The following is a 143,885-nucleotide window of genomic DNA, read 5'->3' as shown; positions in this document are numbered from 1 at the left end:
TGGTACACCAGGTGCTTTACTATCAGCCATCCGTGGAAATAGAAAACCTATTGTTGTCCATTGCTCGGCTGGTATTGGTCGTACTGGATCAATTGTTGCTATTGAATGTGTCTTAGAAAAATTATCATATGGAAAAGATTGTGAAAATATGGATATGTTATTAAAAGAACTTCGTAGTCAGCGTCCATATAGTATTCAGAATGATCTTCAATATCTTTTTGTTCATCGTATTGTTCTCTTTGCTATTTTTGATCGCTTCAAAGTAGGAGAAATGGCTCCAGAATTAGTTCCATTGCATCAACAATTTATTAAAGACTATGACGAAGCTACAACTTAAATTAATTTTTGGATAACACTTACTTCTATAAAATATTGAAGTGAATAACAAATAAAGATTATTAGATCATTAACATAATTCATTTAAAATAAAATAGACTTAAATTTTTATGTCACATTAGTATTAATAAAAGTACGTCCACTATTGTACAATAAATTTGAGATAATACTAAGACAACATTTTAATTTCCACATTTGTATGCTATGAAACTAAATGTAAATGAAAGATAAAAAAAATATTAGATATTTTCTGGATTACATAGTGACTTTTATTTTATTTTAGTTGATAACATAAAATGCAAAAATAACATTATAAAATATAAACATAATCTTAACACTAAAACTATAATATTTAAATTAAATTTTATATTTGTTATATGTTTACATCCATTAACAATAAATTAAATGAATTTAAAATAGAAATATTTTTGAATGAATAAACAACTAATTGATAAAATATATTATCTTAATTCATAATATTATTGTTTTGAAAAATATTATTTGACAAATATATCAAAATAACTAGTAAAATTATTAATCTTCTTTTTCATAAAATGAAAACATGAAAAAGTTTTTAAGAAAAAATTAAGTTCTTTAATATTAAAAGTATAAAATATTTTTTAATATTTATTTTTAATGTTAATCACTTCAAACAATTATTTTTTTGGTATCTTTTAGGGTGTGATTTATGAAAACAGTGTTTACATAAATCTCAAAAAAAAATTTGATAATATATTTTTTTAGAAAAAGATACTAACTTTTTATTGTTAAAATGTTGAAGATTCTTAAAATCTCTTTAAAAAAGTTATATTAGATTTTTTTAAATTCTGTACTATATTTCACTATTTTTGTTACTGTAGAATATTTGTTTTTCAAAATTCAAAAATTGAAGCTTTGTTTGTCTGTAAAAATAATTATTTTTTTAGTTTTAAAAAGATAAATAACTTAAAAAATTTTAAAAAAGTATTTCAACTACTTTTCTCGTTTTAGTATGAATTTTTTAAATCACTTATTTTCATTATAATCACCATCTCAACATTTGGTTTACAGTTACTGATTGATATGTTGATTAACTGAACTTCTTTTCTCTTGCTATGAAAGTATTCATGTGCCATCAACTTTATAGTTTCTGTAATATCTTCTTTTCTTAAACTTTGATTAATCTATTTATACTAAAATTTCAGGATTTCCATTGATTACGTCTGACAATCTCTATAGAATCTTAATAAAGATGACTTTTGTAGCGTTTTAGTAACTTTACAGCAACTGATAAAGTTTTTAACTGAATTTTTTTGTTTTTTGGGTTTTTCCAATAATGAAAAAAGTACATAAACATTTTTTTTGTTCAAAAGAAGTCTTAATTAATCAAAAATATTTTTTTGATACTTCAACGTTTAATAAAAAATTATAAATCTATGATAATTTTATAAAATTGAACATGGTTAATTCAAAACACAATACGATAAAATTAATAAATTTTTTTATATTTTTTATGAAAAAAATCCCAAATTATCAACATACAACGTATGGATTTTTACTTAAAGTTACATAAAAATTTCATAGTTTTTAATAACTCTTTTTTACTTTTAAGAGAAAGTTATTTATATAATTAAAATTGAATTATTTTAAAACAAAGTAAATTTTACTGGATTCAATAATTAAAAATAAAATTATTTTTCTAAATTTTTATATGAATTTTAAAATTAAAGGAAAAAAAATTCATTTATAATTAGTTTGTTTTGAAGTTTTAAAAAAATAATAAATATAAAAAAATTTTTAAAAAATAATATTTTTTGTCTTATTGTTAACACGAAGTATTGTGTCATTTTCTAGATCTTCTATTATTTTTGTCTGTTTTAATTACTTTTTTTAAATTTTAATTTTCTTAACGAAAATAGAAAAATTATAGTTTGTTTAAAAATTATATAAATTTAAATATAAACAGAAATTTCTATTATAAGTGTCAACTAAATCAGATTTATTCCCAGTTACTTGTATCAAAAACTTTATTCATTTATAATATGCATAAACTTAGTATGATAATGATTTAAAATTGATCCAAAATAAATTATGTATCATTTTGATAGTACAATTGACGGATTGTTGGTCTTCCATGAGGACAATTCTTAAGAAAAAAAAAACATTAAATAAGATTTATCATTACTTACCCATGGAGAATCTATTTTAGACAAATTTTCTAATATACTTTTCATTTTGTGCACTGATAAAGGATCTCCCGCCATAACGCTCCTCCTACATGCTTTCGATGCAAAAATTTTTCTTATCTTAGTTGGTCTATAATTTGTATCAGGATACTCAGCCAAATGAACAGCCATCTCTTCGATATCAGAAATATCAAATGTATAACCTTCTAAATGTGGTACATAAATAAGTTCAATTAATTCATCACTATTGTTTTCCTTGGAAAACTTAAATCTAAAACCATTTTTTTCAAAAACATTTATATTTTCACGAATTGCTGATTCATATACAGCACCAAGTTTAACTTTTATAGATTGTAATAAAGGTTGAGGTGATATAACTCTATTTTTTTGTAGTTTTTCAAAGTTATATATTTCATCACTGGCATGTTGATCGATTATAAAAATCTCATTTTTTAATTTACCAATAATAAAGCCATTATTAAATTGACCTATAACCTCCATGTTAACAAAATCTTTTTTATTAAGATGAAGTTTTAACTCCTCTTCTGCTTTTTTTTCATTTTCTACTCCAAATGTTAAATGAATATCATCATTTTTTTTAGAAAAAGCATGTTTTGAAAATTCTTTTGCAGAATCATATAACTTATTCATACTAAATTTTATAACAACTTGAGGACGATTTGTTATATCTGATTCCCCTAAATTATTTTCATTAAATTCCTTAAGATTTGATTTCGATTCTGTAGTCGAATTCATTATTGTTTCATCAACGAAATTTGTTTCATAAAGAAGAGAATCATGCTGTTTTGTATCATCACAAACTGCTGTTTTATCAGAAACTTGTGATAACATTGTAGAATTAAATAATTTATAAACAGTATTTCTTTTTCCAACAAAAGAATCATATGATGAAACAGGCATATTTGAAATGGTAGAATCATTTTCAATTTCTTTAGATTTTAAAATTTGTGAATTATTCTTACCAACTTTATTAATAAGTTTAACAGGTTTTTCATGTTTTTTCTTAGAAATAGGTGAATTTTCAAATTCATCAATTTTTCTTTTTTTTAGCTCGCATGAATCTGATGGATTATTTTTTTCTAAGGTAGCAATTATACAGCTATGAATTTTTGCCAATATTAAATCCATTATTGAACACTCCATTGTGTCTTTTAAGGGGGAACAATTAACATCAAAATAATTACTTGGTAAAAAAATTTGTAAAACAAATATAATTCCATAAGATAAGTTAGCTCTATGATATGCAGCTTTAATAACATTTTTAATGTTTGTATTATTTATTGGTCTTTTATTAACAGATAAAAAAATGTAATCTAAACTATTTCTTGTAATATTTTCTAAACCACTTATGTAACCTTCAAATTTTACATTATCTATCTTTTTAATATCAGATGTAGTTTTATCTAATTTAAATATTTTATATGTATCATCATCAATATCTACAACTTCGAGTTTTATTATATTACGTAAAAATTTTGTTTTATCAGAAAAAATAGATGAAATAGCAGATTTTATATTAATATTTCCACCACAACTTCTCATTAATGTTATTGTTTTACCATTTACAATATTCACTAATTCAAAAGCTATATTTATTTTAGCAAAAGCATAATTTTGAAGTATTTTAACAACTTCTTGTACTTCTTTTCCTGATCTTTTAATAAATTCTTTCCTTCTAACAGAAAAATTACACATTAAATCTGTTACTATAACTGTTGTGCCAACCTTCATTGAAACTTCTTTAGTTTTCTCTGGTAAATATTGTCCATTTTTATCAAATTCTAATTGATACCCACGACTATCTTTAACTTTTGTTAATATTGTTAATTTACTTGAACAACACAAAGAATTCAAAGCCTCACCACGAAATCCATAAGTTTTTAAAGAAATAAAATCTTCATAATTTTTTATTTTAGATGTAGCATGAAGTTGAGCTACCATTTCAAAATCTTCTTTTTTAATTCCTGAACCATTATCCTCAACCTGAATTTTATTAATACCATCATTAAATAATTTTATTGATATTGTTGTCCCGCCAGCATCTAAAGAATTATCAACTAATTCCTTTACAATTCCTACCAGATTTACACAAACTTGGCCTGTTGTTAATTTTCGACATATTTCTTTATCCAATCTTTCAATGCTTGCCATATCAAAATTAAAAATTAAAAAAAATATATATACAAATACTAGTACAAAGAAAAGAATGATTAACAATGTTAATTACCACAAAAAAAATATTTTCTTAACACGAAATATTTAGTACTAAGTAGGTAATATTTTACCAACATAATAAACAGTTTAAAAGTAATTTTTTTAAATATTTATTAAAATATTTGGATAAACAAAAATGTCTGAAGAATTACAGTATTCTGGTATTAATTTTTTTCGCCAACGTTTAGTATATTCATTATTAAGTGGAAGAAGTGTAAAAATATTTGACATTCGTCATAAGGATGAAAATCCTGGAGTTAAAGGTAATACAAAAATTTCATATTTTAATAAATTTTTTTTACCATTATAGATTTTGAGACACAATTGTTAAAACTTCTTGATCAAATTACAAATGGAATAAAGGTAACTATCAATGTTACTGGTACAGTTGTTCATTTTCAACCTGGTGTATTACTAGGAGGTAATGTTACTTTTGACTGTGGCTTATCACGTTGTATTTCATACTTTTTGGAGGTTCTTGTTATCTTAGCTCCATTTTGTAAAAGGCCTATTAATGCAAAATTAAGTGGGATAACAAATAAATATGATGAGTTGTCTTGTGATGCCATTAGAGCAACATGGTTACCAATTTTTAAAAAATTTATTTTGAATGATGAAAATTTAGAAATCAAAGTACTTAAAAGAGGATTTTATCCTTTAGGAGGAGGTTTTGTTACTTTTAAATCACCTGTTACCAAAAATCTTCGTCCAATAACTATAGAAAAAGTTGGAAAAGTTTGTAAAATTCGTGGTTTATCATATACATGTCGTGTAAATTCATCTTTCGCTAATAGAATGGTAGATGCTGCAAAAGAAAAGCTTCGTGGTTTTATTGCAGATGTTTATATAACAATAGATCAAAGGAAGGGAGAAGCTGGTGGTAAATCAAATGGTTATGGTATATTTTTAACAGCTGAAACAACAGATGGAGTATTTTATCATGGTGAAGCTATGTCTAAAGAAGTTCAGGATGGTGAAGTACAATTAGTTCCTGAGGATATAGGATATGCTGCTGCAGAAAAATTATTAGATGAAATTTTTAAAGGTGGTGCTTCAGATTGTACAGCTTCTTTCTTAGCATCAACTTTTATGGCATTAACAGATAGGAATGCTTCTAAATTTGTATATGGTACATTGACACAATATTCTGTTTATTCTTTAAGACATCTTAAAGATTTCTTTGGTATAACATTTAATTTTTCACAAAAAAAGATTGAAGATAAAGAATTACATGATGGTTGTAAAGAAAAACTTTTGGGTTCTTGTATTGGTGTAGGTTATACTAATCTTAATCGTACTATTTTATAAACATTATATTTTTATTATAATAAAATAAATTTTTAATAATATAAAATACATTTTTTTTTATTTTATAAATCTTTTACTATTTGTTAAATCTTATCATTTTTTAAATTTCTTTTTTAAATTAATATTAAATAAAATTAAAATTATAAATTAAACAGGATGTAGTATTAAAAGAATTTAATGATTGGAAAATAAATGAAAATGTAACATTTAAGTAATTATATATTTGATCATTTAATATATTATTGGTATCATTGACTGACATTATATTTATATTTTGCAATAAATAAATGACATCTATAATATTATTATCAAATAATATAGGCATTAAATTATAACATTTATGAAATTACCATCTTTGATACATCTGAATATAAGGTACAAAAGTTTTATCTAAATAAAATTAAATTTTTTATGATAGAACTAATTATTAATTTTTAAATGGCGCCGTAAGGTGTTAGAAAAATTATATATATATATAAAATAATACTTGATATAATGTTGATTACAAAAAATTAGTAAAAAAAATCTTTTTGTCTCCAAAAAGGGTATCATAAAGGTATGATTGATACATAAAAAGAAATATATTTTATAATTTTATTAATAATATTTCATTTTTAATTTATAAATTTACCATATTATACTATAACATCTTATTGTACCATATTATTAAATTTTCTATAATATAATAGATATTATTTTTATATAAATACTTAAATAAATTATATATAAGTAATTAAAAATTAATAATAATAATAATAATGGCATTAAAATTTTTTAAAAGATGGCCATGGAGATTATTTGTTGATGCTTGTGTACATGGTACTATTGGATCTATAGGTGATGTTATATGTATAAATATTGGTATATATTCAGTTTTTATGTTTCAATTTTTTAAAAATTCAATAAAAGAACAATATGGAGATGATAATGATACTTTTGTTAATACAGCATTCTCATTTTTTTCTTCTGCTGATATTATTGGAAATTTTTTAATTGGTGCAATATATGTTTATTTAATAAAATGGTTTGGAAGTTTAGATACTTTTATTCGTGTACGTCATATAACTGTTCAATTAAGTTTTTTATCAATGTTATTGGCTAAATTATGGAATTTTTATCAATTAGCTATAATTTCAAGAATATTATTAGGTGGATCAATGTTTTTTGGTATAACTGAAAATATATTTTTAGCTGAATGTAGTGGTGAAAAATATAAAGATACAGTATTATTAAATTTAATAACATACTATACAGTTGTTGGAATGTTACTAACACCATTGGCTCATGATAATATATTTGGTAATGAAGAAAGATGGGTATATTTGTATATTTTAGGTAGTGTTGTATCAACAATTTATCTTATCTATACATGGAAAACACCTGAATCACCAAAAGAATTGTATATAAATTATAAAAATCCAATAGAATCAGAAAAATCATTAAAATATTATCTTGGTAAAAATGTTAATGTAGAAGAATTTTTTAATTCATATGATAAAGAAATGAAACAACAAGTTGATGATGAAAGAATGTCAATATGGCAAATTTGTAAAGATAAACATTTATGTAAAGTTATGTTATTACTTTTAGGAGTTACAGCAATGACATCAATATCTTTTTATATTTTAGTTAGACCATTTCTTCAAATTATTTATATGAGATATGGTGCTTCTATAAGTACAAGTACATGGCTTCATATGTCATTTCAAATTATTGGTATAACAACATCTATTGGAGCTCCATGGGTTTTTAAACATGTTGGACAAAAAAAAATAATAACATTTTATGGAAGTGTAATAATTTTTACATATTGTTGTATACTTGGAGCTGAATATATAATTTCATATGATAAAGAATCAATGGTACCATTAATATTATGTGTTGTAGCATTATTATCAGATCGTGCATCAATTGGTATAGGAAGAAGTATGATGTCAACAATTTTAATGACAGATATGACACCAAATAAAGCAAAAGATGCTATGGGTCAAGCAATAACAGTAATATATAATATTTTATTAGTTGTACAACAATTTACCTATCTTCAATTATTTGAATGGTTTGGTTCAAATTTATATATATTTTATGTAATACTTGAAATAACAATATTTTTATTTGTTATAATAAATTTACCAAAACCTAAAAAAGATAAAAATAATAATGAAATAAATAAGAGAGATGAAGGAATTCAACTTGTAGAACAAAAAAGAAGATTTATTGAGGGAGAAATATACTCATCAACTAATATAATATTATAAATAAAAGTATGAAGTAATATATAATTATAATATTAATGTTTGGGAATTTAAAATAAAAAAAAAAATTTTATAATTAATTATTTTATTTATGTTTCTTCTTTTGCTAACATCTCTACAGAATGAAAAATAGATCGTTTTCCTTTATCAATTTTTTCTATACCATTTTTTTTTGTCAATATACATAATTGTTGGTTACTTTTTATTAAGTTGTTATTTTGATTATCATTTTTTTTTTCATCTAATTGTTGTTTAGATAAAGATAAATTTGATTTCATAGTAACTTGTGAAAATATTGGTATTGTTGGAGGTAAAGAAACTGGTAAATTTATCATTGATGGTGTATTAGTTGATTGTAATGATACTAAAAAATAATTTTTTTAAACTCTTATTACTTAAAAATACATATTTTAAAATATAGCTTTTTTATTTAAAAATATCTTATTATTATAGTACATTTCAATTTGTTGGTAGAAAATTTATTTGATGTAATAATTAAATAATTATTACTAAACTTAAAGAAAGATAATTAAAGACCTCCAATATGTCAAATTACACATAGATGTTTATTGTATATTAAGATATTCTTTTAAAATTTTTATTTTACAAATTATTATCAAAAGGTGTCTACACTTTCATCTTATTAATTAATATTCTCTTTACTTTCTAGTGAACATTCCTATGATCTTTATCATAGTATTTTGTATACTTTATCAAAAAAAAAAACATAAAACTTACCAAAATTAGATTGAGATGTATTAGAAATAGCATTTGTTGTAACATCTGAAGATTTTTTAAACTGATTTTTAATATATGGAATAGTTATTGGCATAATTGGTGTTTGCTTCTCCAAAATAGGAGGTGAAAGTGATTCTTTAACACGAAGTTTTCTTTCAATTTGATCTAATGCTCTTCTCTTAGTATTTAAACCACATGAATTACATCTTTAAAAAAAATACAAAAAGTTATAATAAAAAGAAATATAATAATTATTAAACATACAAACAATTTCTGAAAGAACATTTTTGCTTATGTCCTTTTTTAGGTTGATTAAAAATACCATGATTAGCACATAACTGGCACATATATTGTTCTTTTGGCATTTTTTTTAAATAAAACTTTTGGTAAATTAAAATATAAATCTTATATCAATCTCAGTACCAAATCTTTTCTTAAAACTCCACCCTTTTTGAAATTTCATTTACATATTAATTTTAGATATTTAATCATTTCTCATGTTAATTACTTTTCAATTGTTCTATACACATCATTTTTCATCTGTTAAAATGACACCCCACTGAAAAATACTGTTTTTTTTATATCTTTAAAAAAAAATTATCAATTCTGTATCTAAATTACTTTTTCTGTTTTATATTATTTTATTGTTAATAGAGTAAAAGAAAATGGTAGATTTTTTTTATAATATTCTTTTTTGATGTTATTTGTTGTTTAACACAATATTTCTTAGATTAATATTATCTTTAAAAACAATTAAAGAGACAATCAAAGAAAAATATATTATGATATTAAATAAAATTATCATAGAATAGTAATAAATAAGTTTAAATGATTATTACGAATTTAATATTTTTTTTTATAATTAAACTTATTTTTCCTTTTGATTTATTTATATACTTCCTATATCTTGTTAAAAGGGTTTATTTGAAAATAAATAAAAAGAATAAAATAATGTGTATATTAAATATAAATTTATATTTAATTGTTTTGAAGTACATTTTTTTGATTGAAAAATTATAATTGATGCCATTATGTCTATTTTAAGATTTGTAAGGTAATTTCTTCTATAAAAGTAAACAGATGTATGAAGTAAAAGGAAACTTTTTTTTTATATTTATATAATATTTATAAATAAATAAAACATTTTATGATATATCATTTAAAAATTATAATTATACTTTAAATATCAACTATTCCTTTAAAATGTTTATAAAATAATTTGATAATAAATTTATCAATGATCAATAGATGTATGAAATGTCAGTGATATATATTTCTGTGACTAATGTATCCATTAAAAATTTAAGGTAAAGTATTTTCATCGAAAAAAAAAAAAGAAAATATTTAATAAAAACATTTTGTCAAAATTACAAGAATATTTATGATATGATTTATTGTGTTATGTGTAGACAGAGCCTTAAATATTTGTCTATCGGAGAATGCATGTAAATTATTATGTGAATGAAATTTCAAAAATATGTAGTATAACATTTTCTAATATTATGCTTCATTTTTATTAAATGCAAATATATATATATGTATTTATTTTTTTTTTTATAATTTATGTAAATATACTTGGTTAAGTGGCAATAAAATATTAACTTATTGATAATTATATTTCATCATATACTCACTTTAATTGCTAAATTGTTATTTAATAATCTCGTATTAATTTAGTATACAATATTAGTATGCATAAATTTTTTTTAATTAAAAAAATCTTTTTTGTTACCAAAATTGTTTTCAAAATTTTTCTTATTTGTCCATTTTTTTATCTTTATTTATTAGTATTTCAAATATTAATACTTTAAAATGTCAATCAAAAACATTGATGTATACTAAAAATATTGAAATTTTCTATTATAAGAAATATTAAAAAAAAAAAAGAATTTTATTCATAAAATATTTTTTTTCCTTAAAATTTTAAGATAAAATAAATAAAATCCTATCCAGATTAAGTTCTAAGCATAGTATACAGCTTCCCAACTATATGCAATTACTTTTATCTAGTATAATCTTAAACTATTACTATTTGATAGTTTATAATTTCACCTTATAGTCTTATCAAAATATATATGGTATCATTACGTTATCACTAAATATTTTATTTCAAAAGTTTTATCATTAAAATTCTTTATGTATACTATATATTCTTTATAAAATATCAAATTTTTCTTTATTTTTTATTATAAAAGATTATAAAAATTATTATATTATAATTTATAATGTTTTAAAAAGTTATTATTTTGTATATTTATAATAATCATTATTGAAAAAATACATTTTTATATAACATTCTTTTTATTATTATTTTTAATATTATTATTATTATTTTATTTTCGCGCTTTTTTGTATTATATTTAATTTAAAAAAAAAAATTTTTTTTTTTTTATAAATAATATTAAAAATATATTTTTTTTTAGGTTAAAATAACAAATGCCTAAGAAAGATGAGGTTACTATACCATTACAGGAATATAATTCTCAATTAACGGTAACTTCATTTTCTGGTGTTTTATCTAACTTTGCTGATATTGCCTTAGGAACAACACATTCGCAAGGTATAGAATTTTTCCATGCTGTAGAAGATGGATTATCTGATCAATTAGCGGGTCTCCATAAAGGCCATTGTTTATCCTTGAAAAACTCTGTTAGTTTTTTTTTTCCTTTTTTTTTAATTAAATTTTAATCAATTTTTTAATTAAATTTTTTTTAGAATGGTGAGACATTACTTATAGTGGCAGCTCGTTTTGGGCATATTGATATAGTAAAGAAATTAGTAGAAGATTCAGATGTAGATGAGACAGACAATGAAGGTTGGAGTGCATTATTGAATGCCGCACAAAATGGGTTTACAGAAATATGTGATATTTTAATACAAAATGGTGCAAGTGTTGATTTAAGTGATTTAATGGGATGGACACCATTGATGTGGGCTGTATATAATAATCATCCTGATACTGTTAATCTATTGTTAGAAAATAAAGCACATCCAAACACTGTTGATGAAGAAGATGGTTTGACTCCCTTAATTTTAGCTGCTGGTAGAGGATTTGAAGAAGTTGCAAACAGTCTCTTAAAATATGGTGGTTCAACTAATGCATGTGATAAATTTGGTTCAACACCACTTATATGGGCTTCTAGGAAAGGATTTTTGAATATTGTAGAAAAATTATTGTCAAATGGATGTGAATTAGATGCTGTTGGTATGCACGGATCTACAGCATTAATGTTAGCAACAAAGGGAAATTTTGTAAACGTTGTAGAAAAATTATTAGCTCATGATCCAAACGTCAATGTTTGTGATTTAAATGGACAATCAGCATTGGCAACTGCAGCTAGAGAAGGATATGCTGATATTGTTGAATTACTTATTCAATCTGGAGCTTTTGTTAATCTTGTTGATAGATATGGAAATTCAATATTAGCATCAGCAATACGTAGTGGAAATATTAATATTGTCAGATTACTTTTAGATAAATATGCTGATGTTAATGCAAAAGATTCTGAAAATAGAACACCATTGCATTTAGCTATAGATAAAAGTTATATTGATATGGTAGCTTTGATTTTAGAAAAAAAACCAAATTTAGAAGTTAAAAATAATGAAGGAGAAACACCATTATTTAGAGCTGTTAAAACTAGACATGTTGCAATAACACAATTATTATTAAATGCTGGTGCAAAAGTTTCATGTTATGATAATTATAATGATAATCCACTACATCTGGCTATAAAAGCAAGATCACAAAGATTGACAAAACTTTTATTGACAAATCCGGCTGATTCTCGACTACTTTATCGACCTAATAAACTTGGAGAAACACCTTATTCATTAGATCAAAGTAATCCTGCACCCGTAATACCTATAATTTTTGGACAAATTGATGGTTCAGTTGAAGCTAATACAATGCTTGGATATGATATTTATAGTGATGTTTTAGCAGATATTCTTTGTGATCCAGTACAAAATTTACCAATGACTGTTGGTTTTTTTGCCAAGTGGGGATCAGGTAAATCATTATTATTACCAAAAATGAGAGATAGTATGAAATATTTTGCTCGAAATTGGCTTGAATCAGTTGAATTAACATTAAGTTATGTTTTTATCATAGCATCCGCAATTTTTACTGCAATTTTTTGTGTCGTTGGAACTACTTTAGCGTCAATATCAGGAAGTCAAAAAGTTGTTAATATAACAGCAATTTGTATAATTACGGTCTATATAATAATTATATTATCATATTTGTTACTGTACTATTGTACAAAAAAAACATATTGGAAGTCAGTAAAGCATCTCCAAAAAAGTGTAGCAAAATTTTTGAGAAGACTAAGACTCGTTGTAGAAGTTTTATCATTAAATTCACCTGAAAGAAGTCACAAAGAATTAATTGCATCTCCTGTATGTTTCCTATTTGCTGATGATCATAAATTGTCATCAGTTGGTGGACATCAATCGTTTACAGTTATTCTAAAAACGTTATATGAAGCAATTGAAGATCATTATGGTTCTTTAGCTGTTCGATTGATTATGGGGATCTCTCCAACATTTAGGTTAGAAAAACAACCCAAATATAGAAGATATTGTGGAGTACCAATTCTTATAACATCAATTTTTACTTATATTTTTCTAGGATTAGGATGTATATTTGCTACAAAAGGTTTTTTGGAAATGGAAACCGAATTAGAACCATCAGAATCAAATTTTATTATTTCTGGTGTTTTTATAATTCTATTTTTACTTTTTTCTATTTACCCAATTTATGTTATTTTTTATCATGTTATTCTTAATAGTGGACATAGAAGAATGCAAAAATTAAATAAAATGGCTCCAGAAATACCATTTGAGACATTAATACATAAAATGCAGAATGAAGTTAGAAAAATGTCTAGTGCTGTTCTTGCATTAGATTCATTCACAAATAGTCAAACAAGATTAGTAGTAATGGTTGATGGTATGGAAAATAATGAACGTGAAAAAATTGTAAAAATGCTTGATACTTTAACATTATTATTTGGTACAGAACCAAAATCACCGTTTGTCTTAATATTAGCTGTTGATAGACATGTTATTGTAAGAGCTGCAGCAGAAACAATCAAAACAACGAGAGCTGGAGTTGATAGAACAGGACATGATTATGTTAAAAATATTGTAACGCTTCCATTTTACATTCATAATCAGAATATTAGAAAAATGATAAAAGATATTAAAGCAAAAGCAGAAAAAGGTGAATGGGTAAGTGAAACAATAACAAGGAGAGATACTTTATCAGGAAGTAGAATGTCTCTTACAATAAGGGATACAGAAAATATGTCAAGGAAAAATTTTACTCTTCAAAATGATAATCACCAAAATGCTGGAAAATTTTTATATAACGATGATTATTTTTCAAATATTAATCCAAATAGTTTAAGAAGAATTAGTAATTCAACACAATTATCAGGAAGATTATTAAGATCATTTGATGTAGATTTTTCTTGGGTTACTCTTAGTGTGTGGATAGGTCTTATAGAACAATGGCCATTTAGAATGGCTTGGTTGTTGGAGAAAGGAGTTTCTTCTTCAGCAGAAAATGTTACATTGTATGATATATTTTTAAAATTGCGCCATCGTATTCCTGTTAAACATCCATTAGCAAAATTAGATAAAAGTCAAAAAAATTTTGAAAAAGTTTTAAAAAAATCTTCTCAATTAATAGAACCTTTAACTGCTGGAAAAATAAGATTATTTATACCATGCTCTTGTAATTTTGATCCATATCTTAAAAAATTAGTTACTGTTGAATTTATCTCAGATAATGATGACAACTTAACAGAATTTAATCTTGCTGAAATACTATTTAATCTAACAACACAAAGTTTACTTAAAGATAAAGATTATTGGAATAAACAGGAAACAGTATTAACAAAGATGGGATGTAGTGAAGTAGTTAGTTTTGTTGAACAGCTTCAATTACCAGATGATCGAATAAAAAATATTAGTAAAAAAGTTTATGATCTCAATTTATCTGGAATTGTTTTATTAAACTTTAACTTAGATGAACTTCAAAAAGAAATGAATATTCCAATAGGAGATTGGGGAATGTTCAAATTATTAGTAGAAACATTGCGTAAAGCAACAAGAAGAAAAGTTTTAAATAGTATGAGTATAGCTGCTGCAACACAAGAAGTTAAAGATCGAATAAATGTTGCAAAACAACAAATGATAAATGAAGAAGCACCCGAAAGTGCTGCTGTTCAAGCTGTGAAGGTAAAAAAATTAATCAAAGCACAAAGCTTAACTGCTGAAGTTTATGATGAATTATATACAACACCATCATTTACAGCTCCAACGTCACCAACTGCAGAATCTTATAAAGAATTCAGCAGGGGACCTATGTCTGTTAAAAGTGTTAGAAATGAAATAATTAATGAGGAAGATGAAATAGATAGTAATAAAAGTGATAATGGCTCTAATCTACTAAAATTTGACTCTGGAGAAGAAGATGAAGACGATGAACCTCATTTATCATATGACATGGAAGATATAAATTCAGATGATGAAGAAGAAGATAAAAATTTAGAGGAAGTAAGATTATTGTCTAAAGAACATAATTAAATGTTATTAGAAATTCCTTTAAAAAACAAAAAAAAAACTATTTTCTTGCCTTTAAAAATAAAATTGTTTTGTATACTTGGAATTTTCACTTAGTTTTTGTATTTTGCTATTATACATTTTATTTTTTTTATTTAATAAATTGTTTATCTTCTTTTATTACTTATCAAAAAATATTTATAAATTATATTTTAAAAAACAAAACAATACAGTACTAATTTTTTTAAATCAAAAATTTTATTGGAGTAGTGTTTACATTCCATAGAATTAACACTCCATAAAATATGAAACATTCTTCAAATCTTAATAAAATTATTGCCTGCATTGGAAAAAACGCTAAAATAAAAAATATTTCTGAAAAACAAACAAAAAAATTAATTGACCGTGTTACTGTAGGTTACTTGGACTTCAATTTATAATAAAAGAAATATTTTAGCTTTATGAGTATATGTCGCCTTATTTTCTAAAAAATGTTGATAAATTTAAAGCACTAGAGTAAGTATAACAAAAACAAATATATTTGATATTTTAGACTTATTATAAATCATGATAATATAGAAGAACTTGCATATAGTCTAGAAAGACTTTCTTTAGATGATGAGAAAAAAGAAGAAATGGAATATCCTAAAAATGATCTTTTTCATTATAAAGATAGAACCAAACTTTTCTATGGGGCCAGATTGTCCTCTAGCATGATATTAAATGAAAATCCTAAGGTTTTATTTGATTTTTCTTATACATTTAAGCAAAGTTTAGTTCGTCATAGTATTGAGACTTTATGTCATCTAGGAGACTTATTAATAGAAAACATAGAATCGTCAAATCCATGGGAATTAAGTGTGGTTGGTTACGATAAAAATTTAGATATTTTGAATTCTTTACAAAAACAAATTGATAAATTTCTAAGAAAACATCCAGAACAAATTGCGTTACCAAATATTGTTAATAGTCAACCTCATGAATATATACCTAGAAATAAGGAAGCAGTTTATATCTCATCAAAGGCTAAAAATCACATAGATGGACCATTAGATGCTGATTATTACGTTATAAATTTTAATCTTGATAATAAGAATGAGTCACTTTCTATGGCTTGTAAAGCAGATGCCCAACCTTATTGTTTACCAATACATAAATATTTACAATATTATAAAAAAGGTGCAACTTTAAAATTTAATCATATATTTAGAATTTTAAAAGAAGTTCAAGAAAATAGAGGTGATTGGAAAAGTGCCTTTGAAAAACATATCCCCCGAGAGGATATAGATCCTAATATTTTCAAATCTTCTGAATATAAAAAGTTAAAGAGAGATAATTACCATAAAAAAGAAAAACATAAAGATTTAGTACAAATATTGAGCACATTATAAAATTGACAATATATATATTGATATATTTAGTTTACATTTTATAAAAAATTTTCTAGTTGTTGATTTATTTACTTGTTATTTTATAAATAAATACTATACCAATATTCTATTTCAGTTGTGATGTGCAGGGTGGCTAGTGGGATTTGTCTTAATACAACTTATTTTGGAGAGACGCATCTTTTTTGAGTTTTTAAACTTCTGGAAGTAGGCTTTATTATATATTCAATTAAATTAAAACGATTTTTTCTATCCAATAAATTATAGAAAAATTATTTTTTTTGTATTTATCATTGTTTATTTGAAAAGTTCTACATTTTTATGAAAATACATTTTGTTTAATGAATTATTTTTGTTTTTTCAGGTTTTGCACGTAAAATGGCTCCTAAAAAATCTAAAAAGACATCTGACAATATCAATGCTCGTTTGGGTATGGTCATGAAATCCGGAAAATATTGTCTTGGATATAAACAAACTCTTAAGAGTTTACGTTCCGGTAAAGCTAAATTGGTTATTTTGGCTAATAACACTCCATCTATCAGGTAGTTTTTTATTTATAAGACTATAGAGAATTATTTTTATAGAAAATCTGAGATTGAATATTATGCTATGCTTTCAAAGACTGGAGTTCATGAGTATAACGGAAATAACATTGAATTAGGTACAGCTTGCGGTAAATATTTCCGTGTTTGTACTCTTGCTGTTATTGACCAAGGAGATTCAGATATCATTCGCAGCATGCCTACTGAACAACAATAAATTCTCAGCTCATTTGTTTAAAATTATTTGTTGTTGTTAAGCTTGTTTTATGATAAATTCGTTGAAGATATATTTATTTTATAATCTCATTTAACTTTTGTTATTAGTTTAAAGCATCTTTTTTATGATATTATATTTAAAGTTATACATTCATTCTTATTTTCATTATTTGATATTTTTCTTTTTCAAATGATTTTTCTTTATATATTTTTATTGATAGATTTAATTATATCCCAATATGAAGTAAGATTTTGAGTTGATAAAGATGTAACTAGACTTTTTTGTAGCCTAATTGGGAATCATTAGATAGTCGTCCATTACCTTCATGGTATGATGAATCAAAATTTGGTATTTTTATGCATTGGGGAGTTTATTCAGTTCCAGCATATCAATCAGAATGGTTATGGTATCATTGGAAAGGTAATAATCCAGATCCATCTGTTATAAAATATATGAATGATACTTATTCTAAAGATATAACGTATTTCGATTTTGGTAAATCATTTACAGCAAAAAATTTTAATCCTACTAATTTTGCTTCAATTGTTAAAAGTTCTGGAGCAAAATATTTTGTCTTTACCAGTAAACATCATGAAGGTTTTACAATGTGGCCATCAAAAACATCTTTTGGTTGGAATTCATTTGATATTGGTCCTAAAAGAGATATTGTTAAAGAACTAAAAGAAGCTATGGAGAATGAGAATATTACTTTTGGTCTTTATTTTTCATTAATGGATTGGTTTCATCCATTATTTCTCGAAGATTTAAAATTAAATACAACATTTTTTGTAGATCAAATATCATATCCCCAATTATTGGAAATTACTAATAATTATAAACCAAAGATTATATGGTCTGATGGAGAATGGTCAAAAGATGATGAATATTGGAAAAGTAAAGAATTTCTGGCATATCTATATAATGAAAGTCCCATAAAAGATGATGTTATTGTAAATGATAGATGGGGAGCTGGAGATATTGGACATCATGGTGGTTTTATGACATATTCAGATAACTATGATCCGGGATTTTTAATTAAAAAAAAATGGGAAAATTGCATGACATTAGATAAAAAAAGTTGGGGATACAGAAGAGATATTGATAGTAAAGATGTTCACACTATTGAAGAAATTATAGATTCATTTGTAAGGACAATAAGTTGTGGAGGTAATTTTCTTTTAAATATTGGACCGGACAGTAATGGAAGAATAAGCCCAATATTTGAAGAAAGATTGAGAAATTTAGGTAAATGGGTTCATACTAATGAAGAAGCTATATTTAATACAACACCTTGGATTTATCAAAATGATTCATCTGATCATTCAATTTGGTATACATTAAAAAAACTTCCTTCACCAAGAATGATGTATTTTAGAAATCAAAATGTTAACACAATATTTGCTTTTATTCTTCAAATACCAAATAATATGATATTGCATTTAAAAAGTTTTAATGTTAAAAATATAAAATCTCTTCAAATTTCAATACTAGGATTTCCGAAATTTAATCCTAAAATATTTAAAAAATCATCTACTAATGGAATTTTTGTTGATATACATTCTCTAAACTGTAACTTTCTCATTAAATCACGTGGAAAGATTGTAGTAAAAATAAAATTTTAAATATATATATATTTTTATAATTTTTTTTATTACTTTTATCCATAAATATTAAAAAAATTAAAATGTTAATGTTAAAATATATATATTTTTTTTTTATATTATTGTTATCTAAATAATAATTTGCTTATTAATATAGTTATCATTTATTGATGCAATTATATATTATCAGATATTTTTAAATCTTTAATTATTTTTATTATTTGCTTTCTCAGCAGATTTCGATGAAAATTCTGGTCTTTGATTTGTATATATTTTACATTCATTTAATGGTTTAGATTTTACATTATTACGTTGTTTTCTTAAAGTTCTACCTGATACATCACGTTTTTTATTGTTACAAGATTTATTTGGTGTTTGATATGAATGTTTTGGAACTTTATAATTCTTTTCAGAATTGTAATCTTTCTGTTTTATATTTTGGAGAGAAATATAATTTTTACGTTGAAGTATTTCACGTTCTCGTTCTTCTTCAACAACCTCAACCCAATCTCTATTCTTCATATACATATATAAATCAAACATAATCTTCCATGTATCAACATTAGCATAAGAATTATTAACTGTTTCTTCACGTTTTTGCATAATAAAAAATAATAGATATAAATAATGATACTGCTAAATAAAATAAATAATATAAAATATAAATATGTAAAAAAAATTTATTTATTAAATTATATGTAAAATTATTATAAAATTGAATTTCTATTTATCATAAAAATAGATAAAGTAATACATAAAAGTAAAATAATATTATTAAATTATCAGCTAAAATATTAAAAGAAAATTTTTATCATTTAATGAATTTTTAAAGAAAAAAAAAATGGTAGTACAGTGTATCGTAGTGAATAATTTTATATTTAATATTTTTAAACTTATAGTGATTAAATATAATAAAGCTAACAAATTATTTTATGATAAAGTAATTAATCTTTTAATTTTTTTTTAAAATAAAAACAATTTAACATGATAAGGCAGCAGTAAGAGCATTATCAAGATCTTTAATTAAATCTTCAACATCTTCACAACCAACTGAAAGTCTAATAAGTGATTCATCAATTCCAAGTTTATTACGTTCTTCTTCTGGTACAGAAGCATGTGTCATGATAACTGGTAACTCAGCTAAACTTTCATATCCTCCAAGAGATTCTGCTAATGTAAATATTTTAAGTGCTTCTAAAAATTTCTTCGATTCAACAAGTCCTCCTTTTAAATAAAAACTAAGCATTCCAGACATTCCAGTTGTTTGTTTTTTATGAATTTCATGTTGTGGATGAGAAGGAAGAGCAGGATAAAGAACTCTTCTTACTCTTGGATCAGATTCTAAATATCTAGCAACAGCCAATCCATTTTCTTGATGACATTTCATTCTAAGATGAAGAGTTTTGAGACCTCTATTAACAAGGAAACAATCAAATGGTGATGGAACAGCTCCAACAGCAAGTTGCATAAAGAAAAGATGTTCTGCAATCTTATCATCATTTGTCATAACACATCCCATAACAACATCAGAATGACCATTTAAATATTTTGTAATTGAATGAATAACAACATCAGCTCCAAGTGAAAGTGGTCTTTGAAAATATGGTGTAAGGAAAGTAGAATCAACAACAACAATAATATCTTTGTTGAAAGCTTTAACTACTTTAACAACTTCAGCAATATCAACAACTTTAAGACATGGATTAGATGGTGATTCAAACCATACCATTCTTGTATTCTCTTTAAATGAATTTTTGAGTTCATCATAATTTGTTAAATCAACCATTGAAAGTTCAATTCCATGTTTTGGTACAGATACTCTTTTAAAATATCTATTAGTACCTATAAAAATATTTATTTTAATTAAAAATATAATATAATATGTTTTAACTAACCTCCATATACATCATCTGAACATATAATATGATCACCAGATTTAAGAATATTAGCTAATGACATAGTAGCTCCAAGTCCAGAAGCAAATGTGTAACATTTTTTTGCTCCTTCAAGTGCAGCAAGGCATTCTTGAAGAACATCCCTAGTTGGGTTACCAGCTCTTGAATAGTCATGTCCTTTAGGTTCAGCAGGTCTTGGTTGTTTAAAAGTTGATGAAAGAGAAATTGGTGGTACAACTTGCATCATATCCCATTTTTCTGGTTCTTGACCAACATGAATAGCAGCAGTACCAAATCCTTCAAAAGACATACTATAATGTGTTATGAGAAATTGTAACCTAAAAATTAAAGAATAAATTTATAAATATTTAAAATTTTTTTTTTAAATAATATAATTATATAATGTTTAGAAATAAAATAATAAATTAAAAGATATTAAGATTTAATGTTGTATCCTTCTATTAAATAGTTTAGTATCAATTCCACGCCTCATTAGTAATAGCTAAAATTTATGTACAAATTTAACAAAGACAACTTTTAATCACTCCTTCATTATAAAATAATAGATATAACTTGTCCAAACAGGGTGGAGCATCAAGAGTGAAAAATATTTAAATATATGCCTCGAATGTCGTTGAAATGATACAAGTAGATATTTAATAATATAATATCAAGAAATTATATTATTAAATGTATATATGATAAAAAAAAAAAATTGAAGATAAGAAACATAAAGATTTTAAAACTATTAATAAAACGAAATAAAATATTTAAATCTGTATTATAAAAATATATTTCTTTTAACTATATATTCTATGTCTATACATACATTACTATTTAATAATAAAAAGAGGAAAGAATGATGCAATAAGAGGTGGTGGTATATTTATTATAAAAAAAGTTTTGGGAAACTCCTTCCTAAAGTAGATATATATACATTCATTATACCATTATTTAACTAAGTATAGCTTAATACTTTCCTCCATTATATCACGCGCAAGTTATTAAATAACAGACTTTTTCTAAAATTATCACTATGATAGGAGAGTATAAAATAAAAATTGCAAATTAATTTTTGATATCATTAACTGATAAAAATAATCAAGATAAATACGTGTAATTTTACGATTATTGATAATTTAACGGCATGAAATCATTTATAAAAAAAAAAATTAAATATAAAGATTATGAATTAAAAAATAATTCAAAAGATAACTTATAGGATGATGTTATAATCTTAAAAGGAAATCTAAATTTAACTTGCCTTTTAGTACTGTTAAAAGATAAGAATTTATTTAAACAATTTTTCAGCATTCTTACATTTCTGTAAAATATAAGAAAAAATTATATATAAAAATAAAAAACATCATTAAAATCAAAAATTTACACGTTTTCATTTTAAATAAATTTTTTTTTATTCTAATTAAGTTAAATTAACAAATGATAAATAAAAATTTTTGATTCAATTTTAAGAGTATAAAGACAAATAAATTTTATAAATATTCTTTACTTACATAAATATTTAAATTTAATATGTAAATATTGATATATTTTAAAAAAAAATATTTTCTCTGATTATAAAATAATAATTTAATAGAATCATCCATACCAATTTTATATTTTCAATGGCATTAAAAAAAAATATGTAAATAATAAAATAGATAATAGATATTTAATAAAATTTACTATATATTATATAGTAATTATGAATTATATAAGTTTAATTAAATAACTATAAATGATAACAAAGACATATAGATGATAAATTTCTAATTGTAATAAGTTAAAAGATAAAGAAACTACTTTGACTATTAATCAACTTAGTAGCGGAAATGTTTATAATAATCACCATCTATATGTACAACAAAACGACAGGTCGTGGTCGATCAATTCTTTTATTATATATTTATACAAATTGACATCGTGTCAAATTCTTTTCAAATCATTTATAATTTTACTATAATTTTTCATAAAATTATTTTTAATATATCTAATTATGGAAGATGAAAATGAAGTTGAAAAAGGTTGGTTTATATTTTAAAATTATTATATTTATTAAAAAAAAAAAATTAAATATTTTTTTAAAGATATACCAAAAGAAGAAATTTCACTTTTAAATAAAATTTTAAACAGTCGACTGGAAGAATTAAAAAAAGGTACTGTTGAAGTTTTAAGTCAACAACAAAATCCTGATTCACCATTATACTCAGCAGATAGTTTTTATTCATTAAGATTGTAAGAAGAAAATATTTTTAAATTTAACTAATTTTATTATTTTGTTAATCTATTAACAAAATATATTTATTTTAGAAAAAAAGAATTACTTGATCGACTTCCTGAAATAAATTATTTAATGCCTTCTAATATTCAAGGAACTGCATTACCATTATTATTACAAGAACCTCCTTATGATCTTATAGCACAATCACAAAGTGGAACAGGAAAAACAGCAACATTTGTTTTAACAATGCTTCATAAAATTAATATATCTGACATGGAACCACAATGTATATGTATGGCACCAACATTAGAATTAGCCAAACAAATAGGTGAAGTAGTATCATCATTAGGTAAAAAAATGGAAGGACTTAAAATATTTTATGCCATCAAAGATAATCATCCTACAGAATCAATTAAAAGTCATATTGTTATTGGAACACCAGGAACTGTTTATAAATTAATAACTAAAATTCCCATAAGATTAAATCTTTCAAATATAAAATGTTTTGTATTAGATGAAGCTGATGTTATGGTATCTACACAAGGTTATCAAACTATGTCTGTTCTTATTCATAAAAAAATTTTATTTCAAAGTCCAAAAGTACAAACAATGCTTTTTTCTGCAACATTTGAAGAGAATGTTAAAAAATTAGCAACTGCACTTGTACCAAATGCTATTATTTTATCGTAAGTTACAATTTATTTTATACCATATAATAAAAAATTAATTTTTTTAATATTTATAGTATTAAAAAAGAATTATTAGCTCTTGATAATATTAAACAATATTATGTAAAATGTGATTCTAGAGAATATAAATATATGGCTTTATGTAATTTATATGGAGCTTTAACTATTGCTTCAACAATAATTTTCACTCATACAAAAGCTAGTTCAGATTGGATAACATATAAATTAGAAGAAAGAGGAAGAAAAGTATTACGTTTACATGGAAATTTAACATCTCAACAACGTATTAATACCGTTAAAGATTTCCGTGATGAGAAAGCAAGAGTTCTTGTTACAACAAATGTTGCTGCTAGAGGATTAGATTTTCCTCAAGTTACTTTAGTTATAAATTATGATTTACCATTAGATAATAAAGGAGATCCTGATTTTGATGTTTATTATCATCGTATTGGTAGAACAGGAAGATTTGGTAAATTTGGTATTGCAATAAATTTTATTGATTCTCAAAAAAGTATGGAACAAATGTTAGCAATTCAAAGTTATTTTAACAAAGAAATTGTTTCTCTTGACCCAGAAAATTTTGATGAAGTTGAAGCTATTCAAAATTCATAAATTATTTTGTCCAAATATTCAATTAATTTAATTCTTTTTCACTCCATTCTTCTATAAAATGTTTTACTATAAGGTGCAAGTTAATCTGAAATTCAACAATAGAATCAGAATCCTTCAATAATGGCTTTTATTTTTAGTAGACAAAATTTCAGTTTCATTAGCCATTAATATAAATTTTTTGCTTCTCTCTAATTTTTAAAAATAACATATTACATTGAATCTACTTTTCTAATTGCAGCTTCTTTTTTGTTCATTATCATATTCCTTTTTTGTAGGAATTAACCTATAGTTTTGAAAAAAGTTTTACATTATACTCTTTATCTGTAAGAGTTCCAAATATCTTCACAATTTTAACAAACTATAAATTTAACAAAATTTTAATCTTAAATCAAATATTTTATAATTATTCTCATTTTTATGCTGCATAGAAAAAAAAATATTTATCTGATTCTTATCAGTTTTAGAAAATAAAAATTATTTAATTAATTTTGTATACCCTTTATCGATTATCAATTATCTCTTATTTATTATCAATTATCTTTTATTATATATCAAATAAATTTTATTATTTATTAATATTTCACAAAAAAAAAGAGACAAAATTTGTAAAATTTTTTAGAAATTAATATTTTAAAAAAGTAATGATAACAAAATAAAAATTTATTGATAAATAAAATTAAAAATAAAACGACAATTTTTATAAATTAATGATAGTTATAAATAAAACTGTTAAAAATCTTTTCTATATTAAAACATGAATTATGAAAGGATATAATAAAAAATTTTTGTAATATTTAGACAATACAAAATTTATATAAAAAAAAAAAAATCGACATTTGAAATAACAGAACTTTTTTGTTCTACTACAAATATATTTATTTGACTGATAAAATTATATTTTTTGAATATTTTTGTTAGTTATTATTTTGATATATTTTTTTTATGTATTTGATAAATACATACATTTATAAAATATATATTTTACTAGTTCAAAAAAAATATTTTATATATAAAATATTAATATAATTGTTTTTTATTTAATAAGTTTTTTATTCTTTTTTATCAGTAGAAAATATTCTTTATTTAATTATAATTAACAAATAATGAAATAGTATCTTAATTATATATAAATATTTTAAATTTTTTTAATAATTATCTAAAAAATAACTATAATAAATTAAAAACACATGCACTATTATTTTAATTTAATGTGGTCTACTTGAATATACTTAATTTATAATAATACTAACTAATTTTATCATATAAATAACCTGTTTTATTATTAAATGCAAAAATTATAGAAACCGCTTACAATATGGAACCCAAATGCAATATTATATTTTTGCTACTTACTTTTATCATATATAATTTCAACGTTTATATATATATATATATTATTTATAAATTTAGAGGAGTACCTCTTTATAGAATAAAATGACAAAACGTTTATGTTTATTAAATAATAGAAAAAGAAAAGTTTAAAGAAAATATGCAACCTAAAGTTAATGGCTTTCAAAATTTTATCAAAACTCTAACTGATTTATTTTGTTTTTATATAAATAATTTTTATATTATGTTAAAAGTATTTGTGCGTAGCTTTCTCTTTTTTCTAATTAGAAATTATATTTTCACAACCTTTTCATGTACTTTTTTCTTTCTCATTGTCTATGAGTTGATTATAAAAAGTTTTTTCTTTTTAAAAAAAAAAAGAATTACTTCTATTGATATACAATATATTTATGTACTCTTCTACTTATATTTTTTTTTTTTAATTTATTATGCTTTCCTAACCATGAAATATATTTGTATTTATTATTATAAAACATTTGGTTATTTCTATCATCTTTCTTATTATTTTTCTAATTTATGAATATTTTATTGAAGATGGTATATAGATATATTTATTATACATCAAGAAAATTATTAGATTATAATTATCTATGGTTTAAATCTTTAAATAATATTTATTATAATCAATATGTAGATAAATAATTGAAACTTTATATTATTTTCCTCTCTAATATTTATTGTAGAATCTTAAAAATTTTTATTTTATCTATTATATTAATCTTAATCCATTGACCACTTCCTTTGTCTCTGGAGAAATAATATAAAATTTTACTTCTTATTTTTATAAGTATATAGATAAATTTAGTAATGTTAAAAATATGTAACGATTTTAACATTTTATATAAATATGTTAAAATTCCATGTGGATAAATTTTGGTTTTTGTAGAAATATGAACACATCTTTTCTTTTTTCTAATATACATTTTTTATTTTTTTACCCTTCTAACCAATCCTGGTGTCTCTTTATTCAGAAAATTTTATAATATATAGCTATGGGCAAATATACATATATAGATGTCCTCTTATATGTAATGCCAACTTTATATTTTGTATTCATCTATATACACATTTTTCCTCTACTTAATATTCTATATATTTTGTGTATAATAAATATATATTTGTCATGAAGAGGGCATGAACTGAAAAAGTCGTTTATTACAATACGATTCTTTTTAGTACAAAATTTAACTATATTCTATAAATTATTCTTTAAATTTTTATTTACTCATCCATTTTAAATATATATATATATATATTTTTTTTTGTCTATAAATGTTTTTTTTTCTTTTTAAAATCTTTTACTATAAAATTTTTTTTATTTCATCACTTTCATTTATTTCTTTTTTATTTTTAGATATTTTTGACTATAAATAATTACAAATGGTTCGATATGAAATCTCCTAATTGCAAAAAACAAATGACTCCTATTAAACAACAAAAGAGTATAGATGATCGAATATCTGTCTTTAGTGGAAGTTCTGAAAATTCTGGAGCTATTGAGTCATATAGTAATACTAGTGGTTTTGGTAAAACAGGACATCTTGGAAATAATAATCTTCGAAAGTAAGTTTTTATTAATTTTTTTTTTAAATTATATTATAGTTATCAATATAATTTTTTCATTAAATAAACTTAAAATTTTATTATATTTTAAATACTAAAATTATTAGTTATTAATTCATATTTATCATAATTTTAAGATTATAATTATGACACTTTTCAATTGATTAAATCAAAAATATAATTAGTTTTACTATTAATTATAATAACTTATTTATATCTATTGACAATTAGTTATCTTAATTAAGGCACCCTACATCTTTTATTGTCTTTTTTGACAATATTTATTAAAATTTTCTTTAAACAATATCAATAAAAATAATAAAATATTATATATAAATAAAGTATTTTATGATAATACTTTTGACTCTTTTTAAAAAGTATCAATGTTGTTAAGAAAAATATTCAAAAGTTTATCTTTTAATATATATAATATATATATACCTCCCAATGGGATATATCAAAATTTCATTTTTTTTTATATTTTAGATTTACAAATAGTGTCGGGAGAGTTGGGCAAGCAAAAGAAACTCGAGAAGCTTGTACAAAAGCTATGTCAATTTCAAATCCATTGGTATGTTATGAAATATTGTTTTATTTTACATTTTTTTTATTTTTCTTTTTTAGAGAAAAACTTTTAAACCAAAACCATTAGATTATGAAAGTTTTGTAGAAAATAATTTAGCACAATTAAAGAATGAAAAAAATAGTGGAATTGTTTTGTTTCCCAGAGATGATATTAATGAAGGAAAAACAAAATGTCGATTAAATGATAAATGTAATGGAATTGAAAATATTAATATGGCTAATATAAATTGGTTAATAACAAAAGATTGTTTAAGATTATATAATAGTAAAGGAAAAATTATTAATTTTAACTATTCACATAAATACGGGGAATATGATGAAGGTGAAATGAATAATGTTAATTCACTTACACAACCACGTTTTGAAATTGATCAACGATTAGAAGAAGAGAAACAAGAAAAATTAGATGCTGAACATTATAGATTACCTCATATTATTTGTGAAGGTATGGTTCTTCAGTTAAGTTCTGATAATAGTATATTGGATAAATTTAGAAATGGAAAAAAACGTTATTGTATTTTTAAACAAGATTTTACAAAAAATGAGATTGTTGTAGAATTAATAAAAAATCCAAATGTAAAAAAAACTGTTGATACAGTATTTTATCCAAAATCAGCTATGATACATACAAATAAAAATCGTTCAGTTATTGTAATATCAGATAAAAGTGCATTATCTGATACTTCTAATTCAAGTAAAGATAAAGAAAAAACATTACAACTTGCTGGAGATGATGGCTTTGATATAACAAAATGGTTTTTTGATATTGATAAAGCTATTAAAAATTGTCTTGTCTTAGATTCATCATCAATTTTATCGGATAAACAAAATTCAAGTCATGAAGCAAATTCAAGTACTTGTGATGATACGGGAAATGACGATACATTTAATGATAGTAGTATTTCAAGTACAACATCAACAAGAATACATAAAGGAAAAAATGCAATTGCTAAAATATTAAGACCACCTTTAGTTGAAAGGAATTCATTATTTAAGTTATATTATCAATTATCAAAGTTACCAACTTCTACAGATAAACAAGGTTATATTTTATCAAGATCATCAAAATTAAGTAAAACATTTTCCAAAGATAACAGTAGATATTCAACTAGAAAAGGTAATTTATCATTACCAATACAATCAGATATAAGTGTTACATGTTCAGCTTCTTTAACATCAAAAAATGAAAGAAAAATAACAATAGAAGTTTATGATTTTGAATTTAAAGCTTTTATATTACCTGGAACATTTGAACAAATTGAACCATTTGTTATTAAAGGTTATGTCTTTGATGCAAAATATAATAAAAGATTGTCTGAAGAATTTTCATTTTCTGTTTCTAATTCAGAATTTGATGAATTATTAAAAGAAAGTGGTTATGGTATTAATGATAAATCTCCATTATCTGGATCTTTTAATACAACATTCTCTGATACAACACTTTCAACAAATACACCATTTGAAAATTTAATAACTAAAGATAGAATTAAATTATTTTTTAATTTACCTGCAATTCATGAATCTATATTTTTAATTGTACGTGTAGAAAGAGTTTTTTCAAATATATCTTTGGAACCATATTTTAAACCTTTTACTGTACAAAAAGCTGCTATAAAATATAAAAAAAGTATTAGTCAAGGATTAAGTAAACTTGGTAATTATAGAACTTGTATTGCATGGGGAAAACGTTCTATTTTAAAAGGTGATTGTGAAGAAAAAATTAAATTATATAAATGTGATGGAAAATTAACTGATTCTGATCTTTATAAATATTTATCTAATTACAATGAATTTTTAAAATTAGAAAAAAATGGTAAAATTATTACATATCCACAAGCTAATATGACAACAAGAATAGAAACAGATGTTAGACGGTCAATGTTTCCAACATTATATAATTCATCACTTCAATTAGTACCAGAAAATGGATTTTTTTATGCTGATTCACCTAATCAATCATTAGCATCAAATATTAACATGTGCTCTCCAAAAGGATCTCCAACATCTGTTTTTGAATTACAAGCTTTCGGTGATATAATTAGTTATCCACATTCTAGTATTGTTAATTTATTATACGTGTACCCAGTTCATCTTATGTATAATGGTCAAAAAATATTTTCTAAAGCTCGCAACATAAGTTGTTCTGTTAGTTTAATATCAAATATCGGTGATTGTAATGATGATAATATTCCTCGTATTGTTGATACTTCTAATCCTAGTGGTCCATTTTTGACATCCTCTGAATGTACTGTACAATATCATGAACAATTTCCAACATTTAATAATGAAATGAAAATTTTATTACCAATTACAATAAAACCAACAGATCATTTGTTATTTTCATTTAAACACATATCAATTTCAAATGCATTATCTGAAAAAAAAGTAAAAGAAAATATTGAGACAGAAATTGGTTATTCATGGTTACCATTATCACAAAAAGATTGTTGGATAATGAAAGATGATGAACAAGAATTTGAATTACCTGTATCAATGAATCTTCCAGAAAATTATACAAATTCATTTTTACCAAATAAAAATTCAGATGCTAAATATATTGAAAATGGTAAAGGTCTTTTTAAAGTTAAATTAAGACTTATATCATCTTTATTTTCATCAGAACCAAGAATTCAATCTTTCTTCCAACATTGTCAAAATTTAGAAAATCAAGCAAAAGACCATACTATATCACATTCAAAATCAACAGAAGAATCTTTAATATCATGTAAAATAAATTCTATTAAAGAAAATGGACTTGTTGATGTTCCTCATTCTATATCTGCTCAAAATACAGTTGTTTTAGGAGATAATGAAATAAAAGATGTTAAAAATTTATCTATTCAAACAATATATGAAAAAATTGGAAGAAGATGTGATGGTTTAATAACAGTTTCACCTGAAAGAATAACACCATTTTTATATGTTATTATGAATCGTTTATTATCAGTATTAACGAAAATCTCTTCAACAAATATTAGTAACAAAGTTGTTAAATGTATATTTAAAATTTTTGAAAAAATGCATCATATTGAAAAGAAAAGTTTATTCAAAAAATATGTTATAGAAATAGTTGGTAGTGATACATTTACTGATTTTGAAAATGAGCAAATACATGAAAGTTTAGTTAAAGCATTAACTCCATTTTTAAAAAGTTGTGAGGATGATTTAGATCAAATGTTATTAGTATTTACAGAACTTCGTGTTATTATTGATATTATATTAAAATGTATGTCTTCACATATTGTTTCATGTGAATTACATTTTAAAGAAAGATCTAAAAGATTTTCAAATGAATTTTTAGAAAGTTTAAAAAATTTTGTTTATTATCTTATTGATATGATATGTCATAGATCTCAAGATTTATCACGTGATGCTATTATTCAAGCTAATGGATCATTGATGTATTTATTACGTGGATGTTTGTCATTGATTGATCGTGGATTTATTTTTGAATTATATCATTATGCTGCTAATAAATATGACAATTATGAAAGCAAAATTTTAAGAGATCTCAAATTTGACTTGGTACAAAGTATTGTGTATCATGAACATTTTCTTCAATTATCTTTACCATTGTTAGTTGATAAAGATTATAATATATTAAGAATGGATGCATTAATTGATAATACATCATTATCATTGATAAAAGAAGATAATAAAACGGGATTTGTTGAAAGATTTTTTAAAAAATTATTTTCTAATACATCAAATATTACAGAACTTGTTAGTATGGGAACATTTACACCATATATGGAAAATTTTATTTTAAATGATCATTATTGTAGTGTACATTTTCCTATTGGTCTTCTTCTCCAAGAATTAAAAGCTGTCATGAGAGAACCAAAAGAAAGTAGAAGAAAAGTAATTAAATTACTTAGAAATGTTTTGGCAAAACATTCTGTAGATAATAGATATTCTGCCTCAACAGTTCAAAATCGTATAGCAATGCTTTATTCACCATTAATAAGATTTGTTCTTGAAAATATTTCAGAAATAGAAGCTTCTGCAATGTCAATTAATAATTCACCAAATACAACTATAAGTAACAATGAGACAAGTGGAATTATTTTAAAACAATCTTTTGCCTCTTCATTTGATTCACCTCTTCTGACAACAATAACACGTACACCAAAATATAATCATTATTCTAATGATATGGCTAAATTTGGTACATTAATTACAAAAAATTTTGATTGTAATGGGTCATCTCCAAATACACCAATAAAAGGATATCAAAAATGTAATAATGATGAAAAATCTGTATTAAGTTCCATACCAGAACAGACAACTTCATTTGGTGGTAAGACAGCTGTAGCTACATTAACTGAAAGATTGGACAAACATGAAATAAGAGATTTATTGTTATCTGTATTATATGTAATACATAATCTTAAGTCAAATGTTTTTCGTTCAATAATAAATTCATTGGATGATTCACATTTAAGTAGAAATGACGCAAATAGAAAATCAATTTCAGAAGTTAAAATAGGAACATTACATTTAGTACATCTTCTTGAATTAGTTCTTTATTTTTTTCATTATGAACCACAAGAAGTATTTATTAATAAATATTTGTCACAAGCTAAAAAAACAAGACCAAATGCTAAAGTAACAATAGAATTTCCAAAAGATACTCTTAATGATGATGATCCATTAATGAGAGAAGAATATCAAAAAGCATTATTTGCTTATATGCAAGAATGTAATTTAATACAAGAAGTATCTCTAATTGTTTTAACAGCAACTGAAACATTAGCTAATCATATTTCAACACAATCAAAATTGTTAAGTTTTGAAGAAATGGAAGATGCTTTCATTAGAATACTTAATGTTCAAATAAAACTTATGTCTGAAGAATGGCCAGAAAGTGTAAGATTACATGCTTTGGCAAATCTTGGAATATTTGTAACAACATTTCAAAAAAGGTTGTTTATTAATGGAAGTTTAACACCATTAGCTGATTTAATTGAAGCACTTTTGTTACAATTAAATTCAAGAATTATTCCTATACAAAATTCAGCTGCAACATTGTTACATTTAGTTTATAAAACTAATTTTGAACTTTTTTCAAATATTTCACCAGCTTACTATAGGCAAGATGAAAATGGTATAAAAAAATTATCATTTAAATCAATGAATCCATTATCATTATCAGAAAAATTAGGAAGATCTGGTACTCAAACAGGAGTAGCATTAGCTAAATTATTAGGACAAAAATATCTTCTTGCCAGAAGTGTTAGATTTCAAAAAGGTCTTTCTACATTAACAACAATAGTTGAAAGATGTTCAGAAAGATATAATGAAAGTTATGATAATGCAGTATTATATTTAATAAAAGAACTTAAGGGTGTCCTTAATGCAACAGGAGCATTACTTGAAAGTTCTAATGATCCAACAAAATTAACAGAACTTCATATTCAATTAGCAGATTCATATAGGGGAAGTGCTTTATTACGTTATGCTTGGCTTCAATCACTTGCAACATCTCATTATAATAAGAAATTTTACTCTGAAGCGGCTGTTTGTAAAGCTCATTGTCTTGCTATAATTGGTAGAGAGTTAGTTGGTAAAAATTTAATAACAATAAATTGGAAATTTTTTGACACTATTAATGATAGAATTTGTTTAGAAGAAAAGGTAATGGAAACGGATGTAGAAACAGTACAACCAGCAGGATTTACAGTTGAAAATTTTACTACTAAAGCCGAAGATTTAATTGAAAATTTATTTATGGCTGAAAGGTATGAAGCAGTTGCAGATATGTGTATGATGTTATTACCAATTTATGAAAGTCAATATAATTTTACTAAAGCTTGTTCTATATGTACAGAATTACAACAATCATTTTCAAGATTAAGTGAAATAAAAACTTCTGGTAAAAGACATCTTGGAGCATATTTTAGAGTTATTTTTTATGGAAAATTTCATTTTGGAGAAGAACATGAAACTGAATGGATTTATCGTGAACCTGGATTAACATCATTAGCTGAAGCTAGTGAAAAAATGTTAGAAAATGTTAAAAATAGTCTTGGTCATGATAATGTTAAATTAATAATGGATAAAGATGTTAAAAGTGGAACATTTAAAGATAACATTGCTTATGTTCAAATGACTCATGTTCATCCATTTGTTGTTAAAGAAGGAACTGATCCATTAGATTATTGGGCTAATACAAATATAAAAAGTTTTTATTATGATGAACCTAAATTAGATAATTCAGCTCCACCAGGAAGTACAGATGTAGCTAAGCAAATGATTAAAAAAGTATTTCTTACAATTGATGAACCATTTCCCAATATGAAAAGAAGGCAAAAAATTATTGGTAAAAAAGAACAAATATTAAATCCACTTGAAGTTGCATGTGAAAGTTTATTAAAAAAAGCTGATCAGATAAGAAAAGTATTAAAAACTGCTAAGGAAGCATCAAATCATTGTGGGATGCATTTAGATACATATGATAAATCATTTCTTGATAAACTTGATTTAAAAGGTTTACAACTTTTATTACAAGGTGCTGTTCAAGCAACTGTTAATTCTGGTCCATTAGCATATGGAGAAGCATTTAGTACTGTAATACAAAAACAACGTTATGGTGAAGATGAAATAAATAGGTTGATAAAAGCTTTTAAACAACTATTATATCAATGTAATGAGGCATTAAAAGTTAATGAAGTAGCTGTATCATCAGATCAAGTTGAGTATCATTTAATGTTAAAAAGCTCTTTTGAAATGTTACAAGAACGTTTAAATGAATATTTTGGTGAAGATAAAATGAAAATTATGGGTGATGATATTGTTAATGATGATTCAGATTTGATGGAAGATGTTCATAATGCTTCTATACATATTTTGGATTCTATCGCTGGATTACGAGAATAATTGGTACTTATTTATCAGTTCTCTTTCTCATAATAATATTAATAAAAAAACGATAAAGCATTTATTAAATAAAAAAATATTGGTACTATTTAGTTTTGATAAGACCATTTTATTTTGAATAAATTTAAATAAATATATTTTTGTTAATTTTTAATATGTTAGTTTTTAATTATAATTTTTTAAATAGAAAAAAAATTTTATTCAATACTTTTAAATATTAAACAAATAAATACAATGATAAGAAAAATTATTTTTTGAAAATAGAGGTAATTTAAAATCAAATACTACAGAATTGTAGAAAATTCTTTTCCTGAACAATACATTAAGATTTTACAAAAAAAAAATGGTAGCATTAAAATTTTGAATTATTTGTAAAAAGAGATTTTTAAGTTTCAAAAAAAAATTATATTCTTTAATAAATTTGTGTTTAATATAAAAAAATATTTGACAAACTGATATAAAGTATAAAATACTTATAAAAGTCGGATTATTATTTTTTTATTTAACTGCAAATAACAAAATATATTGAATAAATATGTTTGTCTGGAGAAAGGTAATAGAAAACAGAAATAAGAAAAGCGTGCTAGAAAATTAAATGTTAAAGATTACGTAATGGAAAAAAAGAATAAAAAAATTTGTTTTAATCTTGTACTTAACAATTAATATAATTATATAATATATGTAAATAAATAAATTTAATATTTTTGAGTAAATTATAATTAATTTTATTAGGTGCAATTGATAACATATGAAAATCTAGCAATTTTAATTTTTTTTTCTTAATCATTTTATTTTATTAATAATAAAATTTTCTAAAAAAATATAAATATTATATAAATGGTGAAAACAAATATTATTTGACAAAGTAATAAATGTTATTTTTTATTTTTAACAAATTTTCAATTTTTTCATTTTATTAAACAATGAGTCAAAAATAATATTATTAAATAATTCAATTATTGAAAAGTTTTCATTTTTTAATAAAATATTACTATTAAAATGTTGTTTTAAGAACAAATCTACTGATGTTTTAATACATTGCTTTCCATTATAGTTAATCTTTTTTATAACTTTTTTTTAGTACCATTTTCTAACATCATATAAATTTCTTCCTTATTATTGTTGTTTGATAATAATATATAATTAAAAAAAGTCTTTATGATTGAAATGTATTTTTACTTTTTTTTATTACACCTAAACACAAGTGTCTGACAATGTTTTTCATTTATTTTATCATATTCATCTTTATAATCTTTATAATAGCAAGAATATAACATTTCATTAACATTTTGGCATTCTATATTAAAAAATATTAAATTTATAAGTAACAAAATAAAATATAAAATCACCGTTAAATTTTGACTGTTTTTTATCTATAATATTAAATTCTGGACATGATATTTTTTAGTAAAAAAAATTTTAATATTATCTAATTAATTTTCAAGAAATAAAATAGATAAAGTAAACTAATAAAACAGTTTGAGAATACATATTTGATTGGAAAACTTATACAAATTGCAGCAAAAGTATTAAGATTCACTTAAAAAATGTTTTATTTTTTTTTGATCAAAAATTATAAAATATATACATTTTTAAGTGATTTATTATTAAATTTAAAATTGTTAAAAAAATTATATATACACAAAAAAATAACTGTTTAATAACTTTTATATTGATTAGTTATAAAATAAAAATATTTGTTAAATGATATAAAAAGTAATTTTTATTTATCAATAATTTTAAACAAAATATTTTTATTTTTTAAAGTTTAATTTTAATATAAATCAAAAAGAAAATTTTATATTAATTCAATAAAAAAAAACTTAGTTATACAGTTATATGATCTAATTTGTAAAAATTTAATCAAAAAATTTTTATTTTAAAAAAATAATTATAAATTTACAAAGACATATGAAATCACAAGCATTGTTTAAACGTTTAAATATAACATAAATTTAATCATTTGCATGTTGTTGATATGTTATATGAAAATATTTGTTAATAAAAATGTTATAAGTGATAATAATTATATATAACATGTTAATTATTAAACGAATTCTGGATTAAAACATAAAAATACAATTAATTTATTATACATTAATATAATAAAAAAAAATTAGTATTTATAATTAAGATTATTATTTTTTTAAATTAATTTAATAAAACTTTATTAGTGTAAAAAAACATTATGCAAATTATAGGTCATTAATTTTGAATTTATTAAAATTTATTTTAAAGTAATAATTTTTTGTAAACATATTTATAACAAAATAGTTTTTAAAGAGGTGTGGTTCAATAAATGATAATACTGTAACTTATAATTTTATGATTGTATTTACATTATCAATAATCGCATGATACAGTTTTTTATTGTTCCTCATCAATGACACCTAGTTATCAAAAATGCAATAAAATGAATTTGTCTTATCAACAAAGTTATAAAAAATATTGTGTATATTTTTAATACATTATAAAAGTTATGTTTATTATTTAAAAATATAACATGATTGATAAAAATATGTAAAAACGTTTTTTTGAAATTCTTTGATTATCTTTGATGTGGCATAAAAATGTTTCATTTCTAATTAAAAAATTTTTTTATCATTTGAGTCAAATGTTTTATTAAAGCAGTGATAAAGTATTAAAAAAATTTTTTTTTTTCTAATGTTAAAATAAAATCAAAGAGAGATATGACAGCATTAATTTAATTGTAAGAATGTAGTATTAAAATATTATAAGTAATATAACATATCGTTAGAAATTAACTAACTTTTAGTAATTTATTTGACTATGATAACACTTTGCTTATCAAATCTATTGTTTAGATAAAAAATAATATGACACTAATTAACTATTAGAAAAACTTTTTTTTATACATTTTTTTTATTATTATATTATAAACTAAAAAAAATAAACAGTTAAAAATATAAAATACACCATCAAATAGATATTTTTTACAAATTGAATAAAATATATTCCATATTTTAAAAGTATCAAAAAGTATCATTTACTATGTTTTATTAGCATACAAACTACAGGATTAATATTTGATTTCAAAAAATATAGACAAAAAAAAACTTAAATTGATAATTTTTGTTCCAGTTTTTAATTTAAACTTTATAAAAATTAACAGCTAAAAATTTTGTATATTTTTGTCCTAAAAGTTAAAACAATTCGTCCCAAAAAAGTCAATTTTATTATCAATTAAATTTAAATGTATAAAGAATTAATATACAATAAACAAAATATAAAAAATTAAAAAAAACTATTAAGCAGTAACGCGATTATCAGCAAATTTAGTCTTATTATAACATAAGTTATTATTTAATTCTATCAAATTAATTTGACCAGTATCTTCAATATAAGTTAATCTTGTGACATCTTCTTTTTTCATAACAGCAAAAAGATAGTTACCTCTTTTTGCTAATTCAGCAGCTTGATAAATAGGTTCAGGAAGAGAAACAGAATTAGAAATAATTTGATGAGAGTAAGATAATGCAAGAATAAGTGCTTGACATTCATCAAGTGTTACATCACATTCATTTACAATAACTGAATATTGAGGAATTTTAGATGTACCAAGAAGTGGACGATGAGCTTGAAGGTAAAATTCAGTGTAGTCTGCTCTTGTACATCCTGTATCTATAACAACACCAGGTGAAAAATTTATTGAAATAAAATTATTATCAATTCCAAAAAATCTTTTATTATGATGTTTATTTACAACAATCATAACAAATGATGGTTTATAACCACTCATAAATCTTTCACATGCTGCACGTAAAGCATTTATTTCTTTATGAATAGCATCCTTAAATTGAACATCTGTTAATCCATCACGAAGAACAATAATACGTTTAGGAGGTTCAGTAGCATCTTTTCTATTGGTAGCACGACGTCTTAATACCTCAACAAAAGTATTTTCAAGTGTTTGTGAATCAATTTGATGTTTTCGACCAGTTTGAAAAAAGAAATCACCAACAAAATTATGAGGATTTGAAGCAAAATTAGCACAATATCCTACAACACTAGGATCACCATTAAACTTTGAATGTGATAATGAATATCCAATAATAAAATTTTCATTATTTGACATACACATACGTTTAGCAGCAGGTTCATTTTTAGTAAGTATATTAATTCCTCCATTTTTTAAATTCATTTTATTAATAACATTTCCTAATGATTGTCGTTGTTTTTTAGTAAGAATACTTTCAACTAATTCTTTTGTAACTTGTTGTGTTAACACATTATATTTTGTCTCATAATATTTTAACAAATCATGACTTAAAATAGCTTTTGGTTCAATATGCATAATAAACTTAATTTTATCACTAGCTTTTGATTTCATAAATTTTTTTAATTCTTGAGGATCATCAGATAATTCAACCATTTCAATTGGAGAATCAATAATCATTCCTTTTTGTCTTGCCATTTGAACTAATTCACGACAAAAATCATCAGCATTTCTTCTTGTAACAGAACGATTATATGCAAGAACCCATCTTTTAATAACAGCTGGTTCAGCAAATCGTTGACGAAATGCATCTGAAAATATACCCTTTTCATCAGGAACTATTTCTCCATCTCCAGTAAAAATTCTAGGAGGTTCACGAATTTTTAATTTTATATTAATTGCATGTGGTTGAAGTTGTAAACCAAATCCTTTCATAATATTGTTAGAATTTACATCAAGAAGTCCAAGTCCCATTAAATGCTTTGTAATTTCGTTTTTACGAATATATGGTTTAACTGTATTACTTGACTGTTGAGAAATAGATGATTCAACATCCATTTTTTGAAGAGAAACTGTTTGCCCTGGACAAATACTTAACTGGCACATTGGGTAGTAATTTACTTGTCCACGAGATTTCACAACAACAGCTGGAATATCAGGATATTCAATTTTAATTTTGTACGTGTTTTCCAAATATTCAACAATTGAAATATTATCATCATCTCTTCCTTTGAAATAACAATCTTTTAAATTTTCTTTTGAAAATTCTTTCAATTTAAATGATTCACCAGCATTTCTGTAAGACGGAGTAACAAGTACACCTTCCAAGTGTTCAAGAGCTATACTATAATCACTTGGAGTTAACCGTTTCACTTCATCTTTTCCAACAATATCCATAATTATATCAAGTAAATTTCCATCTTTATAAAAAACATTTTTTGACATATCCAAGAAAACAGCTGCACGTATGCGATCTTGATCATTTGATTCAATAAAACGAACACTTTTACAAACACCAGGTTTTAAAACCTTTCCATTTCCAATATCTTCATCAAATTCTTTTCCCGTCATATGAAAACTTCGATTATTATTTGAAAAATATTTCTTATTGTTAAGTGCATATTGTGAAGTTATCATCTCAAGACAGTTATATATAAGTTTTTGTTTCTGGGAAAGTGCATCATTTAACAAGATGTTCTTCTGACCAATAGGAACAGCAAAGTCTTCTAAGCAACGTGTTATTTCAACTGTTACAGAACATTTTCTAATTAAACCTCGACAATCTTCTGGAAATCTTATTCCCGGAATAACATTTTCAACATTATTTATTTCTTTGTTTGTTATTAAATTAGATACACCATCATAACAATATTGTAAATCAGGTACTTCTAAACCTTTAATTGAACAATCTACAGCCACCATACATGTTTCTCTACGAGTTTGTTTACTTCCAATCATCTTCCTAAAATTACAAAATTTTAAATAATTAAATTTTATAACTTACACTTCTAGATCATTTGTTGATGTTAACATTTTTTGAAAATTCTCCTTTGTCAGAGAAATTGCCACATTATACCTATAAGCGACAGCTGTTCTTTCAATTAGAAGTGGATAAGCCGAAACTTGTCCAGGAAGAGTATCTTTATAGTACTCAGAGGGATTAAGTTTTTTGCAAATTGCAATTTGGTCAAATTTATCAACAATTCCACTTATATCAGGAAGTTCCATTTTGAGTATAAAAATAAAATTCTAAAAACAAAAATTATGAATTAATTATAACATGACATTTAATTATATGACAAATGAACTACAAACGGAAAAAAATTTTAATATTCTATAATAATATAAAATATAAGAAAATTGTAAAAGAAAACTAAAATCTAAATTTTGAATAAATTACCACATTTATAAATTACAATATGTTAAACAATATCCCAAAGATTTCAAAATAATGTCATTGTAAAGAACTTTGTAAACGAATAGTTTTTAAAATGTCCCAACTAATGAAGTTTTTATAAAACTTTGGATTTATATTTGACACATGACAAATAGAAATGTAACATTAACATTGTTAATCTAATCAGCTATTACATTTGAAAGACGAAAATAAATTCATGTTATTTTTAATCCCCCAAACATTTTTAAAAATAAAACTTTTAAGTTATTAAAAATTTGACTAGACATTTAAACATTTTAAACTTAGTTCAAATTTACGGGTTTGTTACTATTTTCAAGTATATAGAATAATTAGAAATGATTTTTTAGGTAACTAACATTTAATTTTTATGTCCAAAAATGTTTTAGGTAAAATATTTTCCTCAATTAATAAAATTATAATTAATAGTATTTTATATAAAAATATTTATATTGAAATCGTGAAAAATAATCTTTATAAATAGAAAATAACATAACGCTTCATTACATAAAATATAAAACAATATAAAAATTTATTTCAAATTTCAAGTATATAATTAAGATAGTTTGTCCATCAAAGAAAACATTGTCCTATAATTTTATTCTACAGATTAAATGGCACAAAAAATTACTGTGTTATTTAAACAGTAGAATCTTTGTTCCCTTCAGAAGAAACTATTTTAATATCTTTTATTGAATCTTTACATAATTCGTCCCACATTTTTTTATTATTTAATCTTGTGTTGTCACCTAAAAACAAAAGCCTTTTTTCTAATATTTCAATTTTTTTTGACAATGTAGCATTTTCTAGACGCAATTTTTCTGTCGATTCTTCAAATTTAGCTTCTTCAACGTATTTTGGAGACGGTTTACTGCTTATGTAGAAATGGTAGGCAGAAAGGACACTAACAGTATATAAGAAAATAACTACTTGTTGAATGAATTCTGAAGCCTAAAAATGAAACCAAAATATAAGTCTAATTGCAAATATACCTGTTCAAGAGCTTCTTTTTCTGATACTGGAACTATCTCTTCAGTTTGTTTTAACCCTAATCTTTTTAATTGTAATTTCCTTGACCATAATATAATTTTTCTTCCAGTAGGTACAAGAATTTTTTCACTAAAAAATGGATGTGTTTTACCATAACGCATTATTCTTTCAGCGAGTGGTTTAGACATTTGCCTAACCATTATCATAAATACTTGTACCATTGGTAACCCCATTTTTAATAATTTTTAAAAATTAAATCAATATAATATTTAAGTATAAATCAAAATTTCAAAAAAATTTCTAAGAATCCAAAATTTTTTCAACAATGGATTGTTTTAAAACAAGTACAAAACAAATCTCTATGAAGAACATTTCACCAAATTTTTTAACAACAATTCCAACCAAGATTATCAATTTTAAAAAGGGCCGCCTTCTATGACTAAGAATATATTAGATACCAGTGAGCCTTTTTTATTGTATATATATATGGTCTTCAATGATACTTCATTTAATGTCATTTATTTTAAAACTCTTGTTGGTATTAATATTAAATTTAATTTTTTCTCATTATCCAAATGTTGATTTTTGTTTTTTAATCCCAAAGTTTTTATTGCGCAACTATAATATAATTAAAATTTTAAACTTTAATATGGTAATTTTAAAAGCTATCTAAATGCTACTTTTTCTACTTAACTACTAGTGTAAAAATTGACCTTCAACGAATTTTTGCTTTTTATTGATGAATTTTTTTTGTTATTCATTACTTAATATTGATACTGTTTTAGTTATAACTGGAGGATGCAAATTAAATTTAATCAAAAATTTCCTTTGTCCTCACCATATGGTGTTATGCTAACTGGAAGATTAGTAAGTTGTTTTTTCTTTACACCAATATAATTATATTTTAAGATATTTTCTTTTTTACTAATAATAATAATTGCTTTTATGAAATATCATTATGATGGAATTGGATTAGTAATATGGTCAACATGGTTTTTTGGTTTTTGGGCTGCATTATCTTTTACAGCTCATCTTTTTGGTCTTCAACATAATTTATCTGATTCACCAGGAGTTGTCTTTTATATTCCTTTTGCTTTACTAGATTTTTTTGCTGGTCTCTTTGGTGCTTTCTTTCATTGTATTGGTACTTTAATATGTCTTGTATCACTTTTTGATGCTGCTAGACATTCTACTGGATTTTTTATTAATTATTTTCTTGCAACTGTAAGAAACTTTTTTACTTATTAAATTTTTAATTTTTCTTTCAGATAAATTGTACTCTTTTAGTTATATTCTTTGGTTACTACTCACTACTGATATACCGTAAAACTCCAAATGGAAAATTGCTTGCAATAAGAGAAATAATTGTTCAAGGAGATAGTGTTACTCATTTAAATTTACCAACAATAAGTAATAATACAAGAATGACTGGACCACAACCTACTCATACAATGACAGGAGTTTCTGTTTTTAAAACAATTCAATCTCCATACTAATTTTGGTTTACTTTTGATATAGTTAACACTTTTTTGTCTTACCACCGAAGTATTTATTTTACTGATAAAATTATTTTTTACGAATATATATAATAGTCTTTATTTTTTTTAAAATTAATGGATTTATATGTTTTTGAAATCTGTATATTACAACAATGTTTTAATTCAGATTAAAAAGATAAATAATTATAAAAATAACAAGATATTAAAATTTTTTAAAATATTTTCCTAGCTTAAATGACCTCTTTCCAATTATTTATGCTAACTTTAATCATTTGCTCAACTTTTAGTTAATTTAATTTATTTTGTATTTTTTTATGTTTATTTATGCTATTTTTGTAAATTTTTATTAAAATAAATTATTATTTTTTACTAACGTTTTATTATGTAGATTTTTATAACTTTTTTTTTAACTTTGAAAAGATGTAATTTTTAGAAAATAAATAATGTTTACTATTTTTATTATAAAGATTTTTTTTTTTTGATTTGAAAAAATATTTTTTTTTAAACAATCATTTTTTATATTATATTTTTTTATGACTTTAATTATTATACTTATGATATTAATAAAAATTAGATATGATTTAAACGTTTATTATTATTGATGTTAGAAATATTGTTAAATTTAAATTAAATTTTATAATATAGATATTTGTATGAAAAATCTGTTACTATTTTATAAATTGTTATTATTACTTGAATTGGTTTAGATTGTAAACTAATTTTTTCATTGTAACGTAACTCAGTTACAAAATGTTCACAATTATTTGTAATGAGACAATAATCTATTTCTTTTTTTAATGCTTTAGCAGCAATTTCTCTTATATATTTGGCAGAATTTGGAGTTTTTTCATTGTCTAAATAATTATTAATTCTTCCAGTTTGATCAGAAAATGCAGCATTTTCTAAATTAGTTAAATGTATTGACATTTGACCATCATTCTGTTGAAATATATTTGTAAATTGATTCCAATAGCTAGGAACATTTTTTTTAATTAACTCTCTAGCCATATGTATTAATATATATTGGTTTTCTTTTATACCAAGAAAAATTCCCCAATGTCCATATGTTTTTAATCCTAATATGTAACTTTCAAATTCTATCATATCACCTGGTTTCATTATTTTTTTAAGTTCAGAAATTTTAATAATTTTTGTTTTTATAGATCTCTTATTTGGTTTGTTAATTTCGTCATTTGTATATAATTTATCATCGAATTCTAATTTTCTATATAAAAATAAATCAAATGTTACTTTCTTAATATAATTTAATGCGTCATCTAGTAAAGGAATTTCTAATAAACCAAATATCATTTTTTTTGTTACAGGATAAAAAATAAAAAAATAATAAAATATCTTTTTTAATAATACTTTTATTTACAAAAAAAATATGAATAAAGATAGTTACATTATTAATATTTTACTATCATATATTATAAAAAATTAAATACTAAATAAAAATTAAGTTACTACTAAATAAATATATAACATGCTTATATAAAAATAAATTGATGTTTAACATCTACAAAATGGAGTGGAACTTCCAATTAAACATGAAATGGTTACATTATTTACAATTTTTTATTAACTTCTTTTTGAATTTCTTTTAAAATTCTTTCAGACTTCATTTTGTTTACCCATAAAGTTAAACCAATGCAAAATAATATAGAAATTGAGTTTAAAAATATAAATCTACTTTCAACTTGCATACTTACTTTGATTCCATATCGAAGTTCTGTGGCAAAATGTTCGCAATTGTTTTGAACTAAATCATATTTAGCATCTCTATCTAAAGCTTTGATTGCGTTTCTTCTAATTGCTTTAACAGAATTTGGTATAATTGCTTGATCAAGGAAGTTATTTATTTTTGCTTTCATTCCATTAAATCCTGAATTTTCTAAATCAGTTAAATGTATAGTAATCCTACTTGACTTTTTTTCATCACCATCATTAAATTTAATGTAATTACTTTCTCTTGCTACATGAATAATAATATGTTTATTCTCAATAATTCCAAGAAATATTCCCCAATGACTATAAGGTACAGAACCACCTAATATAGTATTATCAAATTCAATCATATCTCCAGGTTTTAAAAATTTTTTTAAATTTACAGGATTTGTAATATCTGTTTTAATAATCCTTCTATATGCTTTTATTATTTCTTCATCTGTATAAAATGAATCATCAAATTCAAGCGTTTTATTATTTAGCCATCCTAAATGATTCTTAAAACCAAAACCAAATGTGGAAAATGATAGAAATATTAATAATATTTTGATCATAAAGCTAAAAAAAATTATTATTTTATATGTTAAAAATAATTTTTAATATACTAATTTATGCAAAAATATTTCTCGGTTAAAACTTTGTAATAATAATTCAAAGAAATTAAATAATTTATATTCAACTTTATCAAAAAGATTAAATTTTTGTTAATAAAAAGTTTTTTTTATCAGTAATTAATGAAATCATATTATGATCATTTAATATAATTGACTAGATTAGAGGAGCTACTAAAATGTTAAATATATCATTTTAATATTTCTTACTGTATTCATAAAAAACAAAAACTGTAGCAAAAGTCAATTTAAAGTACTTTTATCAATTGAAATCTTAATTAAATATAATCAAAAATATTCTATAAAAAATTTTTTAAAACATTTATAGAAATATTTACATTTGTACATAGTCTTTTATTTTTATGGTAAAAAAATTTTACATCATGCTCAGTAATAATATGATGATTTATTACGGAAATAAAATAATTTATCTGTTTGCAAAAATTAACTTAGATAAGAAGATTTTTAAGCATCCTTTAACCTAAAACTTTTTATCAAAATATGAAATTTATATAAGCGCTATTTTACAACATTGCTAACATCTAATTTTTATGTAATAAAAAAAATTTAGTTTTATCAACAATGCTGTTTAAAATTAAAGAAATATCATTTTTAATTTTTATAAAATATTAAAAGTACAAAAGATAAATTTAATTAAGATAATCAATTTTTTTAGAAATTTAATACGTGAAATTATTTTTAAAAATTAAAGTTTTTTTATATTTAATTTTTTTGTACAGTTGTTTAAACAGATGTTTCAAAATGAATATAATAATAAAAATTTTATTATCAAATAATAAGTTTTAGTTCAGAAAAAAAGAAATATCAACAAAATAATTAATTAAAAGTTCTTTTTACATCTGATTATTAGTAGATTTTTAAAAAAATTTTACTTTTTAAACATTTATTTGCTTCTATTTATTTACAATATTATAAAACTTTATGGTAAAAAAATTAAGCACCAAAAAATAAACTATATTTCAGAAACAATTAAAAATTTAAAAAAAATTATAATGTATGTTATATTTTGAAGCTTTAAAAAAATTCATCATATCAAGTTGTATAAATGAAGAATATTATTAATCTAGTAAATTAAAAAATTTTTTAAAATTTCTTAAAATTATATTTATATACTATGTTGCTATAAATATTTAAATAGGATCACATTTAATTCATTTCTTGGAAAAAAATTGATTTATAATCATGAATTTTTTCTGAAACAATTATGTAGAAAAATAAAAAAATAGATTTTCTTTTTAAATACTGGTTTCTCTTGCTTCAAAAGTAAATTTTTTTTAAACTTAAAATTTTCCTTTTTTTATTTTTTTAAATTATACTATAGATACATTATTTTCAAGAACTAAAAAGTAAATATATTTATATTTTAAGATTCTAAAAAAAAGTCGTTATAATAATATTTATATCAAAAACTGCGTTAAAAATCTATAAGTTGTCAAATATCATTAAAAAAATAAATTTGTTAACATGAAATTTTATTATTAATGAACAAACTTTTTAAGAGAATCACAATGCCATTAATTTGATTATCATATTATATATTTGGATTGATATACAAAAAAAAATTAAAAAAGAAAAAATTTTTTAAAATTAATTTCTTTCAACTTTGAAATATTTTTCTATTTCTATTCTTTGATGGGATGTAAAAAAATTTTGTTAATGATTTTGAATAAAAAAGTATCTATCATTATATCTTAATACGAAAAAATCATACTAAAATTATCCAACTTTTTATAAACAATTGTTTTAAAATATTTAATTTCTTTTTAAAATGATATTTTTAATTTTAATAAAAAAATTCCATCATTAAGACATATTATTTTATTATTAACAGTTATCTATATATATATTAATTTTACCAAGAAAATGTTGATATCCTATTATCAAAATGTATCATTTTCCATCAATATTATTTTGGTAAAAAGTATATATGAATTTTTTTTATAATTAATTATTTATTTTTTTATTATCCTTTTTATATGAAACAAGTAAAATCTTTAGGTAGAAAAATAATAAGGAGTAATGATCCTGCCAAATTATCTTCATTAGATGAATTTATTCCTAAAAAGATTCGTAATTTTGGTATAGTTGCTCATGTAGATCATGGAAAAAGTACATTAGCTGATAGGATATTACAGTTAGCAAATGTTGTTGATTCAAATATTAAGATATCACAAGTTCTTGATAAATTACAGATCGAAAAGGAACGTGGTATAACAGTAAAAGCACAAACATGCTCAATGATATATAAAGATTATCTTATTAATTTAATTGACACACCAGGACATGTAGATTTTAGTTTTGAAGTTGCTAGAAGTTTAGCAGCATGTAATGGTATTGTTTTACTTGTTGCTGCAAATCAAGGTGTTCAAGCACAAACAATTTCAAATTTTTGGTTAGCCTTTGAAAGAGATCTTTCTATGATTCCTGTTATAAATAAAGTTGATTTGAAAACAGCAAATGTTAAAAAGGTTAGAATAAATTTTTTTAAATATATATATTTTTTTTTATTTAAGGTACAAAATGAATTAAAATTATTATTTGATATAGATGAAAAAGAAATAATTCATGTATCTGCAAAATCAGGATTAAATGTATCAAATGTGTTGGATACTATTATTGATAGACTTCCATCACCTTCTGGAAATCGAGAAGCTCCTTTTGAGGGATTAATTTTTGATTCATGGTATGAACAATTTCGAGGAGCTATTCCTTTAATACTTGTTAAAAATGGTTCAATAAGTAAAGGACAAAAGATACATTCTTTAAATAATAATAAATCTTATGAAGTTGTCGAAGTTGGTGTTATGCATCCAGATATGGTTCCATGCCAGGCTCTTTATGCAGGCCAAGTTGGTTATATTATATGTAATATGAAAACAGTTAAAGAGGCTACTATTGGAGAAACATTATTTGATCCTACATCTCCAGAACCCATAAAAAACATTGAAGTTTTTAAACCTATTAAACCTACAATATATGCTGGATTGTATCCTGTTGAAACTTCTAATTACGAAAATCTTAAATTAGCCGTTGAAAGATTATGTTTGAATGATCCATCTGTTACTATAACTACTGACTCTTCACCCGCTCTTGGTTTAGGATGGAAAGTTGGTTTTCTTGGTTTTCTTCATATGGAAGTTTTTAGCGCTAGATTAAACCAAGAATATGATGAAAATGTTATTTTAACAGCTCCAAATGTTGAATTTAAAGCTGAAATAATAGATAATGAAACTGTTCGTAAAAAGCGATATAAGGGACAAGGAGTTGTTACTATAATGGATGTTTCTACATTCCCTGAACATACAGATGTTAAAAGATTTTTGGAACCTATGATTAATCTTACAATTTTAGTTCCAAATGAGTACATGTCTACAATTAATTTAATATGTTATGAAAAACGTGGTAAAAAAGGTGAAGTAAAATCTATAGATGAGGATAGAATGTTAATAATTTGGAGAATGCCATTAGCTGAAGTTGTAACAGGATTTTTTGAAAAAATAAAATATTTAACCAGTGGATATGCTTCATTTGACTACGAGTTAGATGGATATGATGAAATACAACTTACAAAATTAGGAATTTCTATTAATGATAAAGAAATTAATGAATTTTCATTAGTTGTACCCTTACCTATGGCTAAGAATCGAGCAAAAGTTATTGTAAATAAGTTAAAAGAAGAAATACCAAAACAACAATATGAAGTTAACATTAAAGCAACTTTAGGAAATTCAACAAAACCAGTTTATAATGCAACGATTAAACCATGGAAAAAAGATTTTACTCAATTATTAAAAGGAAATTTTGGTGGTGGTGGAATGGAAAGACTTAACAAAAAATTAAGTCATCAAAAAAAAGGAAAAGAAAAAATGAAAAACCTTGGGAAGATTCAAGTTCCAAAAGATGCTTTTATAAACGTATTAAAAAATACAGACAATTTTTGAAGTTCTCTTATTCTTTTAATTTATAAAAATTAGCTTATACGTAAAAATATAAAAATTTATTTTGTACATATTGTAAATATTGTGGTGTAGATTCTTAAAACAAAATAAATATAAAAAAGTAAAAAAAAATTAATTTAACATAAATGTTTAAAAAAAGTTAATTTTATTAGTAAAATAAACAATTTTGTAATAAAACAGAAAACTATTAACTGTAAAAGGGATTAACATAAAATAATGATAACTGAGATAATAATTTTTTTTTGTAAATTTCTTACAATAATATATAATAAGAAAACAATAATGTCGTCTTGTTTTTAATACTAAAAAAAATTAAAATTTAATGTGATTATACTTCTAATACTATTTTAGCATGTTCTTTTATTTCATTAATTTTACCTTCCAAAAATAAAAGTCGGCTATATAATATTATCAAAACATTTTTAAATCACAACGTAAGTCAATTGAAACTGACAAATTCATAAAATTTTTGTAAATGTCAAGTGCATCACGACTATTTTATAAATGTGAGGAATATTTTTTAAAAAAAATCTGACATCCATAATGTAATTAGAAATATAAAAATACTACAGCTATTTTAAATCAATTTATTTTAGAAGTCAATTAAACTTAATTTTATCGTTGCACCATTTATTGAATTCAGGAAATAATAAAAAATGTATGTTGAAAAATTTACATGTACAAGACTCACAATTCAAATGAATAAGCTTATAAAACAATAAAATAAATGTGCTAGACTTGTTAAAACTTTAAAACTATAGTCTATGTTGAAGATGATTAAAAATGTGAACTGTTTTTGAGATACAATTTCTGATATTTTGTGCATTTAATTTATTACCATAATTGTTTATATCTTAATAACTGTTAGACATATAAAAATAGTTTAAACGTAGATCTTTTATGAAAAACTAATTAGTAAACGAATCCAGAAAGTAGATTGTAATCATCTCTATTTTGAAGTGAGATATAGCAAAAGACTGATATTTTTTTGTTAAATATTCATTGTTTCTGATCCTTTTATATCTCAGGTGAACTTATCATATTACCATATTAGTTTCATTGAATTCTTTTTCAAAAGGTAGTCCAGAACAAATTATCTCCACATTAATAACTTCAATGTTTTCAATGTTTCACAATTGGTTCAAATATATTCACTTTGACCTTAGGCATAAGTGATAAAAAAAAAAAACTTTTTTTTTGAATTTCAAAATGAAATTATACTCATTTGATAGCCCTTGAAAAATAATTAATTTTGAATATAATCAAGGCTATATCAAAAACAAATCTTGAGAAGTTGTGACGAGTCAAAGTAAGAGGCGAAAGTGGGGAATATTTTTTGAACAAATCTGACTTCGATGATCTAATTAGAAATATTAAAATTAAACCAACTATTCTAGATCATTTTTTTGTGAGAAATCGAATGAGACTAGTCTCGTCTTTATAGGACTTCTTAATTTCAAGATATGATGAAAAGTATATTTTGAAAAGTTTGAAGTACGAAACATCATAACTCAAGTAAATGGGCTCCTAGAATCATGAAATCAGATGCGCTGGATTCCTTGGAACTTTTAAGCTATAGTCTACGTTGAAAATATTTTCAAAATATCAACTGTTCTTGAGATACAACCTCTGGTATTTTTGCGCGCCTAATCTATTGTCATCATTTTTTTATATCTCAGTAACTATTGAAGATATAAAAATATTTTGAACGCATATTTTATTTGAAAATCAATTAGTAATCGAATCCAGAATCTCGCTTGTTTTCATCTCTATTTTGAAACGATGCATAGCAAAAGGCAAAAAATTTTTCAAAATATATATATATATATATATATATATATTGGTATCGACTTTATTTATCTTAACTAAAACTTATCATATTATCATAAGACTAGCTTTATTTGGATTTTTCTTTTAATATTGATCTTAAAAAAATTGTTTGTGTAAAAATATCTTTAATCATTTCAGAGATTCACCATTGATCAAATATATATTTATATTGACCTTAGGCATAAGTGATAAAAAAAAAAAAACTTTTTTTTGGAATTTCAAAATGAAATTGTATTCATCTGATAGCCCATGAAAAATGATTAATTTTGAATATAATCAAGGCTATATCAAAAACAAAATTTGAGGAGTTGTGATGAGTTAAAGTAAGAGGCGAAAGTGGGGAATATTTTTTGAAAAAATCCGACTTTGATGATTTAGTTAGAAATATTAAAATTAAACCAACTATTCTAGATCATTTTTTTGTAAGAAATCGAATGAGACTAGTCTCGTCTTCATAGGACTTTTTAATTTCAAGATATGACGTAAATTGCATCTTGAAAAGTTTGAAGTTCGAAACATCATAACTCAAGTAAATGAGCTCCTAAAAACATGAAACCAGATGCGCTGGATTCCTTGAAACTTTTAAGCTATAGTCTACGTTGAAAATATTTTTCAAATATCAGCTGTTCTTGAGATACAGTTTCTGGTATTTTTGCGCGCCTAATCTATTGTCATCATTTTTTTATATCTCAATAACTATTGGTGATATAGAAATATTTTGAACGCATATTTTATATGAAAATCAATTAGTAATCGAATCCAGAATCTCGCTTGTTTTCATCTCTATTCTGAAACAAGATATAGTAAAAGGCAAAAAATTTTTCAAAATATATATATATATATTGGTATCGACTTTATATATCTTAACTAAAGCTTATCATATTATCATAAGACTAGCTTTATTTGGATTTTTTTTTAATATTGGTCTTAAAAAAATTGTTTGTGTAAAAAATCTTTAATCATTTCAGAGATTCACTATTGATCAAATATATATTCACTTTGACCTTAGGCATAAGTGATAAAAAAAAAAAACTTTTTTTTTGAATTTCAAAATGAAATTATACTCATTTGATAGCCCTTGAAAAATAATTAATTTTGAATATAATCAAGGCTATATCAAAAACAAAATTTGAGGAGTTGTGATGAGTTAAAGTAAGAGGCGAAAGTGGGGAATATTTTTTGAAAAAATCCGACTTTGATGATCTAGTTAGAAATATTAAAATTAAACCAACTATTCTAGATCATTTTTTTGTAAGAAATCGAATGAGACTAGTCTCGTCTTTATAAGACTTCTTAATTTCAAGATATGATGTAAATTGTATCTTGAAAAGTTTGAAGTACGAAACATCATAACTCAAGTAAATGAGCTTCAAAAAACATGAAATTAGATGCGCTGGATTTCTTAAGACTTTTACGCTATAGTCTACGTTAAAAATATTTTTCAAATATCACCTGTTCTTGAGATACAGTTTTTGGTATTTTTGCGCGCCTAATCTATTGTCATCATTTTTTTATATCTCAATAACTATTGATGATATAGAAATATTTTGAAGTAACCTACGCATAAAAATTTATTTGTAATCGAATCCAGAAAATGGTTTCTATTTATTTCCAATTTGAAACGAGATATACCAAAGGGATGAAATTTTTATAAACTATTTATTGTTTCTGACTTTTTTATATCTCAACTGAAACTTATTATATTACCATTGGACTAGTTTCATTCGTTTCATCTTTAAAGTTTAGTTTAAAAGCAATCGTTTTTATAGGAAAATATTCAATATTTTTCAAGATTTACAATTGGTTCAAATATATCTCTTTGACCTAAAGCATAATATTGAAAAAATATATAAATTTTTAATTAATCATGAACATATTATAAATAAAATTAGATTAATTGTAATGAATCAAAATTACAAACGTAAGTACACTCAAAAAACAAATATTAGTTGTACCAAATATTATCAAAACATTTTTCAATTTCAGCGTGAATCAGTTGCAGCTGACAAATTTATAAAATTTTCGTAAGTCTCAGATGCACCAAATGATTATTTTTTGAGTGTTTTGGAACCACTAAACGTGCTAGATAGATTAGAAAATAGGTATTTTTCGTCGTTTAATTAATTTTTTTAAATAATCTGTTTGTAATATTTTCGCAATCTTAACAATTTTTTATATTAAAATATCACTTTAAATAATTTTTAGCTTTTTTATACCTAATTTGAATTTTTTTTAAAATATAAATCCTCTTAATCAAAAAGAATATTCCAGAAATTTTTTGAATATTTTTTAAGTAATCGTTTTTAATAATTATTGTCTGATTTACAATTACTCTTTATGTCATTTACTAGTGTAGAATTTTATTAGAAGGTATTGTTTTGTTGGTTTTTTACATTATCACATTGCATCAAAATTAACTAATCTTGTCTTATTGTTAACAAAATTATTTCGAAAATTTATAGTACTAAGCCAATTACTATTTCTCCAATTAAAATTTAATAATTGTTACGTTTTAAAAAAATTATTTTTAGTGATACTTTGATACAGTTGATTATGGGATTACCACCAAAACAAATTGTAATATTAAAATTTTCTAATGACATTGTTTTTTGGCGCCATCACTAAATATTAATATTTTTTTTATTTTGATAAAATATATTGTAGGTGAGAAGATATGATTACACGAGGTTTCGATTCCACAACATTTAATGAGACTGATACAAATGATGATCTCACAATTTTAAATACTTCATTTGAAGCTGAATTGGAAGGAGATATACATTTTATGACAGTTAATCTTAAAAAATTGTACTCATCTCGAAGAATTTCTCTTTTTTGTTTTAATGTTTTTTCAACAATTCTCATTCAAAGGTTTCAACGTTATAAAGAATACGGAAAATGTGTTTCTATGCCAAGTAAGTATAATATTTTAATTTATTTAGTTGTTAATATCATTTTTTATAGACGGTCAGAAAATTGTTATAACAAAATTTCCAACTGCAATAAGTAGACATCTTACTTCACATTTTTTGGATATGGAAAAATTATTAAAAGAGAAAAAGGTAATAACATATGTTATAAAAAGATATCAACAAAATTTTTTTTTCAGATTAATGGTGTATCGATAGTTTTTTATGATGATTGTGCTAAAAAAATAATTGAGTCTTATAAGTTTATGATTTTCGTTGATACCAATGAAATAAAAGCATTTACTGAGTAAGTTTTTAATATTAAATTATTATCATTATTTTGTAATTTTTTCCAGTTATAATGGAAAGCCAATTGTTTATCTTCCATCAGTAGATACTTTTGAAAGTGACAAGAAATTATTTTCTAATATTTATGAAAAAGTTTACAATCATTGTGATAGACTCATTTCGATTCAACATGCTTATGTATTTCCTCTTTTTCGTTTTCACTTTATTAAAAAACAAGATAGGAAGGAGTATGAAAAGATTCTTAAGGATCAACCACTTTCCTTTCGTTTTGCCCAAAAACCTTTATTTAGTACAAATAATGATGGTGTTTTACTTGTAGCTAATATAAGAAAACGTTTCACTTATGGGTTTGTATATAATCATATATAATAATACCTTTTATGTGCATTAAATTAATTTATTTTTATATTGTAAACTATTTATGTATGCTTTAAATAATTAATAAATTTAACCAACTTTCCAATTAGTGTATAGATATTTTTATTTACATCAGTAAAATTAGAAGTTTTTTTTATAAAATAATATTATCAGAACAAACTTAATTACACTTCATGAATGTGTATAGCTTATGATTATAAAATAAACTTTTTTATTAATAAATAATAATTTATAACATATGTGATAAATAAAAAAGATAATATGTTTACAATTTTTACGTTTAGAAAAAATTAATTAATTCAATATTTGTTTAAAAATAGTAATTGTTATAATCTTTATTTTAATAATTTTTTTATACAATAATCATTACTGATATTTATCTCTGTAAAAAACCTTGTTTTAATAAGCTGCAATTATTTCTAACATAATCACATACTTTGAATAATAATTTTTAATTTTTTTAAAAAAATAGAAAAAAATTTTGAAGATAAGTAAGTTATATTTATTAATTTGCATTTTATTTCTAAATTTTTTTTATCAGTTAGAGAATTTTGAGTATATATAATAAATATATTTTTATTTTAATTAATATTTTTGTAGATGGTAAAAAAAATATAATTTAATGAAATAATTTATTGTGAAATTTAAAAAATATTTGAAATAAATTAAAAAATCATTCTAAGTAGAGTGATTGTTTTTTTAAATAACAATCAAAGTTATATTAATACTAGTACTTATGTTTAAATTTCTACATTAAAATTGATAAAAAAAAACTTTTAAAAAAAGTAAATGGAATTTCTTTAAATAATATTATTATACATTTTATATAATAATTATAAATTGTATACATAAAATTAGAACTTTCAATAACAGTTTATTTTTTATTTATATGATTTTTTATTATTTTTGTAAATCTTTTTTAAAAAAAGTTAAATGTATTAGCATATCAAATAAATATTATAATTTAGTAAAATTATATTTTTAATAATTATTAAAAAGTTTTAATAAAATTATAACTTAAAATGGTATATCTTTCAAATGTTTTTTTATGATTGTTTTTTTTTGTCAAAATAATGCTTGAAAAATTATATTGTTTTTAAAAGAATATTTATTAAAAAGTTAGAAAACTTTTATTTAATCTTTATTAAAATAACAAAAATTATTAAATTTTATTTTTAAAATAAAATAGGTAAATGATATTCTTTAGTTTTTTTTCCAGTACCTTAAGGAATTGAATTAAAAGTTAATTTATTTTAGAAAAAAAACGTTAATTAATGACGCACAGTAATTAATAAAAGAAAAGCATAATTATACATAAGTAATAGCAAATCTTTGAAGTAGCACAAAGACAATTTAAATTAATAATGAGTTTGATTATCAATATTGTCATTGCAGTTTTTTTGCTATGATAATGTCATAAACTTTAGAATTAAATATCAAACTGAAAAAATTTATTTTTATAATTATAATAGAAATTTGCAAATGATTTTTAATTATATCAAAGTTCCAAGAGATAAATAGAACATAAATTATTGAAATTAATAATAAAATTTCAGTTAATTATTAAAGATAGGTTTAATATGACGTCTTCAAATAAATATCAAGAGAATTTTATTTTCAGAGAAAATCTTAATTAGGGTTTATATATAAACAAATATCTTTAATGAAATTTGTCATATTAAATTTATGTAAAACTTTTTTTTTAAATTTTATTTAAACTAAGAATGTTTAAACAAATAATACCTGTATTCTTACTTGTAAATATTGGTCTTTTTCAACTTTTGGTTGGACCAATATCAATGGATTTTAAATTATGGTTAAATAAAAATGGATATAGTGATGATGATTTTGAATCTAAAGATTTTGAAAATATTGGAAGTTTTGGCGGAAAAGAATATTTTAGTTATACTGTAAAAAAAATACCTGTTATTTTTATTCATGGAAATAGTGATGGTGCTTTAAATAATGGAACACCCTACGGATCAGGATGGAATTCACATTTAAAAATATTTTTAGATAATGGTTATACTAAAGCTGAATTATATGGAATAACTTGGGGTGATAGAAATGTTAATAATGCTTTGAAAAAAACTTTTAGTTGTAATTTTGTAAAAAAAATAAGAAGATTTATTTTAGCAGTTCTTGAATATACCAAATGTAAATATGTTAATATTGTATCTCATTCTATAGGAGTAACTTTAACTAGAAAAGCTATTAAAGGTGGAATAATTAATGAAAATAATGGTAAATTAAAATTAATAATTTTTAATTCATGTTTAGATGTATGCGATATTGGAGAATATTTAGGTAACAAAGTTAATACATTTATAGCTATATCAGGTGCTAACTATGGACTTTGTTTTTGTATAAATCCATTTTTTTACGAAACACCAAGTTGTAATAAAAAGGTATATCTGAAAAAATGTTTTAATTATACTATTTTTTTTAGAATGGATTTTGGCCAGGAGATGGTCAGTATTCAAATGAATGTATTAATGCAAATAATTATACATATCAATCTATTGAATATTCCAAATTACTTCAAGAGTTGAACGATGATAAAAAACCAGAAGGAAAATTCGTTGTAACTATTTTTAGTACGGGTTTGTTTAGATTAAAAAAATAATTCAAACAAATAAAAAAATTAATAATTTATGGAAAAATAAAGATTATGTTTAAAAAAATTGCTAATAATATGTTTTTTAGGAGATGAGTTAATTGGAAATAGAAATAAAGTATTTGGTAGATATACTTCAAGTTTACCATCAGCCTCTACTCAATATATTTCTCATCTTTGGAATCATACTGAAACTAAAGATAAATCACAATTTTATGTGTTTAGAGAAATAATGAAAAATGATTTTAAAATTAATTTGATAAATGGAAGATTTTAAATTTTTCTATCAGTTTTTTTATTCTTACTTTAACTTTCAACTATAATTATTGAAAAAATGTAAAAATTTTCATTCAAAAATATAAATGTGGCGCATTTTCTAAAAAATATCAATTGGTTCTTATAAGAATATATTTAAACATTAAATAACTTTACTTAATTATTTTTTAAAATATTATTTAGTTATACTTAAATATTAAAAAAAAAAATATATTATCTCTAGTTTAAAATTTATGTATTATTAATAAATTTATTTTTATAATATTTAAAAATACCAATAAATTTGTTTAATATAATTATATAAATTTATAAAATATTTATTATAAAACAAAATTACTTTAATTAAAATGTCTTCTATAAAAAATGATTTTTCAGAAAACAAAGAAAAAATAAAAATTACATATAAAAAAGTAATTAAAAACAAAAAATCTAAGAAAGATGTTAAAAAAGAAAGTGACGAATTAATATTAAAATTACGAGTTATATCAATGGAAAGAAAAATTAAAAATATAAAAAGTGAATTAAAATGTTTAAAAAACCAAGAGAAATATGAAGAAAGAAATTTAAGAATTTTTAATGCTTTATATGCTACTCCTTTTGATGATACTAATAAAAGAAAAAAAGAATTATTTAATGTTCCAAGTGAAAGTATTATTAAATCTAGCGATTCTGATACAGAATCTTCTGATATTTCTACATCACTTTTACAAAAACAAGACAAAGAAAACAATAAAAAAATTAAAAGTAGAGTAAATATAATTAATAAAAAAAACACTTTACCGATTGATGTTTCAAAAAAAGATAAATTTAAAAACAATTTTTCTTTTCATAAAAATAATTCTCTTCCAAGTCTTTTAACTGATACAGAATCACAAAATGAAAGTTTAAAAAAAAATTATTTACTAAGCTCAAAAACAAATTATATATTCAATGATTCAAATAAGACGGAAAAAACAACATCATTAAGTAATGTATCAATACCTTTTAATAAGAGAAATGATTCAGAATTTAATAATTTACATAAAAAGGATTTAGAAAAATCTTCAAACACTAAAGCGTCAGAAATATTGCCTGTAACCGTAATAATTTTACAAAAGGAAAATATTCATTTTAATAGAAAACTTAATCAACCAGAAAACAATGAAAATGGTATTATGTCATCAACAATTGAGCCGCAACTTGGAGGATTTCCTGGAAAAGGAATACCAGCACCAGATAACGTTGTTTCAGAAGTTATGAAAAAAATCAATGAAAAAAAACAAATGTTAGATGATACTATATCGTTACGATGTGTTTTTCGAAATGGTTTTACAAATAAAATTCAATTTATAATATTTCATCCACTTGAAAGTACTTTAGAAAGTTTAATGTTAAAACTCCAAAATCAACATAATTTTACTGGCCATCTTTTTTATAATGGAAAAGAATTAATTGGTGATAAAAAAAAACTGTCTGATTTTAATATATCACAAAATGTTGAATTTGTAATAATACCAAAAATTACTTCAGGAGATTATAGCCTTCAACAATATTCACAATTGAATAAAAACCTCAATCAAAAAAAAAAGTTTTTTCAAAATATCAAAAACGCTCTTGATAATACGGAGAATTTAGATGTAGATGATATAACAACAAAAAAATTTATACACAAATTTGTGACAATGACTGAAAAAGAAAGAAAAAATTTTGATAAAGACATGAAAAATAAATTTAAAAAATTAAAAGAAATGAGAGATGATAAACGACGTAAGAAAAAAGCATTTTTTACAAAATAAAAGTGTAAAAAAAGTCTAAATATTGTTCATATGGAGAAAAGTAACAATTAAAATATTTTAAAACAATATTATTTATTTGCATATGAATAATTAGAATTCCAATTATTAAACAATATTAACATCTTTTCAGTAATATTTTTAAAAAAAAATCACTAATTAGTTTATACAAAAACAATAACTACAAAATCACACTATAACTTATTAATAAAAATTTAATATTTCTAAATTTTTAAATAATTTTTTAAATTTTTGTATAATATCTTCCAAGTCTTTTTTTATTTTCCGTCTAAAACTACATTTCAATAACTTAATTTTAAAAAATGTTACTAATGTTTTCTAAAATTAGTTCATTTTTAAGAATTTTTGCCAGATTCATATTTTCAATTGATATATTTTTTCTGTGTATTCAATAGAAAAAAAATTTGCAAAATTCACTCTTATTTATAATATTTAATTTATAGTTTACTTCCAAATTTTTTTTTAAAATATTTAACAAAAAATTGGATATAATGTTTTAAATTATATTCAACATTATTTCATAGAAACGCTTTTTTTACAAATTTATCTTAAAGAACACTCTTGTAATTTTAAAATTAATGTTAAAAAACCTTAACAAAGAAATTGGTCTTAAATATTTTTTTTATTCACAAACACTCTTTTAAAAAACTTATAAACTCTTTTAAATTTCATATCTAGTTCAAATATCATTGGACTTTTCGTTATCAGTCCACTTCTTTATTTTACAAAATTTTATAAAAAAATAAAATTGAAAAATCGAAAAAAATTTATTCTGCTAATTTTTCGTTTATATATATTTATTTAAGGATTTACACAAGAATATCTCATTCTACTTCTTTTTGCAATAGACATGATAATAGATTTACTCTAGTCTTCATTCTTTAGCCTTCTGTGATGACATAAATGATGTTAGTGGTTCTTTTGATAACAACTTAGGTGTCTGTCCTGATGATGGTGGATCCAATTCTAAATCCTGTAATTTTTTCCATAATTCTTCACGTTCTTTTTCACGTTTTTTTTCTCTAAAAAAATAATTAAAATAAATATAAAAATAATTTTTATTCTTACTTTTGTCTTTCCGCTTTATAATTAGCAGTTAACTCATCAAATAATTTCCCATTCATTTCCATAAAACTTTTTAACACATTATATATCAATGCAACTATTGTTTGATTCCAATGCTCTTTACTAACTCTATACAATGCTGGAAACATAATTGGCATAACTTCAGCAGAACTTTCTTCAATAAGACTTATAATATATTCATTATTCCAAAAATATAATGCTCTTTCAGCAACTTGAAAATGTGGGCTACTAACACATTTAGCTAGCTGTTTAAATAACGGTTTAATAATTTTTTTAAATTGTTCTGGCTCGATAATATCTAATATTTCTTCAACTTCTCCTAAAAACATTACTTCTTTTGAGGAACATGTTCTTGGCCAAAATTTCAACAAAGCATTAATAACTTGTGGCGTAAGTGATGCATCTTTTTCAATAAATTGTACTACACAATAGGCTAACTGAGCATGATACAATGAAAGGCATCGAGGTTTATGAAGTGGTAGTAATACACGAACAAGGAAAACTTTATGCTCACTTTTCAATGGTAAAGCAAACCCGTTAATGATACTTCCAAGAATTTCTAGTAATTCTCCAACTCCATTAAATGAATCTGTCTCAAAGACAAAACTTAAAAACATATTATTTATTTGTTTTCTAATAAATGCCCTTAAACCTAAAAATTTTCCATATATTCTATGAAGAACAGTTTTTAGGAAGTCTCTTTCTCTAGGATCTTCACTATCAAAAAGATCTAGCAAATTAAGAACAAAATTTTGATCAATATATTTCTTTCCTATTGTTGCTTGAAAATCTTGACTTTCCAGGAATCTTAAGAATAACTCGTAAACTAATTGTAGATGTGGCCAGGCTACCTCTAATGTTGGTTCATCCTCTTCTGGATCAAATTCACTATTATCTGATGGGGGTAGAACTCTAAAAATATTAAGACAAACCATTCTGATAATTTCAGGATACAATGGTTCAACAATAACACCTTTTGATGATGTGATGTAATCTATCAATTCATTTAATGCAGCACGTTTGATATCTTTTGACTTTAATTGAGATACTGGATCATAAAAATCAAATATTCTTTGACATTGCCGAAGTTTTTCAATAGCCATTGTTGTTTGTTCTGATGACGGTGTATCTATATATAAAAATAATTATATTATTAATTTACAAAAATAATAATAATAATAATAAAATAGTAAATAGAATAATAATAATTACCTCTAATCATTGGAAGAGGAGTCAATTCAGGTTCATTATCTTGATGATATCTCGAACTATTCATATAACATTTTCTTCTCCTACTTGTACCTCTCTTTTGAAAAGGATCAATTTTATCAACAAATTGGTTAGCTGTAGCAGATAAATTTTGTCCACCAGTTGCAATACCTTGTGTCTTTGGAGGAGGGATATGATGAGCTGCAGGATTTGACCCTAAATGGTGAGATCCCTTCTCAGACATTATCTTCTTTAATTTTGAAAACAATATTTTTATTTAAGTATAGAAAAAATGTCAGTTCTTAGAAAACAAAACCAAATATTTTTTTATAAATTAATTAGTTATATCACGGCAAAATTAATGATTTAACTAATAATAAATTTCTATATTCTTCATAAATTAATTTAATAAAACCAAAAAAAAAAAATTTAAATGAATTATTGCAATGATTATAGATATATTCAAAAAATTTTTGTATTTTTTTTTACAAATCACAACTAAAATGAATGATTTAATTAAGTATAAAAATGAATACTATATAAATATAAAAAAAATAATAAAAAGAATTATTTTGACGTTAATTGGCGTGTATGTGTGGGTATATTATATGTATAATCAAAAGAATGTTGATGAGATGATAATATATAAAATAATATTTTCAACCCTTTACAACATTTCTATAATATATATTTTATCATATTTTATATCGCGTTAGCGTTTTATAATAATGCTTTCCCCTCTCGTTCAATAAATTGCATATTATTTATCTACTGTCTTCAAAGTATATTTCTAGACACAAAACTACTAATACTTTTCACTGCGTCCCCATATACACTCTATCCATCAAGAGGTTTTTGGCTGCCGCAACTACCATTGAAAAGTTAAAATTAATAAAAAAAAAAGTACCAAAAAACTGATGTAAATAAATGTATTTACAAAAAATTAGTGATAAAAGAAACGATAAATTATTAATGACAAAGATCGCTTAATTTTTTTTTCAAATCTAAAATGAAAAAAGTTTCAATTCTCTTATATTGTTGTTTAAAATATATATTTAAAAAAAAAAGATATTTTTTTTTTGTTGACGTCTTGAAGATATGTATTATATGTAAATATTTAAAATACTTTTTTAATATATACGGGTGATATGGATATATTTTAATAAACATCAACTATAATAAAAACTAAAGACCGGCAAAAAATGTACATATTACATTAATACTTTATACACTTGAACTAATAAGAAATAACAAATATTTTAATTAATTATAAAAAAATTTTTTTTATTAATTCAATAACAACTAATATACTTAATAAAAAAAAAATTAATATTTATATCATTTAAAGATTATTAGAAAAGATAGCCTTAAAGTATAATATTTATATAATGAGAAAATAAATTTAATAATAAAAAAAAAAGAGAACATTATAACTAACTTAAATATACAAACTTTTCCTCTCCATATATAAAATGAATAATAAAAAGAAAAATTTAATACTAAAATTTAATAAAACATCAAAAACAAAAATAGTGGTAAAAAATAATATTTTTTTTATATTCATACATATATTCACCAATTGAAGGAGAGAATGTGAAATGTCACAAGATTACCATTATATATTTGAATGTATAAAAATTTTCAGTTGAAATTAATAGCCTAATATATATTTATTGGAGGAGAGAGAAGTACATTAAATCTGATATGCTCTCTTTTTTGAAAGTGGCAACCTAAAAACGTTTTTAAAAAAATATATATTATATATACATATTCTTGATATCATAAATGGAAGGTATGTTAACAGAAATATTATTCTTTCTTAACTAATATAATATGTCTACATGTATTAAAACATACAAATGTCAAAAGATTAAAAATAGGATGACAAGAAAGAAATAATCACAAACATTTTATTGATAAGAAAAGATGCAAATATTTCTAATATTTTTTTATCATAAAAGTATAGAAAGAGAGATTTCTGAGGAAAAAATAAATAAATAAATAAAACTACTTTGTTTTCTTATATTAAAATAAATGTTACTTTTTTTTTCTTTCTAAATTTTATAGGTCCCTTAAAATTATCATAGAAAAAAAAAAGCTTTCAATTTTTCCTTTTTTGATTATAAAACTTAATGACAAAAATAAAACAATTGTATTATTTGAATAAAAATACAATTAATTTATCCAATATACCAACAAAATTGAATTTAATTACAAAATTCATCCTAAAAATACAATATATATAAAATATTTGAAATAAAAATATATTTTTCTATAAACTATAAAAATTCATATGACTTTTTAAAAGTCACTTTTTATTAAAATAAAATATATTTAAAATAGAAATTATTATCCATATAACAAGAAAAATAAAAACTTTTTTGATAACTACTTATATAAAACAATTTTTTTTTATGAACCTTTGATACTTTTATCATATATAAACAAAATAATAATAAAAAATAAAAAAAAAAAACTTAATAAAAAATAATCGATAAGATAAAAGAAATATACTTTTAAATGTTTTGTCATCTAAAAATTCCTTTACAAAGGCTATTTTTATAATATTGAAAAACATATATATATATAAATTTTTATAGTATAACAACATAAAATATTCCCTTTGACAAAAGAAAGGAATGAATGAATAAGTATACATATTGCCTTCTAATAAAATATATTTTCTCTTTTAAAATGATGTGCCATACTTTTAGAATAAAAAAAAATTAAAGATTTTATATTTTAAGATGATATAATGTGTATAAAATTATCCGTCTTAAATCTTATTAAAACACGTCAAAATTAGTATTTTACTACCAATAATTTCATTCTTTTATAAACAATAATAAATAAAAACATGAAAAGGAAATAAAAAAGGAAAATAAACTATTGTATATAAAAAAAATTATTAATTTTTTTAATTATATAATCTTACTATTTGAATTATTTAAAAAAAAAGAAAAACTAAATATAATAATACATAATAAGTATACTCATTTTTTTTTTCTTTACCTTTCCTCCTGTCACAAATATTTTAATTACAACTATTTATAAAGAAAAAAAAAGTTTTTATAATAACAAAAAAAAAAACCTTTGTTAAATATTAAAAAAAGAATAAAGTACTTAAATAGCGAATTATAATAAAAAAAAAAATTTTACTGCTTCTTTCTATAAATATATGGTTTGTTCTATGTTTATTAAAATGTATAAAACTTAATTAAATAGATAAATAGTAAATCTATTTTTTATATATGTTATCCCTTATCCCTCTTTACAACTATAATTTAATCAAAAAAAAAATATATATATACAAACAACTTTAAATTACATTTTATGATAAAAAAAAATTAAAGATTATACTACTCCTATTAACTACTATATATGTCAAAACTTTTAAAGTGTAAATAAAATAGTATATCATTTCCTTTTACTATAAAACTAGTACATTTATTTTTTTTTAAAATAAATACTAAAAAACAAAATTAATCATTAATATTTTGGAAAGAAAAGAGGTAATTTTAAAAAAAAAACTGATGAAATTACATATCATTTTACTAGTAAAGATTATTATTTAAAAGTTCAAAAAGAAAAAATTATTAATCAACATAAGTTAATATTAAAGAAGAAAACAATTATAATTTTCCTAAAAATTTTTGTTTCCTTTTTAAATATTCTTATTCTTAAAAAATTAAATAAAAAAAAAAACAGTAATTATGTACAAATATAATATGAATGATTTTAAAGCGTTAAATTAGTAAAATAAAAATGCGACCGTCGTCATATTATATATATATATATATATAAATAATACGTTATATTAAAATAGAATACACATATAGATACAGACTCTATCCAATGAGTAGGAGAATAAAAATATGCATATTCTTACAACGACTATTTTCTATGTAAACTTCTATATTCTGTTGAAAGATATGTATATAAAATAAATGTGTGTGTATATACGTACGTATAACTTTAAAAGATCATATTCAACACTCTGACATAGGGGTTTATGTCTTGGATGTGTATGTAGAATTATAGTAAAAGAGAAGTAATGATAGAAATGAACATTGGAAAATCAATTTTAAGAAGTCATATATATAAATACCAAGTTTTCTTCACTCTTTACAACTTTTTAACCCCCACACATTTGAACTCTTTTAGGATATAATGATTGTAATGAGTTGATAAGTAAATATAACACAGATGACATATACTTTAATTAGTTTTAAGAATAATCTAAAGTATGAAATGTAAAATATACTTATCTATTTAAATATATTTTTTTTTTTAGTATTAATCTTTGTTTATAAAATATACATAGGCATATTATTTATGTACTTTTAAGGAAACTATCTATCTTTTACTAAAAAGAAAATAATACATATTTTTAAACTTTAATTAAATTATAAAAAAAAAAATAACTATGTTAAAAATATATAATAAAATATATAAAATTTATAAGATATTTAATAATAATAAATGTGGCAAAATATATTATGAATACACATAATATATATATATATTAAAAAAAAACAATATTAAACATCTAGTACAGGAGAAAAAGAATACCTAATATTTTCAAATAAAAATGATACAAATATTGTATAGATAAAAGAATGTCAAAAATTTTGATAAAATATTTTTACAACTATTAAGAGTTTAAATAATATAAATCGCCTGCGCAAATATATATACACATAGATAGATATATATATATATTTATAAATAAATAAATAATATCCTAATCATTTAATAAAGTTAAATGATATAATTATTGTTATTACAAAATTGATGAATCTTTTTAAAATGTACGATCCTTATATATATAAAAGTAATAAAATTTAATAAAAATATTTAAATTATGTTATCATGTATAAGAAGTAAAGAAGATACATGATATTACATATTTATTTTTAATAATTTACAAATACAAAATTATTATTAACTTTTTCTATAATTATTGAGAAATAAAGAAATTTTCATTGTGATTATAAATTTAATTTGTATGTATATTTTTTAAAAAAATATTTCAAATAAATAATATGATTTGATATATAGATGAGAATAAAATAATAATATATATTAAACTAAATAGTAATAAATATTTTTACAAATAAAATTTAAGTCATGAGTTTAAAACCTATATAATCACTCCACAACAAATATATCTTAAAAATTATAATTAGAAATTTGTAGTTAAATAGTTAGTGAATATAAAAGATATAGCAAAAAAAATATTTTACTTATATATAAATTTTTCTATCAACTAATTAATTAAAAAAATATAACACTATAGTAAAAAAAAAAACCAAATAAAAAAAGAATATAATAAGTTTTCTTTTTTTAATAAATTATATTAAAATGTTTCTATGTTAAAACTTTAATTTTTTTTTTCATATTTATAGTATATTTTCATATATTACTATAAAACAAATTCACACGTTTGCAATAGTGTAAAGAAAAAATATTCCTCAATAAATATTTACCCATATACAAATTAATTTTCACTTGTCTTTTTTATTTAACTATTAATAATTATTTGAAAATACATACATCTTTCAAAGTAAACATACTGGCATTCAATAAAAAATTTCTAATCCAACATAGATATATTTTATTCGTTTTTCTCCTATTATTATAACAGAGGAAGATTTTAAAAAAATATTATGTTATTAATTATTGTTTTTGTCAAAAATGTGAAAACTAAAGACGTCTTAAATAATTTATTTTTATTTATTGATATTCAAACGGTTTATTAGTAAATAAATACGAAAAAAAAAGTTATAATAAAAATAAAAACTTAATAAAATAAAGATACAATTTTTTATTTTATAATAAACAATTTAATTAGTCCTTTACTATAAGTTACATAACTAAGTGTTTTTTTTTTGATCGTTTAACCAAGCTGCAGTTGGCTGACAGTAATAAATTAAAAATTTATGTCTAATTATTTATTACCCTATCTTAAAAAAAATTTATATTTTTATTCTATAAGTAGTATTAAACTTTGTTTTTCTTATCAGTTACTTTTTTGAAATTTTTTTGTCAGAAACAAAAATTCAAAAATTAGATTTTTCCTCAAAAAATCATTTTTTTTATAATATTAATATTATAATTAAAAATTAATAAATTATAAATGAAGGAAAATTGATCAAAAAAAATTAAAGTTTCAGTTAAAAAATGCAGATGTAATATAATCTCATCTTTAACAATGAAAGAACAGATTCATAAAAAAAAATACTTGTGATAATATCCGGAAAAAAAAAAAAAATTGAAAAATCTATTGAAACAAATTTAAACCATATATTCTTAAAAGTAGCTTTACTTATGTAGTCAGGATTTACAACATTTATATAAATAACATAGTAATTCAATAAATTCTATTATGATTGCCTTCTGCTTCATCATTAACTGACTCCGATAGTTCATATTTAGAGAATTCATTATAACATTCTCCGGGGGTTCCTTTGCGGATTATATTCTATGATATACATATATTATTGGTATAGTGTTTATTGACGTGACATTTTGTTTGGATTTTATAATTTTACAAACAAATTTATATTCTATCAATTAATTTTAGTTTTTTTTTTCTGTATTATTTTTATCATCTATCATGACGACGGCACATAGACCAACATTTGATCCAGCTCGTGGTGGTACTGGACGTGGAGAGACAGACTATGGAAAATTATCACAACAATTCTCTAGTAAAGATATGCCATCTCATACAATATTAAAATATAGGCATGATCAGCAAAAACCCAGTGATAAACTTACTAAAAAGGTTTTTTTTTATTACATAATATTTTTTTACTTAATAATTTTAGGATTTACTTAAAGAACTCGAAGAAAGAGAAATTAATAGTAAAAAAGGAAATAAAAGAATAGATAGTATTCAGAATGTCTCTGATACTTTAACTGAACCAATATCAAAGAAATCAAAATTTGATTCAGATGACGAGGATGGTAAAAATGATGAAGTTAAATCAAAATTTGATAAGGATAATGAATCAGAAAATGAATCAGATGCATCTTCACAATCAGATAACGATAGTGATAATAGTGATTCGGAGGATGATAATGAAGCATTACTAGCTGAATTAGCTAGAATAAAAAAAGAACGTGCTGAGGCAAAAGCTCGTGAGGAAGCGGAGAAAGCTTCGGAGGAGGAAAGGATAAGAAATGAAAATTTACTCAAGGGTAATCCTTTACTTACTTTAGAATCATTAAAGAAAACATCTTTTTCTGTTGAAAGACGTTGGGATGATGATGTTGTTTTTAAAAATTGTGCTAAAGGTCAAGATGATAAGAGTAAACGTGAAAATACTTTTATTAATGATACAATTCGTTCTGCGTTCCATCGTAAATTTATGGATAGATATATTAAATAAATGTGGGATAATTTTTTTTTTTGTACATTATTTGTGTATTATTGTTATTTACTTATTAAAAAAATTTATTTTCTTTTTAATTTATTATATAAAAAAAAGGTTATTATTAAATACCTTTAAATATTTTACAAACAGATCGCCCTATTTGTATTCTCTTATCAAGAATGATAGTAAATATTGCTTGATAAAGACATATATTCTACTAACTAAATTGTATGTAGATCTTCGCAATATGACAACATTAGCTTCTTGTCTATAGCATATTAGTTGATTAAATTTTTCTCTAACAGTGTGAAAAGTCAATTGATTTCTACATATAGTGTATAGTATCATAAAAGTTTTTTTTTTTTTTAATTATAACAAAATATTACTTTTTTTTCTTTTCATTAATAACAATCAAATTTTTAGATTATTAATATTATTTTGTACATATAACGATTGGATTATATTTTTTTCCTTTAATGATCCTAAGGATAAAATAGTAATTTACTTCTAAAAATAAATATGAATATATTTTCCTTAAGAACATACATATTTCATAGGCATTATCCTCCATTATTTTGGCAAAAGATAACTGTTTTTGTTATCACTTTTATTTCTTTTGCTTTATATCATGCATCGAGAAAAAATTTGTCTGGTGTTAAAGTTTCAATTGCAAATGATTGGATAAATGGTACAACATATTATGGACAAAATACTACAACACCTCTTTTTGAAAAAGTAACTGAAGCTAAGAAATTTCTTGGTTTTCTTGATGCCTTATTTATGGCATTTTATGCAGGAGCATTATTTTTTTGGGGATATATTGGTGATAGATTAAATCCAAAAAATGTTGTAACATTTGGTATGGTTACTTCAGGAATTTCTCTTGGTCTTTTTTCACTTGTACCTTATTATTTTAATTTTTATAATATACCATGGTATCTTGTTATGTGGGCTTTCTTTGGTGTGGCACAAGCTTGTGGTTGGCCAAATAATGTTGCAATAATGGGTAATTGGTTTGGTAAGGGTAATAGTAATAGTAAAAATAGTGGTACTGGCTTTATTTTGGGATTATGGTCGGCTAATCAAAGTGTTGGAAATATTTTTGGTTCTCTTGTTGTATCAATAATTATCAAATATGGTTATATGAAAACTTTTATAGTAAATGTTTTATTGTTGTTTTTTGGAGCTATTTTAGTTAAATATAGTATTCATCCATCTCCAAAAGATTATCAAAATTTAAGTGATGTTGGAGAGGTTGATAGTAGTGAGTTTACTACTGAAAATGACAATCAACTTGACTCTACACAAACTGTTTCAATGGTTAATTCTAATGTGACTGTTCGTGTACGGTCTAGTAGTAACAGTAGTAGAAATTCACAAATAAATTCTTATGCACCGGAATCAGAAATTAAAGAACATATTTCATTATCTAAAGCTATTCTTTTACCTGGAGTTGTTCCTGTAAGTTTTTTTTTTTAAACATATTAAAATGGTTTATTATACCTATTAATCTTTATAATACACAAATAATTTCTCACTTTCTTAAGAAATTCTATTACGTAAATGATCATCTAAATATTTCATTTTTATTATTAAGTGGTTATTTCGTAATAAAGTAATATACTAATTTATTTGTTTATAATATCATGTTACTTAAAATAATTATAATATATAATATGTATAATTTTTTATTTACAGTATTGTTTATGTAATGCATGTTTAAAATTGGTTAATTATGCTTTCTTTTTTTGGTTACCATTTTATCTATCAGGAAATTATCATTGGTCAGAAGCTGCTGCAAATAGATTGTCTATTTGGTATGATATTGGAGGAATTTTTGGATCAGTTTTAGGTGGTATAATTTCTGATAAAATTGGTTATAGAACACCAGTTATAATGGGAATGCTTATGATAAGTATACTTTGTCTTCTTATTTATTCTAATTTAGGAGCAAGTCAATTTTTAAATATGATTGTCATGTTTTTCCTTGGTGCATCTATTGCTGGACCATATAATTTAATTGTTGGAACAATATCTGTTGATTTAGGTACCCAAAAAGCTTTAAGAGGTAATAAAGAAGCTATGAGTACAGTTAGTGGTTTGATTGACGGTACAGGTTCTGCTGGTAGTGCTTTTGGACAAATTTTGATTCCTTTTGTTCAAGATAATTTTGGTTGGAGTCGTGTATTCTATATGTTTATAATTACGGTAAATTTTATGATTAATTAATTAATAAACTAATATTTTTTAGAATATTCTTGCTATTGTATGTTTACTTCAAAGATTTATTCAAGATATTCGAGAAATTATGACTTCCAGAAACACATCAACTGCTCGAATTTCATAATTTTGTGCTATTATTGTATAAAACCAAAGTTAATAAATATTTACTAATTATTCAAAAAATTAATTTTATAATTAAGTATAGTAACTATTTATTGTTATTTCATTTAAATTATACTTCAACTTCTTTTATTTCATATAGAATTATTTTTTTAATTTTAGAGAAAATAAAATAAGTGATTAAAAAATGATTAATTTTAAAGTATAATATAAATAAAAGTAAAAAAAAAATTTTTTTTTTTTTCATGAGTATTAAAAATAAATTATAAAAAGTATAAAAAATTAAAATTAAAAAAAAAATTTGTTAATATTCACAAATGTACATTAATTTATAAACTATCTACTTAAAAATTCAAATAAATAACTTAAAAATAAATATGTATATAAAGAGACAAAATACACAAAATTTAGTATATATAGCAGACCACCTATTATATAAAAATGTTTATTATATTTTTCTTAATAAAAATATATTTATAATTTATAATATAAAACAATATATTAAAAACGCAAATTGTCTCCTAAAAACTTAATAATTTTACTTTTATTTATTTATTTAATATATCATAAAATAATAACACAAAATATGTATTAGTATAAATTTCTCAAACATAATCTTCATTTTATTTTATTAAAAATTTTTAAAATTCTTCTCTTAAACTTTTTTTCATTCTTTTTAACAATATTTATTCTCTTTTATTTTATTATTATATTTATATATTAGTTAATTAAAAAAATTAAGTATTATGATGTGTGATTAAAATTTTATAAAAAAAATATAAATAGTAAAATTTGATTAATTGTTATATTCCATGTTATAAACATTATTTATTGGGTGGCTATATATATATATATATATATATATATATATATATATATATCTTTACTTTAAGATATACATTTTTTTTAAATAATATTAATAATAAGTATTTTATATAGTTAATAAATAAATTATAAAATATTTTTTTTTACCTAATCTTTTTTATTATCAATAAGATGTACAGTAATATAAAGATATATATATATATATATACTTAATAATAAGATATTTCAAAGAACAACATCTAATATTTTCAGAGCTCCACCTAATACGGTATGATTCTATAAAGATATTATTTAATTTAACATTTTACTATTTCTTATATTTAATTATAAAGAAATTTAATTCTTATATATTAATAATAAAAAATGGTTTGATTTATATATCATTGTAATTCTTATTTATCAAATCAACTCCACCCAAAAAAGGTTTGATTCTTTAAAAAAGAAAATCTTAAAACATTCCTACTTGTATATTAATATATATATATATATATAGATATACAAATATATGTATATATAAATATAAAAGTTCTTTCATCCTAAAATTAAAACTATTTAGGAATGTCATTTATATTTTAGACAATAAACAATGCTAATAAAATTTTAACTTATCTATAATTTACTTCCTAATAAATATTTGTATACATGTTAATGAAGATTCTTCCATCATTCTTTTAATTCTTTAACACCTACAACTTTTGATAACATTATTAACTATAAATAATAAAATATTAAAAATTATAATGATAAATTTCTTGAACTATTCAAAGAAATATGTAAATATGTGATTGGTTCAAAATTTATATTTATTATTAGTAAATTAAAAACATTTACCATGTATAAAGTTGAGATAAAGTTTAAAATATACTTAACGTACTTTTAATATTTATATGTATATTTTCTTATCATTTAAACAAATAATAAAGAAATCTGAATTATTAATATTGTTATCATATGTAAAATTGTTTTTAAATTAATGACTAATTTATTACTGATTTAAGTTGATGATTTCTAAATATCTCACAATCATTAAAAAAAAATTTTTGATAATAAAATAAATAGTTTCTTTAAAAATTTAACAAAATAACAAAATGACTATTAAAAATTCTGATAAAATATTTCAACAACTTTTTTCTGTCTCTTACATATTTTTAAGTTATGTTTTTTTTTTTTGTTAAATGATGTATTATTTAAAATTATGTATTTATAAAGGTTAATAATATTAATTTAAAATATTTTACAATAAAATATATTATTATTGTTTTTATAACACTTATAATCAAAATTATTATTTCTGACAAATTTTTATAATCTATTTTAGGAAAACTTTAAAATTCATTTACTTATTTCTTATTTGGTCTACTTATCAATATTTTTTATTGTATTTTATTATTTTTTAACAATATAATTTTAAAAAAAATGAATGAATCATTTATACAAAACTATGATACTTCATTGATGCCAACAACATATCTTAAAAATTTTACCTCGTCTCATGAATATTCTACTGTAGAAGTAGGAGGAAATTACTCACAAAGTAAGTTTTAAAATTTATTTTCTTAAAAATCTTTTTGTTATTTATTATATATCTATAATACCAAATAATATATTAATATTATAAAATAAAAAAAAAAAAAAGATAATAAGAAAAAGTAAATAGTTTCTCTTGTATTATAACATATTTTACCTCAATATTCATAAAAATTTATACCTATTTTGTTAGATATAAAAATCACTCACAAACAAAAGACTTTATTTAAACATTCTTAAATAGTTGGAATTTAAATTTTATTATCATAAAAATTATGTATATATCTTTAAAACTTTCTGTATCATCGTTAACAAAAAAGAGAAGATACCTATATATTATTTAATTTTAACATTTAAACATTATTTATATGTATGTTATTCATTTATATATATTGTCATAGCAAATATAAAAATTTTTACTCCTTATAAAAATAACAAAGAAAATTTTTACTTTTGTATAAAATATATATAATATATACAAAACACATAATCTTTAACTTTTGTTTGATTTTTATTTGAAAGTACAAAACACTTTTGAAACTATCTTTATTATTAGTTTTATCTCTTATCTTTTTTTTTTCTAACTCTCTCTCTCTTTCTCTCTCTCTCTTTAATCATTTTTTAGAATGATGAATTTTTTTTTTATATTTTAAACATACCTCATATAATAATAATCTTTTTTTTTTTTAATATAGATTATAGCTTTCATAATCAAGGAAATTCAATGATCTCAATGTCTATGAATAGTAATCAAGAAGTAACAAATTTACAAGAATATACATGGAATAACATAGGAAATGGACAATTTAATGAAAATAATTATTATAGGAAAGATAATCTTTATACAGGAATTTTATCACCATCAACATATTTATCAAATTCACAACAACAATATCATAACACATCAACTTCAACATCATGTTCTTCAATTATCTCAACACCATCTGATTCTCCAGATGTGACAAATATTGATGTTATTAATAATTGTATATCATTTCTTCCAAATTCAACATCAACGCTTAATACTATTAATAGAAATTTTGATCAATCAACTGGATATATTCAAAATATTCCAAAGAATCATCATTATATTTCATATGATATTGAAGTTCCAGGAAAAACAATAACAACTGGATGTATTAATAGTGATGAAGAAAATAATAAAATAAATACATCATACAAATTACCACCACATATTTATACAAAAGTTTATTTTCCACCATCAGCACAAAATCCTAAATGTAGAAGAAATGGAAAAAATTCTTCAACAAATAGAAATGAAGAATTATCAAAAAAACGTACTTTTTTATGTAATGTTAAAGGTAAGAAAATGATAAAAAAAAATTATTTATTGTTTATATTAATAATATATTACATAAGATATTAATTCTAACAATTATATCTAGTAAACAAACAAACAAAAAATTTTTTAATCTTATTTTTTTTTTACTTTATTAATTCTTTAAATAGTACAATATCAATTACAAGTTTTTCTTCTTTTTCTCAAGTATTTATGTACATAAAAAATAAATAAGATATATATATATGGCATCCTTGACCAAATACTTAATTATACAATTAAATATCTAAATATATTCATTACACGATAACTAAATTATTATAATTTATATATTGTTATAATGTTTCTTTATTTATTTTAAAGATTACACATTCTTAAGAATTTATTTTATTTATAAAATATATAAATATACTAACATATTAAATGATAAATTATTACTTAAAAAAATAATAATATATTTTTTTTTTGTTTTTAGGTTGCAATAAAAGTTATACCAAATCATCTCATTTAAAAGCTCATCAAAGAATTCATACAGGTAAGTTATTAATTTAATTTTAAAAAAAAAATTATTAATTTTATAATATCATATTAATTTAATATATATATATATATATATCAATATAATAAATAAGAAATAATATTAAAATATTTACAATCTTAAAGATAGCGGTAAATAATATTTTAATAAAAGGTAAACTTTTTATTATCATTTATATTTACAAGTTATATTTGGCGGTTTATAGATAGTTATTTTGACCTTATATTAACCTCTTAATAAACACTTTTTATTAGCTTACTATATAGAACTGTTATTAAGTGGTTTGTAGGTAAAAAGATAAAGAAAATAAAATCTTTTTATGATTCTTTTTAAGGTAAAGATACATCAAAAGGAAGATAAAAGTTATATATAAATATATGATGGTATTTGTAATGTGATATCAGGGATAAATTATCTTTAATCTATTGCCAATTACCTTGTTTAATTGGTTAAAAGTTGTTGTTTATTTTTGTTACTGTATATCTTTTAATTTAGATTTATAATAGTTTTACTATTTAATATAAAAATATTTTTTTTTAATAAATTTTTTATAATAATATATATACATATATACACTTAATAATTTTAATGATAAAAAAAAAATATTTTAGGAGAAAAACCATATATATGTGAATGGCCACAATGTACATGGACATTTGCTAGAAGTGATGAATTAACACGTCATTATCGTATGCATACTGGAGCAAAACCATTTAAATGTCAATTATGTTCTTCTTGTTTTGCTAGATCAGATCATTTACAATCACATGCAAAGAAACATTTAAATAAGAATGTTGATATAAATGACTTAAAAAATTATGTAACAAAAGATAATAAATGTTTATCATCAGGAGGATCATTATATAATGAAGGAAAAGAGGAAAATTATTTTACAATAAATCATAATATAGGAAATAATCTTTTTAATTTTAACACTTCTTTAGACTACACTTCATCATTTCCTACACCATTGTATAATATTTAATTTTTTTTTTTTTTTTGATTATCTATATATGTTTTTTTTTTCATTAATTTTATATATAAAAAATATCAAATAGCTTAAAACTATTAATTTTAATCTCTCAAAATATTTTTGATCTTTCAATATTCATGTGACACATAAATTTTATTTTTATATAACATATTTTATGAAAAATTTTTGATAAGAAATGTTGGATAAATTTAAATTACAATGGTTATAAAGAATTTATTTTCATATGATAAAGAATTTAAAAAAAAAATCAAAAATTATTTTTAAAACAAATAATAAAAGGCATTTTTAAAATATTATCTTATAAAAAATATAATATGTTGCTTTACTTTGATTTTTATTTCAATTTATTTTCTAAAAAATGCAAGCAAATAAATAGATTGATTTTTAATAACAATAACAACATTTTTAATTAATTTATAATTACGTAAATATTTTTAAATCTCCTTAATTCTAACAGATGTATCTTTTTAAAAATTTTTATTTTATTTTAACATTATATTTTTTTACCATAACATTCTTTGATATTTATTTTTGTTTTTACTAGTATTTCTATCAAATTAACTAAAATGTATTTATTTACTTTTTAAAATAAAAAAAGATTTTTTAATATAAAAAATAAATGTTAATTTAATGGAAAAAAAATTGGGAATTATGATATCATTTTATTTTTTCTTACTTTTATCTAGAAATTTTTTGTTATAATGATAAGATATCAACAAACTTGTAATTTTGATAAAGAAAAAAAATTATTGGAATATTTTGTTTTCAATTCTAAATGAAAAAATTTTCTTTACATTTATAACTTTTTTTAGTATTATTTTTTTTAAAACTAAGATATATTTAATTTTCATCGATGAAAATTTTTTAAATTATATAATTATAAAAAAAATGGAAATTATTTAGGAGAAAGATAAGATAATTAATTTAGTAAAGCGCTATTTTAACAACAATTTAATTTAAATTTATGTTATATTACTATCTACTAATAAATAGAACTAAATACAATATTTATTATTAAAATTAATTATATGATTTATACAGTAATATCATCTGTTTTTTAAAAATTATTGTTATTAACTTATCATAAAAAACATCAATTATACATAAAGTTAAAATTAATAAAAATATCGAATTTAAAAAAATATTGTAAAGAAGAATAAAGTTTATTAATAAATATATATTTATGAAAAAAATAAATAATTATTAATGAGATGAACAAACATTAAAGAACTTTAAAAACGTTATATTTTAATAAATAAAGAAAACCCTTATTAATTAGTTTTTTAAAATTTTACCTATAAAAAGATTTATGATAAAAAGATCCTTTTAATAAATACTATTATTTGTTTTTAGTTCCAAAAATTGGGATTTATATTAAATATTATTTGAATTTGAATTTTTTTTAGAAAAAAGTTTGTCCCGAACAAAACTTTTTGATTTCATTAATATCTGACATGCTCTACCAGTACTTCTACAATTTCCTTCCAGTAGAAATCTCTTTCTATCTATATTTTGTTCTTTTACTATACCTTTAACAAATTTTTTTTTAAATGTTTCTTTTTTTTCTTCAATTTTTTTATCTTCTTTTATTTCCAATTCTATGTTTCCTTTTAATATATCTTGATTTTTTAATTCTAGTATTTCTTTAACTTCTTTTAAACGTATAAGCATTTCTTCAAAAGTTTCTTTTCTTTTTTTTAACATTATATCTATCTCTTCATATAATGATTTTTTTAATTTCATTAACATAGCATTATCTTCAAGTGACATTATTCCTCTACTTTCATAATCTATTTCAATAAAAGTTATATCAAATTGAGATATATCTTTAAACTTTTCTATATTATTTATTTCAATTTTATTAGATATAATAGTAAGATGTTTTGTACCTGGATTCATATCTAAAATATAATTAAATATATATTTAAAAAAATTGTATAATAAAAATAAACAAAATAATTAAAAATAAACAAAATATATGTTTAGTTAAAGTTTTATAAACACATTACTTAAATATTTAAATACATAGCTTAAAATAAAATTGGTACTATGATGTTATAAAAATACTTCATTGTATAATTTATAAAGTAATATTATTGCATGATATGACAATTTATCCAATAAAAAACTAATTAATTTGATAAAATATTTTCTGAAGAAAATTTATATACAAATATATATATGTATATATTATTAAATATATTATATTTTATTACTTTTTTTTCTAAAATTATTTAAAAATTAAATTATTGTTTAAAAACATAATAGTTTAATAATAATGATTACTGATTTTTTATAAAGGAAATTTTTGTCATCTTTTTCTTGGTATATTTAATTCTTTTTACTTTGTTTTAATATATAAAAGTAAAAATAAAATATAAACCTATTTATGATATTTTTTTAAAAATTATATTCAATTTAAAATTGTTAAGATTGATATATACTTTTTTTTTTGCAATTAGAAATTAAAAATTATAATTAATAAACATATATTTATTTTTTTTTAAAAAAAAAATTATACATTTTTCTATAAAACCAAAGATAAAAATAATTTAAATTTATTTATGAAATATTTTTTATTGTAGGTAATTTTTTTAATATGTTATTTATAAGACATTTATTTGCTATAATTTATTTTTTTTTTTATAAAATTATTAATTTAATAAATGTTTTTAAATATTTTTATTATTGTGTTAGAAGGAATCTAAAAATTATGAACATCATACTAACAATTATATTTTTATAATTAATATAAAAGAGATATTAATCTTTTTTAATAAAATTATATTTATTTGAACAATAGTATACTTCATCATATGAATTATCTTTTTTATCATCATTAATATCTTTCACTTCATTCTTCTTTCTTATTATTTTTAATTTATTTATATTTTTAGTTATCTTTATTAATAATAATTTACTTACTTTCATCTTTTAAAATAATTTGAAGAGTTTTGTCAATATTTATTTATAATTGTAATAATTTTTTTTCCAATAAACTTTTTTTTATTGTAAGTAGATAAGAAATTTTTAGTAAAAGTCTTAAAAAGTTTCTTTGATATATTTTCGTTATCGTTAAATGCAAATTTTGTATTTTTATTGTTTATTTTGACCGTATTCTTTTAATTTTTGATTTCTTTCTTTTATTATATTATCTTTTTTTTTCTAACTATAATTATCATTGATCATCTGGTAAAAAGTTTTCCAAACATTCTCTTTACGTTAAAATTTTTTTTTCTAATTTTTTGGAAGTTAAATGTTATTTTTTTTAACAAAAAATAGTAATATTTTGTATTTTTAAAAAATAGTAGCAAATTTTAAGATGACATATAATGAATTGTCAAGTATGTTCTTCTTATTTTCAATCAGAAACAATATTTTACTTGGAAAATATTTTAAATAATATTATTAGTATATTTAATTTCATCTTTGAATATACTATATCTTTTTCAAAATATATCTAGAATATAAAACAGTAAAACTAGTAAAAAAATATATTTAAAATTTTGCTAAAAATATAAAATTATATTTACAAATGATAATACACCATTTGTATATATAAATTTTTATATTTAGTTTTAGTGATATAAAACTGATGATTGTAAATTTATAAAAAAAAAAATTTCTCTAAGTGATTAAAAGTATTTTATAAATCATAATTTTGTAATAATTTTTAAAAAATTAATTAAGAAAAAATAAATTTAATTTACTAAAAAAGATATTTTATTAATCATATAATTTCTATAAAAAATGAATATTATATACAATTGTACATTTAATTTTTAAAATAGTTTACTTATCATTAGTGATTAATTCTTCTTCTTGTTTACTTGGTATTGTTAATCCACTAATACCTTCAACAATATTTCCTACACCAAAACTTTGATTTTTAAATACCATGACGTTTTTATAAAGTTGATTATCAATCATTGAATCATCTCTGAAGACAGGTTGACAGATATCAACACTTTCTGATCTTAACAATCTTTCATTTTTAAATGTATATGGAGAAACAGAAAAATCATAATCACTTGATGGTGATCCACAAAAGGCAATGTTTATTGGTTCTCCTCGTTCAATAGTTATTTTGACTTTTTTTCCAGAACCAATACGGCGATTCTCCTTTAATTTTAATGTTCTCTTTTCTAGCATTTTATTTCTTTTTTCTAAAATCTTTACTCTTTTTTCTAAATTTCGCGCTCGTACACGCATTTCATAAACTCTGTCCTCCATTCCTTTATTTTTGTTTTCGATTTCTCCAATCTTTTTTTCCAAAAACATTGTTCGTTCAAATTTTCTTTCCAAAAATAATGTGTTTTGTGGTTGTTTTAAACTATGTAAAGTTGGATGACGAAAAGATGAACCATCTATTTCAACAGTAAAATTAATTTCTACAAATTTAGTGTCTTTTCCACTTCTGCTACAATCCATCTTAAAATATCTAGAAAAAATAATTAATAAAATTAAAAACAACAATGATAAAAATTTATAAAACAAACAGTAAAAATGACGTTGAATAAAAATTTTATAAATGTATAAATTAAAAAATCATCATTATTATCATTAAAAAGAATGTTTCACATCTTTCTTTTTTTTATCTATTTTTTTGAAACAAAAGTTATGTACAAATTGAGAATTGTTTAAAAAGCAAATGAATGCAATAAAACATCTTAAATCAAAACTTAAGTACCACCAAAAAATAATGATAATTTATTATTCTTTAATTTCAAAAGAGTTTATTGTGTTTTTTTTTCACCTAAAAAACATATGTTTCTGGTAAAAAATATTTTTATCAATAATGTTTTTGGTAACATTTATAAGGTATATTTTTTTATGTAAAACAAGTACAAAATTAGACTATTTAAAATATAATAAAAAATATAGCTTTACTTTATCATAATATTATAAAAAAATAAACTTTTGACTTAAAAAAAATTATATGTAATAATTTTAGTCTTTAAAAAACATCTCAAAAAAATATGTCATTTTTAGAAAAATTTAACAAAAACAATAAAATATGAAAAAGAATGTTATTAATATTTCTTTAGAGAACAAACCACTAAATAACTAATATTTTTAACATTCTTTTGTACATAGTATCATTTTTCAATTGATGTGTACATATTTTCGTTGTATAAAACGTCTTTTTTTATCTTCAGGGAAATTACAATATTTTAAAATAAGTTTGCACTTTTAAAGGATTAATGGAGAATAATTTTTTTTTGTTGATATTGATAAAGGTTTAAAAATTTCTGAAGTTTAAGTGATGAAATGTTTCATGTTATTAATAAAAAAGAAAAGAAAATATGCATATAAAAATAAAATATATCTTTTTTTTATGAAAATAAAGTATGCATTTAAAGTTTGAAACTTTTTTTTATAAAAAGAAGTTTTAGTTTTTCTTTTTACTTATGTTAAGTGCTATTGTTTTTTTTTTATTTTTTTAATAGTAAAAAATTTTGAAAAACAAAAGTTTCAAAAAAGAAATTAGACAAATTCTTATTTATGTTATTTAACAATATAATATAACATATAAAAATAATTAATTAATAAAAAAATTGATCTATAAATTTAACTTTTAAATAATTAAATGATTTTCATATATTAATTATAAGTTAGAGTTTTTATTGAAGTATATTTTAGATGCAAAAAAATATATTAAAAATTAAAATAACTAATAAATTATGTTAACTTTCATAACTTTAATTTTTCTCGGACTAAAATAAATTATTTTATGATAAATGTGAAATGTATATATAATTTAAAAAGTATTAAAAAATGTTTTCTAAACTTAATATGGTAAAAAAAATAATTGTTACAATTAATAAAAATATATATTTATATAAATTTTTATCAATTAAATACTATTTCATATTAAAAGATAATCATTAATATATTTACTTATTTAAGACTTCTTTTTTGATAAATAATAATTCTTCTATTCTATGAAATTTGCAAAAAGATTATCATATCGTAGTCCAGTCATTGATAACAGGGAAAGAAATTGAATCTATTTCGTTCGAGTTTTTTAAATCGTCTTTATCACAAAGAAGTTCTAAATTTCCAACATCTCTTATAATACTTCTTATCTCTGAATCTTGTCTTACAATTTTAAATCCATCTCTAGAAGAAAAATAATAATTACTTTCAACTTTGTTACTATTACACATAATGATATCTTTTTCGTTTTTAACCGTCTTTGATATCCCGTTTCTTGAATTTTCATCATAAATTAAAGGTAAATACATTGCTTTTGGAGTTGATTCATAAATAGTGATATTTCTTATTTCTTGAGTCCCTAATGATATATGATAACTTTTTCCATTAGAAATTAGATGATTTTTGTCTAAGATTCTATTTCTTTTTTTCATCATTTGAATTCTTCTATCTTCTAAATGAATTTTCTCTTTTATTTTATTGTGCTTCTCTTTTAAAAACGGATTTTTTTTTCTGTTTTTACAAGATTTCAATTCAAACGACTTGAGCTTGTCAAATCCTCTATTAAAACGTTTGGTTGTGGTGCTTTGTAATAGTGATAAGATATTTCTATTACATTTTTGTGGTAATTTGTACATTTCAATATTAAAAGTTGTTTTTATAACGTATAAATCTTGTTCTTTGGTATTTGCCATTATAATATACCTAAAATAGAATTGATCATTTAATAAAATTTTTTTAAAAAAAAATATTATTAATATAAATAAATAATAATTATAAAAAAGTTTAATGAGATTTGGTTTATGTCAACGTAAAATTCAACTGTTTAACAGTGAATGAAAAATGTCTTGTTATCTTGTAATATAGATGCAAAGAAATTTCCGAACAAGACATAACACATTCTAAAAAAATTTAAAACATTTTTTTTTGTTGCAAGACACACGATTCTTTGCCGTAATAAATTAAAATGTCATTAATTTTTCTTTAACAACAATATTGCGTTAGAATTAAAAAATTTCAGTAGTTAAAAAAAGATTGCAGTAGGACAAAAAAGACAAGATAAATTTATAAAAACTTTACTTGTTATTTAGTTACATCGATATACACAAAATTATAGATACACGAGAAATGGCTAAGAAAGTTTCATACTTTATTTAGAAGTTTACTTGTTCTTCTATGAGCAAGCTCTTTCTTTTTTTGGTTAAGTTTATCTTTGAGAATAGAAACACGTTTCCATGCAGAAGCGGAAGTATTAGGTAAGATATCACAATCTACATTTTCACATTTTTTAAAAGTTTCTAATCCTTGATAGTTTTGTTGGCGTGATGAATCTATAGAAGTGCCTTTGTCTAAAGTGGAATCTTTCCTTAATTTAAGGGCACAATCTTTACCATCTCCATTTCTTACTATATCAAAAACATTTCTATCTTTATCTTCATTTTTTAAATTAACAATAGTTGCCATTGAATAACAAGTTTGAAGGGATGAAGAAAATTCTTTGGATTGAATAAAAGATTCACTGTTGTCTATATTAATTGACATCAAAAGTGATTGCCTTGATTCTTCCAACATTTGATTTCTCAATTCCATATTAAGGAAATCTTGATCCAAAGTACGACGCCTTTCCCTCATTTTTTGACGTTTCTCAGCCAATATACGCCCTCTCTCTTCAATAGCTCTAACATTTTCTTTCATTAATTTACGTCTTTCCTCTTTTGAATTACAATCTTTATTATTACATCCACCAATCATTTGGTAAAATCTTGTAGCAGAATAATACGTTTCTCCTTTAATTTAAAGTACTATGTTCTTCTTAAATGTAACAGTTTGTTTTTGACTTTTTAATTGTCATAACTAAAATAAAAAAAAATAAATTACATTATAATAATTATAAATAAAATAGATAGACCCACAATTGAGTACATTAAATTTCCTTTACTAATAACTCAATGTAAGAGTATCAAGGAGAATGAATTCATCCACAATATGTTAATAGAGTTAGTACAGTAGTTAAAAATTGTTAATAAATATTGTTACAAAACAAAATTAATTATAACGAAACACCAAAAAATTGAATTATATTCTTGTTAAAAAAGTTGTTTGGAATCACGTTTAAGTTACCCCAGAAATTCTCATTTATTTGAGTAAATCATCTTTAAATATTTAAGATATTGTTATTAGCAATAAAATATCAAGATTGAATAAGGGTAGTCAAAATAATTATAATATAAAAATGACTACTATTATCAATGATGTATTAAAATAAACTTCAATATTTTTTTTAGAAATTTTTACTTCTTAACATTTTATAATTTTTTCTATAGAAGAAGATTGCATATGTTGACGTAAGACCTTTAGCAAAAATTTCGCAAAATAATTGTGATGACGTTAAAAATATATTAATAGATAATACACTCATAAATGGTAGTTAATTTTTCTTAGCCCTTATCATTAATTGAGTTTTTCTCAGTTTAATTCACTTGTCTTTTTTGAATTCCTTGTTAAATTTATTACTACGTTGTCAACCATTCTGAACCCTTTAATAAACGTTAGTACTTTGTTTCATTTATTAAATATCTTGATCAAAGTCAAATTTTCTTTTTACAAATAACCAGTAAAGTTTATTTTAATTTATAACCTTTGAATATAAAATTTGTTGTTATCTTTCTATTTCTACCTTAAGATCTGTTCCCAGAAACATATTTTTTTTTTAACCTTTATTTTGAATGAACATTTTTCCAATGTATGTATTCCCACTGATCTTTTATCAATTTTTATATAAATAAATATATTATAACAGTTTTATAATTAGTAATTGATATATAAATAACTTTTTTAACGTTAACAATTTTTTAGGTTTCTTTTAAGACAATAAAGATACTTTGTTACAAGTTTTCTACGTCGTAAAATTCTGATATTATTACCAAAAAAAAAGATGGTTTTAACTGAGGAAAAAAATAACCACCAAATTAAAGAAGAGGGTTTGAAAAATAATGAGAACAGAAGAAACAATATTTCTTCTGAAAGAATAAATCAAATGCTGAAGTTAAAATGTATGTCTGTACAAAAATTTCTAATAATCTATTTTCTTCTTTTTTAGCCAATCTTAATAATGTTGTTTTCCAACGTTTTAAAGAAAAGGTCAATGATGATCAATTGAATGAAGTATCTGAAAAGATTGAAGAATTAAGTAATTTTTTTGAAAAACTTCTTCAGGATAGTGGATATGAGAAACGTCCTTACAACAGACGTCGTTATGGTGGATTTCGCTCTCATTACCACAATAACAAAAGACATCACGATAATGGTAATGGTGAGCAGGATAGTAAAAAAGTTGACGATATTAATGATGATCAAAACAAAGAAAATGATAATTCACAAAAAAAAGTAAATAGAAAAAAGAATTTTCGAAGAAACAACTTTCGAAGATATAATAATAAGAAGAACATCGTTTTAAAAAGTGATCACTCTGGTGAAACTGAGATTTCTCCTGATAGTAATATGAAAAATAATGAAGAAATTGATACAAAGAAAAACTAAAGTGAAAATTTATGTTTTTTCTTAAATTTAATAAGGTTTTGTAGTAATTGTGTGAATTTCTTTGTATACAATATTATTTATGAACCATCAATGTTTATAAATAAATATTTTGTGTTTCAATTGTTAGATAACTTGATTGTACCAATTTTTAAGTTTTCATTGCAAAATTTATGATGATTATATGAATGTTTTTCTTGTGAAATTCTCTTTTGTGCAAACTAACTTTATTAGGAGTCGAAGAGTGCTTGATTCTCAGGATAGAAATAATTTTGATCTTAAGTTTTACATTTACGTGAACAAGTATGTTTGAGTTTATTTTTAATAAAAAAATAAAATAAACAATTAATATAAGATATTATTTGAAAAATATAAATTTTTAAAACTATTTTAAATTTTGTAATAAGCAATTTTTTTCAAGCAAAATTATTAACTATCATAGAAAAATTTTTCACAATTATAATATAAACAGTTAAAAAAAGTCATTTAAAAGTACTTTATGTCAATATTTTAATGTTATGAAATATTAACTATCTAAAAATTGAACATATTGATAAAATTACTATTATTATCATCTTTTTTAAAAAAATATGTTAATTAAATCTATTATTTTTATACAATTATATTTTAAACTTTTTTATATATATGTTGAAAATTATATGAAAAATTGATAAATGAAATTGGTCTTTATGATATCAAAAAAAATGTTAAAGTTAAATGATTATTAAGTATATATCAAATACTGGATGGAAAATTTTATTATATCATAAAAAAATACTTTTTTAAATAGTGAACTATAATAAGCGTTGTTTATATATATATGAATGTATTTGCTTCCAATCAAAAGATCTTGGTATTTAAAAATATATAATTATTATGTTGATAACTATTTTATTTTTTCTCCAATTTTATGATGCATTTATTTTAGAATAGACAGTATCTTGACCTGTCAATACTTTTCTAGATATTATTCTTCGTTTGTGCATATAATAAATACCACAAAAAATTGCTCCCATTATGAACATTGACGAAGATATAGAAGAAAAAACTATAAGTAATACTTGTGCTACTGTTATTGAAGGAGTCTAAAAAATTATTGACTAGTAATTTTTTTATAACTTACAATGTTTTTTCTCATATAATTATTATTGTTTCCAATTGCAGTAACATCTAAAGAAGATTATTTTTGTTACTTTAAACTACAAAAAAATATTTTATGTTAACTTACTCGCTTTATCATTGATCGACGATGCAATTGAATTGTTATTATTTAGGCCATTATGATTAGCTACATTTACCGATGGGTCATTATCACATTGAACTTTTTTCAGAAAAAAAAACGAAATGAATGCTATAATTACAATACATTTAATTACTTGTGTCATTTTGATGCTATTAAAAATAAATTAAATTGTATTTTATTGTAAATGATAATTAGAATATAAAAAAAAACAAATTATCTTTTTATAAAATCAGACATTAATGTAAAATTATTAAAAATGATTTCTCAATATATTAATGTGGATGTAAATATTTTTTTATAAAAAAAATATTAAAATTTTATAATTTAATTGATTAGACTATCAATTTTAATTTAAAATCAATATTTTTACAAATTTTAATATTAAAAAAACATTTTTATTGTAAAAATAGTAACAATTTTTTTTTAAATTATATTATTAATTAAAATAAGAAAAAATAAATGCTGCACTACAGAAAAACAAAAAGAGAAAATCCAACTATTACGGGAACAAATAGCTATGATATTCGAAACAAGAACCAAGTTGAAAACCAACTTTTGAAAAATACTAGTTAGTTTTAACAGTATATTAATATTTTAATGAAAAAAAATTTTTTTAGATACAAGTGTCAAAGGAAACAATGATAATTCAATTGGCCATGAAACAATTGTACGTTTATAACTTAAGAATTTTTCATAAATTTTAGAAAGGTAACGATAGTTACACTTTATTAATTGTTATTGGAGCAGTTGGAGGTTTAGCACTCATAATCATATTGATTGCTATAGCAATTAAAATAAGAAAAAAGCCATCAGAAAATGAAATATTACCTGTTATTGGAACTGAAAAATCTGCAACAACAAGAAAACAAAATAAATATAAATTTAGTTTTACAAAAAAATGATTAACAATTTGATTCTTTTTTAATTAAATGATAATTTTATTCTTAAAAACAACAATATTAAATTTTTCTGATGAATAAATTTTTTTAAACAAAATGATTATTTGATATCATATTTAATCAAGCTGTTGATGCTATTTTTTAGTTAATAGTAATTTTCTAAAAAAATTTTAAAAAAATATTTAGATTTTTTTATACACTTTTTAATATGCTGGTTTTGAAATTCCTTTTTAGAATAATACAAAAATTGTTTTCTTTGTTTATATCATATAAGCCATATTGGTTTAATGTAAAGACATTAATAAATTACAGTATGCGAATTAATTAAAATTGAGCAAAAGCAAAAAACCAACTTATTAAAAATAAAAAAATATTTTATAAAGTTTAAAGACTTTCTAAAAATTAACCAAATACAATTATAATTGTTGGTATACTTGAGATAATTAGCCATTAAATAAAAAATATTATTTAAGTTTTTTTCTTCAGAAATTCGTTTAAAATTCAGTGGCATAAATTTTAATATAAATAATATATCAAAAAATAAACGATAACCATTTTCTAAAAAGTTTACTTTAATTTGAAATAAATATATGTTAAGATTTTGTTATTGAAACATAATAATTTGTATTAATTTTTTTTATCTCTGTTTCTTTTTTTTAATTAACTAATTAAATATAACTTAAATTAATTATTACTATTTTAAAAAATCAAGTAAAAAAGTTGTAACCAATATAAATTTTGATCCAAATTTGTACTAAAAAGTTGATATTTAAATTAATTTTTCAATTATTTCTAATTGTTAAGTAAAATTAAAAATAAATTATCTAATGTAGAAGTTAGTTTTAAAAATTACAAAAAGTTTTGTATCCAACTAATTCTAAAAACCGCTGAACACAGATTTATCAAAGTATAACTATGTAATAAATAATTTTCATTCAAGTAGCGTTTTTTCAAAAAAAATAAATTTTCAGACAATTTCTAATCATAAGTAAAATTGTATTCAAATATCATCTATTTAAAAAAAAAACTACATTTTTAACAATTATTGTATTTTTTCCCTTGTTAAAAATTTGTACAAACGTTTTAAAATTGAAAAAAAAAAAACTTTATTACCAGGTCAAATTTCATTTTTTTAAAATATAAAGATAGATTTATTAAAATTGACTATACCTTTTCAAAACGAGTTATCATAAACATACGCGCATTTCCATGTTTACATCAATGATATTATCTTGAAACGAATTGTTTATGGAAAAACGTATATTAATGATAGATAGTTTATTTTAAAACATTCTATTACTACTACCAATAGTTATTTTAACGAAAGGAGAAGACAGTTTTTACATCATATTTTATTTCATCTAACGAATAAGTAGAAATAACTTATAATATTGTGATATTTTAAAATATAACTACATGTCATCAGATTGGATTGTTGACGAAGAACACGTAGCTAAACTTGGTATGTTTTTACCTTTATTTTGTTATTGATTTTATATTGTTTTTTTTAAGAATTAAAATTAAAGCAGTTGAAGGAAAAAAAGGTTACCAGTACAGAAATAATCAAACAATTAGAGGAGATTAATTTTTTTCAACTATCTTGTGATAACGTTGAGTTAGGTTTTGAAGACAATTTTGTGGACGATAAAGTTGTTGATAATTCTTGGATAAAGAAAAAAATTACTCCATATAACTGCGCTGTGTTGAATAGTGAATTATTAAAATTACCGGAACACGATAGTCTTGAAAAAAAATAAAAAAAAAACAATGAATAGTCAGTCGATGGAGTATGATAGAAGTGAATATTTTCAATGTGCTTATAATAATGCTGATTCACTTCATATTGATAAAGATGGAAGGAGAATGATTTTAGATATTTTTGGTAATCTTCTCTATATTAAAGATGCTCAAATTGAAAGTAGCTATGATCTTTTGAATTTAATTGATAAAGGTGATGGATTTACAAATGAAGGAAATGTTGTTGAGGTTGTCAGTTCTTGTACAAAAGGCGATAAATTGGCTGTATCATGGACAGTTTTTAACATGGATTATATTCCTCTTTATTCAATATTAACGTTATTTGATATTGTTGATGATATTGGAATAGTTGTATGTGTAGGGCAAAAGATTATGGATAGTATTGTAAATTGTACTAACATTGCTTCATTTAATGGAAAAGACTATGCAGTTTTCCAACTTCATGATACAATTCCTCAAGTATTTGAAATTGGAACAAATACATTTGAAAGTACTTCTGATCCTACAACCATTTCACATATTTTCCGTGACTATCCAACTAATTCAACATATGTTAGAACAGTTTTTTATTCTGATGATAATTACGATTTTTGTATTGCTTTTAACGATACAGGGAAGTTGTATATAACTGTTGCATCAAAAGAAAAGTTTTTGACTAGAAGAATTAAATGCTTTAATAGAGTACTTAGTTTTATTAAATTTTTCAAAGAAAAAGGAGATTCTTCAATCTATAAACTAATAACAACAGAAGGCGATGGACCAGTATATCATTATAATATTGAAATTAATGATGGTGATTTTATAGAGACAATGAATTTTCAAGATAATACTTGGGATGATTATGATCTTGTGACAAATATAGATTTTAATTCTGATATGTCTGAATATAGTATAAGTACATATGGTGGTGGTGTTTTCGTTTATAAATACTTTTGGGATCACTCTACACTCCATCATATATTTCGTGTTGATTGTCCAATTACAACAATAAAGTATATTGATGATTCTTCATATGCAATTTTGTCTAATAGTGGGTTGCATATCTATAGAAGAATATCATAATTCATTGTTTTTATAAAGCTTTATATAGGGTGGTTCACGAAGATCTTCCCATTGAACGAAAATGGTATATTATTACAAATAAAAGAAAAAATTTTAGTACTATTAAGTTTTAATAGAACTATTTTTTCTATTATTTTTACGATTTGAATGTCAATTTTTTTATTATTTACTAAAATTTTGGCTAATTGTACTTTTAATGGATTTTTTAATTGTATAAATAAATTTTTGTTTATTTTTAATTGTGATATTTTTTTTAGCTATTTAAAACACAAAAAAAACGATCTCTATAAGAGCGACTTCAAAATAAAATATGTTTTTCGTAGAATCATAAGAAATATATTCTCCAAAGAGATCTTTATATAAAAAATTTTAAATATAAAATAAATTGGTATAGTGACAAGAGATATCTCTTTAAAAAATATTATTATAAAACGATATTATTAAAAAAATTAGAAATATTTTGAGAGTAAAGATACTTGGAATTTAATACCATGGAATGTTAAAAATTGCAAAAAATAATTCATAAAAAAAAAATTTTATACTAAATATTTAACTATAATAGTAATAAATATATTAATAGAAAAAAATTTTTTTGGCTTAATTTTAGAGTCACTGACGTTCTAGAAATTATTTTTAAATAATTGAAAATTATAGGTATGTATTTTTCTTTAAATTACAATGCTGATTTAATAAAAAATTTTTATACTAAAACAATAAAGAAATAAAAAAAAATAAGTAATTAAAAAAAACAACTTTTTTTGGAAATTGAATATTCTACTATATTCATTCGATAGCCCTTGAAATGGGATGAATTTTGAATATAATCAACAATATTTGAAAATTGAAATTTCAGGAGTTATAAGGATTCAAAGTTGAGGGGCGAAATTAGGGAATATTTTTTTGTAAATTTCAATTTCTATGATAATATTGTAAATTTTGAAAATAAATACTTTTTTCTAGATCAATTTTTTACGAGAGATTCATTAAGCCTATTCACATCTTTATAGGACTTCTAAAAATGAAGATATGATAAGAAATATGTTTTAAAAAAAAGTTTTAAGAAACTAGTGATAACTCAGGTTAATGAAGTCACAGGTCCATGAAATTTGATGCGCTGGGCTTCTTTTATAATTTTAGACATACCCTACGTTGAAAAGATGTTCAAATTTTCAACCGTTCTTGAAATATTGACCTTGGTATTTTTTCGCGCGTAATCCATTGTCATCATTTTTTTATATCTCGAAAGTACTTTAAGATATAAAAATATTTTGAAGGTAGACCCCACTTGAAAACTCATTTGAAAATGATTGCAGAAATCTGATTTCATTTATCTTCATTTTGAAGCGAGATATGACGAAAGGCGGAAATTTTTCTAAAATATTCATTGTTCCCAACTTTTCAGTATCTTAGCAAATACTTGTCCTATAAAGATGGGACTAGTTTCATTCGATTTCTATTCAAAAGTAGGTCTAGAAAAATAAATTTCATAGCTATAACGTTATTATTTTCAGAGATATAAAAATTGGCTGAAAATTTTCTAGATTTCCGATTTTACCTCTAAAAATGTGAACAAAGAAGAACATCTTTTTTTGGAAGTTAAATATGCTACTATATTCATTCGATAGCCATTGAAATGGGATGAATTTTGAATATAATCAACAATATTTGAAAATTGAAATTTCAGGAGTTATATGGATTCAAAGTTGAGGGCGAAATTGGGGAATATTTTTTTGTAAATTTCGATTTCTATGATAATATTGTGAATTTTAAAAATAAATACTTTTTTCTAGATCAATTTTTTACGGGAAATTCATTAAGTCTATTCACATCTTCATAGGACTTCTAAAAATTAAGATATGATAAGAAATATGTTTTAAAAAAAGTTTTAAGAAACTAGTGATAACTCAAGTTAATGAAGTCACAGGTCCATGATATTTGATGCGCTGGGCTTCTTTCAATATTTAAGGTATACTCTACGTTGAAAACTTTTTTAAATTTTCAACCGTTCTTGAAATACTATGCTTGGTATTTTTTCGCGCGTAATCCATTGTCACCATTTTTTTATATCTTGAAAATGAATAAAGATGTAAAAAAATTTTGAAGGTAGACCCTATATAAAAACTAATTTGAAGTTGATTGCAAAAATCTGATTTCATTTATCTTCATTATGAAGCGAGATATGACGAAAGGCGGAAATTTTTCTAAAATATTCATTGTTTATGACTTTTCAGTATCTTTGCAAATACTTGTCCTATGAAGATGGGACTACTTTCATTCGATTTCTATTCAAAAATTAGTCTAGTTAAGTTAATTTCATGTCTATAACTTTATTTTTTCCAGAGATATCAAAATTGGCTGAAAATTTTCTAGATTTCTGATTTTACCTCTAAAAATGTGAACAATGAAGAACAACTTTTTTTGGAAATTGAATATGCTACTATATTCATTCGATAGCCCTTAAAATGGGATGAATTTTGAATATAATCAACAATATTTTAAAATTGAAATTTCAGGAGTTATAAGGATTCAAAGTTGAGGGGCGAAATTGGGGAATATTTTTTTGTAAATTTCAATTTCTATGATAATATTGTGAATTTTAAAAATAAATACTTTTTTTAAGATCAATTTTTTACGGGAAATTCATTAAGCCTATTCACATCTTCATAGGACTTCTAAAAATTAAGATATGATAAGAAATATGATAAAAAAAAGAGTTTTGAGAATCTAGTGATAACTCAAGTTCATGAAGTCACAGGTCCATGAAACTTGATGCGCTGTGCTTCTTTTATAATTTGAGCTATACCCTACGTTGAAAAGATTTTTTTATTTTCAACCGTTCTTGAGATATTGTGCTTGGTACTTTTTCGCGCGTAATCCATTGTCACCATTTTTTTATATCTCGAAAGTGGTTAAAGGTATAAAAATATTTTGAAGGTAGACCCCATATGAAAACTAATTTGAAGACGATTGCAAAAATTTAATTTAATTTATCTTTATTATGAAGCGAGATATGACGAAAGGCGGAAATTTTTCTAAAATATTCATTGTTCCCAACTTTTCAGTATCTTAGCAAATACTTGTCCTATAAAGATGGGACTAGTTTCATTCGATTTCTATTCAAAAGTAGGTCTAGAAAAATAAATTTCATAGCTATAACGTTATTTTTTTCAGAGATATAAAAATTGGCTGAAAATTTTCTAGATTTCCGATTTTACCTCTAAAAATGTGAACAAAGAAGAACATCTTTTTTTGGAAGTTAAATATGCTACTATATTCATTCGATAGCCATTGAAATGGGATGAATTTTGAATATAATCAACAATATTTNAAAGTTTTAACAATTTAGTGATAACTCAAGTTATATAAGTTACAGGTCCATGAAATTTGATGCGCTGGGCTTCTTTCATAATTTTAGACATAATCTACGTTAAAAAGATCTTCAAATTTCCAACCGTTCTTGAAATACTGTGCCTGGTACTTTTTCGCGCGCAATCCATTGTCACCATTTTTTTATATCTCGAAAGTGGTTTAAGGTATAAAAATATTTTGAAGGTAGACCCCATTTGAAAATTCGTTTGAAGTTAATTGCAAAAATCTGATTTCATTTATCTTCATTTTGAAGCGAGATATGACGAAAGGCGGAAATTTTTCTAAAATATTCATTGTTCCCAACTTTTCAGTATCTTAGCAAATACTTGTCCTATAAAGATGGGACTAGTTTCATTCGATTTCTATTCAAAAGTAGGTCTAGAAAAATAAATTTCATAGCTATAACGTTATTTTTTTCAGAGATATAAAAATTGGCTGAAAATTTTCTAGATTTCCGATTTTACCTCTAAAAATGTGAACAAAGAAGAACATCTTTTTTTGGAAGTTAAATATGCTACTATATTCATTCGATAGCCATTGAAATGGGATGAATTTTGAATATAATCAACAATATTTGAAAATTGAAATTTCAGGAGTTATAGGGATTCAAAGTTGAAGGCGAAATTGGAGAATATTTTTATGTAAATTTCAACTTCTATGATACAATGAGATATTTTACAAATACACAGTTGTTTCTAGATCAATTTTTTACGAGAAATTAATTAAGCCTATTTACATTTTCATAAGACTTCTAAAAATGAAGTTATGATAAGAAATATGTATAAAAAAAAATTTTAAGAATCTATCGATAACATAAGTTTATGATGTCACAGAATCATAAAACCAGATGCGCTGAGTTTCTTTCATAATTTTAGGTATACCCTACGTTGAAAACTTTTTTAAATTTTTAATCGTTCTTGAGATACTAGTTTTGGTATTTTTGCGCGCTTTATCTATTGTCATCATTTTTTATATCCTAGTAACTATTGAAGATATAAAAATTGTTTGAAGGTAAAGTTTGCATAAAAACTAATTAGTAATTGAATCCAGAAAATGGATTGTATTTATCTCTATTTTGAAACGAGATATAGCAAAAGGCTGAACATTTTTTTTAAATATTTATTTTTTCTGACTTTTTTATATCTTAATTGAAGCTTATCATATTACCATAGAATAAGGTTCATCTGTTTCTTCTTTAAAGATTAGTTTAAAAAAAATTGTTTTTGTAGAAAAATATTCAATATTTTCAATATTTACAATTGGTTCAAATATATTCAATTTTATCTTAAGCTTTATTGATAAAAAAGTGACTTTTTTTCTGGAATTTTATGATAAAAATATACTCTTCTGATAGCCCTTAAAAAATATGAATTTTAGATTTTAATCATAACTATATTATAAAACAAACATGAAAAGTTATGATGAGACAAAGTTAAAGACGAAAGTGCATTGAAAAAAATAGCTGTCAGTTGTAACTGATGAACTTATAAAATTTTTGTAGAAATTAGTTGAACCTGGTTATTATTATTTGAGTAAAATTAAGAAAACACTAAAAATTATATTTAATAACATTTTATTAATTTAATCAAAAAATACTAATAAACAAAAAGTAACATTTTAGGTAAAAAAAGTAGTTATTTTATGGTATAAAATTTTTATAAATTTTATTTATTGAGGGTATGGTATATCTTCAAAACGTATGATGAGTGGTATTCCATCAATATGTTTAAGCTGTACAAAATTTTTCATTCCATGGTAGGTAACGTTAATATATGAATTATTATTCTCAATCCATATTCTATAATCTTTTCCATCCACAGTAGTATCATTATTTTTTGTTACTTTAACATGAAAACTATTTGCATTATCATATTGTTGATGATACTCTTGTACAGATGATTCATTGTAAGCATTTTGTATTTCAGAAAATTTAGTTATTGATTTTGTTACACGACGTGCAGGTGAATAACCATATAAATGATTTTTAAGAAATTTTTTTATTTCATTTCTATTATTAGCTTCTAAATTCAATGTTCTTTGAAGAAATGGAAAACTTATTTTTATAAGATAATTCATCCAAACCATATGTGCTTTCATTAAGGTAAATTCTACTGTACTAACAGTAGTTAAAACTGTTTTAATTTCTTTAAGATAATGGTGAAAGATTTCCTCACGATGATCATTTTTAAATTCAATTAATTCTTCAGAATCTTCAGTAAGTGATATCCAATTACTATCAATATTTTTATCAAGAATAATTCTTATTTTTGTTGAATCCGGGTAAATTCTTCCAATGGCAGAATGTGGCAATTTAATTTCTATTTCAAAAATTTCATTAGAATCACCATCAATTCTTTTCAAAGTATGAGTCTGTTGTGATGGTATAAGTGGAATAATAAATTTTAAACATCCTTCAGACGTTTCATTATGAACAAAACAGCTATTTGTCGTCATATTATAGGCTAATGAATTAAAATGAATACTACCAGCAATAAATTTAGCCATTTCAAATTTATCTTGTGCACCAATTTGAAATTTTTTTCTTGATGGTAGTTTAATCATTCTTTTGACATTACATTCTTGTTTTAAAGTTGATACTTTTTTAACAATATTAATATTACTATCTTTACATATAGTTTTATGTTTCGGTGTTAAAATATTATCATTTAACTCTCCAGCAAGGTATAATTCTTTAAACTTCTTAACAGTTACATGAGTTTGAAGACGATAATTCGATAACATAACACTACTTTTTCTGGAATTATTTATTAAATCAATGTTTGTTGTATTATCATTGGACATTTCATTAATAACTTCTTTTTTAATATAATTTGAAGTATTTAAAGAATTGGTAACATTCATAATTTTTTATTAGATAGATATTTAAAAAATATGAATTTTTAGGTAATGACTTAATTATAATGAAAATTAATTGTTAATTTGAATTATAAAAGAAATGATTCATTAGATGGTTAATGTTGTATGTATTAAATAATTAAAGAGAAAAGTATAAATGCGATGTAATTTAGACCACCAACATTATTGTATGTATCTTTATTATATAATATCTACCATTTTTTTTATTCATAAAATTCATCAACTCTTTTTAAATAAAGATATATTAATATATGTATTCAAAAATTTTATTATATCTATTAATAGAATATGTTAAATATTTTAGGTTTCATTAAATATATATTATTATATAATATTTAATTTTAAAAAATGACAAAATTGGTAAAATTTAGATATATTAAAAAAAGATATTTTATTGATTGATTAATAAAAAAAAATTATATATAAATTAATATTACTAAAAATAAATATGATTAAAAATTGTCTTTATTCAATGATTCAATAATTAGATAATGATCATAAGGATTAACAGTTAACTTATAAAATTCTAACCAATAACCAAGAATATGTAATGGATTACTTATGTTTTGAAAAGTATTTCCAAGACAATAATAATATGTATAACCACAATCAAGAGTTTCAAAATTTTTTGAATTGCAAGTATAATAGTCAATGCAACATCTATTGACGCTATGGAGAAAACGAATACTACCAAATATATTAGATTTTTTATCAAAAGGAACAAATATAAAAATATTATTTAATGGAATATTTTTATCTGGAGTTATTATTGCTGATTCTTTAGCAATAAATAATTGTTTTCCAATTATTCCCTCTATTAAAATATCTAATGAAGCATTTTTTTGTTTAGCTGTTACTCCACAATGCCATTCTACTGGAAAATTAATTTTTGTTGTATTTAAATTTAATAAATATTCATTTTGTAAATTTGTTTCAATATTTTTTTTATTTCTTATAATGATAGTTGTATTTATATTATCTATCCATGTGATAATGATAAAAAATAATAAAGTAACAAATAAAATATTTACAAATTTTATCATTAATAAAAAATAATAAAAATAATAAAAAAATTGGTATTTTAATATTTAAAAAGTGTATATAATTTTGAATTTTAATGTAGAAATTTTTAAATTATCTGATAATTAAAATTTGGGATAGTATAATTAAAAGTTATAAAATCATAATAATAAATACTAATTAGTAATGCCATCAAATCAGGATTACTATTTAGTTTATTAATAATTTTTTGATGTTTGTTTGAAGTTATTGTTGAATGGTAAGTTCTTGAAAATTGTAATTCATTAGATATTTTTTCTATTAACTTCTTATCAACATTTCTTTCACCTAATACTTTTATAAGTGAAGAATAAAATGTTACTGGTTGAGAATAATTAAGAAAAGTAAATAAATGAAAATCTTTTTGAAGATTACATCTCCATGTTTGAGGTGCAAAATGGTAATCATCAGGATTTTTGATTAATAAATATTTGTTAAAAAACAATAATGACATTCTATTATAAATATTATTTAAAGCACATGTTAAATTTTTTCTACAACCATAACAATATTTTGGTGAAAACATATCTATATGATCATTATCACAACGATCTATAAATCCAGAGATAAATCTATCAATTGGATTTCTTATAATCATTAAATAAATCCATGATTTATTTGTTTTCGATTCTGTTGTTGATTCATAAATGAAATTAATAGAATTTTTTTCATTAACATTTTTACAAGTTCTATTTTTATAAATTTGATCAGTTATTTTTCTACCATTGTTATATAGTTTAGGATATTGAATAAGACAGAGTATTTCACTCATAACAGTACACATATTTTTATGAACAAAACATGATACCATTTTATATTTTACCGTATATCTATACTCATTAAAACCATTATAAAAATTATCAATAATTTTAATAGTTTTTATTTTTTTATATGTATTGTTATATAATAATTTTTTTATATTTCTTTTATTTTTAGTAAAAAAATCAACATTGAATAGTATAATACATATAAAAATAAATATAAATATAATTAGATAGAAATTAAAAATTTTTTTTAATATTATAGTTCTCATTTAATAGAAAATAATGTATATTTAGTAAGAAATCTTATTATATAAATAAATATTAAAATTTTTTGATTATTATCTTTTATTGTCATTTTTAAATAAAATGAAAAATAATTTATGTTAACTTTTCTTTAATTTTTTTAAACAAAAATATTTTATAATGATTGACATTAATCGTTTATATTCAATGTTTATATTAATAGAAAAAATTTATTTTGACACAAATTAAATTGTATATTCATAACTAAAAAAATAAAAAAATTTTGATTCTAAATTGTATAACTAATGTAAATACATATAATAATATAATATTTTTTAAAATTAAAACTTTTTTAAGTATTTCAAATAGAGAAAGATAGTATATTTCTTTTTAATTAAATTTTTAAAAAATTTTTTTTTAACATTATTATAAAATTTAGTAAGTCTTGTTTTGTTAAAAAAACTACTGCGAAATTTATATATATATTTAAAGATTTTTTAAATTAATTTTTATAAAAAAATTGTACTTTTTTTTTACTCTTAATTTTATTTAATTATCTTAAATAAAAATCAATTTTTTTCTTCTCTTTTTGATATTTTATTTTACTTTTACAAGTTAATTTTATAAAATATTCTTACCAAATTAAATATGATTATAAATAATATGCAAAAATTAATATTAAATGACGTGTCAAGTATAAAATTATAAAAATTAATTTATGTATTTTTTTCAAACGTATTTAAACAAAAATATCCTTGTTTTGTTGAAAAAAAATGAAGTTATTTTTTTTATGTATTTTAATGTTTTTTTTTACAACAATAACACACGGAAATGATATTGAGGCAACAAATTATAAATGTGATATTTGTAATCTTATTATTAAAGAAGCTTTCTATCAACAAATACTTGCTAAAAAAGACAGTTTCCAATTTCAAACTAAAGGATTTCATAGTACTGAAGAAAAAAATATAGGTTATAAAAAGGTAAATTTATTTTGTAAATTATTTATTTCTAAAATGTTTCAGATTGAAGCTATTAAATCAGAAATATATTTAGAAGATCTATTAAGCTTTGTCTGTGGAAAAACATATTTTTATGCTTTAGCAAAGGATACCAATAAAACAACTGATTACTATAGTTTCATAGCAAAAGATGCTATTGGAGATAGATATCAATTTATTAGAAATTCAACGATTCAATTTCAAAATGATTGTTTTGAAATGGTAGATGATTATCGTGATGAGTTGATTGCATTTTTTAAAAAAGATCATATTTTTCCAGTAATGGAATGGTGTCATCTAGAAAAAGGTTTCTGCAAAAATAGTGAAGCATTGGATTTTAGAGCTTTTGGTAGCAAAAAGAATGAATCGGATTTAAATGGTACAGAGGAAATTGTTGAATTAAAAATAAAAGAAAATAATCACGAAGATGAAAATAATAATTTAAACGAAAATTATAGTATGTTAAAGACTAAAAATATTGATAAGAACTATATAGATGAAAATAAAAAAAATAATAAAGTTAAAAAATCAACTTTAGAAAAAGAATTATAAATATTATTTTTGTTGTGTTATTTTTAATAAATAATTACAAAGTATATCTTTTTAATATTTTGTATTTTAAAATTTACATTTTTGTTAAAATATAATTTAATAAAATAAGAAAATTAATCTTAATGAAAACATTTTTTTTTTCCAAAAAATAAGAAAAATAACTTATTTAATATAATTATATAAAAATTATCTTATTGCCTGGAGGTACAACAAAATAATATTAATCATTACTATCATAACAACTATTTTAAGGAGTAATTCATTAATATAGATTAAATTTCTATAATATAAAAAATATTCAATTTGATCAGATAATTAATTTTTTGAAACTATATTTTAAAATATATTATTATACCTAATAGTATAAAAAAATAATATTAATATATCTTTACGAGTTTGACAGTTTAATTATTAAACTAACTTACTGATAACTAGTGACATATAATTATTTTCATTAAATACAAAATCAGTTTAAAAAATATCAATAAAAACATTATTTAAGTGTGATATACTTTTTTTTAAGTAATTTGTTTACTTTTTTCAAAATTAATATTTTTTTAAATATATTTGTATATTTATTTTTAAAAATTCTAGTTATAAATTTTATTGTAACAGATGGACTATCATAACAAAATATCAAGAGATAACAAAAACAAAATACAAATACAGGTAAAATTTGTCGTGTTATAAAAAAAAAATAATGCCATTTTTTTATAGTTGATAAAATTGAACATTTTTTAATATCATAAAAAGAAATATTTTTAATAATTGTGTTAGTAAAGTTCTAAAGTATAATAAAATAGTGTTGTAATAAATATACTAAAGCTTATTTTTTTATAATATATATTGTCTTAACAGTTATTATTATATTATAATTAATATTTTTGCACATAAAATATAAATTATAAAAAATTTAATAAATCATTTTGAATTAATAAAGGAAATAATGTGTTATTTATAAAAGAAAAAAAATTGTTACATAATTTGATATAACATTTTTATTCAAAATTTTTTCTCAAGTGATTTTGATGTTTTATCATTTTTGTCATTTATTTGTTTTTTGTTATCTTCATGATTTAATATACACATAGTTTCATCTTCTCTAATCATTATAACATTTTTGTTTATAATATTTTTATTTATTGTACTATCAGATTTTTCATTAGGCATTTTAGCTAAAATATGAAAAACTTCTGCTAACTTTTCTTCATTCATTTGAACAATAGGAAGTTGTTGAAGTTTATTATTTTGTCTATCTTTATCAATTTTGGTTTTATTTATAATATTTCTATCTTTCTTATCAATACTTTTCTTTAATTTTTCTATATCTTGTTTCAATTTATCATAATTATTGTAATTATTACATTTCTCAATACCAACTTTTAAATATTCCTGAACAATTTCATTTCTCTTTCTTTTAATAGGAGAATATTTTAAAGAATAAGCTGAATTTATAATTATTGATATAAAAACAAGATTTAATAATAACATTAAGCTATTTATAAAATATAAAATATATTTTATCTCTCCATATGGTATATTTTTTGGTAAGGAATTTGGTATCCCAGATCTTGCCATTTCTAAATTATCTGTTCCTATAACAGGAGCATCAGATGCATCATGAAAACTATCTTCTGTAAAAAAATTAACAACTTCATCATTTAAATTTTGAGAATTAACAGGAATATAATTTGTATTATATGGAGTCATAATATTTACATAAAAAAGTAATTTTATATCATTTGAGTAATATTTTATAGAAATATTTCAAACCAATTTTTACATATATTTTAGAAAAATTTATTTTTTGACAAATAATATTAAATAATTTATTTTAAAATTAAAAAATTTATTTAATTCATTATTTATTTTTATATTATTCAAAAATGTTTTTAATTTATAAATACCATGTGTTTAAAATAAAAAAGTCAATAAAAAAATTTTTTATTTTTTATTATCAGTAAAAAAATTTCATAAAATACATTCAATATTATGTCTTAATTTTATTTCAATAAGCACACAAGAATTATTTTATTGGATATTATTTAATTATTAGATTAATTTGAATGAAGTACAATTTTGAAATATTCTTAATTTTTAAAATATTATAAAAAAAAAATAAATTTTTAGACATTGATTTTATGTTTAAAAAAAATTAGTTAAAAAAAATGATTTTTAATTTCTAGTTTAATTTATTGTTAATAATTAAATGATTGTTTTATTATTTAAAAATTAATATACTTTTATCAATTAAATGTTTAATATGATTTTTATATACTTTAATTTTCTTTCAAGGTTATAAAGTACACCTTTTTTATATTTTTTTTTTCAATTATTTATTGAATTAAAAGACAACGAAGATCTGGACAATCATCAGCAAATTGTATACGAGCTTTCTCACAAGCAAACCATCCCATTTGTAAACTAGTTTTTTGTGTATAAATATTTTGCATACAATTCATATAAGATAAAGTATTTCTATAATAAAAGTTATTTTTTAAATAAAAAAATAAATATTTTAAAAAAGAATAAACATACAAACAAATATTAGTAATAGATTTTTGCATATCATTTAAAAACAATTTTTGACATTGAGTGATTTCATTATGTAATAACGTTTGATTAAATGTTTCCGGATTATAAATAGAAGTTGTCAATCCACCATTACATGAAAAATCAAAACCTTTCCAGAATGCTGAATAAAGATAAGCTGGTAATATTAGAGTTGGATCATCTATTTTACTTAACAAATGATAACGATTAATACAAGTGGTATATTTTTCTCCTAAACAATTATAAAATTCTCTTCTTTTTTGGCAACTATATATATAATTGTCTACTATTTGAAACATAAAACTATCCACAGTAAACTGAATTTGAGAAATATTTTTCCATGTCAAATCAATTTCAATACCCATAGCTTTATTAAAAGCATGCTGACAATACAAAAATGTTCCTTCTGGACAATCAATTGGATAATTAGTATCTATATTATTAGAAGTTATTTTTTCTAATATAAAAATAAACAAAAAATTTATTATAATACTTTTCTTCATAATATAAATAATCAAAAATTACAAAATTACAAAATTTTATAACTTTTATTTCCTTTTATAATAATTGATAACATTGGCACAAAGGATAATAAAATGATTTTTAATGATTCTTTTGATCTCTAAAATATTCCGATGATAAGATGATACTTATTTATTGTATAAAAATATAAATAAACGTGTAATATTTCTCCAGTTTAAACTAAAAAATTTTTAGAATAATCTTATCAATTTTAAATATGATAAAACAAAAATACTTTGATAAAAAATATAAAGATAAAAAATATAGTGTTAAATATTTTAATTTATTTTTCTAACTTTTTGATAATTAAGTATAAAAAAATATTTATAAAATATATTTTATTAATTACAATAATAAAGATAATTTCTTTATTTTTATTGTTTCTTTTTATCACTTTTAATTTTTTGTTGTGGTTCAATACCAAAAATAGGAACTTTCCATGTTAATGGTGGGTAGACAAAATATGAAGCAATTGTAACGATATTTAAAAGTAAACCAGCCATATTAGCAACAAACATATACTGATTATTAATTAAATAACCAAATAATGTCCATTGAGTTGTAAGAGGAAATATGGCAAATTGAATAACAGCTGGAATATATTCCATTGTTCCTAATTTGATAGCTCTTAATAAATCATAAATACCACCAATCATACCAAATATTTGAGTACCAGCAGCAATACTTCCCATAACATCAGGTGCCTTGTCAGGATGAATATTATCAACATGATTAAAAATAAAGTAAATTGTTGTAATGAGTGAAATAACTTGCATCAAAACATTTCTTCGTCTACTTTGGTAATAAGCAAAAATTGAAACATAAATTGTAAAACAAATTAAATTAATTCCATTTATCATCATATTATTTTTGTCATTTGTTAAGATCCCATGTTTAAACCAACATGACATCCTAAAAATAAATATTTTATATTATTTATAATATTTAAAAAATATTTTTTTTTATGATATATTTTCTATAATATATAAATATTTTTTAACTAATTGACAATTTTCTCACCCTAAACTAAGATAAACTTTATACTCAAGTATACTTATATTACTTTTCTTTAAATAAAATCTTTCCACTTTAAATATAAAATTTAGATATATTTATATTAAAAAAAAATAATATATTTGCCACATCATTACAAAAATAATAATAATAATATCAAAAAAGAGTGGGTTGATAAAAGTAAACTTACATAAGCATTGGAAGAACAAGATTAATAGAAGAAAATCCATCAGAACTACCTCTTTTTTTCCATTCCAGAACCTGAAAAATTGGTAAAAATGTAAAACCAATTGAAAATACAGCTAACCAAAGACCAAATAATTCAATAGAATTCATTTTTACTTTTTATATTGAACTAAATATAAATTTTAAGCTTTTATTTATATCTTAAAAGAATAATTTATAAGAAAAAAAATTTCTATATATGAATAGGTAATATTTTATCAAATATAATTATATTGAACGAAAAAATAAATAAATAAAGGTATAGTATTAGAAAAATGTTATTTTTAAAGGCAAAAAAAAGTTGTCCTGAATTTATATAAAATTATTTGATTATTACTTATAAAAGATAATTTATATCTAAACAATTATTCTAAGTATACAAAATCATCTTTTTAATCTATAACATTTTAATGATAAGATTAAATTATTCTTTTATATCTTTAGAAAAAAATTTATTTTTATCAAAAATATTATCTTTATATAAGTAACAATGAAATAATTTTAAAATATTTCACAAAAAGGTATTTTAATAAATCAATTTTACCTATCATTATGTTTAAAATGGTCTTTTATATAGTTTTAAAATTGTTATTGTCTTATCAACTATTGAAGCAAATATCATTTAATTATACTAGATGTTAACAGTATAAAATTAAACTTATAAATATATTTTTATCGGTATTTAAGAAAATTAATTAACTTAAATTAATTTTTTTTTTAAATAAAATATACTACTTTTGATCAAACATCCAATATCAAATGTTTTTCAATTATTTTTTAAAATGTTACAAACTTTTATTAAATAACTATATTATACATAAATATATATATATATATTTTTTTTTAATAATTAATAATACCTTTAATATCAAAGTTAATTATAATGAAATCATTTTTAAATTTATAAAGAAAAAAGATTAACATTATTTAAATAATCTTATAAAATTTCATTTTAATGAAAAATTGAAGAGATACAAATATGTATTTGTGTTAAATTTTATATTATATACAATTATTTTCTAATACCATAATAATTAACATTACAATTATAAATCTATTTTATATAACATACTTGTCATTATCTATTTATAAATCCCTTTGGTATGATTAAGATATCAAATAATAAATATTATATAAAATATAGTTATTAAAAGATATTGTTTACTTTTTAATAAATAAATATCTTACTAACAACTTTTGTTTCTACCTTTTATTTTTTACCATTTATATGAAGATATATAAATGTAATTATTAGTATAAAAAAGTATATTTTAAGAAAATTAATAAAAAAGAAAAAAATTATGTATACCATTTATATTTTTTTTATTTTCAGATTTAAATAATATATATATATATATATATATAGAACAATTAAGAATAAAATTTTATACATTAAGCAATCCTGCCAATGTAGGGAGGGGTTGAGGGATGAGGAGAAAAATTAAATAATAAATTGTCAATTCAACACCCATAAGGGTGGAGTTTTCTTAAAGAGAGTTAAATTCTGCATAAAAAGACTTAAGAATACCTTAAATATATTCATTTTGTTGTTCGTGAAAAATTTTGTAAGATTAATACTTTTTTTTTTCAAAAAAACAAACATTATAATCATGTCTTCTAAAGATGAATTACGTAAGTTAGATTTAATAAATAATTACTAAAAGTTATAATATTATTTTAAGGTAAACTTTATGACACTAACGATAGTGATAAGAATGGCTCACTTAATTTAAATGAAGCTACAAAAGCAATTACTAATGTTAAAGAAAATCTTAAAAATCCTGATAATTTTGAAAATGATTTTAAAAAGTTAGCTCCAAATGGAGAGATATCTTTTGAAGGTAAAACTAAACACAGCATAAATATACTATTTCTTTAGATTTTTGTAAGCTTTTCAAAGGTTTTTGAAACAGTTTTTTTTATTGATGTTAAAATAAATAATATAACAAAGAGATGTGAAATAAACTCTTATAAGTAAATAAAAAAAAATTTTTTTTATTTCATTTATTGCAATTTTTTTAATGTAATAAAATTTTGAAATAATTTTTTTATATTTTTATAAATATTTTTTTCCATGTAATACTTAAAATTTATCTTTATTATTATTATTGTTGTTAGTGGTAGTAATAATTGATAAAGCCAGGTGAAGAAGAAAAGCACTTTCACCGGCTATTTCTGTAAAATTACTACTTCCTTTGTCATGAAAAAGGTAAACAGATTGAATATGATTATCTATTTCTGGTGAAACCGTCCACCTGACATTTGATATTGAGGTACTATGTATAACATTATAATCTTTTTTTTCATATATTCCAAGAGAATGTGTATTAACCCAAACAATAACTGGATGGAATGTTGTTGGAAGATATTGTGATATTTTTGAAAATATTGTATCTTTTATAACAGGTCCTTTTAAATATTTAATTGATTCTTTAGATAGATAACATTTATAAAAAATAGATCCATATGTTGAGAATGTTCTTACTTTATCTAAAAATGATACCATTAATGGTATTGGTGAATCTTTTTTATTAAATGACAAAGAAGTATTGGTATTAAAAGAATAAGATTCATTAAATACCTCTTTTATCTTTTTAAATGAAACATCATGAAAAAAAGAGGAGTATGATGTATGATGTTTAGGTCTCAATGATTTATTTAATTCTTTTAATATATTTTGATTAGCCTTATTAGTACCCACTTCATATTCACTTAAGAAAACCAATATTTGTGTCAATTCATTTTCATTTTCCTTTTCAACTAAATAACGTCCCCTTAAATATTCATCTTTGGCATCCATAAAAAGAATCTTAATAAAAAAACTATATATTTCATATTTATTTTTCTGATAATAATTTAATATCTAAATTATTAAATTTTTTACAAATTAAAAACATTAATTTTTTTTTTACCTCTACTTCTTTATATATAGACATTAAAAAATTTCTCCTAATAACTAAACAAGGCACATCAACTTTTGGATATTTTTTATACTTCCATGAATATTTTTTTAATAATATTTCCCATTTATCTCGTACCTCACTTGGTTTGTCATCTCCTCCTAATAATATTTCTAATAAAGGTGAAATCATCCATAAACTAAACATTTCATTTACTACTTTAAATCTTCCACCAATAAATAAAGAAAATTCAAAAAGAATTTGAGATCCAGTCAAGGGACCTTTTCTTAATAAATTTATAGTAAAAAATGAGTTATCCATTAAATATATTGTTACAGAATTAACTCCTCCAGTTGCATCAACATCTGTTGTAATATTTTCTTCATTAGTAACATTAAATGTTTCATTTTTTTTTATATTTCCAGAAGATAAAATATTTTTACTTATAAATGATGAATCCTACAAAATAAAATTTTGATAAAATTAATTATATTATACCTACATCATACAAATAAGCAGTATTAGCATCCATCATTACTTCACAACTATATTATTTCCATAAAAAAAATAATAAATATCTATAAGATACGCTGTGTACCAAAATAACTTCATGAAATCTTTTTCAAATTCATCAAAAAAAAAAACTAGCTAAAAAAATTACCAAAATAAACATTTATATAAATCATCAAAAATCATTTTTTTACTTCTTAATTAATTCTCTAAACAAACAGATTATCATTTTCTATTAAATATTATGTATATATTCATACTTGGTATTTAATACATTCCAAAAACCTTTTCATTTTTTAATTAAAATTAACAAACAAAAAGATATTAACTTTATTGATAAATACATAATAATTATATTTACTATCATTTTATGTATCTCTTTACTTTTATTTTATCATTAATAACAAGAAAGTATCACACTAACATCAATTGTATATGTACCCTTTTTTCTTCTATTTGACACAAAAATATTGTTTCATAAAACATATCATAATTATGACATATTATTATACAAAAAATATAAGAGAATAGATAACAAAAAATAAAATTCATTCAAAAAATATTTATCATATTAAAGTTTCATATGAACAACTAAAGGTTCTTCAAAATTAATGGTATTCATTGTCCTAAAAGAAGAGTTAAATTTTTGTAACATCCCATTAATTTTATTAGATTCCTCTGATCCTATTTTTGTTATATTTTTGAGAAGCTCAATGTAATTATCATCCTCCTCCAAAAGAATTTGTGGTGGTTTTAAATTTTCTTTTCCATTACGACGTGTCCTTGATTCATATTTATTTATCTCTTCTTTATATAGTTGCATTTTATTTTCAAAATCTGGCATCTGATCTATTCCATAGGCAAAATCATCTGATGTTAATATATTCTGAAAGATTTTTTTTTATAATAATATTTTTTAACTAGTTACCTCACGAGCTCGTAACAAAACTTGTTGAATTTGATACTCTTCATCCTCAGGATCAACTTCTCTAACAGGCATTCTAAATTGTTGACTGATAGGAGTATGGGAATTTGCTGAACCCCTATTAACAATACTTGAACTATTTTGTGATATTGTCCTTCTACTACTATCAGAATTAGATGTATTATTTGTTCTTAAATAAAATAAAATAAAATAAATTATATGTTAATCAATCTTACTCAGAAAATCGATGTGGTCGAATTTGTTGAGCTGGAGAATACATGTCATCAGTTAATAATCCAGTACGATACTCTTCATCCTCACCACAAGCACAAGGACACAATCTAGCAAGGAAGCGATACATTCTTGATCGAGGTTCTAAAACAAAAATCGATGAAACCATTCCTCTTATATTTTTGTGGTTTAATAACTTTTTCTTTGTAAGTATTAAAAAGTAATAACATGTGAATTAACAAATGGTGAAGTTACTAAAAATTTTTAACTATATATATGTATAAATATATATAATTTATTTCTACCAAATGATAAAACATAAAAAATTATTGATAAGAGTAAAGGGTAAGATAAAAAAAAAGTGATTATATAAGTTGAAGTTTCAAGTAGAAGTATTATAATAAGTATGCATTATACCAAATAAAAATAAAATGTGTGCATAACATGGAGATTTTTTCAAAAAATATTTATTCATTTGTTTATCAAATTTAATCACTAAAACTTACTCTTTTCAACTTTCACCTCCTGTTTTTGTTGCTGTTGATTAACTTCTGGGCCGTACTTCCTTTCTAGTTCACATTTACAATTATCACTACAAGTTTTCATACTTCAATATTTTTATATATTTTTTTTCCTGTGATAATTAATATGAAAAAAAAAATTTTTTTAGCATACTTTGTAAAAAAAAATTATTAATATCACTTACTGTATGTTAAATAAAAATTAAAAGGAGAGTGAGAGAATATACATATGAAAAAGATATAATATTCTTAATACCCTGCTAATAAAAAGTATCTTTTGTAATTTGATGGTATTCCTCTTTATTAAAAAAGTAAGTTAAGTTATACACATTGAAACGTCACAAAAAGAGAGAAAAAATTATTAGAAATAATCACTATAAATATATAATATAATTCTTCTTTGTTAATTCCTTTTAATTTTCAAAAAAAATATAACTTGAAATGATTTATAGAAAAAGTGTCTTATTGCGCCAATTCGACTTTTGTTTTCAACATTGTTCTATCAATGTACCATTACTTAATGAGACCTTTTGATAAAAGAAAAATATTTTTATGGAAATTTAACACTTTTCCATTATTTTGTAATGGGAAAAAAAATATATTTTCAAAAAAAATTTTTAATAAAAAGTTTTATCTAACTTTTACATGTGATATTTAATTTTTTTTCATTTAGTTATAGTTTTTTATATTAATGTTGATATTTGATTTAATGGATCTTCTTTTATTTACCACAAAAACTTACGATTTTTTTCCTCCATGAAATTATTTTATTTCATTTCTAGCAAATTTTTTTATATTTAGCTTAATATTTTTTTATGAATCTCAAAATTATTTATATCTAAAGTAGTATATTTAAAATGTATTAAAAGAAATTTTAAGAGCTAAAATTTCAAAAACAATTTATCAAAAACATTTATAATTAGTTGATTTGCAAATTCTACAATAAAAATAGTAATTTTTAATCATAGTATTTGTACTAATTATTGTATCAATTTTAAATTTTTTTCTGTTTATTTATTTATAATTTAATTAATCTACTTAAATGAAAAAAATTTACCACATAAAAATGATTTAACACATGTTAGTATAAAAAAAAGTTGTAACATAAAACTTTACATTTATGAAACCAAGAATAGTTAAGATAAATAAAAAAAAGTAATATATACAAAATTTATTTTAGTAATAACTTTATTTAATTAAGCCCTTCTAGGAGTACTTAAAAGACGATCCTTCTCTTTCTCAAGATCACCAGATAAACCATATCTTTCTTTGATTTCTTCTAATTTTTGTCTAGCTTTATCTGTATTCATATTACGGTATGCCTTTGTAGCTTGATAATATAATATAACTAAATATCTATTATGTACATTATATCCATTAAGATGATCATAAGCATTTTTTGCATCAAAAATATCTTCATAAACAACAAATGCTGTACCTCTAGTTTCTTGTGTTGTTCCTCTAAAATATAAAAAATAAGTAATAATTATTTTCATGTAAAAATAAACTTTACATTCTAATTTGTCTTATAGCGCCATATTTTCCAAATATTGTATACATTTCTTCTGCTGTAATTTTAAAAGGCATATTCTTTACAAAGAGAATTCTATTTACCTCTGCAGGTAACTTTTGAGTACGAATTTTTTGTGCCATAGCCATCTTTACAAAGATATTATAATATAATAATTTTATTACTTATCAGTACAAATAAGAAATTAATTATAAGAGTAAATGTTTTAAAAGCAATAAATTCTACTCATAATTTTCGTTTCAAAAGCTTATGTTGGTATAGCGTTGACAAGCAAAAAAGAAATATTACTTTTCAGTAAGAATATTTTTATACATATATTTACTGAAATATTTGTTCTTGTTTTCAAATGACAGTTCTTGATGAGGATTCTTCCTCACCTTTGGAGGAGTTAAAAAATAGACATAAAAAAGAGAAAAAAGAATTACAAGGTTAGTTTATTTATATTACACATTATACCAAAATAGTGGATATATATTTAATAATATTATTCATTTACATATTCATAATTTTTCTATCTATTGAAATATTTATTGATACTTTTAGCTCAGATAACTAAATTAAAGAATCAAGCAAAGAATGATAAAAAAAGGAAAAAAGAAATACTTGGTGAAGTTGAAAAATTACAAAAAGAACTTGATGAGAGACATAAAAAAGAAATTGATGAACTAAATCCTGATACTATCTCATCTACATCTAATGGGGATGATGAATTATTTTTACGATATGAAGCTGAAAGACAAGCTGCTGAGAAAGCTCGTGAAAAAGCTCGTATCAAACATGAAAAACATCAAGAAAAGAAGGAAGAATTTAACAAAAAAATGTCTAAATTAGCTGCTGAACAGGCTGTAGCTGATTTAACTTCAAAAAAAACGCTCGAAGCTAAAGAGATACAAGAAAAATTAGATGTTTATAATAGAACCGTATATGAGATAGCTCCAGATGGTGATTGTTTATTTAATTCAATATCTCATCAACTTTCACAACATGGAATTGTATATAATGGTGAAGATTTAAGGAAAATTGCTGCTAAACATATAGAAGAAAATAAAGACGATTTTTTTCCATACCTTATGATAGAAGAAGATCAATTTGATAAATATATTTTTGAAACTGCAAATATTGCAGCTAATGGTGGTAAATGGGGTGGTCATCCAGAGTTAAAGGCAATTAGTGATTCTTTAAAAAAGAAAATTGAAGTTGTTCAATCTGAAATGAGAAATGTTATTATTGGTGAAGAGTATGATGGTTCTCCTATTATTATTACCTATCATAAAAATGCTTATGGATTAGGTGAACATTACAATTCAACAATTATCAGGAGTACCACTGTTTAGAAATTTTTATATATTTATATTGTGTCAAAAATTTATATATATAGTAAATTACATTATCGTTTATAATATTTTCTCTTTTATATTTATATTTTAGTAGGCTTTTATTTATTTCATAGATAGATGGGATTTTCCAATAATTGTTTTATTATTATTATTATATAATTTTAATTTTTTTTAGAATGCCCATTTTATTGATAGAAGAACCAGATGAACCATTTATACAATGGATTTCAAGGATATTTTATGAGTTTAGTAAAAAAATCCTTAATAAAATATTAATTTTATTTGGTTTTAAAAGAACACTTCGTTGTATATTAACTGATTCTAAAGTTAATAAAGCAATTACAACAGTAAGAGTTGAAGAATATTTTAAGAATTGTGATTCTAAAACATTTAAATTATTGGAATGGGAATCTGGTGATGAAAGTGATGAAGCATCAAAATTTTTAGAGAAAGATGATGAAATTGTAGAAATAGATGATGATATAAAAGATAAATTAAAATTTTCTATGAAACAAATAAAAGCATATCATTTTCTTATATGTCTTGTTGAGAGTTGGAGAGCCAAAAAATATGATTCAGAAAATAAGGAACATGAAGCAAAGCTTTATGAATTATGGTCATTATTAAAAAAAAATGAAAAATTAAAAAGTAGAAAAAGTAAGCAATGGGAAGATATAGGTTTTCAAGGTACTGATCCAGCAACAGATTTCAGAGGCATGGGTCTTTTAGGTCTTGAACAATTAATATATTTTGCTAAAAATGATTTAGATAATTGTTTAAAAATTCTTCAATTGTCACAACATCCAACAAAAGGATTTCCTTTTGCAATATGTAGTATAACAATAAGTTTCATTGCTAAGGAACTTCTTATTAATGGACATTTAAAAAAACACTTTTATAACAATAATATAAATTTAGAAAATGTATCTATAGAAGATTTTCATAAGACTTACATGAGTCTCTTTAAACTTTTTTCTAATCATTGGTTTTTTGGAAATGGACTAAGAGATATTATGAATTTTAATGTTATTAAAGATGAATGGACTAGCATAATAGAAAAATTTTGTTCATGTGATTCAGCAAATCTATTAAATTTAACAACGATGCAAGATATACTTTAATTTATGAACATGTCTATTATATATTTTAACTTGTATAGACATAGAAACATAATATATAGTAAATTTTTATTATAAAATAAAAAAAAAATAATTGTGGCGTTTGTCTTGTTTAATTAAATTCTTTTAAAAAATACATATATTATTGTAATATTTTTTGTGCAATCTAATATAAAACTATCTTAGAAAGGTAAAGCTATCTAATATAAAATATATTTATATATTACATTTTAAAGTTATATCGTATTATAGATATATATATATATATATGTAACCTTCTTATCTTTCTAACACACATTCATAATATATTTCTTTATGGTCTCTATATTTATAACAAAAATGTTTCTTATATTATATATATATAAAGACTTGTTATATAATCATTTTTAAGGAATCAAAAGTTAGAATAATATATTATAAATGAGAATATTTTTAGTTAATAAATCATTATTTAGTTTGTTTTTTTTTACTAACATTTTAATATATTTAAATTAACCATATAATATCATATTATAAATAAATATAATTAATCATACATATTTTTGTCTAATTATTTTTTTATTTTAAGGTCTTTTTCTTCAATGCGCTTAACATTTAAATTTCTTACTAAACAGTTAAATATAATTGGCTTAGCCAATGGCTACGGTGGTAGACATTTAGGTTGTGAAGAGGCTGTAAAAGTTTTAAAAAATTCATCTATTTTTAAAGAGTGTAAAGTTCCCTATAAATGGAATAGTATTATTGAAGAAACAGTTACTGGAAGAAGTGTTAATGCTTTAGAGGGAATTATTAAAGTATGCTACCTTTTTTTTATTTTTTTTATTTCATTTTTTTTTAGAATAGTGAACAATTATGTAATGAAACATCTAAATTAATTAAAGAAAATGAAGAATTATTGGTTATTGGTGGAGATCATTCTTCAGCTATTGGTACTTGGAGTGGTGTAGCAACAGCATTACGACCTAAAGGAGATATAGGATTGTTGTGGGTTGATGCTCATATGGATAGTCATACATTTGAAACATCTTTTACTGGAAATATTCATGGTATGCCAGTTGCACATTTATTAGGTTTTGGTCATGATAAATTAACTAGAATTGGTGATAACTTTCCTAAAATTAAACCATCAAACTTAGCTCTTATTGGTATTAGAAGTTATGAACCCGCAGAGGAAAAATTATTAACATCATTAGGCGTAAAAATATTTTATATGAAAGATATTCATAAATATGGTCTTGATAAATGTATGGAAAATGCTATTGAAAAAGTTAGTAAAAATACTATAGGATATGGTATGAGTATAGATATAGATAGTTTCCGTGTTGAAGATGCTCCAGCTGTAGGGACACCAGAAGATGATGGTATTGTTGCTGTAGAATTTATGAATTTTATAAAAAATGCTAATTTAGATAAATTATTAGTAACAGAGATAGTTGAATTCATGCCAAAAAAAGATGATAAAAATAAAAAAAGTGAAAAATTAATGAAAAAATTGGTAGAATCAGTATATGAAAGAAGATTTAGAAAAAATATACCTTTATCATATAACATACTTTAAATTTTTATATTTAAAAACATTTTTCTTATATTATTAACATTAATAATACTCTTAATAAACATTAATTATAATTTTGATTTAGAATTTCTTGTTCTATTTAAGGATTCTTGAGCTGTGGATACAATTAATTTACCATCTTTTGTCCAAAATCTTCCCTCAGCATATGCTCGACCATTCCTTGCTACTGTACTTCTATTTTCATACAACAACCATTCATCTGCTCTAAAATTATATTCATGAAACCATATATGATGATCCAATGAAAAGTACATTGATGGTTCATAGCCATGTGATACATGTTGCCTATCAGCAGCATAAACTAAGGTATAATCACTAATATAAGCAGTCAAATATCTATGATAAGCATCAATATCTTTTAATACATCTTTAGCTTTAACCCATAATAATATTGGTTCACCAACATAACTAATTAAACCAAAATAATGTTCTGGTGAGACTGGTCGTGCTTCGAATGGTTGTGCATCATCACGATAATCACGTAACTTATCTAACAAAATTTTTTTAACATGAGGTTTTAATCTTATAATGTCATATCTTTCATCTAATAAATATTTATCAGCTAACTCAACAGTATTTTTTAATTCTTCTGGCATTTTAACTTTTGGCATTTTTATTTGATGTTCAATAGATGATTCTTCTTTAACATGAAAGGAAATTGTGCAATAATATACTAATTTGTCATATTGTTTAGCTTCAACAATTCTACTAACAAAACTTCGATTATCTTTTAATATTGTAACATGAAAATAAACAGGATCTTCAGGCTTAGCACTTAAAATAAAATATGAATGAAGCGAATGAGGTTTAAAATTAGATGGTACACTTTTTTCAGCAGCACATAAAGATTGAGCACATAAATTTCCTCCAAATACAACATCTATTCCATCCATTCGACGTTTTAGTTTTATTGATCTAAAGATAAATTAAATTATAAATAATCAAAACATACCTATAAACATTTTGAGAAACATATTCTAATTCGAAATGTTCATCAACAAATTTTTGTGAATATCCATAACAATTATTATCTTCTATATTTTTATAAGATATTATCCTTTCTGATTCCATTATTAATTTATTAAAAACTTTTTTATTTATTTTAAAATTTAATAGTATTTAAATTTTTTATGTTAATAAAAATTTATACTAAATCGTCTTATTTTAAAAAGTAAATTAAACTACAAAAAAAATTATTTAAAATTTTTAATTTTAATTACTACAATCTACCAACTACAAATTTAAAAAATGCTTTTTTATATTATTTTATCTTAATAAAGAATAATAATAAAGAAAGTATGTTTAAAAAAGTATTCAAAGATACATTGATTATTATATTTTATCAAATATATACTTTATTTGTATGAATACCTTTAATCAAGTAAATGTGTTCTTTCACTTAGAATGTTATAGTTGTAGAAGATAACTATTATCAATATTACGAACTACAAACTACAAATCCCTTTATAAACTTTTATTCAACTATGTTTCATCTTTGAATAATTATTCCTTTCTTTATTAAAGACATTTTTTTTTATTAAAATATAGAAGAAACAAAATATTTTCATAATATTTAATTTGAATTAAAAAAATAGTTTTTTCTTTTAAATATTTATATCATTTGTAAATATTAAAGTGTTTCAAAAGAAACTGATAATTAATGTTATAAATAAACAAAAACTTATGTACAATTGATTTATATGATATAATATACACAATATGTTATCCATAAAAATATCATATAAAATATTGTATAATATTATCAATAACAGAAAAAAAACTAAAATTTTTTATAAAATATTAATTTAATAAACAGGATATTTTTTTTTATTTTGAAAAGATTATATAATAATTTCCTAATTAATTGTTAAACAATATTATGATTCCATCTCCATTTTCCTTTCAAATATTCAGGAGCTTCAATTAAACTGGTACAAGGTTGTTGACCTTGCATTTCACACATGCATTGCCTATCACAATCACTACCAAATGATGCCGGATTATGAAGTTGCATTTTCTCCAAATGCTCTCTTTTATAAACTAATTCTGTCTTTCCTAATGTTTTTGATATCACATCAATTATTTCTTCTTTTTTTAATCCTTCAAGGTCAAATAAAACTTCTCTTCCATCATCTATAAAAATACTTTATTATGAAAATGAAAAATATAATCAAAATTTGTGATTTTTAATTAAATTAATTATCATAAAATTATTTTATAAAATATGATAAAAATCTTTCTCATATTCTAAATTTAATTTTATAAGTAATCAAACAAGTTTCATGTTTATAATTTATATTTAATTATATTAATAAAGTAATTAAATTTATAATAAAAATATAATATAAAAAAAAAGTTTTAACTAAATGTGGAAGAAAAGAAACTTACGTAAGAAAGCCTGAGCATAAGGAGTTATTACAACATCACGTAACTTTACCAGTTGGACTTTTGGATTTTTATATTGGAGCTGAGCCCAATGCCAATACACAAAACTTTTTGCTCCTTCTTGTTCTGGTTTTGGTTTACTATGATATCCTAATGTCAAAACTGCTACATTGTCTCGAAATATAATTTTCCCTTGTTCTAAATAATAATATGTTCGCCTCAAGGGCATCGATCCATGCATAAACGGCATTCTTAACTTTTAAATATTTTTTATGTTTTAATACAATCTAAAATCTTCAAAATATAATTTTTAACTGATAAAAAGTTTGATGTATCACAAAATACAAAGGAAAAATATTTTGGAGAAAGATTACTTTAATTAAAAATGAAATACATACATTTTATACCAAATGTCATTTTTTCTTATACAGATTTTCGGTAATATTTGGTTTTAAGATGTGGCCATTTTTTTGATTGTAATTTGTTAATAAATTGTTGTTTATTTTTAATGTGTTAATTTAAAATAATGTTAATTTTAAAGGAGAATAATTTAAAAAAAAACTTTCATATAACATTTACATGTTATAATAACTTGTATTATGATAGAAATATCATTTTTTTTAATTTTTTTTAACAGGAAGATATTGAAAAATAAAGTTATTGAAATTAAATACTACAAAATTCTAAAAAGATTTTTAAACAAATAAATTTTAATTTCACAAAAGAATGTTAACTCCTCTATTTTTTTATAAAAAATAAAACATATAAGATTATAATTGGAAAAAAAAACTTAAATTGGTATAAAATATTTTTTAAATAATGATAACTAAATCACTGAATTGTTATATAAAAAGTATAATGATAAAAATAATTGATTTGAAAAATAAATTTATTTGAATTTTTATGTAAAATTGACGATTATTAAAAATTTTTATAAAAGTATTTTCATTTACTTTTTTTCCAACAACATTTCTGTTTCCATGATAAAAAAAGTCACAATATACAAATGAAGTTAATAAGAAATTCTTACATATAATATACAACTTTGCAATAGTTTTTTTTTTATTTCCTTTACTTATTTTATAATCAACAGCTATTCAAGTTTTTTTTTTCTGTAATGGATAATTTAGTATTTAATTTATTGGTCCCTAATATACATATACATATACATATAAATTAAAATTTATGTCTATTAATGCATATAATTATAAAAATATAAATTTTTCTTTTTTCATAGAATATTCTAGAATGATCCTTTCAGGGAATGAAAAAAAAAGAATTATATAATAAGTTTTCTTTTTCTCCCTCATTATACACTTTTACCAAACTGTTAGTAGAAATAAGAAGGTATGAAAGAGTTACTCTTTCCCTCTAGAAAGACAATTTTTTTTGTATAAATTTCTTTAGTATAACTAAATTTTTATTTCTCCCCATTGAATAATTTTCTTTTTACATCAAAATGAAAAAAAGTTTTCTTATTCATATATAATTAAATTAGGAGAACAAAATATTCTAATTCCCCCTAAATTTTAATAATGTTATAATGTAATAAAAATAAATATCTTTTAAATACAGAAAATTATTTATAATTTATTTTTCTTTTAACTTGAAAATCCCTTTTTATAAAACATATAAGTTATTACTAACACATCAAAAATTTATATATATATATTTTCATATCATTAATTTTTTAAGTATATATAAAGTATAAACAGAAGCAAAATTTTTACATATACAATTTAATTTCCATCTCTTATTAAAGTGTATATAATCTTTTTTTTAACTCTTGAAAACAATTAGAGGGAGATAAAAAAAAAAGATATATAATATATGTTTAGGTGATGATGTATGATTAATGAGAAAAAAATTTCATACGTATATTCTTCTTTACCAGTACTTCATATCTTCAAAGGTATAATATTTATATATATATATTTTGATTTTTTTAAAGAAGTATAAATGAAATATGTATTTTTTTTATTATTGTCATAATATTTTTTTTTATTATCACATTTCCTGAACCATTAACTTTATTTTTTTTTCTATAATTATATGGTAATAAAAATATAAAAAATTATATATATATATATATAAATTTATTCAAAAAAGTATTATTTATTTATTTATAACTTCTTGTAATAATTCTGACGTGTATAAAATAGACACAAAAAGGATCCAAAAAATATAAAATAAGCTTAAAATGGTGTTACATTCAAAAATATTTATTAGAATTATTATATAGTAAATGATAATATCTTTCTCTTTATACTTAATTAACATGAAAATAGAGGAAAAATAATTGCATGAATATATGACATTTATCATTTTGAAACAAAACATTATCTCCCTCTTTTTTGTTACATTTCAAAGATACATTAATTATTTAGGTATTTCAAAAATTAGTCTTTTTTAACAAAAAGTAATTTATACATATTATTATAAATTAATAATAACATTATCTTCTTACTTTGTTTTTTATTTAATTATTAAACAAAAATTTTCATTTCTTTTGTTTAGTATCAAAGATTAAATCTTATTTTAAAAATTAATGGATATTTTAATTTAACACTTCTAAAAAGATGTATTGAAAGTGTACAAAAGGAAAAAAATAATAAAAAATATAAATTAAATGTATAAACATAATAACAAATTCATTTTCACTTAAAATTATTTTTTATTTTTATTAGATACATATCTTTTATCATTATTTATCATCTAATTTTGATAAGCAATTTATCAAGTATCATATAAACTGATTTATATATTTAAATATATTTACATCTCAAAGATATATATTTTTAAAAGTGCTTCTTAATAACAACAAATTACGTTTTCTTCTCCTATCATTTTGATGATAATGATATATAGATTGAAAAATGTTATTATATTATATTTTTAAAATTTTTAATATGTATAATGAAAGTATAACATTTTTTTAGTTCTTCTAATAAAATCACTCTTTTAATTTTTCTCTCTTTCTATTTCTTCAATTATCTTTCTCTTTCATTAAATGCTATCAATAAAAATTTTCATTTGGTAAGTTTTTTTTTTTATCTTTAAATATAATTTAAAGATGAATTAAAAATTTATAAATATTATATAACTTTTTATCTCTCTCTCTCTTTAATATTTTTAATAATATCGTACCATTTTTTTTTTCTTCATCAAGTACAGAAAGAGAGAAAAGATATTTTTATTAAAAAATTTTTCATTCCATATATCTTATGACAATTTTTATACATACATATTTTAAACTTCACTTAGTGATACACTTTTTTTTTTTACCATTTATATATATCTCTGTGAAGATATAAAGAGAAATTTTAAAAAAAAAGGTGTAAAATGTATGATATTTTATTTTAAAAGGTTGATATTGAAAAATTTAGATTGTAATATAAATATATGTAATATATATTATATAAATATATATAATATTAATGTATATAATATAAATATGAGTAATATAAATATGTTTTAAGAAATGTAATTATGTAAGATAAAAAAATAAGGTTTATTTTTATAATAGATGTTTAGTAATATACATACGATTTTTATTTTTAATAACAAAATGATATTATATAAATGTTTTACTAGGGGTGTTAGCATTTTAGTTTCATTTTATCATTCTAAATTTAAATTTCTTTCAATTTCATAATCATTCTTGAAAAGGAGATTCTTTTATTAGTATCTAATGTTGGATAATTATCATTCTTTTGATTTAAATATTTGTTTTTAATTTAGTTATTATAAAAAAGATTATTTATAAATTTTTCTTAAAAAAATTATTTTTAAACAAGATTTATGGGAATTTTTTAAAACAATCTTATGATTTTTTTTATTAAATCATTTATGTTGAAATATTTTAATTAAAATTTTTTTTTATAAAATTTAATTATATGTTTGTACATAATTTTTAATTATATATATTTAATAAGAATTATCTTTATAAAAATAAATCAAAAACTTTCCCCATTTTTTTCTAGAATATTCTAATGATTGAAATGATGGAACTATTGTGATATATATTTAAGGAAAGAGAAATTTTCCTCTCACTTTTGATAATACATATATTTTCTTAATTGTCATTTTTCTTAATCACAAAAAAAAAACCATGACTCTGCTTTTTTTTTATAAATTTTTTTATTTTACAATAATACATTATATTAAAAATAAAACCACCATGTATCTTCTTTCTTCATATTTTTGCCCTTTTAGTTTTTTTTTTTTTTTATTTAAAATAGTCTTATTATTTGATAAAATAAAATTTAAACTATAGGCTATTTAATTTAAATAGATGTTCTTTATATTTTATTGAAAAAATAACATTATTTTAAAAATGTCTTTTTTTTTCAATAGGAAAATACATTCTCAATAATTTATTTCATTTTATTTGTTTAATCATATATATATTGAAAAAAATCAAACAAAGAAATTAACAGTATAATTTTAATGGCCATTATTAGTAGTAAAAATTTCCATTCATTAAAATAAATAGTATAGTACTATTATATAAATGTATACATTACTCATTTTTATTAAAATTTAAAATATACACAATATAAATAGTTTGTATATTTTTTAATGGTCATTGGTTCTTTTATGATTTTGTATCTTTAATTCATTTAAATATTGCAAAAAAAAAAAAAAATATTTTTCATTTTTCTTCTCTCTTCATTCATTCACTCCAATTAGTATAAATAATAAAAAGGGAGAGAAAGGGAGGAAAAAAATTTATTGTCCCATTTTGAAAAGAGATGTTAGAAGAAATGTTTCTTTTTCTTTACTTTTTCTGTCATTCAGAAATATATACATATGTAACCATGTATAATATATAAATCATAAAATATATTTATTTATTTTATTATACATTACATTTTCATACAAAAATATATCTACCATTAAATATCCAAAACATCTTCATAAAATATATACAATAAACTCTTTTTTTTTTCAATTAAACTTCAAATATCATTTTCTTTTTATCATCTGTTGACAAAAAAAAAAAAACTATTAAAACAGAGAAATATATATATTATAGAAATTATTATTACCAATTTTTTGTTCCCTCTTTTATTTCAAATATTATCCTATATATATTCAATTGCTTTATCCTTTTTTCGTAAGTATTTTATAAACATGCACTAGTTATTTTTTTTTGTTGATAATAAACTTTTAATAATAAAAATAATAATACTATTCTCCTTTTTTTTTTTGATAACGGTATATAATAAGTAAATGAGAGAAAAAACATATTTAAAACAATATATAATGGTAATTGTTATCATTTTTAATACTTTTTTTCCCTCTAAAAGTTTATACAACAAATATAAAAGGGTCATTTTTGTTTGTTGATTGCTTTTCTTTATCTTTTTTCAATTTTATCTTTAATGTTATTGTATATGTTAAAACAAAAGAATAAATTGCGCAAAGAGTTATAAATTTTATATTGTAAGAGATAATATTTAAGAATAAGTATTTATTATTTTTAAAATTATTAATGAATGTCCCTTAATATTATATGAAAAAGTATCATATTATTTATAAGAGAAGATATCAAATATCATTGTTTATATTTAAATAATAATTAATTTAAAATGTATTATATACAATTATTTAAGTTTATCGCGCAGTCCCGCGCGCAATAATTATTTTTAAAGATAATCTTTCTTTTTTTATTTCTATTTAATAATCATATCATAAAAATATATTATTAAATAAAAATTTTAAACCAATGAGAGACAACGTTTTTAGAGGAGAAATAAAAATAATGAGGGGCATAATGGTTTTTTCTTCTTTTGTTAAAATTAACCTATATTTTCAAAAGTTTCATGTTATCACGCCTCTCTATCCTCCCTTTCTTTTTTTTTTAGAAGCTATCACATTTAAGAGAGAATATACTTTCCATATTTTAGTTGGAGTTTTTTCTTCTTATGAGTTGCTTCTTTTTATTTTTATATGTTATTGATGTAAAAGTACTCTTTGTATAAAGTAATATTATTATTAATTTATATTTCATTTTTAGTTAAACTAGTAGATTCAAAATTAATTAAATAAATTTACCAAAGTCCCATTTTTATTTCTCATTATAAAATTATGTACCATTTATCATAAATAGTGACATATCAATTTATATATTTTAATAAATACTTAAATTTCAACTTAAAAGAAAATTTCTTTTAAAACGATGTTAAACATTTTTACACATAAAAGCAAAAAACATCGAAATATTCTTTTATCTTTCTTTTAACAATAAAAAAAATAATTTTTTTTTTCCATAACAAAAAATCTATTTTACCTTTTTTAAAAGAAAAACATTATCTTAAGAAGTATGTTTATTTTTTTTTAATATCTTTATTTATAATTTTCTATTTAAAAATATAATTTAAATTATTATAAAATAATAATATAATAATATGTACATTTATCATTTAATGTTTTTTTTTAAATTAAGAATATGTATTATTATAAAAGATAATAAATTATTACTTTTATTTTTTCTTTTTCCTCATAAATATATTAAAATATTTATAAAAATAGATAAATTTTAACATAAAATATTTTTATTTTACCAAATAGAGGGAAACATTACTGAGGTGATTATCCTTAAAAATGTCAAATAAAATTATATATATAATGTACTTTAAATTATTATATATAAAATAAAGGTTAGGAATAAAATTTGTTTCTTTGACATTGATATAAAAAAAAGTGTACTTTTTAAAGATTGAGTTGAGATAATATATTTTAGATATAATTAATTTTAAATGCAAATATTTTTAAATTTATTTTTTTTTTTTTTTTGTTCAAAATAGATAGATAGATGATAATTATTTTGTCATTCTATACTCTTATATAAAGTACACATTTTCATTTTTTTTTTGAGAAATAATTAAATTTAGAAGATTAATAAAAGTTATCCTTGATAAAAATGATTTATTTTTTCTTTTATATTTAAGAGATTCCGTAAAATAATATATTATTAGAAAATTGATATAATGTAATTTTTGATTTATATACATTTTTTTTAATATAAGTTACCTTTAAAATTATAGATAAGAATGCTTTCAAAGAAGGTATTTTATTTTATTACATTTTGAAATGTTGTATAATAGATGAAGTGTAATGTATTTAAAATAGAGGATGTCTTATATAAAATTATTACATTTTAATATGTACTAACTGCCTTCCCCCAAGTCATTCTCCACCTCATCCTTAGAAAGTCAGTTAAATATTTTATTTAAAATAGTAGGTAGTACATATTTTAATATATATTTAAAAAAAGTTGTTATATATTTAAATGATATAAAAGTATTAATATATTAATAATTAAAAAAAAAATTTTTATAAAAATTAATAAAAAAATTATTTTTTTTTTATTCTTTTTAATTTTTATTTAACTTACATTATTTAGATAAAAAAAAACTTTATTTTTTATAATATAAATTTTAAAAAAAAAATATTTATTATCAATAAATGCTTTATAATTTTTAACATTATAATTATTTATTGTCAATAAGAATTATCACTCTTTTTTAATTATATTAATAATAAAAGTACATATTTTTATGTTGAGTAAAAAATTTTATTTTCTATTTAAAGACGATGTAAGTCTAATTAAAATTTGTATATATGTATTATATATTATGTATGAAATACTAAAAAGTTTTAAAATAAATGAAAGAGAGAGTTGAAAAGATAGAGGGAAAAAGTACTTTTTAATAATAATTGCAAAGAAGTAAGTATGTCATTTTTGTGCAACATTGCAAAAGTTATTTATATATATATATATTAATTGCATGAATATATAAATATTATTCTGAAAAGTTAGTTAGTTTTATTATTTATTCTAAAAATTTTATTTTATATTTTTATAAAAATATAATTTTTATTATCTCTCTTTGTATGTTTCGTTTATATATAAAATTATGATTATTAATAGTTTATTTGATAAAATTTATCTACATTCATTAAATAGATAGAAGTTTTAATATATTTATTAAGATAACAATTTTTTTTTTGTTAAATTTTATTGCTTTTAATTGAATATATTTTAAACCTTGTGACTAAAACTTATTATTAGTTATTGAGAAATATTTTATTATCAAAATTCCTGTATCACTTTTTTTTTTTGTAATAACGTTAATTTAAAAGAAAAATTAACTAATCCTCCTACTTTATTTTATTGTTTCATATTATATTAAAATTATATGGGTGTAGAAAGGGGCGATAGGAAAAATTGTGATTGTAATATATATATATACATTGTAGGAAAATGTATATATGTATATATAAATGAAAAAAAAAAAGAGCGAGAGATGCTAGGGTGAAAAGTGTTGATCATACTATATAAATAGTAGTTTACTTCGTTATCTTGCCATTTCTCTTTTCTCCACTATATTTGTCTTTTATAATTAAAAAAAAAAAAGTTTTTTTTTTTTCTATTCTTTATATAATTATATAAATTTTATGAATAGATATATACACACATTTTTATTTTCTCTCAACCTATCATTTATATATAATTTCCTTTATAATATTATTCTTTCTATATATATTATCTTTTTATATATGTTGTTAATGATGAGACAGTTGTTATATAAAATATATTTAATGATAGTTATATATTAAACATTTTTCTATTAAAAGATTGATATTGAAAAAGTATTAAATATAGTAGATAGTTAATGTTGATGAAATTGTATAAATGATTGAATTATATGTAATAAATTTAAATCATACATAACTATTCTTTTTTTTTTTTTATTCTTGATAATAACTATTATTATAAATTCATCTTTATAAAACAAGTTGTTATATATGTTTAAATAATTTAAGGATAATAATATTAAGGTGTTATAAATCTTTTAAGATATATTTAATCATTTCATTATAATCATTGATAAGAGGGGGGGGGGGGTGAATAATTGTATGCGCGTATAATATTTTACTTTTAGATAGAGAATAGTGGAAAGAAAGATCAATAGTATTTTAGAGTGATTAGTAGTCATTGGTAGATATAGACATATTTTAAAATACTTTTAAGTTCATTTTATACTTATCATATATAAATATTTTAATATTATTGTAATCATTATAATATTATCTTTTAAATTTATATTTTTTTTTTTGATCATCGAATTAATATCATTTATGGGTTAGGATCAGTTTGGCAAATATAAAGTTTAAATTATTATTTGCGACTGTATCCAAAACCCATAAGTGTTATTATTATGACATATTAGTAATAATTTTTTATAAATTTTATTGATAAAAATGGTGACCCTTAGGATTGGGTCAGGCAGCAAATATACTTTTTAAGAATGTTTATTTGCGACTGTATCCACATCACTAAGTGTTATCATTTCTAAAGATAACACTTTATGTTATATAAATATATATTTTAAACTTTAGATCAATATTTATGAAACATACCTTATTCACTTTTGTTATATTATTATAGATATATTAATATATATATACCTTTTTACAAACTTTAATTTCTCTTATTGTATTAAATCATATATAAATATTTTATCATTTATTTTATAACAATAAGTATGTGTATTTAGGAATGCATAGATTCTTTTGTTAGTTTTAATTTTATTAAATTATTATTTAATATTTGAATATTTATAGTACAAAACTTTATTTAACAAAAATGATATTTATAATTCTTATTGTATATTTAAAAAAGTTTTTTTTTATATAATATGTATGAATAATTTTAAACAGTTTTAAATATATTCTTTTTATAATATTTTTGTTTATACATAATAAATAGAATATATTTTTAATTTTTTCTATAATAAATATATTCATAATATTATATCTAAGTATAATAGGTATATAGCGAAAGTTTTTTTTACTCATTTATGTATATTAATTATTTTTATAGATGTTGAATATTTTAACTTTTTCTAGATGATGTATTAAATTTTTTTTTAATCTTAAAAAATTTACTTATGCACTTGGTTGGAAGCAAATATGATATAAGTTAATTTTTGTAATTAATTTAAAATATTATTTGCGACCAAATCATGTGCATAAGTAAATTTTTTGAAAAGATTATAAAATTAATTTTTAAAAATTATTTTTTTATGTATAATATTTGAAATTCTTTTTGGCTGGAGTTGGAGCAAATGTAGTTTTGTATCCTAAATTTGCGACCGAATCCAAGCCTGAAAGTATTTCAAATAATTGAAATACACAAAAAAGAATGACTGTATATGTAAGTTTTTTATCAATAAAAATATTTTAATCTCTATGTTGTAAAGCAATAACTTTTGTTTTTTTTTTATGGAATACTAAGTGATGGATAAGGAGCAAATTTGATTGAGAAAACTTTAATTTGCAACTTTATCCATTTCACTTGGTATTTTAATAAATTTTTATCAAAAACTAGTTTGTTTGTGCCTAAAACTCTTACGGCTTAGGATGGTGCAAATTTATTATTTTTAAATTAATTTGCGACCATATCCAAAGCCCGTAAGTGTCGTGGGTATTTTTTTTAAAAATTATAAAAAGATTTTAATTTTTGCTAAATTTTTTTAATTCTGAGATTTATATTTAATAAGAAGTGAACTTATTTTAAATTTAGTCAATATTTTTTTTGTTGAAACTCTTAGTGGTTGGATGAGAAGCAAATTTTGTTTTTACTTATTCAATTTGCGACTATATCCAGGCCATTAAGTGTTTCAAAATTAATATTGAAATACTTCTATTATTTATGATTAAATTACATTTAAATTTATATTAAGATTAAAATAAATTTCATTAAAATTGTGAAATATAATAAAAATTTTTTTCTTAGAATTAAAATAAATTCTTGTATCCATACTGAAGCACTTTTGCCCCAGTAAGGCCACAAATTTAGTTTTATAGTTTAATTTGCGACCATTCCAGGGCTAAAAGTGCTTCATATTTTCAAGCACTTAATATTTTTGTTATCAAAATTCTTTCGGTCTAGTGATGGTAGCAAATTAGTATATTGAAAACTAAATTTGCGACCAATCCAGGACCCGAAAGTGTTTTATAATCATGATCACTACATTAATTTAATGAATCTCTAGTGGCTGGTTAGGCTGCAAATCTGGCTTTAGATCATATTTGCGACCAAAATCATGCCACTAGTGTTTCATTATGCATAGAAACACTTATTGTTCAAAGTATTTAAGGTTGGATATTGTTAGCAAATTAGTATTTTGAAAACTTAATTTGGGAACAAATCCAATACCTTATATGCTTCATATATATAGGAATTCACTTAAACATTTTGAAGTGTAGGTGGTCGGAATAGTTGCAAATTTTATTTTAATTTTTTAATTTGCGACCTATTTCCAGGCTACTTGTGCTTCAATATGTTAACATTTTTTACTTTTGGAGCTCTTTTGGTCAGATGATGTCCACAAATTAGTATTTAAGAAACTTAATTTGCGACTAAATCTAGACCAAAAGTGTTTCAATGAATTATTTGAGGTATGTATAAAATTTTGAAGCTTTAATGACAGGAATTCTAATTGCAAATTGATTTTTTTAAATGTCAATTTGCAAAGTATATCCAAGTCGATAGTGTTTCATTATCAATCAACAAATTTTAATATTAAAATACTCGTGGCTGGAAAGGCTGCAAATTAAGCTTTTGATTCTAAATTTGCGACCTATATCCAGGCCACGAGTATTTTAGTATTTTATTATTTTTTTCTTTTTGTTTTTCACCTCTTTTAGATGGGTGAGTTTGCCAAATTAGTAACTTTAAATACTGAATTTGCGAACGACCCTGTCCAAAAGTGCTTGATAACTTTCAAGTACCATAAAAATATTTCATAAATTATAGTAGTTGCTTATAATGTAAGTAAAAGAAAAGCTATTATTACTAATATTCTAAAGGATAAATACATTTTTTGAAAGCTCTTCTGGTCAGAAATGGTTGCAAATTAGTAGTTTGAAGACTAATTTGTGACCTTTCAATGATCAGAGGTGCTTTCAATTATTAATTTATATATGTTGACAGCACTTTCACGTTCTTAAAATTTTTGGGGGTTCAATGATTATGCAAATTTATTTTAAATGGACCATTAAATTTTCAAATGAATTCTTTCATAAACCTCAAGTATTTCTGGTATAAAAATATTTATTAATATAAAATTTCTATAATTAAATAAATTTTTTTATACCTTATAATATTTTTGTTTTTTGAAACACTTATGGTCGGTAGAAGAAGCAAATTAAATATTTTTGTAAATTCAATTTGCGCTCGATACCTGACCACAAGTGTTTTGAATAATTTGAATAACAAAATATTTCTTAATAATTAAAAATATTAAGAATAAAATTTTTGACAATAAATATAGTATAAAAAATATTTTGTCAAAATAAGGTAAATAATAAGATATTTTCATCTGGAAAATGTAGCAAATTATATAAAAAAAAATTAATGAGTAAATTGCGACTATTTCCAGATAGAAAACATTTTGTTGTATAAATTTTTATTCTTTTTAACATAACATATTAATATTTTTCTATCAAAAGGTAAGTATATAATCATATAATTTTTAAAAATAATTTAAATTTTTTACAATTAGTTCAATGACAAATTAATAAATATATTCTAATTTGTAAATGCTTCAAAATTTTTATTTATCATATTTGAAATTATTAAAATTTTATGAAAGGAAATAAAAAAAATTAATTTTAAAATATTAGTGGCCGGTGAGGCCGCAAATTATGTTTTTCAGCTCTCAATTTACGACCTAATCCGTGTCACTAATATTTTAAAATAAATAATAATATTTGTTGTTAGAAATCTTTTGGTCAGATGAGGTCTGCAAATTAATATTCAGAAACATAATTTGCGACTAAATTTAGACCAAAAGTTTTCTATAATTATGGAGTTATCTTGTATTTATGTAACTCTGTTGGCCAGTGATGTCTCAAGTTTGACTTTGGATCTTAATTTGGGACCATATCTGTGCCAGTGGTGTTTCATTACTTTTGAACACTATTCTTTCTGGAGCTCTAATGACCTTTAAGTTTGCAAATTTAGCTCTGGACTTTAATTTGCAATCTTTTTCAAGGTCAACAGTGTTTCATTATATAAACGATTCATCTCAATGATGTTCTTTTGGTCGGATGATTATTGCGAATTAGTTATTTTTATACTTAATTTGCGATAACATTCAAGACCAAAAGTGTTTCATTGAACGTTGTTTATATAAATGTTTAGATAATTTTGCAATTATTAAAAAAATTCTTTTTATATATATTTTTAGTGTTATATAATTTTTTAAAAATCAACTTTTATTAAGTTAATTGAAGTTCTCCAAGCAAGATGGGATGCAAATAAATATAATAATAAAATTTGAGACCTCATCTTAGCTTAGAGTACTTCAGTTGATAAATATTACATTTTAATAAAATTTTAGTTTTCTTACAAACTGGTATAAAATAGTAATTCCTAAAACAATTTTATAATTAATTATTTATGAAAAGATAATTTTTATGAAATTTGTTTACAAAGGTAAGTAACTGTATAACTTTTAATATGATTTTTTTATATATCAAAAGTAAAGTTGTATTAAAGAATATTTTAAAAATAATACTACTGTAAAACGCATTAATTTTATCATTGATATTAAAAAAGTTATGGTTAAAGTTGAAAACTTATTTAAAATATTAATTTTTATCTATTTTTTTAATACAATTGATAAAACATTTTCTATTAAGTTCTTATTAAAAAAAATTAATTTTTTAAAATTGGTTCAAAAAATTGTTGAATTTGACTTTTTCATAAAAAGTTTTTTTTTTTATCTGTTTGCCATTCACCATTCTTTAAAAACTGTCAATTAGAAATAGTTAATATAGAAAAAATTTTTTTGATACAGTATAATTATTATTAATTGTATTTAATTACCTTTATTAATTTTTTGCAAAATCTTTAAAATGTTATCATTATCTAATCTGCAAATGTAATATTAATATATTGTAGCATTTTTGTAATATTATTGTTACATTATCACAAAAATTATGTGTCTAAGAAGTGTCTTATTTATATTAATTATTTATAAATAATAATTTGTCTATCATTTTGTGAAATTAAAGATATTAATTTTAATAAATTTACCTTTGACTGTATTATTAATTAATTATTATCATTAAAAATATAATATTATATATTCATATGGGATTTTGAAAGTAATGGATAAAATTAAATTTTATATAATTATATTCAACAAAAATGTTATCTTTAAAAAAAAGTATTGTCTATGTAATTTTGATTATATAAAAGGTATTATTATTAATAAAATGTATTATTTAATATAAAAAAAATATAGTAATTTAAATTTAAAAATATAAATTAAAAAATAAAATATTTCAATGGCACGTTAAATAATATAAGAATAATATGTTATTTTTTAAATATATTTATTATAACATTAAAACTTATTAAATTTTTGAACTTTTTATTTTTTAAAATATGATATAGTAAGACTATAATAGACAAAAAGTTTGACAACTTAGTATAGATAATTTAATCCCATGGTTGTCATGCTAAAATATTATATAAATATGGCTTACAAGTGTTCAGATGACATAGTCAGCTGAAATTAAAACTTGTAAGTTACACCTAACCCCATTATTTTATATTGTTATAGTTTTGTGGCCACATAATTGTTTTATCTGACCTTGAATCTCTAATACTTTGAAAGTAGATAGCGCCATTAAACTTAACTTATTATTACCTTATAAACTTAATAAAATTTTACTATATAAAGTAAATTTAAATATTGTGAAAGAATAATATAAAAAGTGGTTTTAAAATTAATTAATATAAAAAAAAGTTTCAATATAAAATATTGTTATTTTTAAATTTGTTGTACTTTTGTAATGGAATTTTTAATAATGTTATTTTTAAATTGTATTATAAATTCAAAAATTCTTGTTCTTATATAGTATATTGATAAAGTAAAAGAAATTGGAAAAATTGCCATAGATGTGTTTGTTAAAACTTCAAAAACTATCCATGAAATTTGATTTACAAATATTTCTATAAATATAATATTTATTAAAAGTTAAGTAAATAATTCATACCATTAAAATGAAGATAAAAAACAGTGTGTCCGTAAAGAGAAATAATTGAATAAATGATTGAATGACAAAGAATATTTAAAGATAAATTTTGATCTTCAATCATTTTTACACCAAATCCAGGAAGTTTTTTTTTTATTTTATTAATTTTAATAAGAAGTAAAATGTTTAAAAATATACATAGCAAAAAACATAAATATATTGTAGCAACTTTTATTGTAAAAACTTTTATTGAAGAATATCCAATTGTGTAAGTAAAAGGACCCAAATAAACTAATTTGTTGCTACCATAAGTTGAATTAAATGATGTATAAATTAATGGTAACATAAATATAATATAAATTAAAACAATAGTAATTTTTTTGATATTACGTTCTTGAGTAATAAATAAATATCTTTGTGTAGTCACAATAAACGGAGTAATGTAATTAAAACTCAATGCCAAAATATAAAAGTTGTAAATTAAATTAGAATAATACATTAAAAATGTAGTTGTATTAAAATAACCAATAATATAAACAATAGTATATAAAATACCAGAAGATGCATAAATAATATTTGAAATGAATAAAATTACAATATTGAACTTGGTATTTATTTTAATACGAAAAACATTTTTATAGTTTGTTGAATAAATAGCAAGAAATGAAAAAGTAATGTTAAATAAAAAACAACCAAAATGATAAAAAATAATATTACTGTAATAAGAATTAACTTCATATGACAAATCGTGAATTTTTATAGTACTATTTGATATTTTAACATATTCCATAAATTTTTTCATAATCTAAAATTATAATTGAATTAAACAGTATAATAAGAAAAAAATATAAATAATTTGATTCATTAAATGATATATTTTAAAAAATTTAAAAAAATAAATATAAAAAAAATTAATCTATTATAAATTTTTATATTATGTATTATTAAATTTGCGTCCTTTTCATTTATAATATTTTAAAATAAGTTATATATACATGGGATATGTTTATAATAATTAATCTTTACATATTAAAATTTTTTATTTACTGTACTAATTAAAATTTTGTATCTATTTTATTTTAAAATTTCATCATTATCTGCAAAAAATAATTAGTATAGATATTAAATAGCACTTTTTATTTCTAATATTTCTTCTATTTATAATAAAAAAAAATTATTTTTACTAATTAATCATAATTTTTTTTATTTATTAATAAAGTAATGTTTTATAAATTATATGTAAAAAATTTTTATTTTTTTTAACCTATTAAAAAATAGAATAAATTTAAAAAAGATCATTATAAAAAATATGAATTGATATAAAAAATATATATAAAGGTAAAACTACAATAATGAAAAATATTTATATATATAAATAAAAATTTAAATGTTACTACAATAAATAAAATTTTATAAATATTGTATTTTTTGCCTAATAAATAGTATTAATATTATAAAAATTATTTAAATATTTTGATAATTTTCGGCACAATAAATTTCATCTAATTGAGTTTTCTTATATATATAAATAGGATCAACATCATCAACTTCAATTTTTTTAGGTTCTGATTCCTCACCAAAAAGTATCTCCCAATCATATGGATCAGAAAATTTAGCATTATTTTCTTGAATAATTTTCTAAAAAATATAAATAAAAATAAAAAATATTGAAATTACATTAAAAAAATGGAACATCTTTTCATAATTTGGTATTTCTTGACAACTAAGATTTTTAACATATTCTAAATAATCAACCAATGATGTATATTTAGGAAAAAGTTCTTTGCTCGTTATTTGTTCTTTGAATAAACTTATTTCAAGTTTATCTGTTATTTCGTGCCATGGAAGAAATTCAATAAGATCAGCAAGAATATATCCAAGCGATATCAAGTCATCTTTTGGTCCTTGTTCTTTTTGATCTTGAGCATCAAGACTACAATATCTTAGTGTTCCATAAAAAGAAGTTACTTTTCTTGAAATTAAACATTCATTTGTTTCTGGTTTATTATTTTGAAACTTTCTACATAATCCAAAATTTAAAATATGAACAATTTTTTGCATTACATTATTCCTTCCAATAGCAATGTTTCCAGGTTTAATATCTCTATGAACATATCCAGCTTCATGCAAATTTTTCAATCCAAAAAGTATTTGTGCACCAATTCTTGCAAGAGTAGATGGTGTAAAAGTACCACATTTATATTTTAAACTTACAAGACTATCTCCAAGTAATGTCATTACCATATATGTATATTCTTCTTTTTTCTCAAAACAAATTAATTGTACTATATTATTTTTATTTTTTAAACATTGAAGAACTTTTATTTCATTTTTTAACATTATGTAATCAACATCAATGTTATCATTAATTTTTACTGCTACATAAACTTTTGATTCAATATTAAGACATTTATAAATATTTTTAAATTCTCCCTGACAAAGAGATTTAATTATCTAAAACTTTTTTAGAATTATTATTAAAAAAAAAAAATTATATATACACTTACATGATATTTATTATTAAAAATATCACCAATTTTAAAAAAAATTTTGTTATTTTTTGAAACAGACATAATAAATTAAAATATTCAATTATTAATAAATAAAATTTTTATGAAAAAAAAAATCAAAAATTTTTTATATTAATAGTAATTCTAAAATTTTAATTTTATATTAAAATTTATAATTCTATTATTTTTTGATAAATTAAATTTTTGGTAATTTAATGTTATTTACTTTCAATGTTCTTGGTAATTGAATATTTTTTTCAAATTCATCTTTAACCCTTATTTTTGTTGATTCACTTTTACTTCTACTCATACTAGCACCTTTTAATAAACATCTTCCTCTTTTCATTCTTTGTGGTAAAAGATAAATATAAACATTATTTTCATCTTTTTCAATTTCTGTTCTCCTTAATCTTGCTGATTGAACACCATACTTTTGAAGAGATTTATTACAAAATACCAATAATCTTTGCATAGATGATAATAAACTTTCACAATAACTAAATTTTATTTCTGCAAAATAAAATAATATTTGAAGAAATCCATGAAATGGATATCCATATTTTGCTTCTACTGTATCATTATTGTTTCCAATATAATATTCTTGTATTTCTTTTAATTTTTCTCCCAATTCTTTATCACTTACTAAACCAATTAAATTACACTTTCTAATAAAATTTCTTATTCCACCTAATGTTATTTTTGTACCTACTTTAATATTTATAAATTGCATATAAAGATAAACAGCTTTATCAAGAAAAAGTAAATGTCCACTAGTACCACCATATCTATTTGGAAATATTTCACTTAAATGAGGTTTCTTTTCACGTGCTTTCATTGTAAGAACTATATCATCAGATGATGATATTCCTATATTATTAGAATCTATTATTTTTGGAAGAGTTATATCATTAGGTAAATAATCACTACAAATACCACTACCACAATCACTTCTGGAACTATATTCTTCTTCCAAAATATTCATTGCTAGAAGAAGACAATCTCTTACTAATGGAACTTTTATAACTTCATCAACAATAGATCTAACAGGTGGAGTACCATCAATAATAGTATGTTCAATAGTTAAACTAGGTGCTGCATTAACTTCTAATAATATTGGTTTTCCATCATCTTGAACCATTATATCAAAACCCATAATTTGAAAACATTGTGGACCATCCATATCATGAAATGTTTGTTCATAATTTAACATTATTTCTGGTAACATTGCTATAACAGTTTTAACAATAATTATTTTTATATTATGCCATAATCTTCTTGTATTCATTCCTCTTTTTTCCATTTGATGGAAGACTGTTGATAATAATCTTTTACTTCCTTTAATTTGATCTTTTAAACTATTACTATGTTTATATGATGTATGATTTTTATTAAGAGAATAATTTGTTAAATGTGAATATAAATTTAAGTTTTTATCTTTTGTTGGTTTTTTATATTTTTCTGTACAAAAACGAACCATACCTTCTCTGGCAACATATATTGATAATGGATTAATACTTCTTAAAACAGCATATATTCTAAAATCAAATTTTAAATTATCATTCATTAGAAAAGGATTAATAATATATTCTTGTATTAATTGTCTATCATTATAACTTTTTAAATCATCAAATTTATTTAAAAGATATATACCACTACCTTGAGCACCATCATCTGGTTTAGATATAAACCATTTTGTTTCATTATCTTTAATATATTTTTTAAATTCTTCTAATTGTGGTGGTATTATCCATGATTGTGGATAAAAAGTATACTCTGATGGAAATAATTGTTCCATTGATTTTAATGATTTTGTTAAACTAATTTTTTTAGCTAATTCTGTCATTCCAGGAAATTTATTTACATATGACATTGGTGATGGAATAACATTACGAAGATCAGAATAAACAACATTGTGCCAATATATATTACATGGTTTTGATGATGGTTCTTGAATCTAAAAATAAAAAGAAAAAAACAACTTAAAATAGTTAGATAAATCTTTTTTTTTTATAAATCTTACTTCTAAAATACCTAAATTTTTTGCACACATTGAAACAACATGTTTATTACTTTTAGCTCTACTAGTATCCACAGTTATAATTTTACCATTCATTTTATTATCAACAAATTTAACAGCTAATGATTGATTATTATTTATCTTATCTAAAGAAATAATTTCACATTCACTATTTTTTATTTTTCCAATATAAGGTAAACTAAAAATAAATAAATAATATTATTATTTTCAATAAATAAAAAATATATTTTAAAATTTGTTAAATATATTTATATATATATATCAAAACTGACCTTTCAATATCAGCCATCTGTTAATAAAAACTTATAAACTGTTTTCTTAAAAATTCTTTTCCCAAAGGTAAACAAAACAAAAATTTAGTAGAGAGAAATAATTTATAGTCAAAAAAAGTTTCCACTACACATATCTGTCATTTGTAAAAATTATACTTATATATACGTATATATAAATATAAGAAAAAGAAAAGAAGAACGGTCAATTTCTATATATATATATATATATTTTATTTTATATTATTTTTTGTTAATATATTTTATACTGGACAATGACTCTTTCCTTCTATTTCCTTTGAACCATATATATTATTATATAGATTTTTGTTTCCAATTTAAAATAATTTTTTTCAAGATTTTGTTTTATATTTTTATGTTAAAGAAAGAAAAGAACAAAACTAAAAGGTGAATATTTATAAAATAACTTATTATTTAAGGAAAAAAAAAAGGATAAACGGATATATGTTTTATATTTATGCTTATAACTTAAAATAAATATAATTGAACTTTAAAGTTTAAGAAAATAATAATGATTATATATATATTTGTATGTCAATTTATAATATAATAGATGACGTATCATTACCTTGTTGTAATTATTAACATTTCTCTATAACATATTTATTTAGGAATATAATATTTAAAAAGTTTGGTTATTAAAAAGAAATATATTTTTAAGAATATAATTATTTTATCTAAATATAATATCATTTTCTTTATATATGTAATTAATAATATATCAATATTATATAATGATTTAAAGTTAAAAAAAAAGTAATTATATAAAATAATAAATTTTCTTTATACTAAAAGTGAATGAAAGAGTTTTAATCAAATTAATATAAAACATTTAGAATGTAAATAGGAACATAAAAATGAATGATTTTTAATCAATGTAAATAAATATGTCAATCAAAACCATTCATTTAAATATTATTTATAAAAATAAATAATTAACAAGATTTTTTTTTATTATATTTTGTAAAATTTTAAAATACAAATAAAATATGATAAATATATATTTATTTCTTGTAATATTTGGTTCATTTCCAACGTCACTAATAGCAACAACTATTAAATATTTTGTCATAACAAGATTTATCGTTAAAAAAAAAGTAAAATAAATATTCTTAAATATTATAACTATATTTATTTTAACAAATATATATTCATGCATTGATAAGACAATAAAATTTTAATATTTTTAAAAAAACAAATAAAAGTAATAAATATATATATATTATTTAGAACATTTTTTTTTTAAAAAAAACTAAAAAAAAAATAATATTTTAAAAGCTTAAAAGCAAATTATGTGAAAATAAAAAATATATATCTATAATATATTGGTTTATATAAATATTTTGTAGTTATATTTAACTATAATAATTTATATTTAATAAATAAATCTATCTCTCTTTATCGTCGTTAATAATGATATATATATATCACTTTAAAAAATATATATATTTATATTGAAAGGAAACAAAAAAAAACAATAATTTTTAAACAATAATATAATGTATAGACAACTAATTATAAATATATTTATATTTTCTAAATTGTAATATAGTAGAAGTCAAAAATAATTTTGCAAATGTTTTAAGCTAAAATTAATAATAATACGTTAAACAATAACTAAATAATAAATTAACTTTTATTAATTTATAAGTGATCAAATATAAAAAAATTTATTATATTTTTATTAAATAATTATACATTTATATATATTTTTTCCATAAATCAATTGTTTGTAACCATCTTATTTGTTATTTTCATGTACATCTTTTTCTAAAACTATTTTGATAATTTACTTGTACAAGAATTTTCTTAAAATTAACTTTAAAATATGATTATTTTTCAAATATAATAGTTATTTATACCCATGGTGATAATAAAATACACATCTTTTATAAAAGAAAAAAAGTTTTTTTCTTCTAACAAAAAGATACATCATTTTTTATATTTAAATTATTTAGAAAGTATTGGTTTTAAATAAAAATAATAGTTATTTTAAATTTAAATGTTTATATTTTTTACTTAAATTAGAAAGAAAAATTTTTAATAAAAGATTTAAAAAAAAGATATTTTTTAAAATGTTAAAAATATTTTTTATTATAAAAAGAATATTTAAAAAAAAACAATAAAGTGTAAAGTTTTTTTTAGTATATTGTAACAAACACCATATAACTCTTTTTTTCAAAGATTAAATATATCTTTTTATTTGAGAAATTAAAATTCAATTATTAAAAATCACTCTAAGTATTTTCTTAATATAATCTACTAAAAATAAATATTTTAATGAAAATATAAAGATATAGATGTTTCAAATGACTTAACAATCAAAACGACTACTTTATTTATAAGATTTATCACATTCAATTTTTATCAAACTATAGGAAGTAGAAAAAATACTAATATATGTAAAATAAACGAGATTTAAAAAATAAAGATTTAATACACTTTATTTTAATAAATTTGAGATAATTATTATCTTTATATATATTAATAAAATGTGGACTATAGTAGTATTATTTATATTTTTATTATTTTTAAATTTGTTAAGAAAAAAAGTATATAAAAAAAAAATTTGTGAACAAAAAAATGAAAAAGCAGTTGTTGTTACAGGTTGTGATACAGGTATAATAAAAATTATTAAAATATTATTATTACTATCTATATAGATATAGGTCATGAATTAGCATTAAAATTTGCTTCTCAATCAGTTACTGTTTTTGCTGCGTGTAGAACTAGAAAAGGAATTGAGGAACTTGAAAGAGAAGGAAAACAATTTAAAGGGAAAGTTCATGCTTTTATGATGAAATCTGATACAATGAAAGTAGTAAGAAAGATAATTAATATATCTAGAAAATATAAATAAATTAAAAAAAGTAATTTTTTTATTTTTTATTAAATATATATATTAATTTTTTTTAATATTTTAACTTTTAATTTTATTTCCATTTAATCTTATCAACAAAATGATAGTATTATTTCGTTAAAAATACTTTGATTTTTGTTAAAAAATAAACTCCAATAAATTTATTATCTATGTATTTAAAGATTTTATTAATAATATAAAAAACAGGATTATTTATTAATAGATGAATAAAATATTGTTATCAAAAAAATATAGAATGTCATTTTTTTTAATTAATTTGACATACAAAACATTGATCATAATTTTAAATTCTGTTAATTTATACTTCAAAATAGACATTTACTACTAAAACAAAATATCAAGTTTAATAACAAAAAATTTATATTTTCTTGTTAAAAAATAAATAGATATAAAAAATAGTTCAAGCATAAAGTATATTATTTAATCTTGTAGCATAAAAATTTTTTTTTCACAAGCATTCAAATATATTTAAAAAAATTATTTGCCATTTTTTTCAATAAGATAATTTTTTAATTAATTGCATTTGGTTTAACAATTCTTTTTATTCTATTTAAAAAAAATCTGTTAAAATAATTTGGAAAATTAAAAAATGTAAACAACGTATTAATTAAATACTTTTTATAAACAAAATTGTTGTAAAGAATACTTTAAAATGTTTAAAAAATTAAAAACCTAATCTAATAAGATTATATGAAAATGATAGATTTGATTTACATACATTTCACAATGTGATAAGCCGATAATACATGATATATGTAGTATTTTTTGAAAACGTTAACATCATTTTGAATAGATATTTTGTTAAAAGTAGTATCAAGTAATAATTTTTTTTTAACTTTTAAATAGTAATTATAAGTAAAGTTAAATGGATACAAAAGAAAAAATTGTAACCAAATAATATATATTAAAAGACAACTTTATATGTTCATCCTATTGTAACTGATATTGTTGATAACAAAAATCTGATATATCTAAATTTGTTAATGATAATAAAAAAAATTAAATTTTTTTATGCCTTGTTTTTTTTGTTACTTTTGTTATAATTGTTATTATTAGTTTACTAAAAAAAGATCTATTTTTGAAAATTCTCTAGAATTTGTATATTTAACGAAAACTTATTTCTGAAATAAGTTTCTTTTTTTCTGCTTTTTAATTATACAAAATAAATATTTAAAAAATCTTATTTATAATAATAATAAGGAAAAACAAAAAAAAGTTATTTTATTAATAATAATCAAAAATATTTTTGTAAATTTAAAATATTAATGTGTTTTCAATTTTTATTAATAAACGATTGGTATTTATCGGATTCTAAATTTATATTCATATCATTTAACGAACCTGCTAATTCGAAATCAGATTTTGACATAAAAGAACATTTATTAAGAATTTCTCTTTATATCAAAGTAGCTTCGATATATCAGTTGTTATTTAGATACCAATTAATAGTATTGTTGTTACTCTTTTTCACCTTCACTTACTTCTTTATTTCATCAGACTGTAAATGACAATTCTTTTGTATAATAGAAGTCTTTGGAAGTATATAAAAATTAGTTTGTTAAATACATTTTCTTAACATTTTTTTGATGTTTTAAATTATTACCATGCAATTATATCTTTTCATTTCAAAATGTGTATTATAAGTTATAAACTATTTTATTTTTACTCTTAAATTTAAAAGTTTTAAAATAAGTATTAGGATATAAAAAGAAAATTCTTTTTGAAATAATTAATTGATTTTATCTCAACATGAATCTTAAATCAGAACTGTAATATCACTAGTCTAAAACATTTGTTGAAATTTTTTAAATAAATATAATTTTTTATCAGTAAAAAAATCAAAAATATTTAAAATTCTTAGTTAATTTGCATTCCTAAAACTAACTTGGAAATTTAGATTGATTTCTAAAATTTTAATGTAACATTATTAATAGTTTTTTTTTGAAAAAAAATATAATTGTTCTATAGAAAATATTTTATTTTGACGGTTTGCTTCGGAGATCAATTTTCAAAAAAAAATATT

At 21.2% G+C, this 143,885-nt stretch overlaps 51 protein-coding genes across 51 annotated transcripts in view; 27 read left to right on the top strand and 24 right to left on the bottom strand.

The window, feature by feature from the left end:
- SRAE_1000017400 (Protein-tyrosine phosphatase, receptor/non-receptor type domain and Protein-tyrosine/Dual specificity phosphatase domain and Protein-tyrosine phosphatase, catalytic domain-containing protein) overlaps nt 1-337 on the top strand; it is a gene marked incomplete at both ends in the record, with an annotated part of 1,031 nt that extends 694 nt beyond the window's left edge. The window contains one exon of the mRNA XM_024646976.1: nt 1-337. This exon is cut by the window's left edge and continues 430 nt beyond it. Coding sequence (XP_024501100.1) covers nt 1-337 — 337 coding nt within the window.
- A 2,067-nt stretch (nt 338-2,404) lies between these two features.
- On the bottom strand, nt 2,405-4,641 carry SRAE_1000017300 (Mismatch repair endonuclease PMS2; the record flags this gene model as incomplete). The annotated part of the gene is made up of 3 exons (XM_024646975.1): nt 2,405-2,461; nt 2,505-4,564; nt 4,602-4,641. 3 exons carry the CDS (start codon nt 4,639-4,641, stop codon nt 2,405-2,407), a joined length of 2,157 nt encoding a protein of 718 aa, XP_024501099.1.
- A 231-nt stretch (nt 4,642-4,872) lies between these two features.
- Nucleotides 4,873-6,044, top strand: SRAE_1000017200 (RNA 3'-terminal phosphate cyclase-like protein; the record flags this gene model as incomplete). The annotated part of the gene is made up of 2 exons (XM_024646973.1): nt 4,873-4,999; nt 5,047-6,044. The coding sequence occupies 2 exons, from the start codon at nt 4,873-4,875 to the stop codon at nt 6,042-6,044; spliced, it is 1,125 nt and encodes a 374-aa protein (XP_024501098.1).
- A 758-nt stretch (nt 6,045-6,802) lies between these two features.
- Nucleotides 6,803-8,302, top strand: SRAE_1000017100 (Major facilitator superfamily domain, general substrate transporter-containing protein; the record flags this gene model as incomplete). The annotated part of the gene is made up of 1 exon (XM_024646972.1): nt 6,803-8,302. The coding sequence occupies one exon, from the start codon at nt 6,803-6,805 to the stop codon at nt 8,300-8,302; it is 1,500 nt and encodes a 499-aa protein (XP_024501097.1).
- An 86-nt stretch (nt 8,303-8,388) lies between these two features.
- On the bottom strand, nt 8,389-9,402 carry SRAE_1000017000 (DM DNA-binding domain-containing protein; the record flags this gene model as incomplete). The annotated part of the gene is made up of 3 exons (XM_024646971.1): nt 8,389-8,663; nt 9,038-9,243; nt 9,302-9,402. The coding sequence occupies 3 exons, from the start codon at nt 9,400-9,402 to the stop codon at nt 8,389-8,391; spliced, it is 582 nt and encodes a 193-aa protein (XP_024501096.1).
- Nucleotides 9,403-11,473: 2,071 nt separating this feature from the next.
- Nucleotides 11,474-15,634, top strand: SRAE_1000016900 (Ankyrin repeat and KAP P-loop domain and Ankyrin repeat-containing domain-containing protein; the record flags this gene model as incomplete). Its single annotated transcript, XM_024646970.1, has 2 exons — nt 11,474-11,686; nt 11,753-15,634. The coding sequence occupies 2 exons, from the start codon at nt 11,474-11,476 to the stop codon at nt 15,632-15,634; spliced, it is 4,095 nt and encodes a 1,364-aa protein (XP_024501095.1).
- Nucleotides 15,635-15,915: 281 nt separating this feature from the next.
- SRAE_1000016800 (Hypothetical protein) lies at nt 15,916-17,001 on the top strand (the record flags this gene model as incomplete). Its single annotated transcript, XM_024646969.1, has 3 exons — nt 15,916-16,023; nt 16,068-16,126; nt 16,164-17,001. The coding sequence occupies 3 exons, from the start codon at nt 15,916-15,918 to the stop codon at nt 16,999-17,001; spliced, it is 1,005 nt and encodes a 334-aa protein (XP_024501094.1).
- Nucleotides 17,002-17,376: 375 nt separating this feature from the next.
- Nucleotides 17,377-17,757, top strand: SRAE_1000016700 (60S ribosomal protein L30; the record flags this gene model as incomplete). Its single annotated transcript, XM_024646968.1, has 2 exons — nt 17,377-17,540; nt 17,583-17,757. 2 exons carry the CDS (start codon nt 17,377-17,379, stop codon nt 17,755-17,757), a joined length of 339 nt encoding a protein of 112 aa, XP_024501093.1.
- Nucleotides 17,758-17,946: 189 nt separating this feature from the next.
- On the top strand, nt 17,947-19,379 carry SRAE_1000016600 (Putative alpha-L-fucosidase; the record flags this gene model as incomplete). Its single annotated transcript, XM_024646967.1, has 3 exons — nt 17,947-18,000; nt 18,045-18,177; nt 18,232-19,379. 3 exons carry the CDS (start codon nt 17,947-17,949, stop codon nt 19,377-19,379), a joined length of 1,335 nt encoding a protein of 444 aa, XP_024501092.1.
- A 183-nt stretch (nt 19,380-19,562) lies between these two features.
- SRAE_1000016500 (Hypothetical protein) lies at nt 19,563-19,961 on the bottom strand (the record flags this gene model as incomplete). Its single annotated transcript, XM_024646966.1, has 1 exon — nt 19,563-19,961. One exon carries the CDS (start codon nt 19,959-19,961, stop codon nt 19,563-19,565), a length of 399 nt encoding a protein of 132 aa, XP_024501091.1.
- Nucleotides 19,962-20,337: 376 nt separating this feature from the next.
- SRAE_1000016400 (Cystathionine gamma-lyase) lies at nt 20,338-22,567 on the bottom strand (the record flags this gene model as incomplete). Its single annotated transcript, XM_024646965.1, has 3 exons — nt 20,338-21,200; nt 21,254-21,591; nt 22,518-22,567. The coding sequence occupies 3 exons, from the start codon at nt 22,565-22,567 to the stop codon at nt 20,338-20,340; spliced, it is 1,251 nt and encodes a 416-aa protein (XP_024501090.1).
- Nucleotides 22,568-23,249: 682 nt separating this feature from the next.
- Nucleotides 23,250-24,775, top strand: SRAE_1000016300 (Dead box protein 80; the record flags this gene model as incomplete). The annotated part of the gene is made up of 4 exons (XM_024646964.1): nt 23,250-23,277; nt 23,341-23,488; nt 23,564-24,160; nt 24,220-24,775. The coding sequence occupies 4 exons, from the start codon at nt 23,250-23,252 to the stop codon at nt 24,773-24,775; spliced, it is 1,329 nt and encodes a 442-aa protein (XP_024501089.1).
- A 2,740-nt stretch (nt 24,776-27,515) lies between these two features.
- On the top strand, nt 27,516-35,152 carry SRAE_1000016200 (Dedicator of cytokinesis C-terminal domain and DHR-1 domain and DHR-2 domain-containing protein; the record flags this gene model as incomplete). Its single annotated transcript, XM_024646962.1, has 3 exons — nt 27,516-27,688; nt 28,175-28,259; nt 28,313-35,152. The coding sequence occupies 3 exons, from the start codon at nt 27,516-27,518 to the stop codon at nt 35,150-35,152; spliced, it is 7,098 nt and encodes a 2,365-aa protein (XP_024501088.1).
- Nucleotides 35,153-38,420: 3,268 nt separating this feature from the next.
- On the bottom strand, nt 38,421-41,117 carry SRAE_1000016100 (Protein argonaute-2; the record flags this gene model as incomplete). The annotated part of the gene is made up of 2 exons (XM_024646961.1): nt 38,421-40,851; nt 40,894-41,117. The coding sequence occupies 2 exons, from the start codon at nt 41,115-41,117 to the stop codon at nt 38,421-38,423; spliced, it is 2,655 nt and encodes an 884-aa protein (XP_024501087.1).
- Nucleotides 41,118-41,943: 826 nt separating this feature from the next.
- SRAE_1000016000 (Optic atrophy 3-like family-containing protein) lies at nt 41,944-42,527 on the bottom strand (the record flags this gene model as incomplete). Its single annotated transcript, XM_024646960.1, has 2 exons — nt 41,944-42,255; nt 42,297-42,527. The coding sequence occupies 2 exons, from the start codon at nt 42,525-42,527 to the stop codon at nt 41,944-41,946; spliced, it is 543 nt and encodes a 180-aa protein (XP_024501086.1).
- Nucleotides 42,528-43,092: 565 nt separating this feature from the next.
- On the top strand, nt 43,093-43,790 carry SRAE_1000015900 (Hypothetical protein; the record flags this gene model as incomplete). The annotated part of the gene is made up of 3 exons (XM_024646959.1): nt 43,093-43,161; nt 43,204-43,518; nt 43,563-43,790. 3 exons carry the CDS (start codon nt 43,093-43,095, stop codon nt 43,788-43,790), a joined length of 612 nt encoding a protein of 203 aa, XP_024501085.1.
- A 630-nt stretch (nt 43,791-44,420) lies between these two features.
- On the bottom strand, nt 44,421-45,104 carry SRAE_1000015800 (LRAT-like domain-containing protein; the record flags this gene model as incomplete). The annotated part of the gene is made up of 1 exon (XM_024646958.1): nt 44,421-45,104. One exon carries the CDS (start codon nt 45,102-45,104, stop codon nt 44,421-44,423), a length of 684 nt encoding a protein of 227 aa, XP_024501084.1.
- Nucleotides 45,105-45,361: 257 nt separating this feature from the next.
- SRAE_1000015700 (LRAT-like domain-containing protein) lies at nt 45,362-46,075 on the bottom strand (the record flags this gene model as incomplete). Its single annotated transcript, XM_024646957.1, has 2 exons — nt 45,362-45,678; nt 45,718-46,075. The coding sequence occupies 2 exons, from the start codon at nt 46,073-46,075 to the stop codon at nt 45,362-45,364; spliced, it is 675 nt and encodes a 224-aa protein (XP_024501083.1).
- Nucleotides 46,076-48,129: 2,054 nt separating this feature from the next.
- SRAE_1000015600 (Translation factor waclaw, mitochondrial) lies at nt 48,130-50,094 on the top strand (the record flags this gene model as incomplete). The annotated part of the gene is made up of 2 exons (XM_024646956.1): nt 48,130-48,621; nt 48,667-50,094. 2 exons carry the CDS (start codon nt 48,130-48,132, stop codon nt 50,092-50,094), a joined length of 1,920 nt encoding a protein of 639 aa, XP_024501082.1.
- A 4,522-nt stretch (nt 50,095-54,616) lies between these two features.
- On the top strand, nt 54,617-55,529 carry SRAE_1000015500 (Hypothetical protein; the record flags this gene model as incomplete). Its single annotated transcript, XM_024646955.1, has 4 exons — nt 54,617-54,857; nt 54,907-55,004; nt 55,052-55,158; nt 55,208-55,529. 4 exons carry the CDS (start codon nt 54,617-54,619, stop codon nt 55,527-55,529), a joined length of 768 nt encoding a protein of 255 aa, XP_024501081.1.
- A 1,733-nt stretch (nt 55,530-57,262) lies between these two features.
- Nucleotides 57,263-58,432, top strand: SRAE_1000015400 (Lipase EstA/Esterase EstB family-containing protein; the record flags this gene model as incomplete). Its single annotated transcript, XM_024646954.1, has 4 exons — nt 57,263-57,782; nt 57,819-57,946; nt 57,988-58,141; nt 58,245-58,432. 4 exons carry the CDS (start codon nt 57,263-57,265, stop codon nt 58,430-58,432), a joined length of 990 nt encoding a protein of 329 aa, XP_024501080.1.
- Nucleotides 58,433-58,778: 346 nt separating this feature from the next.
- SRAE_1000015300 (Hypothetical protein) lies at nt 58,779-60,206 on the top strand (the record flags this gene model as incomplete). Its single annotated transcript, XM_024646953.1, has 1 exon — nt 58,779-60,206. The coding sequence occupies one exon, from the start codon at nt 58,779-58,781 to the stop codon at nt 60,204-60,206; it is 1,428 nt and encodes a 475-aa protein (XP_024501079.1).
- Nucleotides 60,207-61,098: 892 nt separating this feature from the next.
- On the bottom strand, nt 61,099-62,763 carry SRAE_1000015200 (Serine/threonine-protein phosphatase 2A 56 kDa regulatory subunit epsilon; the record flags this gene model as incomplete). The annotated part of the gene is made up of 3 exons (XM_024646951.1): nt 61,099-61,246; nt 61,293-62,439; nt 62,523-62,763. 3 exons carry the CDS (start codon nt 62,761-62,763, stop codon nt 61,099-61,101), a joined length of 1,536 nt encoding a protein of 511 aa, XP_024501078.1.
- A 6,375-nt stretch (nt 62,764-69,138) lies between these two features.
- On the top strand, nt 69,139-69,916 carry SRAE_1000015100 (Protein CWC15 homolog; the record flags this gene model as incomplete). Its single annotated transcript, XM_024646950.1, has 2 exons — nt 69,139-69,309; nt 69,353-69,916. The coding sequence occupies 2 exons, from the start codon at nt 69,139-69,141 to the stop codon at nt 69,914-69,916; spliced, it is 735 nt and encodes a 244-aa protein (XP_024501077.1).
- Nucleotides 69,917-70,420: 504 nt separating this feature from the next.
- Nucleotides 70,421-72,248, top strand: SRAE_1000015000 (Sugar phosphate exchanger 3; the record flags this gene model as incomplete). Its single annotated transcript, XM_024646949.1, has 3 exons — nt 70,421-71,362; nt 71,600-72,109; nt 72,153-72,248. The coding sequence occupies 3 exons, from the start codon at nt 70,421-70,423 to the stop codon at nt 72,246-72,248; spliced, it is 1,548 nt and encodes a 515-aa protein (XP_024501076.1).
- A 2,276-nt stretch (nt 72,249-74,524) lies between these two features.
- SRAE_1000014900 (Krueppel-like factor 5) lies at nt 74,525-77,419 on the top strand (the record flags this gene model as incomplete). Its single annotated transcript, XM_024646948.1, has 4 exons — nt 74,525-74,603; nt 75,292-75,918; nt 76,372-76,431; nt 77,046-77,419. The coding sequence occupies 4 exons, from the start codon at nt 74,525-74,527 to the stop codon at nt 77,417-77,419; spliced, it is 1,140 nt and encodes a 379-aa protein (XP_024501075.1).
- A 1,383-nt stretch (nt 77,420-78,802) lies between these two features.
- Nucleotides 78,803-79,327, bottom strand: SRAE_1000014800 (Hypothetical protein; the record flags this gene model as incomplete). The annotated part of the gene is made up of 2 exons (XM_024646947.1): nt 78,803-79,266; nt 79,318-79,327. 2 exons carry the CDS (start codon nt 79,325-79,327, stop codon nt 78,803-78,805), a joined length of 474 nt encoding a protein of 157 aa, XP_024501074.1.
- A 1,893-nt stretch (nt 79,328-81,220) lies between these two features.
- On the bottom strand, nt 81,221-84,060 carry SRAE_1000014700 (Hypothetical protein; the record flags this gene model as incomplete). The annotated part of the gene is made up of 3 exons (XM_024646946.1): nt 81,221-81,869; nt 83,536-83,551; nt 83,589-84,060. The coding sequence occupies 3 exons, from the start codon at nt 84,058-84,060 to the stop codon at nt 81,221-81,223; spliced, it is 1,137 nt and encodes a 378-aa protein (XP_024501073.1).
- A 448-nt stretch (nt 84,061-84,508) lies between these two features.
- Nucleotides 84,509-85,117, bottom strand: SRAE_1000014600 (Hypothetical protein; the record flags this gene model as incomplete). Its single annotated transcript, XM_024646945.1, has 1 exon — nt 84,509-85,117. The coding sequence occupies one exon, from the start codon at nt 85,115-85,117 to the stop codon at nt 84,509-84,511; it is 609 nt and encodes a 202-aa protein (XP_024501072.1).
- Nucleotides 85,118-86,300: 1,183 nt separating this feature from the next.
- On the top strand, nt 86,301-86,905 carry SRAE_1000014500 (Hypothetical protein; the record flags this gene model as incomplete). The annotated part of the gene is made up of 2 exons (XM_024646944.1): nt 86,301-86,418; nt 86,466-86,905. 2 exons carry the CDS (start codon nt 86,301-86,303, stop codon nt 86,903-86,905), a joined length of 558 nt encoding a protein of 185 aa, XP_024501071.1.
- A 905-nt stretch (nt 86,906-87,810) lies between these two features.
- On the bottom strand, nt 87,811-88,287 carry SRAE_1000014400 (Hypothetical protein; the record flags this gene model as incomplete). The annotated part of the gene is made up of 3 exons (XM_024646943.1): nt 87,811-87,987; nt 88,026-88,072; nt 88,131-88,287. 3 exons carry the CDS (start codon nt 88,285-88,287, stop codon nt 87,811-87,813), a joined length of 381 nt encoding a protein of 126 aa, XP_024501070.1.
- Nucleotides 88,288-88,604: 317 nt separating this feature from the next.
- On the top strand, nt 88,605-89,047 carry SRAE_1000014300 (Hypothetical protein; the record flags this gene model as incomplete). Its single annotated transcript, XM_024646942.1, has 3 exons — nt 88,605-88,713; nt 88,763-88,812; nt 88,850-89,047. The coding sequence occupies 3 exons, from the start codon at nt 88,605-88,607 to the stop codon at nt 89,045-89,047; spliced, it is 357 nt and encodes a 118-aa protein (XP_024501069.1).
- Nucleotides 89,048-90,460: 1,413 nt separating this feature from the next.
- On the top strand, nt 90,461-90,801 carry SRAE_1000014200 (Hypothetical protein; the record flags this gene model as incomplete). The annotated part of the gene is made up of 2 exons (XM_024646940.1): nt 90,461-90,506; nt 90,557-90,801. The coding sequence occupies 2 exons, from the start codon at nt 90,461-90,463 to the stop codon at nt 90,799-90,801; spliced, it is 291 nt and encodes a 96-aa protein (XP_024501068.1).
- Nucleotides 90,802-90,811: 10 nt separating this feature from the next.
- Nucleotides 90,812-91,864, top strand: SRAE_1000014100 (Hypothetical protein; the record flags this gene model as incomplete). The annotated part of the gene is made up of 1 exon (XM_024646939.1): nt 90,812-91,864. One exon carries the CDS (start codon nt 90,812-90,814, stop codon nt 91,862-91,864), a length of 1,053 nt encoding a protein of 350 aa, XP_024501067.1.
- Nucleotides 91,865-96,901: 5,037 nt separating this feature from the next.
- SRAE_1000014000 (Hypothetical protein) lies at nt 96,902-98,095 on the bottom strand (the record flags this gene model as incomplete). The annotated part of the gene is made up of 1 exon (XM_024646938.1): nt 96,902-98,095. One exon carries the CDS (start codon nt 98,093-98,095, stop codon nt 96,902-96,904), a length of 1,194 nt encoding a protein of 397 aa, XP_024501066.1.
- A 467-nt stretch (nt 98,096-98,562) lies between these two features.
- On the bottom strand, nt 98,563-99,980 carry SRAE_1000013900 (Sulfotransferase family-containing protein; the record flags this gene model as incomplete). The annotated part of the gene is made up of 2 exons (XM_024646937.1): nt 98,563-98,984; nt 99,308-99,980. The coding sequence occupies 2 exons, from the start codon at nt 99,978-99,980 to the stop codon at nt 98,563-98,565; spliced, it is 1,095 nt and encodes a 364-aa protein (XP_024501065.1).
- A 996-nt stretch (nt 99,981-100,976) lies between these two features.
- SRAE_1000013800 (Domain of unknown function DUF3456 domain-containing protein) lies at nt 100,977-101,729 on the top strand (the record flags this gene model as incomplete). Its single annotated transcript, XM_024646936.1, has 2 exons — nt 100,977-101,159; nt 101,202-101,729. 2 exons carry the CDS (start codon nt 100,977-100,979, stop codon nt 101,727-101,729), a joined length of 711 nt encoding a protein of 236 aa, XP_024501064.1.
- Nucleotides 101,730-102,731: 1,002 nt separating this feature from the next.
- On the bottom strand, nt 102,732-103,439 carry SRAE_1000013700 (Hypothetical protein; the record flags this gene model as incomplete). The annotated part of the gene is made up of 1 exon (XM_024646935.1): nt 102,732-103,439. The coding sequence occupies one exon, from the start codon at nt 103,437-103,439 to the stop codon at nt 102,732-102,734; it is 708 nt and encodes a 235-aa protein (XP_024501063.1).
- A 626-nt stretch (nt 103,440-104,065) lies between these two features.
- On the bottom strand, nt 104,066-106,154 carry SRAE_1000013600 (Hypothetical protein; the record flags this gene model as incomplete). The annotated part of the gene is made up of 4 exons (XM_024646934.1): nt 104,066-104,207; nt 104,268-104,739; nt 105,199-105,716; nt 106,009-106,154. The coding sequence occupies 4 exons, from the start codon at nt 106,152-106,154 to the stop codon at nt 104,066-104,068; spliced, it is 1,278 nt and encodes a 425-aa protein (XP_024501062.1).
- A 1,499-nt stretch (nt 106,155-107,653) lies between these two features.
- On the top strand, nt 107,654-107,951 carry SRAE_1000013500 (EF-hand domain and EF-hand domain pair-containing protein; the record flags this gene model as incomplete). The annotated part of the gene is made up of 3 exons (XM_024646933.1): nt 107,654-107,675; nt 107,726-107,884; nt 107,923-107,951. 3 exons carry the CDS (start codon nt 107,654-107,656, stop codon nt 107,949-107,951), a joined length of 210 nt encoding a protein of 69 aa, XP_024501061.1.
- A 175-nt stretch (nt 107,952-108,126) lies between these two features.
- SRAE_1000013400 (Band4.1 inhibitor LRP interactor) lies at nt 108,127-109,478 on the bottom strand (the record flags this gene model as incomplete). Its single annotated transcript, XM_024646932.1, has 3 exons — nt 108,127-108,906; nt 108,956-109,402; nt 109,446-109,478. 3 exons carry the CDS (start codon nt 109,476-109,478, stop codon nt 108,127-108,129), a joined length of 1,260 nt encoding a protein of 419 aa, XP_024501060.1.
- A 546-nt stretch (nt 109,479-110,024) lies between these two features.
- SRAE_1000013300 (Hypothetical protein) lies at nt 110,025-111,215 on the bottom strand (the record flags this gene model as incomplete). The annotated part of the gene is made up of 4 exons (XM_024646931.1): nt 110,025-110,339; nt 110,382-110,568; nt 110,615-110,753; nt 111,116-111,215. The coding sequence occupies 4 exons, from the start codon at nt 111,213-111,215 to the stop codon at nt 110,025-110,027; spliced, it is 741 nt and encodes a 246-aa protein (XP_024501059.1).
- A 1,111-nt stretch (nt 111,216-112,326) lies between these two features.
- Nucleotides 112,327-112,789, bottom strand: SRAE_1000013200 (Splicing factor 3B subunit 6-like protein; the record flags this gene model as incomplete). The annotated part of the gene is made up of 2 exons (XM_024646929.1): nt 112,327-112,591; nt 112,644-112,789. 2 exons carry the CDS (start codon nt 112,787-112,789, stop codon nt 112,327-112,329), a joined length of 411 nt encoding a protein of 136 aa, XP_024501058.1.
- A 218-nt stretch (nt 112,790-113,007) lies between these two features.
- Nucleotides 113,008-113,995, top strand: SRAE_1000013100 (Ovarian tumour, otubain domain-containing protein; the record flags this gene model as incomplete). The annotated part of the gene is made up of 2 exons (XM_024646928.1): nt 113,008-113,089; nt 113,205-113,995. The coding sequence occupies 2 exons, from the start codon at nt 113,008-113,010 to the stop codon at nt 113,993-113,995; spliced, it is 873 nt and encodes a 290-aa protein (XP_024501057.1).
- A 179-nt stretch (nt 113,996-114,174) lies between these two features.
- On the top strand, nt 114,175-115,119 carry SRAE_1000013000 (Engulfment/cell motility, ELMO domain-containing protein; the record flags this gene model as incomplete). Its single annotated transcript, XM_024646927.1, has 2 exons — nt 114,175-114,242; nt 114,294-115,119. 2 exons carry the CDS (start codon nt 114,175-114,177, stop codon nt 115,117-115,119), a joined length of 894 nt encoding a protein of 297 aa, XP_024501056.1.
- Nucleotides 115,120-115,697: 578 nt separating this feature from the next.
- SRAE_1000012900 (Arginase) lies at nt 115,698-116,674 on the top strand (the record flags this gene model as incomplete). The annotated part of the gene is made up of 2 exons (XM_024646926.1): nt 115,698-115,910; nt 115,955-116,674. The coding sequence occupies 2 exons, from the start codon at nt 115,698-115,700 to the stop codon at nt 116,672-116,674; spliced, it is 933 nt and encodes a 310-aa protein (XP_024501055.1).
- Nucleotides 116,675-116,739: 65 nt separating this feature from the next.
- On the bottom strand, nt 116,740-117,763 carry SRAE_1000012800 (Acyl-coenzyme A thioesterase 8; the record flags this gene model as incomplete). The annotated part of the gene is made up of 2 exons (XM_024646925.1): nt 116,740-117,607; nt 117,645-117,763. The coding sequence occupies 2 exons, from the start codon at nt 117,761-117,763 to the stop codon at nt 116,740-116,742; spliced, it is 987 nt and encodes a 328-aa protein (XP_024501054.1).
- A 796-nt stretch (nt 117,764-118,559) lies between these two features.
- Nucleotides 118,560-119,318, bottom strand: SRAE_1000012700 (28S ribosomal protein S25, mitochondrial; the record flags this gene model as incomplete). The annotated part of the gene is made up of 2 exons (XM_024646924.1): nt 118,560-118,825; nt 119,081-119,318. The coding sequence occupies 2 exons, from the start codon at nt 119,316-119,318 to the stop codon at nt 118,560-118,562; spliced, it is 504 nt and encodes a 167-aa protein (XP_024501053.1).
- Nucleotides 119,319-135,607: 16,289 nt separating this feature from the next.
- On the bottom strand, nt 135,608-136,716 carry SRAE_1000012600 (Asator; the record flags this gene model as incomplete). Its single annotated transcript, XM_024646923.1, has 3 exons — nt 135,608-135,781; nt 135,821-136,597; nt 136,651-136,716. 3 exons carry the CDS (start codon nt 136,714-136,716, stop codon nt 135,608-135,610), a joined length of 1,017 nt encoding a protein of 338 aa, XP_024501052.1.
- Nucleotides 136,717-136,849: 133 nt separating this feature from the next.
- Nucleotides 136,850-138,980, bottom strand: SRAE_1000012500 (Tubulin polyglutamylase TTLL11; the record flags this gene model as incomplete). Its single annotated transcript, XM_024646922.1, has 3 exons — nt 136,850-138,607; nt 138,674-138,869; nt 138,964-138,980. The coding sequence occupies 3 exons, from the start codon at nt 138,978-138,980 to the stop codon at nt 136,850-136,852; spliced, it is 1,971 nt and encodes a 656-aa protein (XP_024501051.1).
- Nucleotides 138,981-141,473: 2,493 nt separating this feature from the next.
- Nucleotides 141,474-141,841, top strand: SRAE_1000012400 (NAD(P)-binding domain-containing protein; the record flags this gene model as incomplete). The annotated part of the gene is made up of 2 exons (XM_024646921.1): nt 141,474-141,600; nt 141,645-141,841. The coding sequence occupies 2 exons, from the start codon at nt 141,474-141,476 to the stop codon at nt 141,839-141,841; spliced, it is 324 nt and encodes a 107-aa protein (XP_024501050.1).
- Nucleotides 141,842-143,885: the final 2,044 nt, after the last annotated feature.

This window comes from Strongyloides ratti (assembly GCF_001040885.1).
Source record: "Strongyloides ratti genome assembly S_ratti_ED321, chromosome : 1".
NCBI lineage: Eukaryota > Metazoa > Nematoda > Chromadorea > Rhabditida > Strongyloididae > Strongyloides > Strongyloides ratti.
This window is presented reverse-complemented; position numbering and strand designations above follow the sequence as displayed.